The 110,775-nt window shown below is 31.7% G+C and overlaps 14 protein-coding genes and 2 long non-coding RNA genes across 22 annotated transcripts; 7 read left to right on the forward strand and 9 right to left on the reverse strand.

Annotated features, from left to right (window-relative positions):
* The first annotated feature begins 298 nt into the window (after window positions 1-298).
* Window positions 299-2,486, forward strand: LOC149492374 (small ribosomal subunit protein uS11z-like). 2 transcript variants are annotated; one of them, XM_089715929.1, is made up of 5 exons: window positions 299-439; window positions 523-568; window positions 901-986; window positions 1,374-1,503; window positions 2,158-2,486. In XM_089715929.1, exons 3-5 carry the CDS (start codon window positions 906-908, stop codon window positions 2,262-2,264), a joined length of 318 nt encoding a protein of 105 aa, XP_089572055.1. In that variant the 5' UTR covers window positions 299-439; window positions 523-568; window positions 901-905; the 3' UTR covers window positions 2,265-2,486. The 2 variants fall into 2 exon arrangements, with proteins under 2 accessions (XP_089572055.1, XP_089572056.1); XM_089715930.1 differs by having other exon boundaries at window positions 2,197-2,486.
* Window positions 2,487-3,340: 854 nt separating this feature from the next.
* On the reverse strand, window positions 3,341-3,997 carry LOC149492375 (uncharacterized). Its single transcript, XM_089716074.1, has one exon. The coding sequence runs from the start codon at window positions 3,862-3,864 to the stop codon at window positions 3,421-3,423; it is 444 nt and encodes a 147-aa protein (XP_089572200.1). The 5' UTR covers window positions 3,865-3,997; the 3' UTR covers window positions 3,341-3,420.
* Window positions 3,998-5,692: 1,695 nt separating this feature from the next.
* On the reverse strand, window positions 5,693-8,606 carry LOC149492376 (transmembrane protein (DUF616)). Of its 2 annotated transcripts, none has more exons than XM_089715983.1 (4): window positions 8,321-8,606; window positions 8,029-8,232; window positions 7,281-7,841; window positions 5,693-6,546 (listed from the first exon to the last, which is right to left on the reverse strand). In XM_089715983.1, the coding sequence occupies exons 1-4, from the start codon at window positions 8,568-8,570 to the stop codon at window positions 6,194-6,196; spliced, it is 1,368 nt and encodes a 455-aa protein (XP_089572109.1). In that variant the 5' UTR covers window positions 8,571-8,606; the 3' UTR covers window positions 5,693-6,193. The 2 variants fall into 2 exon arrangements, with proteins under 2 accessions (XP_089572109.1, XP_089572110.1); XM_089715984.1 differs by having other exon boundaries at window positions 8,374-8,515.
* A 997-nt stretch (window positions 8,607-9,603) lies between these two features.
* LOC149492377 (uncharacterized) lies at window positions 9,604-10,900 on the reverse strand. Its single transcript, XM_089716547.1, has 4 exons — window positions 10,483-10,900; window positions 10,241-10,387; window positions 10,076-10,156; window positions 9,604-9,972 (listed from the first exon to the last, which is right to left on the reverse strand). Exons 1-4 carry the CDS (start codon window positions 10,828-10,830, stop codon window positions 9,742-9,744), a joined length of 807 nt encoding a protein of 268 aa, XP_089572673.1. The 5' UTR covers window positions 10,831-10,900; the 3' UTR covers window positions 9,604-9,741.
* A 264-nt stretch (window positions 10,901-11,164) lies between these two features.
* Window positions 11,165-12,551, forward strand: LOC149492378 (uncharacterized). Of its 2 annotated transcripts, none has more exons than XR_016318877.1 (4): window positions 11,165-11,733; window positions 11,881-12,016; window positions 12,103-12,186; window positions 12,292-12,551. XR_016318877.1 is itself a non-coding variant. In XM_089716536.1 (4 exons), exons 1-4 carry the CDS (start codon window positions 11,215-11,217, stop codon window positions 12,391-12,393), a joined length of 846 nt encoding a protein of 281 aa, XP_089572662.1. In that variant the 5' UTR covers window positions 11,166-11,214; the 3' UTR covers window positions 12,394-12,551. The 2 variants fall into 2 exon arrangements, 1 of the variants encoding a protein (XP_089572662.1); XM_089716536.1 differs by having other exon boundaries at window positions 11,166-11,733; window positions 11,881-12,021.
* Window positions 12,552-25,341: 12,790 nt separating this feature from the next.
* Window positions 25,342-27,227, forward strand: LOC105633992 (gibberellin 2-beta-dioxygenase-like). The gene is given in 3 exon segments (NM_001306033.1): window positions 25,342-25,971; window positions 26,120-26,468; window positions 26,745-27,227. Coding segments are annotated over 3 exon segments (1,020 nt in total). The 5' UTR covers window positions 25,342-25,567; the 3' UTR covers window positions 27,012-27,227.
* Window positions 27,228-43,615: 16,388 nt separating this feature from the next.
* On the forward strand, window positions 43,616-50,233 carry CCP1 (P-loop containing nucleoside triphosphate hydrolases superfamily protein). 2 transcript variants are annotated; one of them, XM_012216718.4, is made up of 11 exons: window positions 43,616-43,926; window positions 44,230-44,412; window positions 44,554-44,609; window positions 45,023-45,088; window positions 45,222-45,329; window positions 46,116-46,182; window positions 47,064-47,148; window positions 48,193-48,353; window positions 48,969-49,070; window positions 49,237-49,459; window positions 49,765-50,233. In XM_012216718.4, exons 1-11 carry the CDS (start codon window positions 43,888-43,890, stop codon window positions 49,896-49,898), a joined length of 1,224 nt encoding a protein of 407 aa, XP_012072108.1. In that variant the 5' UTR covers window positions 43,616-43,887; the 3' UTR covers window positions 49,899-50,233. The 2 variants fall into 2 exon arrangements, with proteins under 2 accessions (XP_012072108.1, XP_012072109.1); XM_012216719.4 differs by having other exon boundaries at window positions 44,257-44,412.
* An 832-nt stretch (window positions 50,234-51,065) lies between these two features.
* On the reverse strand, window positions 51,066-53,211 carry LOC105633994 (SGS domain-containing protein). Its single transcript, XM_012216720.4, has 5 exons — window positions 52,964-53,211; window positions 52,007-52,150; window positions 51,628-51,867; window positions 51,480-51,539; window positions 51,066-51,369 (listed from the first exon to the last, which is right to left on the reverse strand). The coding sequence occupies exons 1-5, from the start codon at window positions 53,072-53,074 to the stop codon at window positions 51,265-51,267; spliced, it is 660 nt and encodes a 219-aa protein (XP_012072110.1). The 5' UTR covers window positions 53,075-53,211; the 3' UTR covers window positions 51,066-51,264.
* A 572-nt stretch (window positions 53,212-53,783) lies between these two features.
* Window positions 53,784-54,825, reverse strand: LOC105634260 (cytomegalovirus UL139 protein). 2 transcript variants are annotated; one of them, XM_089716732.1, is made up of 4 exons: window positions 54,718-54,825; window positions 54,439-54,626; window positions 54,208-54,358; window positions 53,784-54,114 (listed from the first exon to the last, which is right to left on the reverse strand). In XM_089716732.1, exons 1-4 carry the CDS (start codon window positions 54,793-54,795, stop codon window positions 53,872-53,874), a joined length of 660 nt encoding a protein of 219 aa, XP_089572858.1. In that variant the 5' UTR covers window positions 54,796-54,825; the 3' UTR covers window positions 53,784-53,871. The 2 variants fall into 2 exon arrangements, with proteins under 2 accessions (XP_089572858.1, XP_089572857.1); XM_089716731.1 differs by having other exon boundaries at window positions 54,208-54,370.
* Window positions 54,826-58,662: 3,837 nt separating this feature from the next.
* On the reverse strand, window positions 58,663-61,034 carry LOC105633996 (Glycosyl hydrolase superfamily protein). The gene is made up of 3 exons (XM_012216721.4): window positions 60,748-61,034; window positions 59,595-60,646; window positions 58,663-59,198 (listed from the first exon to the last, which is right to left on the reverse strand). Exons 1-3 carry the CDS (start codon window positions 60,812-60,814, stop codon window positions 59,112-59,114), a joined length of 1,206 nt encoding a protein of 401 aa, XP_012072111.1. The 5' UTR covers window positions 60,815-61,034; the 3' UTR covers window positions 58,663-59,111.
* Window positions 61,035-69,307: 8,273 nt separating this feature from the next.
* LOC105633997 (VQ motif-containing protein 1) lies at window positions 69,308-69,976 on the reverse strand. The gene has a single exon (XM_012216722.4). It carries the CDS (start codon window positions 69,716-69,718, stop codon window positions 69,389-69,391), a length of 330 nt encoding a protein of 109 aa, XP_012072112.1. The 5' UTR covers window positions 69,719-69,976; the 3' UTR covers window positions 69,308-69,388.
* A 4,553-nt stretch (window positions 69,977-74,529) lies between these two features.
* CUL4 (cullin4) lies at window positions 74,530-83,460 on the forward strand. 2 transcript variants are annotated; one of them, XR_016318814.1, is made up of 18 exons: window positions 74,530-74,989; window positions 76,208-76,323; window positions 76,395-76,741; window positions 77,823-78,003; window positions 78,106-78,228; window positions 78,318-78,605; window positions 79,633-79,758; window positions 79,874-79,975; window positions 80,060-80,113; window positions 81,134-81,240; window positions 81,346-81,406; window positions 81,508-81,639; window positions 81,763-81,900; window positions 82,044-82,124; window positions 82,350-82,430; window positions 82,535-82,615; window positions 82,973-83,168; window positions 83,273-83,460. XR_016318814.1 is itself a non-coding variant. In XM_012216723.4 (17 exons), exons 1-17 carry the CDS (start codon window positions 74,656-74,658, stop codon window positions 83,084-83,086), a joined length of 2,466 nt encoding a protein of 821 aa, XP_012072113.1. In that variant the 5' UTR covers window positions 74,530-74,655; the 3' UTR covers window positions 83,087-83,433. The 2 variants fall into 2 exon arrangements, 1 of the variants encoding a protein (XP_012072113.1); XM_012216723.4 differs by having other exon boundaries at window positions 82,973-83,433.
* An 850-nt stretch (window positions 83,461-84,310) lies between these two features.
* Window positions 84,311-84,801, reverse strand: LOC105633999 (outer envelope membrane protein 7). Its single transcript, XM_012216725.4, has one exon. The coding sequence runs from the start codon at window positions 84,698-84,700 to the stop codon at window positions 84,467-84,469; it is 234 nt and encodes a 77-aa protein (XP_012072115.1). The 5' UTR covers window positions 84,701-84,801; the 3' UTR covers window positions 84,311-84,466.
* Window positions 84,802-86,293: 1,492 nt separating this feature from the next.
* LOC105634000 (Galactose oxidase/kelch repeat superfamily protein) lies at window positions 86,294-88,670 on the reverse strand. The gene has a single exon (XM_012216726.4). It carries the CDS (start codon window positions 87,741-87,743, stop codon window positions 86,526-86,528), a length of 1,218 nt encoding a protein of 405 aa, XP_012072116.1. The 5' UTR covers window positions 87,744-88,670; the 3' UTR covers window positions 86,294-86,525.
* Window positions 88,671-97,957: 9,287 nt separating this feature from the next.
* LOC149492379 (uncharacterized) lies at window positions 97,958-100,523 on the forward strand. The gene is made up of 2 exons (XR_016318732.1): window positions 97,958-98,518; window positions 100,244-100,523. It is a non-coding gene; the product is annotated as an uncharacterized LOC149492379 (long non-coding RNA).
* Window positions 100,524-107,300: 6,777 nt separating this feature from the next.
* Window positions 107,301-109,864, forward strand: LOC149492380 (uncharacterized). The gene is made up of 2 exons (XR_016318733.1): window positions 107,301-107,861; window positions 109,585-109,864. It is a non-coding gene; the product is annotated as an uncharacterized LOC149492380 (long non-coding RNA).
* Window positions 109,865-110,775: the final 911 nt, after the last annotated feature.

A 110,775-nucleotide genomic window follows, 5' to 3' on the forward strand; every position in this document is an offset into this window, starting at 1 on the left:
TTTGTGGAGGAGCAAATAAAAAATCCAAATTGATACTCTCTTTGATTCGTTTACGGTCTGTAAATGAATCAAAGAATTGGTTTTCGGAGCATTTCTTGAGCAGCAAAATCGCAATGTTCTTTGTTTTAGCATTTTAATGTTAAACCTACAAGAGGATATTTTGTTAGGCTCATGTGCATGGTCTAATTTTGGACGAATTATCACACTAATGCTGAATGCGCATTGAATCTAATCTTATTTTTTTCAAATACATGAGGTTCTTTGTTATTTGCAAGATTTGTTGTATTAACTTTTATGCTTGGTGTGAGTGATTTTATAGTCGAAAAGAAAGACTAGAGAGCCTAAGGAAGAAAATGTGACACTTGGACCTGCTGTCAGGGAGGGTGAGCATGTTTTTGGAGTTGCCCACATCTTTGCATCTTTCAATGATACGTTCATTGTGAGTATTTGGAGTTCTGTTACTTTAACAGGCAGTATTTCTCGATGTTCAGTTGTAATTTAATTTCTCTCTTTGAACTGCAGCACGTGACTGATCTTTCTGGAAGGGAAACCCTGGTTCGTATAACTGGTAAAGTTTAGCTTTCTTTTCTTACTGCAACCATTTTCATGCCAATACGTTGACTTGTGCATTTTAAGAACTTTTTGGCATAGTAATGTTTGCTGTTTTTGTTTTATGTATTCTTGATGTCCATGAGGTTTGTATTTGAATTTTAATTCTCTGGTAGCTCATTATAACTTTTAGTTGACATCAGATACTCTGATTTTGTGGTGTTTGATTCTCGATCATCTCTTCTAAAAATGGTGTTTGATTCTCGATCATCTCTTCTAAAAATGGTGTTTGATTCTCGATCATCTCTTCTAAAAATGGTGTTTGATTCTCGATCATCTCCTTTAAAACAGGTGGGATGAAGGTGAAAGCTGACAGAGATGAGTCTTCCCCATATGCTGCCATGCTTGCAGCTCAGGATGTTGCACAGAGATGCAAGGTTTTGATCTTATTTACAAATTAGTTCTTGTCTCTTGATCTGATTTGGAATTTAGAATGGGCCATTTATATTTCTGGTTTTGAGTGCCTTAGTCAAAGGTCGCTTGGCTGCTGAATGAAGCATGAACAAAGCACTGTGGTACCTTCAAGGAAAAGCATTTATCCAGCGTAGTCTTTTACTGACCAACCAAGTGTTAGTAGTTACATGAATGTATTTGCGCGCCATCCTAGAATGTTCTTCCAGATGTGAAAGCATAAAGTCATTCTCTATTTTTGTTCATTTCAGTGCATTGGTTTGCAATTAAGTGTTCCAAATCTTCCTAGCCCCAAAGTAATGTTATCTATTCACTGGAAAAATGCTTGATTAATTTTAATCATTATGATGCAGGAACTTGGTGTTGGTGCTCTTCATGTTAAGCTGCGTGCTACCGGAGGGAACAAAACAAAAACACCTGGCCCCGGTGCACAGTCGGCCTTGCGTGCCCTTGCTCGATCTGGGATGAAAATTGGTCGTATAGGTAAAGTTCTTTATCCTATGGTTTGGTGTTATGGCATAAGATTTTTTACTTGTGAATACAGTTGTTTCTGTCGTATTTAATTTTTTATCATACAAATCATTGGCGTGCATTCAAATGTTCCCTAGTTCCATTTTAATATATGCATGCAGATTTGCTTTAGAAGTTTGAAATAATATTGATGCTTATTAATCAGGCCAAAAATTCTCTAATGCTATTCTTAGGCTCCAACTGCGTGTCATTGTCCATGGCACGTGTGGCTGGTTGGGCTGTTCAAAATCGATTGCATTGGTTTTGAATAGGATTCCAACCTCATTTATTAGCTCTTTTGTATATTTCCTATCATGGTCAATCCAAACACATTCACTATAAATGAGGTTGGAAGCTGATTCAAAACTGAGCAACTGATTTTGAAAAGCCTACGGCAACAAATTAGAGTCTCTGATGCGCTTTGTCAGTAGCATTTTCAGTGCTGTACGTTGCCAATATGAATGTGGGTGCTGAGATTCTGGCATGGTTTCCAATATAATTAAGGCTTATGCATTCAGATGTTCCCACGTTTTGTTTTTAACTTGTGAATGAAAACTATAGGATCTATGTGAATGATGTGCGATCTATCATTAGATGACTTTTATAATAATTTTTTACGGTGTGTAGATATTGATGTTGGTTTCCTCTATCGATATGTTATTTCAGAGGACGTTACACCAATTCCAACTGACAGCACTCGCAGAAAGAGTGGTAGAAGAGGGAGAAGGCTGTGAGCTTCTTTCCTTAGTGGTCGAGGATCTTGTTTCTTATGTGGGAATTATCTGGAATGGATATTATATTGATCTCAGCTAAAGTCAGTCTTATTTCCTGTTTTGGAACTAAAATATTAGTTGTTATAATTTGCTATGCTCAATTGATGTAGAAGAAAGATGTTATTGAATACCTTGAATTTTTGGTTTATGGCATTGCTTTAGCCTTTGGCTAGTATTCGTCTATTGCTTAAGGCATTTGAGTTCATATACCGCCTTCGATTTTTAGCTGTCATTGTCTTGACGTGTTGAGTTCGCAGCAATGAACTCTATCTTGCTTTCTGTTTTGAAATCAATAGCTTTTGGCTCATGATTACTAAGTTTGGATCTTCCATGGGAAAGTTTACAAGGAATGTATTTTAAAAAATACATTATATTTTAAAAATACATTATAGAATATTTAAATTATCCTTTTCAAAATTAAAAGCTTTCTATTTAATTTTACTACAAAATATTTAATAAATATGGGGAAAATTGGAATAAAAAATTGATATTTCTAGAGTGTTTAAAATGAAATGTTAATTTGTTACGACTAAAATGAAATCAAAAATATCATTTTGTTCATATTAAAATGGATGCTATTAAAATGGAACTGAGAGAGTAAGTTTGTGTCAAAAAAAAAAAGTTATAATTTCACTTTATAATAATAAAAATGGACTATTTAAAACATCTAAAATAAGATATTACTTCATCTAAGTACGATACATTTGAAAAGATATTATATTTCAAAATATTTATTATATTTATAGTTAAAAAAAAAATTTTTTTTCTGTATTTATCTTTTATACATGATAAATAATTTATTATTTCAGTTTTTTTTAAAAAATTATTTCAGTTTTTTAAAAAATTTGATGGATACAAACTTAATGATTTTCTTAAGGAAATCGTTAAGGAGGGTGTGACGAGTATTTAAGAAAAATGTAGTAATATAAATATAAATGGACTAACAAGACAAAATCCCAAAGTATGATAAAATGATTATAATGTGCAGTTAGATAATTGAAAATGACGAATAATAATCAAAATCTTTAATTCAGAAATAAAGTTAATTAAAATAAATATATATTTTTAATTTATTATCCAACATAAACACAATAAAAAGGCATTATTAAACATTGATTCACTTTTTTGCTTCCTGCTCCTCCTCCAGCTCAAAAGCGGACACAGGAAAAGTCCTCGATATCCCTGTCGGATTACCAAACGTTATTTTCGTTAAATCCCCTGAATCGATATAAATATCGGAGATGGTAACCCAAAGCAGAAACTCCTTGCTCTTCACTCCCGTCACCCGCCGCATCTGCCGATCCTTCACGATCGCTGTCACCTCTGTATCATAAGACACGTTACGCCCGATTGCACGAAATTTGTGCTCTGTTCTCTTCTTCTGTTTCAGCCACACAAATCCAGTAGTGCGGTTATATCCGACCTCAACGATGTCGTCCAGTGGCAAGAGACCTTTAGGTAGGCCGAGCTCTCCGAGGAGCTGGATTGATTTTTGCTTGCAAAGGGACCCTTCGTTGTAGATCTCGGCTTGTTCTCTGTGGTTTGCAATCTGTTGCGCCATTTGTGGATTTGGTTGATTTTCAAATGGATAAAAAAGAAGTTAGGAAGTGAGTAATTGGTGTAAATTGTGGGAGGAAGGTGGAGAATATACAAGGAGTGACCGTTGAAATGACTATAATGGACTTGGATTGTGACTTTCAAGACTTCTTTTACAAAATTTGCTTATAGACTAAGCTACGCATTTCTTTTTATAGTATATTAAGTAAATAAATTGCATTCGTATTTTTAATTTCAAAAGAAAGTAAATATTAGGTCTATCTGGATATTTAAATTATTCGATTTCTTTCTTTAAAAGGAGGATTAATTTCTTAATTCTCTAATATACCTTATTTAATATTACTACTAATTTTTGAACAATTTTCTCATTCATTTTTTTTAAAGTAACGTCTAATATTAATATACAGAAATATAAGTTAATTTTTTTAATCTGTATTAAAAAAAAAGTTTTTTTTCTTTTTTCACAAAGGGAGTAATTAACAATTTAGTGATTCATTTGAAGAGAATATATGAAAATTTGTAATAACTTCAATACAAGAATCCATGTCAAGATAATTAATCTAATGAAATAATTTATCATAACAAAGCATATAATGCTGGTTAAGAAATGCAGACTGTAGGAGCAGAAATTCTTAATCTTGATTTATGGCGTATAAAATATAATAAGTATCGTTATCATTTTACCATTTGGATGAAAGAATTTGGGTTATGGATAAGAGGTATAACCAGTGATTTATCTTTCTAAATTTTGAATAGTTTTTTTCGTAGATGTCTGTATTCTTTATTTCCGTATTGCAAGTAAATTTAATTTAATTTATATATCATTTTTATGAATTATTTATATATTATTATACTATCAACTGTGTATATTACTAAAAATCAAAAGTTGTTTATAAAATAAAAAATATTTTATGAAAAAATAAAAAAATTCAATAATTAACATATTTGTAATAATAAAATATTATTATAATTTGACAACTCATATATATATATATATATATATATATATATATATATATATATATATATATATATATATAAAAGTTATTTATTATTAAGAGAGAAACGAAATCTTGGATTTGTTATTACTTTTTACTTTGCGGAAGAAAGAGCGACACCTTGCTAAATAAAGACATAATATATTATTTATGGTAAATATATGGACAATTTGACTGATATGCAAAAGAAAGAATGCCACTTTGCTAGATAAAGACGCATATATTATTGTTTATGCTAAATATATAGACAATTGATTGACATAGTTGTTAAGTACAGTTGATTTTTCTATATTTGATTGCAACGTTATCTATTAAAATATGTTAATTTTCTATATTTAATTGTAAGAAATTTAATCCTTTTGGAAAATCAATATGTTAATTTTCTATATTTAGTTGTAATATTTTTTTAATTACTTTTGTGAGAAATATAATATTTAGTATTTTTAAATTAGGTTACAATATGTAAAAGATTTTTTTTTCGGTGAATCATATATAAATTTGAAAAATAAAATATAAAAATTTTCGATTTGTCTCTTTTTCATATATATTTATTAGAAAATAAATTTTAAAATATAAAGCTTAAAATTTTGAAATTCTTAATTGTCTATATGTATTTATTTAAAAAATAATTTTAATAAATTATATCCAATTAATTAAATTTCTAATTAATCAGTTATTGTAGGATATTCAAATTTTCTTAAGGTTATCTCATTTTGACATCATATTAATCAAAATAAATTATCCCATTTTGACATCATTCTTTCCATACAAACATCAAATAAATAATATAGGATAAAAAGAATTATTGAACAATCAATTAGATAAAAGAAAGAGTTAAAAACCAATTAGACCGAATGTTTAATTCTCATAAATGGTAAAAATTTCTGATGAAAGCGTTGACACATTGCAAGTAAGAATTAAATCTAACCTAACATACTCATAGTCCAACACATTTAACCCTATAGAGAGGGAGTTGGAGTCAATTAATTGTTGCTGAAACGAGAAGGAACGGGAACATTTTCACAAGCTTTTTATGAAGCAGCTAAAGTTAAAGCTCATCTAATAATCAATGGCTTCAACTTCAAGCCGGTACCATTACATTGCATGCATATCCCTTTTTGTGTGAAAAATAACCAACTAAACCCTTACCAAATACCAAACAATACAAATCATTAAAAATCTCTAACTCTTAACTAAAAGTAAAAGGAGGAACATGTCCTGCCAACCTGTTATTGTTTGTCAGCTTTTCCTTGTGAATGTTTGTTGGTTTGTTAGTTTCCTTTCTTTTACTCTTTTCCTTTTTGTTTCTATGCTAATAATCTAATTAAAAAAAAATCAATTATGGGATTCACCCCACATTTCAAATAGATAGTTCTGACACTTACCACAACTGCTACTATTTTTAACGAACAAATCTTGGACTCTTTTACTTCTTTCGAATCTTGATCTTTCATTAACACCATTGCTTCCATCTTTCCTGAGGTTGTGTCTGTACTCTAAAACCACTTGCTCAAACACCTCTACTTCAAACATGTTTAACTTCAGTTTTGGGCTCATATGATCTCTAATGTATGCAAAAGCCAATTGATCTCTTGGATTAAATGCTTCCAACTCATTGAACACAAGGCATGAGAATAGATTACTCTTCACTCCATGTTTCCTTAATATCAATGCACTATCTGGCACATCTGGCAATAGTGTAATACAAACAGAAGAAAAAGACATATATATCATGTTTTATATCAATCAAAGAATTATAAATCACCTCCTTCTTTTTAATAAGATAATGAAATTTTAAATTATGAGTAAAGACAGATCACCTGTCACATTGATATGTATGAAATATGAAGAACCCAATTATGAAAATGACCTTTTAAGTCTGCATGTTAAAAAGCCAACTGTATTGTTTTGCTACTAACCATAAGTCCATAATATATTTTTGGGTCCACACTAATTGTACAATATAAAATTTAATGCAGGATGTCTTGTAAACGAAGTTTATTGATAATAATACAAGTTGAGATGTTGAAGAATTTTCTAAAAAATCATAATTTCAAAAACAATTATACTCATTGTTTCAGTAACTCCTCCTGATTACAATTCAACCACTATCTTTATGTAACTTTAGTAACACTTAATAGACAAATCCAGAAGGATTTGCTTTAAAGAAGCAAGCAAGCAAGTCATTATTTTTTCCTCTTGTTTAATTAATTAAGCACAATTATACAACTAATAACACCTACCTCTAAACCAAACCACCCACCTAGAGGAAAAAAAAAAAAAAAAAAAAGAAGAGTGTTCTTTCAACTCTAATGAAAATTCCCAGTGGTATCAATTTGCAAAACACATGTCACTAAACAGAGATTCAAAATTTCCACATTCAAATTTAATAAAAGATTAAATTATAAATAATTAAAATTACCTGAGGGATAGGGGAGTTTAAGGGGTGTCCATGGCTTCAATCCATTCTTACAATAAGTCTCCATTTGTATTCTCAAACCATCAACATCTCTCCACTTTCTCCACCTAGCAGTTGCCAATGCCTCTTCCATTGTATGTATAAAGAATGGATGTTTCGATATGGCCATGTCTACTTTTTCTGCAACTACCAATGTATGTATCAACAATATTGGATCCACCATTAGTTGCAACTTGGCATCTATCCAAATACTAAATTTTGAGTTAGGAAATAGTCTATGAACTAAATATTTAGGTATTACTCCATTCATGGCTGGATTTTCATATAAATGATTGCTTGAAACTTTAATAATTCTCCACACTCCAATATTCAGTTCATGAGATTCTTTTGATATCAGTTGGTGATTTTTTAATCCTTGTAGGGTTATATCATCGACAAACATGAAGAAACAAACATTTTCTAAGGTTTTGGATGCAAGGCCTTTTGGTTGCCTTATTTTGTCATGGTCATTGAAGATTGCTGACACCACAACTATTCCATCACAGTCCTCCGTTGCCTTTTGATCTGAATAACACAAAAAAAAAAAAAAAAATGTCAGTTGAAATCTGAACTTCAACAAGAACAAGAAGGAAAGTTAAAGAATCAGAATCTCTTTTTAATCCTTAAAGAAAACAGGGGAAAATTAATAAGTATAAAAACAGGGGAAATGAAATAAATTCTTAATAATTCGAACAAGAAATTCAAGACTGACCAGAAATACTGATTGGAAACTTCTTGAAAAACCCACAAGGAATCTCCAAACGATCATTCAAATTATTAAAATAAGACATCCTCTTCTGGGTATTGAAATTCCCACCAAAACTTTCACTTTTTCCTTCTACATATCTCAAGCCATTTGAAGACACAGATGAGTTCTTACACAATTCTCGTATCTCCTTCAATGCCATCGAATAATCTAGAAAAAAAAAATCCATTAATTATAAATGCAAAACAAAATAGCAGAACCCATAATTCAAAAAAGGGGAAAAAACAGAACACGGTACCAGAGAAAAAAACAGGGGAGGAACAAGAAGAGCGGTGGGTAGGAATAGCGTACTTGTGTTCGCCATAGGTCGAAGGGTAAGAGAAAAGAGGGACCTGAATAGGATCGAAAGGAGATGATCTGAAGAGGCATTTGGTTGGATTGAGAGAAGCATAGAGAGCTAAAAACAGAGTGGAGAAAAAGTATAACAGAGAAAAACAGAGGAGTTTTGATTGGAAGATGAGAGGAGTGGACAACTTTGCGTTTCCCATAAACTCGTTTCCGTGGGTTTTCTCGCCTTTATGTTAGTTTCTTGATTTCGACTCTAGGAGAGGTATATTGTGTGCATGAGTTTATTGTAAGTAATCATGCTCTTTCCAAAATTTTAAAATTTCCTTAATCACAGCTTATCATTTACATATTAGTATTAATTAAGAAAAATTATAAAATCCTTATTTATATTTATATCAGCTCCTTATAAATTTTATTTTTATTTTTAATCCTCTAATATTTAAAGTTTATCTCCACCCTTGAATTTATGATAACATGATCCAAAATGTGATATAATAATATGATAAATTAATTATTTGCTAATATATATTGTATTGGAATATGTCATCTATGTGTATAATTTGAATGGTAGCGGATCAGCTTGGCAGTTGCTAAGCTTCGTGGTTGTTGAATGTGTAGAAGGTTGTGAAATGATCCAAAGATCATTTAAGGTGGATGGTAATCACATAACCTTTCTCGTTTTAGTCTACTTTGAAATTTGTATTATTACTATTTAATTATATTTATTAAAAAATAAATATTTAACGTCTTAGGGATGAGATGGAATGGTAATCAGCTATTTTTATTTAATTGGTTATGAGTTTATTGAAACACTCGAGATGGACTGCATTACCTCCTTAATCGACATATGTCTATAAATCTATTGAATTTCATAATCATAACATTCACGAATTTGATGAAATTATGACTTAACTTACTTTTTTTTTCTTAATTAAATAAAACTATGAAATATTTAAATTCATCCTTTAAATTCTATCAGTTTCAAATAATGTTGATATATTTAATTTATTTTGATATAATTTTAAATTTAATAGTTGCTAAGCTAGTTCTAGTTTATAATCGGGCTAACAATATATAATTCTACATCTCATTAAATTTGACGGTTTTTAACATTTTTATAAGAATTAAAAAAAAAAAAAATTAAATCACCTCTATTCTATTCATTCTATTCCGACCATGTATATTGAACAAAACAAGTCTTACATTTCTCTAACACAATTGCACATGCGATAGTCATACATATTATATGCAAATAGAAACATAATATTATGAACATACATATAAAAATGTTGAAAAATTACAATGCAAGATTAATTTACAAACTCCTTCGTAGGAAAAAATTGGCAATATAAAAGTTTATATTGATTGCCCTTAATTGCTACTCTTTGATCTTTGAATACTGTGAGCTTTGGTGATATCTTTTTTGAGCATCTTCACAATCTTATCAAATTCATTGAAATTGGTAATGTCTTTCTGAAACTGCTCATCTACAGTACATGGGGGAGACTGGAATATTTGGAAATGTGTTCTAACTTCTGTAAATTCTTCCCAATTTTTTGAGGCTTCTTCTTTGGGATAGTCTAACATTATATAAATGATTGCCTATATATATATATATATATATATATTCATAAACATGGAAAAAATGAGTGTTAATTGATTAATTACTTGATCAGACAGTGTAAGTAATCCAAGAAGTGCTCACCTTATATAGAGGTCTTCGTGCATCAGAAATTTCTTCATGATCACTAAGGCAATCACAGTTCAAAGCCTTCTTGTAATCTCCCTATACAGATGCATCAAAAGAAAATTAATTACACGAATCTACACATAACTGGGATTGATATTCATGAGGTATTAATTATCATACCTTGTAGATTAGCATTTCAACCAGCAGCATTTCAATCTCATAAGCTTCATGAGATTTGTTTCCCTTTTTTGCCTTTTGAACTGCTCCTTCAAGTATTTCAACTGCTTCTGCTTCCTTTCCACTCATTTCCAGCTTTGCAACGACAGTCTGAATTACAAATTTGGTAAACATCATTAAGTTTAGTAATTATGAAATCAGCAAGAAAGTGAAAAAAGCTATGCAAGGATATATGAATAATTAACCTGCAGCTTATTAAAATCAGGTTTTTCCTCTAAAAGCAGAGCCTTTAATTCACTTTCAGCTGCATTGAGTGATGCTGCGTCTGCACGAGCATGCTGATAATGAATTAGTCTCTCCATAGCCAGTTTCCCTCCATGGAGAGCTCCAACAGACACGGACCTCTTGAACACTTTTTCTTTACGTTTGCCTTTATCACAAGCGCGTTTTGCAAAACGACATGCTATGTAAGTGCTGGCAATGATAACAATTGAAGTTGCTATTGCCGCCACTGCGCGCACCATAGTACTATCACCTATGGAGTAGAAAAATTCCCTCTCCAAAACTTGGAGAATTGTAACGTACAGAAGCATATTTGAGAAGACAGAGGGCAGATTATTCTGATTTTAGTTTGGTTGATGAGTAAAGAAACCTGACGTGTAATTACAGGAATCAACTTGGACAGGGTCTAAATTAATACCTATCCAATATATCAAGGAAGACATTTTTTCAAGATTTTATTTTTCTTGAGAATTCTTGAGTTTCAAGAAAAAGCTTTATGCAAGTTGATTCTTTTTTAGTAGGAACAAAATTAGTAGAAAGGTAATTATATTATGTTTTTTTTTTAAAAAAATAAATAAAAGAGATGCCTTGCTTACACAACTTGAAAGTAAGCTCTCTGATTTGTATTCTCAATATTAACATTTTAAATGAATGCCAAGGAATGAAGTTCCTAATTCTCTAAAACAAAAACCATAATGGAATCTATTCTATTTCATGGAAACAGACATCCTCTTCCTGACCTTGTACACAAACCTTCAGCTCCGAGCACTTCATCACTAGCCATCACTAAGCTTCATTTCAGCCAAACCCAGGCTAACAATTACATTTCACTTACCACAAAAGTCAATACAAGCCGCCCACCCAGGCAAGTATTAACCCGTCCTGTAATTCGGGCACAAGAACGTTCAAGGAATGACAGGAAGGATAATAAAAAGACTGCGCAAGGCAGAGCAGGTGCATCCATAGCTTTGGCTTGTGTTTTAGGTATAATCGGTTCTAGTTTGAAAATGAATCCGAAAGCCATAGCAGGACCAAGGGAATTATATCAGAAAGCTCCTCAATCAGCAGTGGCATATCCATTAGGTGGACGATCTGCGTTAAAATCATTACTGGACGTTAATGTGTGTTTGGCTTCAAGCAAATTAGAGCCTCCAACAGCTACTACTCAACTCCCTTCAAGGCCTTCAACGGAACAAGTTAATGACCTTATTAAGGTTATCTTCTTGATAAGTTCTTATTTAATTAAAACTTTTGCTATTATTATCTTTATTAGATTGATTGATCATAGAAAATCACTTGATTTTAATGACCTTATTAAGGTCATCTTCTTTGTTCACTTGATTAGATTGTTATGTTTGCAGATGGAGGCAGTGCGACTAATGAAATATGGGAAACCTAAAGATGCAGTGTTGTTCCTGCAGGATGCATATAATTTATACAAACATGATCCTGAGCCTGCATATAATGTCGAGATGGCATTAGTTGAAATTCTCATCTGTCAGGTTCCTATACTAATTATTAATTAATTACATCTCTAATAATCATGATTCTATTTTAATTAATAAGTTGACTTAATTATGCAGGGAAAATACAAGGAAGCTTTGAAGTGTAACTGTCTCAATGATGACCAACGTTTGCCTTCAGATGGTCGGTTTCCTCTTTACAAGGTTCGTTAATGACATCTTTAAACTGATTAATTTTGAATCTTATGGTACTTAATTAATAATAACTTATAATCTTAATTATTTTTTCCGTCGAAAAATATTAAACAGGCTATTATATATACAATGTTGGATGACATGGAGGAAGCCAAAAAATGGTGGGAAGAATATGTGGAAACTGTTGAAGAAGAATTTAATCCTACAAACGATTAGAATGTAATGTAAACATATATTTAATTACTATTACTTCAATGTATACTTACAATTTGCTTCAACAATTACTATAAATTATTTAACACATAATAGACTTGAATTTTTTTTTTTTTTTATAGGCTCTCTTTTATAAAATTAGCGATTTTTGTATCTTTTAATTATTGTAATACGGTCCACTGTTCTAACGATGTTTAACAAAACCGTAAGAACAAACGACATTTCATTATCTACATGCTCAATATCTAAAAATGACTGAATACATAAATTCACCTCTGAATTTTGTTACTGTAACTTTATGGTATCTTTTAACTTTTATTTTGACTTATCAAATATTTTAACTTATAAAATCACACTTATTAAATACTTTAATTTTCAAAATTACTTCATTAAATACTTTAACTTGTAAAATTAGATCAATTAAACATTCATTAAAAATTAAAATTTTTGAAAATTATTATTCTGAAAATCATGTAAATTACATATCCAGTCGATATTTTACAGATAAAAGTAAAAACGCCTAAAAATTATTGATGTTAGTATTCAAAGGTGTGTAATATTATCAAACTTCATAATTCAAATGTACGATATGTCATTTGTAAAGTTCACAGTATTGCAAGGTTAAAATTGTAAAATTGAGGAATGAACGGATGTATTGAGCGATCTAAGGCATAAGAATTGTTGCACAGCAGGCCTTGTGTTTTTACTGTTATAACCTTTTAAAAAACCAATGATAAATGGGCATCAATGTTAGAAAACAAACCCAATTGTGAAATAAACCCAAAGAATATATGGGCTGAATCCATCCTAAGCCTATTGGGCTGACCTAAATTATCCAAATCCCCTTAAATAACAAATACAAGATGCAGTTGGAATTTTATGAAACACAAGTGTCAATTTTTGAATTAATATATACAAGTAAATTGACACCAAATCAAAATCTGAACTCCTATAGAGCAGAGATGATGCATGTAAGCCATCTTTTTTGGCTCGACTTTGTATACAAGAGCCAAGATTTTCAGTAACTTGTAGCCATGTTTCCCAACAAGACAGTCACATGCACTCCATATGTAATAAAATTCTATTATATTTCTGGGTTTACTTCTCTTGTCCTAATATAACAGTCTTACACAACGAGACACGGGTTCCTATATGACTCAGCAAGAAAACCATCCAGTGTGGAGGAGCCACGGCGGTACAAATACACGTGTTGGAGGAGCTGGCGGTTTCTTTACTTGTTGCCCACGCACCTAAATGTTTGTGCATGTGTGTATACTCTGTACAGTAGCGTATAAGTTTGTGACTTGAGAGTCTGAGGCTTAATTGACAAACTATAGAGCCATTATTGGTTATATAAGAAAAGGAAAATAGGCCCATGCCTATGACCTCATTGTACTAAATGTGGGTCTTAACTCTTTAAATATTATAGCCCACCTATATCCACAGTTCCACACCATTACCATGATACCATCAAGATTAGGAATGAGAGCAAGAGGGATATTTTAGGTCCTCTGCCTCATTTCAATTCGTTTAATAAAGATAAGACAATAAAATTATTATTCGTAATGAATACAGACAGGATATGGATATAGATCTTTAAATACAGCGCTTCGGACCGTTTAATGAATGTATGGATAGTTATAAAATAGTCTGAGACAAGTATGGATGGTAAAATTACTACCGTCATCTAATACAAGAGTTTCTGCTACCATTAATCACTATATTAAACGAGTTTAGTCGTATGTATATGTAACAATCCTATATATTATCAGTAGAAAATGCAAATGAATTTTAAATAAGTCCTGATTTGGATAGTTTAAAATTTATAAATATCGTACTCGTTTCTGGGCAATATAAACAGGTTTAAGACATGCATATGTAATAAAATTTTACACGGATTTAAATACTATTACTTAAACGGATATTTAAAAAAAGGATTTGAAATAGAAATGAGCAATTATAAAATTTTGGATAGCTTAAGAATCACGAGAGCCTGCTTTCCTTGCATCCTTCGTTAATTAAGACTTTGTTCTATTGTTTTTTTTTTTTTTTCTCGTTCTTTTTTTACTCAGAAATTAATTTGTGATTAAGGCTAATTGCTGTTTTATATATTTATTAAATTTATATATAAACATCATTGTTCAAGCAAAAGATTTTGGAGCATCTTCAAATCATTAATTAATAATCAAGTTTTAATTAATTTATTGTTTTGGTACTTAAAATACTTCTTACTGGTTGAATTATTATTGAATTGAAATCCGTAGAAATGACATTTTCTTAAAATAAACAATGTAAGAAGCAAGACCGTAAATGAATCAAATTATTTGTGATTATACGAGACTCAATTTGAAAAAAAAAAATCTATTTAAATTCATTGGATAAATTTAACGAATTAAGTTTGCATTCAAGTTTAAAATTTATGAAATTTTAATTTAATTTTTCAAACTAAAATTACTTATCGAGTCGACCTAGATCTGTCGGCTGATTTACGGCGTGGACTAGGTTGAAAGGCATGTAAAAATCAGAGGCAAAACTTGCTTTATTTTCACCAGAAAAAGAAGCTAGCCTCCCCTCCCTTATAAGTTTAGGACCGTACAGTGTAACTGCGTGAGAACATCATTTTATCCTCTGACTTGCATTATCGCGTCGCTCGCGTGCTTTACCAATCTCTTTGTCCAGCTTTGTACCATCACCACGTGGCATTCAATTATAAAGTTACGTGTCCTTCGAAGAAGCCGCGGGGGCCACTTGCACTCCTTATCATCTTACCACCACCGCCACCACCTTCTTATAACTAATAACTAATAACTATCAAAGTTACAAGTCCTCTCTTTTTTTCTGAAGATTTTCTCATCCACATCACTATTTTTTTTTTTTTTTGCTAGATTTTATTTTAGTCGGCTTTTCAAATCACAACTAGTCTTTGATTTTCCCTTTTAATGTGTAAAAAATATAGCGTATTAAAATAGAAAATTGTAATTGATAGTGACCTAATTACATATTTCACTCTCACATTCCTATGATAATGTTCTATCATTCTTTTAATAATTTTAAAAAATGTTTGACTATGACTTATCACTGACTACTGTTACAATGATATTTTTTTTTAAAAAAAAAAACTTTAATTTTAATAAATTTGATGTGAGATAATTTGTAGCCAAAAATTAATGAGCTCCCTTCTTATGCTCGACAAAAATGAAAAGTGTGAGGTTAATCATGTTTACTCTAATTTTGATTTCCTATATTCTTTGAAAATAATATTTTCACTAGTAAATATTAATCAAAGAAGTGAGTTATTCTTATTGTATATTTTACATTGTTATTTCAATCTAATTGTCATGTAAATAAAAAAAATAATTAGATATATTATTGAAAATTTTTTATAAGATATACTTCAAAATTTTTTGATTATTTTATTTGAATTATTGAATGAAAAATAAATAAAAATACAAAAGTTTATCAACCATTCGTTAATAGTTTGATAAAAGAGTTTTTTCTTTTAATAAAATTAATAAAAAATATTGGGTAATATTTAATTAATATATTGGTGTTATATGATAATACATGTATGGCAACAACGTTAAGCTAGCGTGGGAGAGTGGGGGCCAATAGCTGTGATTACAGTTTAAAGAAGAAATGGGTGGTTGTGTACCGTTGATCGAGTAAAAAAAAATTGTGGGACCCAAAATTGACTTACCCAGAACAGGGGAAAAAATAGTACTGGCAGGTCCGTCAGTTTGTAACTTTATATAGACCAACCTGGATATAATAGACTTGACATAAGCAAACAAATAAATAATTTATTAATCAAAACCTGCGAATGCAGAAAGCCCACGTCACCTTCCAAATCTGACGCACCCTAGTTGTCCACGTTTCAAAAGCCAGATTCGTTGGAGTGTAAGATTACGGCTAACCATTTGAACACGTGTTGATAACCCAACGCCCACACGGCTATACGCAGTGGATTTTAGGTTGTCCCAAGGGACGAGGATTCGAAATCTAACGTGGCTACAACGTTTCTTCTACTTCCTTATCGTAATTTCTCATACTGCAGTGGTCATCTTTAATTTCTTGGAGAATATATATTTATTAAAATCTCATATTATTTTCTAAAAAATAAAAATATCGTGTCATTTTTTTTTTTCAAATCGACGCTTGTCTTTTGGTATCTACACTAAGCAAATATTAATTATTTAAAAATTAATAAAAGAGTAATTTAGTAATTTTAAATTGAAAATTTTCAATTATTTCCTTAATGGGTATGAAAAAACTTTAAAAAACACTTTTATACCTTATATTCAATTGAATTCTATAACATTATATTGAAAATCTATAAATAAAAAGATAAAGAAATTTAAAAAAAAAAAAAAAACTTCTGGGTTGGTCTGTTTGCCATCCCATGTTCAGTTCATTAATCCTCCTGCCATAAATAAACAGTTTCAAATCCCACCACTTCACACATCACATATCTCTCTGCCTGCAATCAATGCAAATTTGTTTCTCCATCCAAATCATTTTACTATTTTAGTGTCCATACTGAGAGCTTTATCATGAAAACTAAACTGATCTTTTTTGCCCCCACAAAATAATAAAATTTCCTTCAGTTTGTTAGACTTACCCCACATAATAATAATAATAATAATAATAATAATAATAATAATAATCCCAATTTAAATTCAAATTTATAATTTTCTACTTTTGAAAAAAAAAAGAATTGAATTGATCAAATTTTTAGAAAATTCAATATTATTAAAGTTTGGAATCAGCAAATGAAAGGATATAGTAATTTGTTGAATTTATAATTTTGTTGATATATATATATAATATAAGAAAATATGATTTACATTATTTTCGAAGGTAACAAATATAAAGGTGTACCTTTCAAAAAAAAAAAAAAAATGTAATAAAGGTGTACAGTCTGGATGGAGATGAGGTAGTACTGTTGGTGTATCACCCTTATAGGCTGATAAAGAAGTATGTGTGGCTAGAGAGAGAGAACAGTTGGTCTTGGAACAACTTTTCTTGACAAAACATTGTCATCATTTATCCATTGAAAGTGAAATAATGCACTAATTTAGATAACTTTTGGATCCCTATTCCCACCATAAAGTACAATAAAAAGTGATTTTTAGATTTTCATCATTTTCCTTTTTTTTTTTTTTTTTTTTTTTGTTTCAATTTACATGTCAATAGCTAATATTTGTATAGTTATAGGATTTTTAATATTCACATTTGTAGTATTATAAAATGTTAATTAACAGTTTATCTCCATGCACTAAGATAGATGAGCCACAAAATAATAAAAATTAAATAATTTTTATATGAAATTTACACCATAGAACCCTAAAAATGTTAGAATCTACAAGTTTCTACTTATTTTTTATTTTCAAATGGAAAATCTTCAATTTCCCTTTCTGTTAATGGAGGGAGGTAACAAGAAAGGTTGATCTGCTAGATTAGATTCTAGCTTTTACCCGTTAGATGATAAAAAGTTAGGAGTGGGTCTACTGATTCGAGGTTAGGTAGTTCTGGAATCTCCATTAATACTATAAAGTAAAGAAAAGAAATGAAAGAGCAAATTCATTTCTCTCACAGAAACCCTTTCTCTTTTGGATCAGTGGGGGTCGGGGCTTTGGTTATTGACATTTGGAAAGGAAAGCTACGTGCTTGCAAATCAAATTACAGCAGCAGCCAAATGTACATTTATTACTTTGGGAATGTTTTTCAAAGTGTTGAATTTTGGGAAGTGGGCTGCCTAGTTGATTTTGACCCTATAAGGATCTTTTCTGTTCGGTTATTTTTGTGAATGTGGAGGGGAGTTTCTTAAATTAACAAGGTATTTTTGAGAATAGTTTAAAAGCTCTGGCAATGTTTGAATTGAATTTAGTCCAATTTGATTAGTTGATTCATAAAAGAGAGAGGATCAAATCTATGGAATTCGAAACAATAATATTCTTTTCAAATACTTTTTAAATAAGCAAATTTTACCTATAAAATTAGAGATTTAAAAATGATAGTAATCAATTATTATATAAAAAAATTTTGCCTGAATTTCCACATCGTCCAAAATGTAAAAACATAGAGCTTTTAGGATTTCATAAACTTTGAAAAATTTCATGAATTTTACAAAATATTGATAATCTAATACTGTAAAAATATTTTTGAATTCAAACACATTTAAAAAATATTAGATATGAAGAAAAAGAAATTAAAATAAAATTACCAAATTCTTTATACATCAAGTCCATATTAGAAATGTCAACAAATTTGATCATGGGTAGCTCTAGCCGCGCATATCTTTTCAAAAATTTTCATTTTCAAGCCACCCAATTTCTTCTCTAGACAGGCAAGTAACTTTAATTACATGTCCCAATGGCATCTTTTATGATTTCCAAAACTTCAAAAGAATGAATAAATATCATCATTATGTGTAGCGTTTTGATTTTATCCTACCCATCTGACCTTGACATTATTGACCAAAAGAAAAGGATGATTAGCATGTTAATTGTGACTCACACACACACACATTAAAGTAATTATGCATATTAATTAATTTGTCATTGACCTTGTACAATTTCCTTCATTTATTCTTTTTTTTATTTTTTTTTTTATTATATTTGTAGAGAACTAGTACTACCGTTAGGGACAGAGTGTAGATATTATACCTTCCAATATATGCATGCATCCATAGAAAATGACCAGAGAGATACCATATCTTCTGAAAGCTCCTCTTTACCTGCACCCAAACATTCTTTTTGGTGTTTGAAGGAGTGGGATGTTGAATGTGTTTGAAGTTGATAGAAAAAGAATCTATCCTACCCTATCATGCTTATAATCCATTTTTCTAACAATAAATTTAGAATTATAGGTGTCTATATTTCGATTATTTTCATGACTATGAAATCATACACTTTAAATTCGAGTTAAAATTAATTAATAAAAAGAGAATTTAATTTTTTTTCTCAACCATGGTTATACGTTTACATGCTCAAAAAAAAAAGTGAAATTAATTATAATAAGAGGTCGAGTGTTCCATCCTTACAAATGGAGAAAACCCTCAACAGTAGTTCCTTTTTATGGGCATACAAGGCGCAAGTCTTTTGTCTATTGTTAGCTTCTATGGTAAAATCAGTTGAGAGCCCGAGAGACAGTGATTTATCCTGTAATGAATTTTAGCAATTCAAATCCTTAAATTTGAACCTCAACGAGTTGAGAATATCTTCAGAATATCTGTAATATAAACAAAAAAAAATATCCGAAATTAATTCGCATGCTTTTTATATTGTTGATGATTATAACGCATTACTATCACCACTCATGTTTATACATCATGTCTTAGGTCATGATGTGATAGTTCTTCTTATAGTTAACAGACAACTATTTAAACATAAGTTGGCGTTCTTTCTGATCATTAATAATGAAGATAAAGAGATCATTAGCGTATAATCAAATGAGTTAACGTTTAATATAAAAAGAATTTGCATTCTTAGTCATTCTTGTCCAATCAAACTCCAAAGTTTACAAAAGGAAACGAGGTGGTCACTCTATTAATCATCATATTAAGTGTCCTCCTACACACTCATTGGATAACTTGAAAACTTTAAGGTACCTTGGAATGAGTCATTAAATTACAGACTCCTTTTCATTTTGATCTCTCTAAGATATAATGAAAGTACTATGTTCTTTATGAACATTTTTTCACGAGTAATAATGATGTTTGTATATAAATATATCCTCTTGATCGATATAACCTAGTACTTTCTTGGGTTTTCGGAGATAATCGAGGAAAAAATCATTGTCAATTACTACTAAAATAATGAAAGCTGTCCAAACTTCATAGGGTTTCATCATAAAAACAAGATGATATGCTAATTTTCATTATTTTTTATTCAAAAAGAGGAAATTAGGGTTTGAAGTGATGATTCCAAAATGTAAAAGTTTTTAGCATTGTTGTTTTGAAGTAATGATAAGAAAAATAATTTATTCTCATTCTTACTTGTAATGTCTTATGCTTTACTTCCCTTTTTTTCCAAATAATAACAATAATAATTTATTGAAAAAATTGGTTACATATTATTAGAATTTATTTTTTAAGTAAATTTTACCTGTCGAAGTTATAAAATGTCAAAACAATTAAACAATACTGAACTTTTGTTCAAAACATCTAGAATAATGCTTGTCCGAAAAAAAAAAAAAAAAAAAAAAATAGTTTAAACCACAAACTCACATATTTATGCTAATGGAGAGAAGAGTGAAGAGTTTAACTGTGATTAATCTCCGAGTCGAATTAGGTGGTCTCTAGTAACAGGATTCGGATACCGGTGGTTTACAAAAAAATAAAAAAAAAACATCTAACCATATATGAGGTGTATATTATGATCAAGATAAACCAAATATGATCAAGATAAACCAAATATCACTATTCTTTTACAAGAAGCATTATTTTTGTTTTATTATACAATACCAATTAATTTAATTTTTTTTATGGCCAAATGATAAAAATAATCCTTTATTTAACATTTTTATAATTTTTTATTAGTTTTTTAATTATATCAATTGATACCTTTTATATATATATATATATATATATATATATATATATATATATATATATATTATCGGTAATAATTGATACCTTATATTTTGTTTATATAATTCTAACCTTTATATAACTATATTTAAATTCGGTTAATGTGATCGTTAAAACTGCTCAGTAATGGTAACCATCCAGAGACAAAATTATTATGGAAAACAAAATAATACTACGAATTTAATAAAATTTAAAGAATTCAATCACTTATTTTTTAAAAATATAATTAAATGTGCGGAGGCAATTGTAAATCACACAAGGATGATCAACTTGCCAACTTGTGAACTTGTGTTTAAAAGTATTTTAAAATGAAAATAATAATTATAATCTTAAATTAAGAATATAGTGGAGGTAAGTGAAAATCTTTGTCTCTAGGATGCATCATTCTTCCCTTGACTAGTTGTCCTTATTGATCTGACATTTTTTTCAAAGTTTGTTCCTTAGAAAGATCAGTCTTGTTGTGTTAGTGCTAATTATAATTAATCACTCTTACTACTCAAATCTTTGTAGGAATGATCCCAAAGATAATTATTTGTCTTTTCTTTGGATGATCATTTGTTTATGCTTTACTTAATTGATAGCAACCTATGACTTATTATGTCCTCATCACTCATCTAATGCATATCTACTTTGGATATTTCACAAAATTTCTTATAAAATAATTTCTTTGACCCAAAAAAAAAAATTAATTAGACTAATGTGTTTGCATAATTAATATAACAATAAGTGTATATTTGACTTGAGTATAAACCCACATTACAGCGAAAATTAACATTTTTTGAATATTTAACATCAATAAAGAGGTGTTGTGGCAGTAAGCGACCTCAAAACGTAAATTTTTAAGTAAAGGGATTGATAAGACCGATGAATTAATAAAAATGTGTTTCGTATTATTTGATATCAGAACTTGATAAAATATTTAATTAGAAAAGGATCATTGCTGAATGAATAAGACGTGAAAGGAGAAGCTCAGCTCCTTTTATTTCCCCACTCAAAATGATTGATAGTAATGGCTGAGAGCGACTTAATCCGTATTCAAAGGGATGACAATTAGCTTGGATATGCATATACTACAGAACATCTACAAGTTAATTAATATATCTTCAATCATAAAAATTCTATTACTTAAAAATAAGATAACATTAAGCAAAAATTTTGCAAATAAAAATTTAATCATCCGATAAATTAATAATTTTTTTATTTGCTTTGACGAGTGTATTAATTGAATATAAATTAATTTTAAGTTGGAACAGTAAATAATTATTACAGAGATTATTAATTTAGGACATTATTACTTTTTATAGATATAGTGCTATATCTATTTAATTCTAAATATGGGCATACCTCCTAACATGCAAGATGACACATTGTGATAAACTGTTGTTGGGTAAAATTAATTGGTTTAATATCATTAACTTGTGAGATGAACCGGCAAGAATTCTTTCTCACTTAATTTAGAGGTATAGAATTCTGTACCTATAAAAAAGGGATCGGAAAAGAGGAAAAAACCGAAAATTTCATGTAGTACTTATAGTTTTGACTGAAAAATTAATATGATTAAAAACTATTCATATTCATTTTCAATTTTATTACTGCGCAACAATTCAAACTATTTTAGAATTCAAATGAAATGTTAAAGAATTGACATTTTATAATTTGCTTACTCAAAATCTAAACACATATAAATAAAAGATGTAGTATTTTGATCTTATATAACCTAAGCATTATATGAAAATTATTGTCAAATAGGGCTAAAGAAATAGTAAATATTATTGTCAGAGTACTCTTGACTTACAAGTTTTATAAAAAAAAATAGCATAATTAAAAAATTAAATATCAAAGACATAATTTATTAATTTATCTAGAATTTTTCATTTTTACATAATATATTTTCTTCTTCTTTTTTTCAAATTATTTTAATAAAACATAAAATGAATGCTATATTATTTCAATTAATTTTTTAAAGTTTTTGTTTAAATAAAATTTAGATATTTAATTAATAGATTACACTTCATTAGTATAATATTTAAGTAAAGTTATTTTGACGTTAACAATTCTAAATTTTAAACCTCGAACTTTATTTTGTATTTTGTAAATAAAATTCATTTGAAAATACAATTTATCTTCATTTTAATTATCATATCTCTTGGTAAAATACTATACAGTAAATTCACAATCATTGATGGAGCTAGGGGTGGCCCCCTTCCCTCCTAAGAGATTTTTTTTTTTTTTAAAACAAATCAGCTATAAAATATTAAAATTTTTTAATTTTATCCACTAAAATAGTAAAATTTTTAATCTTTTTAATTTTAATTTATGGCTCTGTCATGTCACTGTTGACGAGTAATTATAATTTTAATCTAGCATACAAAAGAAATGTTAAATATGTGATTTAGGCACACCGTCCAAATCCTAGTGGGTCTGTAGCTTATAGCCTACAATTTGCGATAATGAAGCATTATTGGATTTGGAGACTATACTCAACTGTAGAGAATCCCTGCCCCCTTTTGTACAGGGCGCCCAAAAGATTTTATCAGAACGCAAAACAGAAATTGTTTTCCTTAAAACAGATTGAAAAGGAAAGCCAATTACAGATCAGCTTGGAATTGACCACTCATTTTTTTTTAATAAATAACCACTTAATTATCTCAAATAAATCTAGGAAAACAAATCTTGAACTTCCAATTATAGAGAATGAGATGTGGTTTTCTTGCAATTTATGGACCATTAAATTTAAATATACTTTTGAATTTGACAAGCCCCTTTTCTTCAATTCAACACTTTCATTTATTTTTTCCCAGTGACCCACTTATAAAGACCCATCGTAATGAAAAGGAGAATTTTCTTTTTTCTTTTTTTTTTTTCCTCGTCGACTCCAGAACTCGATCCCAGTCATTGGAATGTTATCATTGAAGAACTTGAATGTGATTTGGCATTCTCCACTTTATAATTGATGTCATGTGTGATATGAGACATGCATAAATAGTAACGTTTGTGCATTGAATCCAACCTACACCATACATAAACACAAGCTTAACTACGACACTCCCAAGGGGGAAGGAAACTCTTATTTATAATTATTAAAATAAGAGATATTTTATTTTTAATAAACATATAACATATATTATTAAAATTAAATTATATATTCTTATTTATAATTACGAATGGGTGATTTTATTCTCTAACAATGATAAGAGGCAATTTAGCAAGCAACCGATAATACATAAAGCATAAAGAAGCTTGTAAACTATTACATTTAATTATTTATAAATTTTAAAATACTACGTTTTAAGATTAAAGATATTGCGCTCGAAACTGTGTATCACTTTATATAATTAGGAGGTTATTATCTTGGTCTTTTTTGTCTCTTTTCAATAAAGTATACTTCTCAAGGATCAAACTTATATTTTGATAGGATTGAAATCGTTTACTACCCTCTAACAACTTGTCAATATATTTTGTATAAATATTAATAATTAATAAATTTTTTATCCATTACATCAATTGAGAAGTTTATTTAAATTGCAGTGTTATAAAATATATCACTGTAGTATAGTATATCGGGTAAAAAGAGAAAAAAGAAAGCAACATTTAAAAATGTAAACGTTTTAAATTTTTGAAAAGAAAAAAAAAATTAAATACTGAAAATGTAGTATATAGGTTGTAGGCTACTATATACGCGTGGCATTGACTATGCTCACATGTCAATCAAATAGAGAAGTTCATTTTCATTGATAAAAAAAATTGATAATTGATAAAAAGTATAAATGGGAAGTGCTGTTCTCTTGTCAAATCATTGAAATAGTATTCCTAATTCTTATAATTAATACGCCATAACCATTGGTAGCAGCCTCTTTTATTGTCAACTTAAATAAAGTGCACCAATTGTTGTATTAATGTTTCTTTTTTTTTTTTTCCTGAAAATATCATTATGAATAGTTATCGTCAAAAAAAAAAAAAACATACGATATAATTGATAATCTATAATCTGTTTAAGGAAAGTTGATTTTATATTTTTTTTATTAAATGAAAAATTGTTTTAATTGTTTTACCACATTTTGTTATTTCCTTTTATGTAAATTAAGGTTTAAGACTTGCTGATTTTGTAAAATAATAATAGAAAAACTGAAATTTATTTCTTTCCTTTATGTGAAATGTGTTGGGCTAGGTTAAACATGGGACCCCACATGTCAAATTTTATATTTTTAAAATTTTAGGCTGAGGTTTAGATTTTTCATTTATCAAATACTACTAGGCAATAAAATTTCTAGAGAAAAAAAAAAAAGAAAAAGAAAAGGAAAAATCTGAGCAATTTCACTCCCTCGATAGCATAAATGCCAAGCAGACACACAAGGCCAGATGGCTCCCTCTTTATAGTTAGCAACGCCTCTGTCCCTCCTCCCTCTCTCATCTCATGCATTAGCTTCCTCACCCATTTGCCCATATATAACCCGCCAAGCTCGACAATCTGTGCAACCCAATCTCACCTTCTTCTTCTCCCTCTTCTTCGGACCATTCTTTTTTCCTTTTTCCTTCTCGTTTTTGGTTTTTCTTGCGTTTATATCGTGAAAGCCGAAAAGCATAGCCATGGTGGTTCTATCACAGACAGCATTAGACCATTACTCTTCAATGAAAACATGCAAGCCTACTAATGGCTTATTTACTGGAATTCCAGTTATAGACTTAAAAGACCCAGAAGCCAAAACACGCATAGTTGAAGCTTGTCAGGAGTTTGGGTTTTTCAAATTGGTCAATCATGGAGTCCCATTTGAGTTCATGACCAGATTAGAATATCTGGCTATGAATTTCTTTAATCTTCCTCAGTCAGAGAAAGACAAAGCAGGGCCGCCTGACCCTTTTGGATATGGCAACAAAAGAATTGGCCCAAATGGTGATGTTGGTTGGATTGAATACCTCCTCCTTAATACAAATCCTCAAGTCAACTGTAATAAAACTCTCTCCATTTTCCAAGAAAACCCACAAAATTTCCGGTAAATTTCTATTCACCTCCAAACTTAGTTACTTATTTGCTTTGTTGCTCTGTTTCACACAAAACAGAGCAAAACAGAGGAAAGAACGTAAATTTCAGCTTTGATAAAAATAAACGAATAACATTTTACGTTTTATGTATATGTGCAGTTCTGCAGTGGAAGATTATATATTGGAAGTAAAAAGAATGACATATGAAGTATTGGAACTGATGGCAGACGGATTAGGGATTGAACCAAGAAATGTGTTGAGTAAGCTGGTAAGCGATGAGAAGAGCGATTCATGTTTCAGGCTAAATTACTATCCGCCATGCCCGGAGCTTCAAGCATTGAGTGGTAGAAACTTGATTGGGTTTGGGGAGCACACAGACCCACAGATAATTTCTGTCTTAAGATCTAACAACACAACTGGCCTGCAAATCTGTCTGAGAGATGGGACTTGGGTTTCAGTCCCACCTGATCAGACCTCTTTTTTCATCAATATTGGTGATGCCTTGCAGGTACCTATTAATTCTTTTAAAATTTTTTATTTGATTTGATGACACTTCTATTTTTATTTTATATTTATATATTTTAAAAAAAAATTCCATACTTGTCTATTTTGGACATAGGATATAAAACCTGCACTTTCTCTCTCATAAAATCAGTATTTTATTATCTAATCAATTATTTAAGCTTTGACTCATACTCTTAAGTTGAGATAAGATTTGAAGAGTACAAAAAGGGTACTTGTTATTTCCATGTTTTTAATGAATTTTGTGCCTCTGGGTGTGCAGGTAATGACTAATGGAAGGTTTAGGAGCGTGAAACACAGAGTTTTGGCTGACAATATGAAATCAAGAATTTCTATGATCTACTTTGGTGGTCCACCTTTAAGTGAAAAGATTGCTCCTTTTCCTTCTCTTTTGGCAGAAGGTGAAGAAAGCTTATATGAGCAGTTTACATGGTATGAATACAAAAGCTCAGCTTACAAGTCAAGGTTGGCTGATTACAGGCTTGGCCTATTTGAAAAGAAAATGCAGGCTATTTTAGCTAATATCTAGGGGTTTTTTTGTTTTTTTTTTTAAATCAATGCTCAAAATAGGTTTGGAAAGAGTTTACTCAACTTCCCATAGATGGAAAGCATATAGGTTGTTCTTTTTTTACTTTGTTTTTGTTTTTGTTTTGTATTGTGAATTTTTTTTTTTTTTATTGCATCTTTCTTTTGTTTTAAATGTAACAGCAACTGCTTCTCTGCCATTAATGCAAGTTTATCGTCATGTCATCATGTATACTATAATATCCAAAATGTGTGTCAAAATTCTCAATTTTTTTGCTTTTTATCCAAAAACTAATAGTTATAAATGACTTTTACCAAACGAGTGGTTTTGGGCTTCCCCGCCTCTTAGATAATGCGGAAAGCAAAAACCCCATTCTAGCTTGGTCAGATTTCCAATTGCACTCACTTCTCTGTTTAAAAAAAAAAATATATATATATATGTATATATATATCACCATCACATCAATCCTATGAATCAAAAAAGTGTTTGTGTAGATTGGTATTCAACACAATAATGTTAATCTCTTTCAAATAAGCCCAATTGGCCCACCTATGCAGACAACAATGGCTACAATTATTAGTTATTTTCTCCATGATTTATAAAAGTTGTTATTGCACGTATTATATGATTCACTTATTGGCTTCTCATTATTTGGGATAATGAAGGATATGTGCCATGATATTTGAACTTTTAAAAAAAAAACTAATAATCAAATATATCTTCTTTTTTTTTAATCTTAAACTTTTTAATTTTATTAATAAACTAGAAAAAACTTAATAAAAAGAATCAAACTAACACAAACCAACAGGTTCATCTCATACATCCGCACCTAGAATCTTGATACTAAATGAAAAACTTGGAGAAGAAACATTAAAAGTAAGAAAATGAACAATTGCATTTTATTATACTCGAAAGTAATTTAAAAAAAAATGCAAAATGTATAATCAGAATAACCACTCGATTCATGTAATCTTGATTTGTAACGACAATAACTTTACCGCAATTAAGCTAAAGGTTATTTGATGAAAGAAATGAAAAAGAAGACTTTCTAAAGAATGCTCCAAATGTAAGCAAGTGATTGGAATGTAATTTGATTTTCTTTTTTTCAAATGACAAGAGGTCCTAAAATGACTAGAATTCTTCGTTGAAAGTAATGTTTTGAAGAAAAGAAAAATATTATTATTATTATTATTATTTGCAGCTCATGGTTTTTGAAGGGAGACCCTACTACCTAATATGGAGGCGTTAGTAGATTCTGAAAGGGAAAGGTACGTATACTTGAAAAAGTCAAGTCACTCTCCCAAAGAGTTTGTATTGACCATCCAAGTGCATTTCACTATCTTACTCGCTCCCACTTTTCTGACTCAGCAATTTCATTATTTTCTACACTAATTAATCAATTAAATAACTCTATTTCTCGTTCACACTTAACATTATTTACCTATCATAACTAACTAATTTCAAATTGACTAATCAACTTTTAATTTCTATTAAAAAAAGAAAAAAAGAATAATGTGAATTAAATATCTGGAATTCAAAGATATCGACATTGAATTTGGTCTCCCGTGGAAAATATCAGCAAATATAGTGAGGCATTCTGTCATACTAGTAAAAGAAGGGTCATATTCAGAGGACCACTAGTGAAATTTTGCGTATGTAGCAAAATGTGGTCACAGGGCATGCGTACGACTCTAGGGAGTGACGCGTTTAGGAAGAAAGAGAGTGGAAAATTTGATCCAAGCAGGACATAGCCTGAAAAAAAAAAAAAAAAATAAATAAATAAATAAAATATATATATATATATATACCCAAAATCTAAAATTTGGCTCTATATATTTTATGTTGTGGTGTGCCCACTTAAATGGGACCCACATGTGTGAAAGTAAGAAAAAAAAATAGGAGCAGCCAGTTCAACAGTGATGGTTTTGAATTGCTGCACATGGGCGGTGCAACTTGAAAGAGTTGTACACGGCATTCCTACGCGTTAACACACGCAGAAAGAGAAAATGTAGCAAGAGAGTGTTAGCGTTTTAGGAAGGGCTTCCTAAAAACGAGGGAGAGAAAAATAGTGAGGATTATTTTGGAGTGTTTTTGGGAAACACTTTGTGTGCCACTATTTTTGTATTACTCTCTTTGTGTACCTACTATTTTTAATAGTGGAAGAATGATTCGGAGTTTGTCCCGTGGACGTAGCCCTAAACAGTTAAGGGTGAACCACGTAAATTTCTGTGTGTCCCATTTCTATTTTTCCGCTGCCGTAATTATTTTCTCTTAATTGGTTAAAAGGGCCCAATAACTGGTATCAGAGCTGATGCCCAAAAACTAGTATCAGAGTCGATATCCTAACAAGTGGTATCAGAGCCGAAGGTTTCGACAGGTCCAACTGGTCAGATAGCGGTACCGGATCCGTGGATATATTTTGAAAATAAAGATACCATGATGAAGAGAAAATTACAACGAGTCCATTGGTGTTGTCCGCTCGGAAAGACGTTGCAGAATTGACTTAGTGATGAATAGTAAAATAGTAACTTGTGGTTGATGGTGAATAGTTACTATTGGCGTTACTGTTGCTGAGTCCGTTTCAAGTAAGCCCAGCACTATTCACGCATAGTACTATTGACGTGTACAGTTACTATTCATGCATACAGTTACTATTCGAGTATACTGTTACTATTCATGGTCACTATTCACGTATACTACTGTTCACGTATACGATTTATGTTGGTGATGATATTCTGCACAAGTCAAAATGGACAAGCAAAATGATCAGTCTGAATAGCGCGTATTACCATATATGGAGAAATGAGAGATCTCCTTAAGGTAATTAAAATGCATTTGCCTGTGTTTAGTTGAACTAAACCGGATGACAAGACTGATGAGGAATGGGCTTTTGAGCATGCGTCCAAATCTCAGTTGGCAGATTTGATGATGAAGGTTTCTGTAGCACCTTCAGATATGGTCAGTTGAAGCTCACAAAAGGTTCATTTGTGGTAGCTAAAGACCGAAAGTTGTACGTGATGCATGCGAAACTCTCCCAAGACACTTTGAGTGTAACGGAGAATGACAGTACAGTTGACTTATGGCATAAAACGACTACGCCACATGAGTAAGAAAACTCTGGCAAGAAAGAATGTACTACCTGGATTGGATGAAGTTCACCTAGATAAGTGTCTTGATTGTATGGCATGAAAGCTAAACAGAGTAGCTTTCAAGATTATCCCTCCTTCTAGAATGAAGAATCTATTAAATCTGATTCATTCAGATTTGTGTGGACCATTGACGTTGTCATATGGTAGAAATCGATATTTTGTGATATTTATCGATGACCATTCTAGGAAGACCTGGGTATATACATTAAAGTCTTCAAAACCTGGTTCAGAGACAGACAGGCAAGAAGCTGAAGTGTATCAGGACAGATAATGTGGAGAATACACTGGGCCATTTGATGCTTTCTGCAAAGAGCATGGCATTCGACATCAAACGACACCTTCCAAGACGCCGCAACTGAACAATTTGGTTGAGAGGATGAACAGAACTTTGATGGAGAGAGTCAGATGTTTACTCTCACATGCAAAGTTGTCTAAAATTTGGGGTGAAGCATTACTCACAGTAGTTCGCCATTCACTCTGTTTCCCTCTACAGTATGATACTCCAGAGTGAGTGTGGTTAGGAAAGGATGTTTCCTATGATCATTTGCGGGTGTTTGGTTGCAAAGCCTTCGTGATGTCAAGACTAGACAGTGTGTATTCATTGGCTATAGCCAAGACCAATTTGGCTATAAGTTTTATGACCCAATCCAGAAGACGATTATAAGAAATCGTGATGCTGTATTTGTTGAAGATCAGACTATTGAAGATATTAAAGCAGAGTGCCAATAGATCTGATGAAGACTCAACAGAAATACAGAGAGTACCTCCAATAGAATGCAAACAAATTGGAGATGAAGAAAATGTTCCACAAGAACAAGTGCCAGAGTTAGAAAATCCAGAAGTTCCTAATGAAAATGAACCAGATGAAGATTGTGGTGTTCATGTTCAGCCACCAGCTCCAGAAGGTTCTCAAACATTAAGAAGATCTAGTACAGTCTGACAACCATCTACTAGATATCCAGTCAATGAGTATGTACTGACGACTGACGGGGGAGAACCTGAAAGCTTTGAAGAAGCTATAGAAAATGAACACAAGAGGAACTGGATTGAAGCCATGCAAGATGAAATGAAGTCCTTGCATGAGGATGAAACATTTGAGCTGGTGAAGTTGCCTAAAGGCAAGAAGGCTTTGAAGAACAAGTGGGTGTTCAGTATCAAGCAGGAAGAACACAGCTCCCAACCACAATTCAAAGCTAGACTGGTTGTGAAAATGACATCCATTCGGACAGTGCTCGGAATGGCCACCAGTTTTGAACTGGAAATCGAGCAAATGGATGGAAAGACTACCTTCCTAAATGGAGATTTGGAAGAAGAAATATACATGGAGCTGCCAGAGGATTTCGTAGAAAAAGAGGATTGTGTTTGCAAACTGAAGAAGAGCCTGTATGGCTTGAAGTAGGCACTGAGACAGTGGTACAAGAAGCTTGAGTCTGTTATGGGGGAGCATGGCTACAGAAAGACTACTTCAGATCACTGTGTTTTTATTCTCTGATGATGACTACATTGTTTTTGCTCTATGTGGTTGATATGGTGACTGTTGGTTAGAATTCTAGCTTGAAGAAACAGCTAAGTAAGTCTTTTGCTATGAAAGACTTGGGACCAGCAAAGCAGATTCTTGGCATGATGATTACAAGGAATCGAAGAGCCAAGAAATTATGGTTGTCACAGGTGAAGTACATTGAGAAAGTACTTCAACGGTTTAGAATGGAGAATGCTAAAGCGATTAGTTGTCCTCTTACTAATCACTTTAAACTGAGTTCTAAACAGTGCCCTTCTACGGATGGAGAGAAGGAAGAAATGAAAAAGATCTGCAGGTGGTGCCTTGTGTCGAAAGTCTTCCCGACAAAAGGAGTTCGGGCGGCGTGTCCCGCAAAGTTGTAGCGGCGGTACAAGATGGTGGGCAGATCTAATAGATTATAGCTGCAGGGGGAGCCGTGTCGTGACAGTCAAAGCTCAATTCACCTTGGAAAGAATTCCTCCTTCCATTCTATCACTAGATCAGGGATGTGTTGGAGATGAAGCTGTTACAGCTTGAGAAGATCCATACAGGAGAAAATGGATCAGTCATGTTGACGAAGATTCTTTCAAAGGAAAAGTTTGAATACTGTCGGATAGCTGCAGGGATGATGGAGAATATGGCTAATGTTCCCACTTAAGTGTGCAGGGGGAGAATTGTTGTGGTGTGCCCACTTAAATGGGACCCACATGTGTGAAAGTAAGAAAAAAAAATAGGAGCAGCCAGTTCAACAGTGATGGTTTTGAATTGCTGCACATGGGCGGTGCAACTTGAAAGAGTTGTACACGGCATTCCTACGCGTTAACACACGCAGAAAGAGAAAATGTAGCAAGAGAGTGTTAGCGTTTTAGGAAGGGCTTCCTAAAAACGAGGGAGAGAAAAATAGTGAGGATTATTTTGGAGTGTTTTTGGGAAACACTTTGTGTGCCACTATTTTTGTATTACTCTCTTTGTGTACCTACTATTTTTAATAGTGGAAGAATGATTCGGAGTTTGTCCCGTGGACGTAGCCCTAAACAGTTAAGGGTGAACCACGTAAATTTCTGTGTGTCCCATTTCTATTTTTCCGCTGCCGTAATTATTTTCTCTTAATTGGTTAAAAGGGCCCAATAACTGGTATCAGAGCTGATGCCCAAAAACTAGTATCAGAGTCGATATCCTAACATTTTATTTTTAGCACTTAATGTTTAAGTTCTAATGCCGCGTCTCAGGTATACATTAGAATAGTTAGGAAGAAAAAACTTGCTGATACCTAATGTATGAGACGGTCTATGTATCAAGCCAACGGAAAGTGAGTTTTCTAAAAAAAATTATTAATGTTTTAGAATGTATTTAGGTAAATGTGGACTTGTTAAAAAATAATGTTTGCCAGCAAAAAATAATTCCAAATTTATATATTGGAATGTATGCATTTCATATTCGTGGTACCTCTCCTCGGGACTCAACGTCATTTAGTTCATGTAGAACAGTAGGAAATAGGAATAAATTTGCTGGCAATGGTGGCCCATTTTAGAAAAAGAATCCGAAGCCAGAGCATAGCTTATTGATTCTGCTTTAAGAAAGAATATTACTGCTACTACTAAATTCGGTCCCATAGGCTTGGCCACGGTTCTAGAACCGACAGTTCCGGTTCTGGTTTGGAACCGTTCGGTTCCGGTCCGGTTACGGAACTGACGGTTCTGATCGGTTTTTCGGCGAATCGCATAATTTTAAATTTTAAATTTTGAAGATCGGTTTAAAAAATTTAATAAATTTGTGAAAGTTATTTGTAAAAAAAATACACTTAAAAATTAAAAAATACTTCAATTAAATTTATTTTTTTAAAGACTTGAACATAATTATTTTTTTTAAAAAAATTCTTCAACTGAATTTATTTTTTGTTTAAAAAAATTTTAACATAATTTAAAAAAAAAAAAGGCTTGAACTTAAATTAAAAAAAAAAAAACACAAAACTGACAGTTTCTTAATAATAATAATATATTAATAAATATAAAATAATATAACATTACGTTCAAAAACACACAAATATTATAGTGTATATATATGTGCATGGGATGTTGGTGACAGCTGTATTCTAGCAAGTCACTCTTTTAGCAGGGCCTGCATGATTGAGGCCTCACAAGAGTTGCAAGCTCGCGTTGCAGAGCTCAGCGGGTCAAACATGGCTTTCGCAGTTGTGGAGAGCGGCTAGAACCGCCTGTTCGCACCGGTTCGAACCGGCGGTTCTAACCGGCCGGAGAACTGGCGGTTCAGGTCCGGTTCTGACCGGTTCTTTAGAACCGCCGGTTTTGGTTCCTAATTTTCTGGAACCGGAATCTAACCAGAATTTTTCGGTTCTGGTTCCGGTTAGGCCTGGTTCCGGTTCTCACCGGTTCCGGTTACGGTTTCGGACCGGTTTGAACCGACGGTTCCGGTTCCCGGAACCGTAATATGGCCATGTCTATCCCAGAGTAGAATAGAATATTCTGTAAATGACACAGATACTGAAAGATAGAGATGCATATATATAACATTTCAATATTGAAATATAATCGTTGATACGCGTTACTGTATCATACTAATAATAGAAGTAAGGGTGGCCACGGTTTCTGAACCGGCAGTTCTGGTTTCAAAAAAACTGAAACCGGAACCGAACCAAAAAGTTTCGATTTGGAACTGAATGGTTCCGATTCTGGTTTCGGTACGGTAATAAAACCGACGGTTCCGATCGGTTTTTCGGCGAATCGTATAATTTTAAATTTTAAATTTTGAAAAACGGTTTTCAAAATTTAATAAATTTGTGAAAGTTATTTGTAAAAAAAACACACCTAAAAAATTAAAAAACATTTCAATTAAATTTATTTTTTTAAAGACTTGAACGTAATTATTTTTTTAAAAAAAATTCTTCAACTGAATTTATTTTTTGTTTAAAAAAGTTTGAACATAATTAAAAAAAAAAAACACAACTAACAATTTATAAAGACTAGAACTGCCGGTTCCAATCCGGTTCCGACCGGTTTTATGGAACCGCCGGTTTCAGTTCCAGAAATCTGAAACCGGAACTCAACCAGAAATCTCCGGTTCCGGTTTCAGTTCTCACCGGTTTCGGTTACGGTTCAGGACAGGTTAAACCGACTGTTTCGATTTCCGAAACCGTAATATGGCCACCCTTAAATAGAAGGAAATGATTTTTTTTCTCAAAAAAAGGAAAATGATTTGACATTCTCCATTTTATTTGTAAAGTAGTTCATTTCATTATTCTTTCTTTTTTCTGCTGAGTATGTGTATCATACAGAACTCACTAAATTAGTAAAAATTTTTATAGTTGAAAAAATTTAAAATCAAGACTTTTTACTATTTACATAATTGAAGAGACCGACCAGACTAGTCTTATCGGTATGCGTTTATTATTTTTATAGTGAATCATAATAACGTGTTGATTGATGTAACATTTCATCATTAATTAATTTTCCTTAACAGCTTATCCTTATCCCAAGTCAGCTTCTACTTGCAATATACAAATGGAGAAAAAAAACTTAATTTATTTTCTTTTTTTTTTAACTGTTTCATTTTGATTTAAAAGTCAATGGAAAACGTACCTACCTTAAAAGCGGACATTAAAGTAATACATGTGTTGTAACGTTCTATCTATCGTCATTTTTGTTTTCTTATTATTAATTAATTTTGTTGTTTTCATTATTATTATTTCACTCATCATCCTGTTTTAAAGCATGCTTGTATTTTAGTGATGAATTCAACGCAGTTCGCGTGTAAAATATAGTCATTCGTCCTAAAATGTAAGTTGTATTTTTTATAATTATGTTATCTCAAAATAAAAATCATTTTGAATATTTTAAAAAATAATAAATAAATTTTTTTTAATATTATTCTTTTTTATATTAGATATAATAATTATTTTTATTAATAATTTTTTATCGAAGCCCGTCCTTGTGTATCCTTCATCGTCTCTTTCGCGGATCTATACCGCTCCCGTCCCCAATTCGACTTCAACTATATCCAAAATCAGAAAATTGGATTAAATTATTTTTAATTTTATTATAATTTAAAAAAATTAATTGATTTTTTAATCTCCATAGGAAAAAGAAAAACCTTAAATGAATCATATTTTGATATAGAAATAAAAAGCAACAGCAACTTTAACTACTATGAAAGCCTTCTAATTATTATAAATACATGACCAATATATGATTTGGAGGTAATTTATTGAGAAAATATTATAAAATAAACTTTTCCTAATAATTTTTAATATTTTTATTTAAGGTAAAACGCAATTGGGTTTCTAAGTTATATGCTATTTAATATTTTCGTCCTTTTACTTTTGAAGAACATATAATTTGTTTGAAACAAATTAAAGAATATTATAGTAATTTCTAAAAAAAAAAAAGCGAAACTATAAATTAGGATATAAAGTTAGGAATCCAAATATATTTTATCTTTTTATTTATTTTAAAATCATTAATGCAAATAATACTGTCCTATTTTTCAGTCAGAACAAATAGCTGTCGAATTTCCATTTTGCTTTTTCTTTTTGTTACTTGCATGAATAGAGCATGTGGATTATAACGAACAAAAGCTTTTTCTTTGTCTTATTTACAGCCAACGGTTGTAGAGGCAGAGACATGCAAATAGGCAAACGAAATTCCAATAATAGACCTGTCAAACCCTTATAGTTAAGGCTTGTGAAGAATTTGGTTTTCCATTAGAATCCAACAACAGCTCAAATAGCAATTCTAAATACATCCCGATATTATTAATTAAATTTTTATCTAATAAGCTTTTGTTATTATAATGGCATAGCCCTGCCACGGTTCGTTATACTTTAGGACTGAAGACTGTGGCAATTAGGGTTTCGGAGTTGATAGCAGATGGAATAAAAATTGTACCGTGAGATGAGATTTGCTTAGCATGTTTTTGAGGAATGAAGAGAGTGTTTCTCTTCTAAGAATTAATCACCATTTACGTAGTTGGTGCTGGTATTTAATAATGGAAGATTCAAGGACAAGCGTGTAGAGTTACAGCTAACAGTTCAAAATGTAGCTAGGGTTACAGATGATATTTTGTGGAGGGCCAGCCTTGACTGGGAAGATTGTACCTTTCTCCACATTAATGGATGGACAAACATAAGAAAAGACAGTGCCTGTACAAGGAATTGAAATGGGATGAACACAAAACTTTAGCTTTTGGGTCTAGAGTTAGTGATAATTGTGTAGCCTCTTTTCAGTCAATGCGAAGCTAGATAGCTAGTGTTGTGTTCATACTACTATAGAATGATTATGAATGGCCGTCTTTTACCCCCCAACAAAAGGGACAAAAGAAAAATGGGTTTCTTTTCTATTTTCTTTAATCATATATATAGGTTAATGTATTATGTATTGAAATTATCTTTTTTTTTTTTTTTTTTTTTTCACACCAATGCATAGCTTAATGGTAACTACGTATATGACCTGTCAATAAATCCAGGTTCAAATCCCTCTTCCTAGTGCTCAATTTTTTCCATCAACAAGTCTGCATTATACCTCTTATACTGAGTTTTAGCATTTAAAATTCACCTCTTCAGAATTAAAATTAGTAATATTTAAACTCAAATCAATAAAATGAGAAACTAAATTAATTTTTTCATTGAATCAATATATCCTTTAGTCAAGTTTTAAGATTTTCTTCCTGAGAAAAAAGTGCATTAAAGAACAAACATACACAAAATTTTATAGGCTGGTTCATTATGGTTCCTCCTTTTTGCTACGAGTGTATTTTATGGATTACTTTTTTTGGCACTTCATGATTCTATTCTATTGTCGTTTAATTGCAATGTAGTTTTTTTTTTCTTTCATGCAAAAAAAAAAAAAAAATAGTGTTATGCCTGTATGAAAATATTAATCATAGTTAACATTTATAATCACATGGATTTCATCCTCGTAAATTTAATTTGCAATGTCTCATACATTAGAAGATAAATTTACATTATTCATTTGATACAGAATTATAATATTTTTCCAATTGTTGTTTTCTCCAAAACATAATAATAATTAAGCTAAGTCGGCTGAATTAAGATAATGATTATCTTTCGTGTTTTGCTATTATTTTTCCCAATTTCATTCAAAAAATAGTAACTACAAAATCCATCTAAAAAAATCCAAAAACAAGTTACTATATCTTAGTACATTCATAATGATATAAATTGAAAAGTTGATAAGAATCAGAAACATGCTTTCCAATAGCTGGTTGCCTCAATTAAGCGATTGATTTAACCTCTTTGATGAAGAAGAAGAGTCCATCATGGGTCATATTCATCTCAAGATCAAAATAATTATAACCACTTTTAATTAAAAATAAATAAAAAATTATCATCATTATCCATAAAATGAGTTTCCAAAATGTATCTTTAAATTATTGGGTAATACATTGGAAACCGTAATTGGAAAAATTAATTAATTCTTAATGAGGAAATAATCATATCAAATTAAAGAAAATAAATAAATAAATTGTGAGAAACATGTGGTAGTGGTTTGGATTGAACAATAATGGAAAAAAGCACAGAGGATACAAGGAGTAAGTGTCAATGAGTTAGGGTGCAGGTGCTGTGTTGATGTACACATACTTTGTCTTTGCTTGGAGGCGTTTTACGTCAATTTCTGTATGTGAGTTAGGAAACAACTGCTGAGACAGGATTGGCCTTAGGTCTTGTTTGGTATTTTTTCTAATTATGGTTCAACTTTAGCATTTGGAGGGTCCTTTTTCTTTACTTTATAATTAAATAATAAAGATTTATTTCATGTTATTAAAATCCATTAAGTCTTTTTTTTTTTTTAGATGAGTTAAAATGTTTTAATCAGAAATATGTGTTCCAAAATTTGTTAAATAATAATTCTAAATTATTATTTTTTTAACAAAACCTAAAAATGAGCTTTTCAAAAAGTAAAAGTTTAACCTCCTCAATGCTTTACAAACTCAAATAGGAGTTGTTTCACAAGAATTCTAATTTGAAGATGAGTTGTCAGAAAAATTGCATTAATTAAACTGGATTATAAATAATAATTCTGGGATCTTTTTGTTAAATTAATTATGGGATTATATAATTAAAAGAAAAATATAAACCACCCTATATGCATTATATATAATGCATCCAAACCCTAATTCCATCTCTTTTGATTCTGAGTCTATAGTAATATATAGAAGGGATATACAACAGAGAGACAGCCATAAATATCTAAGCTGACCAAAACCAAGAACAATGAAATTGTTTCTGCAATATTTAAGAATATGTACTATGGTTGTCATTTCATTTTAACAGCAGACGAAACACCCAACAAAAAATTTCTTTAAAGTAGTTTAGATCTTATCGGATCAAGCTCTTTCACCTGAAAGGAAGCACTGCTATCTCCAACCATAAATACTGGCTTCCTTTCAGTTCAGTTCATATAGTATTAGTCTAGTCATGCTTGAACAAAAAATATATATATACATGCACCTTGTCAAATCTTATTAATTCTGTGTGTGTATATATAACAGACATGTTTATTAATTATTTATTTCTCTCACGCTTGTTTCGATTGGTACACATTATTGTAGGACGTAACATGTACTTGTAAGGTAAGTGATGTGTGGTTTCTTTTTTCTTTTAGGGGTGAATTAATTTTATAATTTAACGTGGAGGACCCTTTGAATTCAGACATATATGGATTTTTGATATATTTTGTCTTCAAAAATAACCCTATAAATCAAACATCTTTAGACAAATTCTTTGCACGTATGTACATGTTGCTCTTAATTTCATTTTTCTAACGTTGAAATTTTCTTGTAAATTTAATGTATATATATAATCAGTTTCTGTGAATATTTTATAACTAGACGTGAAATGTGAAAATTCGTGAAATATAAATTCCATACATAGATGTATATAAGTCGTATCGCTTAAAATATAATTGGTAATTTTTCATCCTTTAATAATTAGATAAAAAGAAAGTTATGAAATTTCGCAAATGGGACATTTTCTCTATGTAGAACATGCGAGTGCATCACGTAAAAAAAATAAAAAATAAAAATAAATTTCAGCAAACGTATCACCGTCCAAAGACATATTTTATTCGTTTCCTATGGGAATATCCTTTTGTCTAAGTTATCTCAAAAAGGCTTAAATCCTAAAATTTATCTAAAAATAAAAAATAAAAAAATCTTAGCCAGCTTCTTTAAAATAGAATAAAAGTCAACTTCGTTCTCCAACAACAGTTTCCAGCTAAAAAATTACTAAGTGAAATAACAATAAAAATACCCATAAAAAAGGACATATCAAATCATCAAAGACAAGAAGTTTCCATGGCAGCAACCTCACCTTCCATTACATCTATAGTTTTCATTAAAGAAAAAAGAATAAAAGAATAATACTGAAAGATATATAAATATATAAATCCCATTGACGACTGGGGTAGTTTGTTACTGGTTGAAAGCTACTTGGAATTAGAATTTTTTTCTTTAAAAAAATAATTTAATCGATGATAATTAATTATAAATTGGGGTAGAGATTGCATAAATGGACGGTTGTAGTTTTCAAAAGCAAATCTTTGTGTCTGAAAACATGGGGGATAAAAAGAACATATATACTTTTTTTTTTCTTTCTTAAAAGTCAATAATTATGTTTTAAGCAGTAGAAAACTTTTTGACTTTCGTAAATACGATTATTAGGTTACTTAGCATATTTCCAATATTTGGCATTTAGACCCTGTCGTGCGTGTAGTAATATTGGGTGTCGCTCTCATTTTCAGCTTTGAATTTTTTTAGTCTCTTTCGGTTGCTAAGTTCATTGAACCTTAAACGCTTTCTTTTCTTAATTTTATTTAGGGTTATTATTTACATTTTCTTATATTTTAGAGGTTATTACTATTATTTGTCCGATAATTTCTAGAATTTCAAATATAATGCACGTGGTTTGAAATTATAAAAGAACATATACTTGATTGATACTGTAACAACGTTCTTAGCTACTTTTTTAATTGTTAGATTATATTTTATATAAGATAAGTGTTGCTGTTATTGATATATTTTTATTAAAATAAACTCATTTTTTATTTAATAACGTTCTCATATTCAACGAATTCTTATTATTTATCTATTCATTTTTAAAAATAATTAAAAAAAGTATATGAAAACTTTCTAGATAATGGTTTTTTTTTTTTGGTAAATCACCGGTATCCGGATCCTATTATAAGCAAACGCCTAATGCGACTCGAAACTTGGTCATAATTCTATTCAGGTATGTTTAATGGCAATCGAACCTAAGAGCTGTTCCCATATACTTAGTCTGCGCTGCTGACTAAACCACAATCCGATTGATTATATACTGTAGGAATAAAAAGTAGAGGTTATTATTTGGACATGGAAAGCAACACAGATCAATTGTTGAAGTGGGCAGTAGAATAGGGTGTCATGAAATAGGAAAAAATAATGAAAAAGTAGGAGTAATGAGTAATAAATAGAAATTGATGTAGTAAAAGACCAAAAATTAGAAGGAATCTGACCAAGAAACCAATTATTTCAATGATTTGAACCAAAATGTCGAAATGCATACAGAAGCAAAATTGCCGGGTTTTGTGGTCCTTAGGACCACTTTGTTGTTAGGTTTCCATCAACAAGAATCAAAGGTTGGATCCAATTTGCCGGTCATTTGGGCACGTACAAGTGTCCTGATAACACGTTCCACACTCGATGCGCATTATTTTTCAAAGGGGACCCTAATTTTAGTGTTTGGGTGCACTTCTCCTGCTTCTTTCCATAATCATTGTACCCTTTTGACCTTTATCATTATTATTAAGTTTCGACATCATGTTTTGCTAGTAGTTTCGATAGAATAGAAAATTCCAAAATTTATAAAATTTACAATTCTAAAAAAAATTCATAAATTTAAAGGGTATAACTCACCAAATAAAGCATAAAGTTTCATTGCCACATGGAGATTGAATTGTTCAGCACAACCAATGAATCAAAAATTGGCTTTGGAAAATCAAAGCTGAGTTTGTGGACTGGCCCAACCCAACTGCGTAGCCCATAACATATTAAAAACGCAGTCCCTCGCACATGATGGGCCTTCCACAATTTGTGTTTCTTTGTTTTTAAAATAATGAAGAAAACCAAGGCTTATATTTTTCGGTTTGGGCTCCTTTGAAGTCGTCCATAAATATAAAGGGGAGGAGCTATTTCATCCATGGCTTAAAAACTGTTTACAACAACTCTTGAATTAAAATAGTCTAAAGATAATTAATCCAATAATTTTTAGGATTAACACTGTGAAAACTCAAATAATACTAATATATATATATATATTATAATTTTCTCAAATATAATAATACTATTAAATGGTAGTTTGATTGATCTTCTCATTTATGTGAAGAGTGAGAGGTTTTAAGTTCAAATTCTTATAACCACACTTATTTTCATCAATTTTGGCCTATTGAACCTTCTATGAAAAAAAAAAAAAAAGTGAATTTATTTAAACACCAACTATATCATTAATAAATTGAAAACTAACAAATTTTTATATCCAACAATAGAAAACCGAAACAAAACCCTAATCTAACATTTATATCCTGAGAAGGCATCTCTTTTTTTTTTTTTTTTTTTTTTTTTTTCTTTTTTAGATTGGTAGCATGGGCTGAAGTTAGAGTTCAAAGTTATGGAGACTAATAACAAATGGTTAAAGTGTGGTCCAAATATTCAGTTTCCTTGAGTTTGAACTTTGTCTTTGTAAAGTAATATATATATTCAAAAATTGTATATTGCCATTAATAAGTATGGATAAGCTCTAATTAACCTCTAATCATGGCTACCATCAACTTTAATTATGCCAAGTTGCGATAGCTTTCTATTCTCAGTTATAATCTATATATGGTTATTGGCTATAATTGGTAAATTGTGTGATGGAGCGAAGCTATTACATCATTGATTGCATACACGATATTGGAAATAAATCATTTCAACAAATTTTTGTTCAAATAAGGTTTAATTTGCCCCAAAAATCATTTTTTTTTTATAACTATTATCTTAACTTTGTTCCCTCGAAAAAAAAGAAAATTATTACTCTAACTTAATACTAAATGAACAAAGAGATAAATTGTCATTTTGTTAAAAATATTAAAATTCACTATCTCCGTCTCATTATTACCAACTAAATCCGAAGATTAGTATAATGACTCAAAAAAACAAGATTGGGAAACTATTAAATTTTAGTTACGGTAATTAATTGGTTTCTTAACTTAGTGATAAAAATATCATCTGAAAATAGAAGATATAAATTAAACCTTATTTATACGGTGAATATAATATTTTTAATGTCATGGTTCTTCAATAAATCTTTTTTTTTTCAGTTCTTATAAATTTAAGTTAATTATAACTTCAACAAATAAATAATCTTATAGGTAAAAGAAATGAATAATTATACAAATTAAATATGATAAATGTATAAATTTAATTTTTGTACTGTACATAAAAAATTTATGACACTTTAACTCAGCTCAAGCTTCAACTTTTAAATCACATATATTAAAAAACTTAATTTATAAAATTATTTAATTGAAAACTATAACTTATAAGATTATATTGATTAAATATTCATTAAATTCTTAAAAAATATAAAAATTATTATTTTAAATAGTAATAGTCTACACATTAAATTAATATTTTGTATATATAAATAAAAACACCAAAACAAACTATTGTTAACAATATGGAAGGTATACAGTATTACGAAATTTGTAACTTCAAAAATAGATTAAGTTCTTACCTTTCAAAAAAAAAAAAAATTAAGTCCTTTGCAAAATTTGAGGGGCACTAAAATATATAGGTGAAATTTACACAACTGACCAAATTAAAAAATGCATTTCCCTCACACCCGTCACCCCCACGTTTTCAGCTTGTTTACAGGTAATTTGACAGCTCTTCGTCTGACTCGTCTACGGAAAAAAAAAAAAAAAAAAAAAAAAACACTCACTTTTCATGCGAAGCGAATCTGATGTTATTAATTTCTTTTTCCAGAGCAACAAACAACCAAATTAAGTCATCTCGTAGTTTTATTAAGCACATTTTCCACTCCCTTCTCCCCTTACTATTCCTCTTACTGTAGCCAAAGGATCCAAATCTATCCGGCGAGGCGAGAGAGAGATTAGAAAAGCTTTTGCACACTGATCTGTGAAGCCTCTCTCTCTCTCTCTCTCTCTCTCGATTATCGCCAATGGCCGATGAACCATCTATTACTCGGTGGTCTTTTCAGGTACCATCTCTTTCTCTGCGTTTGAATTTCTGTTTGGTCAGCGAGAAAAGCTTTGGAACTAATTTTAATTTAGTTTCTCATTTTCATAGAAATTAACCATTCCTTCATTAACTTTGCATCTAACACTAATTACTATGTTTTAGTTAATCTGATCGAAGCTTCCAATAGTTTTTGTATTTTTCTTTACCATCACTAAGTTGATGCATGAGTAATTGTTGGTCTTCGTTTGGTATATTTGATTCGAGGAAATTAAGATTCATGAATGGTTCTGCATGTCGTTAAGCTACTAATGTGTGTTTTTAGGATTTCAAAACATTTTATGATGTCAAGTTTGGAAGAAAGAGGGTTTCAGAAGCGCAAAACGGCCGGTCAGCTGCTGATAAATCAGTGCAAAACGGAATTTCTTCTTCGAGCACTTCATCGAACGGTAATGGTCATGTCAAGAACACATCTGACATGGCCATTTACGAGCAGTACAGAAACCAAGTATTGCATTTCATTGATTCTCTTTGTTTGCATAATGTTGTGGTATTATCAGAGCTTAATTCCGATGCATGTGATTTTTTTTTTTTTTTTTTTTTTTTTTTTTTTTTTTTTTTTTTTTTTTTTTTTTTTTTTGGGTTTCAGAATGGGAGCTCAAACCACTCTAATGGAGTTCTATCTAACGGGATTGATGACAGACCGTATGGTTTCTATGTTTCAGTTATTGAGATTTGTTGATTAATTTTGAATTGCATTTCCCCAGTATCAATTTAATTGCAATTTTTAATGATGCTGAAAATTGTATTGTTAATTGTTTCTTTCTTTTCTCTTTCAATTTTTTACTAGTCAAGGGAGAAACACACTATTATATGAATATGTATAGTCTGATGCAGTGACTGTGACATCAATTTATTCCTACTAGTGTCTAAATAGATAGGGAGAGGTGTTTCTGTTGTTTTTGGTTGTTATCATCTGGAATTCTTATTCTTATAAATGCTGATAGCTGTAAACTTCATAATTAATGTTAACTATCAGACCCCCTTATGTATTGAAAGATCTGTTAATTGCTTTTTGCCTTGAAAAATATCCTGACTTCTCTTTTTTACTTTTCCAGGAAGAAACCTTTGCTTCCGGCTTTTGATTCTGCTGAAACTCGTAATTTAGCAGAGGGATTATGCAGGTAATTGGTAAAGTGAATGGCTTCATTCGTGCTGAAATACTTGATGCAAGTATTATATCAGATACCTGTTAAATCATTGCATTCATATTTAACATTTTAATTAATTGATATCATCTAAAATTCTCTTGTATAGGGATATTGTTCGAGGTAACCCTGACGTCAAGTGGGAAAGCATTAAGGGGTTAGAGAATGCCAAACGTTTACTGAAAGAAGCAGTTGTCATGCCAATAAAATATCCTAAGTATGTCTTGCTCACCCAGATTTGTAAAGAACTTTTTCTTTTTATATGAATAATTTGTTTTGCTAAATATATAATTGCAGCTTTTGGGAGTATAAGAAACATTTAATCATTGTCAATTTGTCATATAGAGTTGCCCAGTTACCCTTCTCTGGGAGCAGCATGTTCGTAGGAGCAATTTCACTATATTTTAATTTCATTTCTTTCTAACTTACGGGCTTTACCTGATGAATTATCATTTATGGGATGAGAATATCTTAATAGAGCAAAGGCTTTAAGCTGGCAAAAAAGGCTCATAGTGTAGGTGGATATGAAAAGTTTGTCACTGTCTTTCTATGCTGCAGTGGGAGGGCAAATGAATCTGCAGATTCCTAAATATAACAGGGAACAGAACTTTCTAATGTTTCATGCTCTTGTCAAGTAGAGGGCAGCTCCATGTGTTTTTTACTGGATAAGATTTTCTTCTTCTCCTTCCCTTTAAGGAAAAAATGGAACTGTGAATGTCTCAGGTACCAGAAAAAGTTACTTGTCTCAAATATTGGATGGCAAGAGCAGAAGCGAGAGTAAGCTCTGCTTTGGATACCGAATGATGATATTCTTGAGACCTTTGGAAATCTTAGGTCTGAGAAGTTTTCTCTGCATCTTGATCTAATATGCACATTAGATGTTGCACCATTGCATGGAAATTTATAGAAATGTCAATATTCTGGCATTCTGCTTAGTTATAAACATTTAAAAAAAATTTTCAAACAGAGATTTGAAATTCATGTCTAACCTTCCCACTTCTAGGTACTTTACAGGTCTACTATCACCATGGAAAGGTATTCTTCTTTTCGGCCCTCCAGGAACAGGAAAGGTATGGAAACTTGTTATATTACAACTTGTGGTGATATTTCTTTTTGTTGTGCTCTGTTCACATTTTGATCCATTTCCTTGATAGAGTTTTTATTCAGTATTTAAGTCATTCCTATGTTCTTTCTTTAATAAAACAAGCCTCACCAAAGCATTTTCTTGAGTTCTCCAGTCTCCCTCCCTCCTCTTCCTCCTCCCCATCTCTCTCTCTCTCTCTCTCTCTCTCTGTCCTTCCATGTTCTGCATTTGTGCGTGTGTGTTTCTTTAATCTTTGATTGGTTACAAAAATCTTATCCACTTCAATTATTTGGCATGAGTCATAATGATTTTTTTTTGTAACAGAACAGCTTTTCCATGAATCCTTTTGTAAGAAAAACGAACACTTAGGGATAGGACTATTTTCATTGCTATGTTTGCCTAGAAAGTTGATATACTGGCCCAGAGGTTAGCATGTGGTTGCCCCTTTTCTAGCCTGGTCACTTGCAGTATTTGAAGAAATTTATTCAATGGCATCCAAAACAATCTAGGGAAAGAGGAAAGTATGTGATTAATATTACATTTACAAAGTTGAATAGGGAAAAAGATGTCAAATCTCATGGCTAGGGCACAGTCACCTACATGAAATGTATGATAGGTTCTCTTTGAAACAATTTTGTCATCCACATGCTCAATTTTTGTCTCTTCCACATTGACAAATGACTCTGGTATTACAAGGTGTTAGTTGTTCCAATTTTAATTAAAGTTGCTGTTTGATGTATAATGCCTTATATCCATTAATGCAAGAAGAAAAGAATTTTGGATCTTTGATATTGTGCTAGTGCTTGAGCTCACTTACTTTCTAGTGATATGAAGATTGCTATTTAACTTACTGTTTTGATGATTTAGACAATGCTTGCAAAGGCAGTTGCTACGGAGTGCAAAACCACATTCTTCAATATCTCAGCATCTTCTGTTGTTAGCAAGTGGCGTGGTATGTCATCAGCTGGCTTCTCCTTTAATATCACATAATCTGTTCTTGCACTCCATCTCTGGTTCCAATAAGATAGGGATAGTATATTCCTCTTTCTTGAGCTTTCAAACTCTTTGTATATAATTAGTTTCAATAACTAATAGGAATGTGCTTTAGGTTTTAGGTTTCTTGGTATCTGATTAAAGATGAACCCTTCACAATTAGTTATAAATAAGCCATCCCTTGACAATTAACCTAGGAAGTGATGCAAGCCAGCTTGCTCCTTGAGACCATGTATCAAACATGAACAGTAAGACCGGATTAACTAAGATATCATCACTCTGAACAAGTTTGAGAGTCACCTAGTTATGGTATGTAGCTCTTCAACAAAGTCGGTAAAACAGCATGCACTTCCATAGTTTTAGAATTGCTGAGAAGAAGCTCTTACTCTTGGTGAATTGGTCACTGGTTAATTGTGAAGGTCGCCAGATTTTAAGTTCAGATATTGTGATGTAAAGGAGGTTAAGCTAAGACACTGAAAGTTGTCTTTGTTTTCAAAAACATTTGGACAACCCCCAACAAACATCAAAATATGGACAGTTATGATGGTACTGGATAGGCTACCATGCTTACCATGGTTTCTTGTACATGGATATCGTTCACGTACGCCCTCAATACAAAAATGAGTGTCCATTATTCCTTCTTTGGATTCCAAAACACATGCCCATTTATATAGAGTGAAAGATTTTTAAAATTAATTTTTGTATCTTACCCTTTATTTATTCTTCATTCTGAAAGATGCATTTATTATGGCATGAAGGACATATACGGGTTATAAAAGGAAGACTAGTATATAAAATATTGGTCAGCATAGCATTTACTTGGTGGAAAACAAAATGCGGTGAAACTGTGGGATTGAAGGGCCAAACTTCTTTGAAAATGCTATATTGGATGATACATTCACTGCAAACCACCTCCCTCCTCCTCTCTCTCTCCTTCTTTTTCTTCACTTGGAAAGGTGATTCCTGCGGTGTATCTAATGCTGAAGTTAATGCTGAAATGCAGGTGATTCAGAGAAGTTAATAAAGGTGTTATTTGAACTTGCTAGGCACCATGCACCATCAACTATATTCATTGATGAAATTGATGCAATTATTAGTCAACGAGGTGAAGGTCGCAGTGAGCATGAAGCAAGTAGGCGTTTGAAAACTGAGCTACTCATACAGGTGATGTTTGTTTCTGGAGCGTGCATTTGAGCGCACACATGATTATTATGGCCTTTGTCTATGTGGTCAATTGAGTTGATGCGAGATAGGGTGCCTTTTCTATTAGAGGATTGTAGTAATCAATTGGACATTGTTTTCATCTTAAAAAATGATTAAAATTTTCTGGATGCTACCTTGTAAATTGCTTACATGAATGTTTATTGGAATTCAATGCAAAACATTCACCTGATTGGTAAATATCCAGTAGATCACTTTTTTAAGAGAATTTTTGTTTCAGTATGTTGGTCACTCTAGCCAAGTAGTAGGAATTACAAAAAAAGAAAAAAAAAAAAAAAGAGGATGAAGATAGCCAATGTTGCGGCTTAAATTATTTTTAGATGGTTGTGTCCTGCTACAGTACCCTTAGCATTTTACTATCATGTAGAGCATATGGTTTTGGAGGTTTTTATCTTAATGGATATTTTAGTTGCAGCATTAGAATATTCTCAGCACTTTAAAATGTCACATTTCATGTTATGAAATTCTGAATGCAAGATTTATGTACAGATATGGAAATGAAATTACTTATATTTCAGTCTATTTTCTCAAAAATTAATTGCTCGGATTAGATTGCAGATGGATGGTTTGACACGGACAGATGAGCTGGTTTTTGTTTTGGCAGCAACAAATATCCCATGGGAATTGGATGCAGCCATGCTTCGGCGTCTGGAGAAGCGAGTATCCTTTGATATTTTCTGCTAAGCTTTACAAAGTTACAAAATGGTTAAGATTCCCCTTCTTTTTGGCTGGACGACCAGCTAATTAAATTCTGTGAGAAAATCATGAGACTGAAGTTCTGTTGGTTTGTTACTCAGAAAGTTCTCCTTTGACTATAAACATTAAGATCCTTGTACCTCTTCCAGAGCCAGAAGCAAGAAGAGCCATGTTCGAGGAACTCCTGCCATCACAGCCTGATGAGGACGAGCTACCTTATGATTTACTAGTAGAAAGCACAGAAGGTTATTCAGGTTCAGATATTCGATTGCTGTGCAAAGAAGCTGCCATGCAGCCACTGAGACGGCTGATGGCACTTCTCGAAAACAGACAGGAAATGGTGCCTGAGGATGGTAAGTGATTTTCAGAATCTCGTATACAAGTTCTTAGTGAAATGAAGGAAAATGCATCTAATACAATTGTGTTCTAGTCCTGCAACTGAAGACGCATAATAAGACGAGGAAAGAAAAAGCAAGTGAGGAGAAAAGAAAAAAACAGAAATCATTAGAAAGTGATTCAATAATCTATAATCGAACTGCATGACACGTTATTGTACCCTTATTTAATTTTAATAGATGGAGAACATTTATTTTTGCATTCGTAATCTCCATCTGCATTTCGTTTATTATAAACTGAAGATTTATCTATTGGCCTGCAGAGTTGCCAAAAGTTGGGCCAATCACACCTGGGGATATAAAGACTGCTTTGGAGAACACCAGGCCTTCGGCTCACCTCCATGCCCAACGTTATGAGAATTTTAATGCTGATTATGGTAGTCAAATACTCCAATGAAGGCACTCAATTTTTATGGCATTGTTAGAAAATGTTCTTAATTATTATTTTTAACCATAATCAGTCTAGAGCAGCATGTGAGAACTTGACGATTATGTTTTGTATTAGCTTTGATTGCTTTGCTCCCCAGGATAGTACTTTAACAGTTTCCTATTTCCTTGGTTTCTTTATAGAGCCGCTGCTGATTGAGGGTGTTTCTTTGGTTTGCTTAGCTCATTGCTGCTATAGACTGGATATTCAAATTCGTTTTGTGGAGTATTTCTTCCTCCTAACATGTTTTTGGATTTCGAATCTGCTTAGTTAATGTGCTTTCAAGTGGAAAACTTTTTCTGCAAGTCCTTTTCAAGTTTTCATTGTTTTTAGTGATTGTGGCTATATAATGTTTAATACCATTGACATTTTGCTACCATTAACTATCCACATTTTATTCCACATTTTGCATTTTAGGCCATTGATCTGCACGGTTTCATATTTTGATTGAAAACGTCGCTTGGGAGTTAAAAACAAAAAGGTTCCCCCCCGTCATCTTGAAGGATAATATCTTGTTTTAGCACGGCCCAAAACTTAATATTGTTTGGAGATATTGTTTGAATTGACATTTTTTTTTTTTTTCAAGATATGAATTGACATAATTTAAATAATGAAAATTTAGACGTCTTATAAAATCTTTTTTCCCTTGATTGTTTTACAAAATATATTACACAAATACATAAATTTATGATGTTTACTATTATCTTAATTTTACTATTTTGAGAAAGTTCACCTCGAACGTAAAATTTTTCAATATAATTGTAATCAATTAATTATTTAAAAATTCCATAATGTGAAATTACATTAATTTTAATCCATGAAATTTCACAATCTATTCAATCCAAAAATTACATAGTATATTCATTAACAATTTATACCTTATTCGTTAAGCTTAATTAATTTTGATAATATTACTTTTAACAATAAATAATTGTATAAAAACTAACAATTTCAAAAATTCAAATAAATTTTTTATACAAACACAAATATTTGAATTTTATACATAAATTTCATAAAATTTTATGAGAATAGATTCTAAGGCTGCGTTCACGTTTGCAAACACTTCTTAGCCAGATATATATACGCAAATAAGCATAGTAAACCAAGACGAACGCAATCACCGACAATAGAACAAAATGCAAGCAAACCATCAACAGATGATTAGAGATGAAAGTTAGAAGCCAATCTACGTTCCAAACATTTTAAGAGAAAGCATAGTAGACAATATTTTTTCCATTTGTGACATGACATCATACTGAAGTATAGCACAAAAACCATTGGAACAGTAAATCTACCAAAATGATCTCTCCAATATTTTAGAAGAATTCTGATCAGTCTACTGAAAACCCTTCATCGGATCAGCTGTTTTTCCTGATCTTGCATCACTCCATGCTTTTGCAATTGTTCGCTTCATTTCCTCATCCCCTTCTTCATACATATTCTTCAAATAATAACCATTAGAAATGTCAGTCGAAGAATCGAATATATGCAAAATATCCATGGAATTGCATTATATGCAAAACTATGCTCAAGTAAAGAAAATAAATCTACCTTCATTAAGTCCATAATTCCAGCCATGGGATCCCGTTCTTTATCCAAATTTGGCTTCAGCTGCAAAGTTAGATGAATGGAATACAATTAGAGCTTTTTTAATACAAAACCATCAAGCTGACGCAGCAATAAATGCACATGTCATTACCTTGTCCTCTTTGAAGTGCAAGTCTAACCAGTTCCCTTTTGAAGCTTTAAACAAAGTGATGATAACCCTGGTAGGCTTAACTACCACTTTACATTTCTCTGGTACAATCTCCTTGTTCAATTTTGGTATGGCACATCGATAATTCTTTCCTTGGACATCATGAAATTTGACATCAAATGACATTGGCTTGAATTCTGTCTCAATCTTTTCCTGCTCGACACCCTCTATAGAGACATAAATCTGCACAAGGAAGAAACGGAGCCAAACAAGATTAGATGCATACAATTCATATGCCGGAAATTCAGAACTTATTCCCAAGATTGTGCTTGTTTAAATAGCATATTCCATGATAAAGATTTATAGAGAGATGATTTATTACCTTGACTTTGTCATTGTCCTGATCCCAGCTGAAAGATCCTAGTGTGACATAAGTCCGTGCAGGTATAGAAGGTACCTTGACTCCAGTTGCAATTGGGGTTGGAATTGGAGTAGGAACCGGTATAGAAGCGGGCTGCTTTGACAACTATGCATGGGAAGCAAAGAGGATTTAGTGATGACAAGCAAAATGGATCCCCAAAAAGTTTTATTGCCCGAGAATCAGTTCAATCATAGACATTTTAATACTAATGAGTTGAAAGAAACACAACTTGCAAACCAATTAACACTTTTCTTCCAATGATTCAAAGAAAATAATAGTATTGATGGATATAAGAAAATCCACCCCTACAAGAGTACTAGTTTACTTTAATTTCATTAATGATCAACTTCCAGGAAACATACTTGTGCCTTTCATTTGCAGTGCCTTTCTTGATAAATGGCCATAAAACTGAAACACCACCATTTGCAGGTCAGTTCCAACGACTCTCTACTTGATTCAATCTTCAAATAAGATTCTTAGACAACCATGCCTCAAGTGACATTAGAATAGCATAGGCCAAACACTAGCCCTATACCTTATTTTATATATATATATATATATATATATATATTCCTTTTTGTTGTTTTTTAGGATTGATAATGCCAAATAGGCAAACTGAGATTACAAACAGAGATGAATATTAGAAACTGCATTTCCACAAGAACATCAGAACATCTAATTATCATAATTACGATCCAAATTCTTATCATGACAATCCAAGTAACTAGTTTAAAAACCGTGAGTTTAGTCAAAATAAATCAGTTAAAATCCATTCCAAACAAAGAACAAAGATACGTCAATTACTAATTAAAAATCATTTGCTAAGCATATGATTCAAGAGAACTAATTTGTAATTAAACAGAAACATCAAGAGAGCGAGGAAAAAAAAAAAAAAAAAAAAAAAAAAAGAACACTTACCTTCTCCAAATTGCTTATCTCAGAGGAGATAAGGGAGAGGACTCGAGGCCTCTTGGCTATGCTCTGTAACTGTTTGAGCTCCTCCAAATCCAACGCCAAATCCTCTGCCATTTTCTCCTGTTTTTTCCCCTTTCTTTTTTTCTCTTGGGTGAGGCAGTGAGAATCGCTATATATGGAACAGAAATGAGGTTCTAAGCGGGAATAAAAAGGGAAGTGGAAAATGGTAGAAGTCTAGAACTTCCTCCGACGGTGAGTTAACTGGACAGGATAGGAGGGGCAAATCGGGAATTTAAAAAGAATAAATGAATCTCTAGATTTCTAGGGGTTTCGACAAAGAAGGTTCTAGAGCGTTGATTGACTATACTTGTTTATTCGGTTAATGGTGGATTGGGTCCATAGTTTACAAGCCCATTTGAGACCCAAGAGAAGAAGGAATTGGGCTTTTTACTTTGTTGACCCAAGTTGAGTTGTTAACAAGCTGGGCAAGTCAGAAGGATTTACATGTATAAGTCTACATATACATCACATGAATTCAATATTTTTTTATTTTTTTATTTTGGGTTCAAATGAGGTTTTTGTATCAATTTACTAAGAAAAAAGGAATAAAATAGTACCAATGTGATAATTTTTGGCACTTGATTATTTGTTTAGCGTCATACATCCTAAGTAGTCGAGTCTAATCCAAAACCACGATATTAGTGATATAGAATTCTATTTCATGAATACTAAATTTCAGGATTCAATTAACCTTGTGTTAATTCTTAAAATTGGTTAAAAAATGCTGACCTGAATAAGCAAAAGCTACGTTTATCAAAAGAAATAAACAAATCTAAATTCAGTTCACCACATTAACGAATTGCCCAAGTCTAATTCGAAGTCCAAAGGCAAAAACTACTCTAATTGGAAAGTTACTTGACTACACTATTATTTCCTTTGAACAGGGAAAATTTCTTCTTCTCCTGATTATCTGTCCTTAATATAATCTCAAGTTGATTTTGAAGATTTGATCTTCTCTGGTAATTAGAAACCAAAATCTGTTCCAAATTCTCCTTCATAGCAACTAGCTCTGCTTTTCTCATCTCTGCTGCTGCTATCTCAGAATTACTCAAATGTCCATTATTACCTTGCAGTTTTATGAATGTTGAGTTCAGCTGAAAAGAAACATCAAAATTTGCCTAATATCAATCTATCTGCAATAACAGTTTTAATCTTTGAACACCATTAAAGGTTCAAATAAACCTTACCTCATTCACTTTATTCTTCAAATCATTCACTTTCATTTTAGATTCCGTAACAAATTTCTCTAGATCTTCTCTAAATTTCTTCATTTCATTACGTTTTAACTCATAAAACTTCTCTTTCTCCTTCTCCGTCTGCTCTAGCTCCTCTATTTCACTTTTCAAAACCCTAACAATCCAAATCCATAATCAAAACTCAAATCTAGTTCAGTTCTTCTTTGAAAACATTCACATTACCTCAATTGATGCAAATCGGTGTTGTATCTGGCATCGAGGCTCTCGATTTCAGATTTTAGAGCCAAGATTTTGAAGTTTTGAAATGCAATTTCACGATCCATCAACAAACACCGTTGCTCCATTGACCGAATTTCTGCTTGTTTCGATGCTAAAATCTGCAATTTGTTCTCTTGCAATTCTTTCTCTGCCTGCAAATCTTATTAATTTCAACTTTTTTCTTCTCTCGGCAAAAAAAAAAAAAAAAACAGAGGGGCCATGATTAGGATTTAAATTGAGAACCTGAAGGAGAGAAAGACGCTGATTTCTGGTATGTTCCATGTGCTCTAGCCTCTCTCGAAACGCAGACGAAAGCGCCATTGATGCTTGAGAAATGGAATTTCGATACGAATGAGAGCCAATAAGAAGTCGCTCAGTTTGAAATCGGATGGTTTATATATTACTGGGCCAAGTATTCGGTTACAGTCCTAAGTGGACTTTACCATAGCAAGCCCAAAGCTCAACCTCACTTTTTTACACGACTTAAAATTGATTAAAATAAAAATTTTAATTGTTCACAAATAAATTGGTGAGTTAGAGATTTAATGTTAAGGAATTCAATTTCATTTAGGGTAACAATCCAGCCATTAACTTGCAGTGTTTAACAAACAAATGTACTAGTTGAAGTAAAAATATTAAATTTTAAGTTTTAAAAAATCAATAATTCGAAATTATAATTAAAATATTATAAATTTTCAATTGGTATTTGACAATTGTTTGTATTTCTTAAAAAAAAAAAAATCATCAACAACTAAATGTGTATAACCATAGCCATTGAATAAAAAACAATTTAATTTTGAGATAAATTCCACTTTAACGGTAAAAAACTTCCCAAGAGAAAAGAATTCCGCTTTGTAAAAGCATATTCCTTAAATTATGCCAATTAAAGATATATAAAAATACATCCCTAAAGAAAACATAATGATGATCCCTCAACAAAGCCAGCATACAATCAACCTATCATTATGCCGTTATTATTAAAATTGCATTACGATCGGTGTGGATACGCAACCCCACATGGATGTTAACTCTCTTTTGACCATCTTTAGAAACAAAAAGATAGCTCTTTTGTTATTGAAGTCGCAATGTTATAAGCTAGCTACTTCTAATGCTTCATTGCTTCAAAACATTGAATTTGTTATAAGCTGCTCTTCACTTAAAATTGATTAGTAGGGTTATAAACGAATTAAATTGTTATTGAATTGATAAGATTTGATTTAGAAAAAAACCCATTTGATAAGTTTAATAAATCAAACTCAAATTTATTTATTAAGTTATTATTTAATGAACGAGTCACGTTCGAATTACATTTTTTTTAACTATAAAATATACAAGTCAAAGCTCAAATTCAATTTTGATTAGCAAAGTTCAAGCTCAAAAAAATCGACTCGGCTTAACTCATTTATAGTTTCATTTATTAGGATTTGGTTTTGCCACAATCAATGTAAAAGGGGAAAAAAAAAACTGAGTCAAATGCTGGAACAAATTTACAATTTCTCTTTGTTTATGGAAAAGAATAGTCTACAATTTTTTTTTTTCACCTAAACCCTAAACTTCTAGCTTAGGTGAAAAGCACCATGTGGCTAAAATTGAAGAAAGGAGAAGATAAAATTATGCAAAAGAAGAAACATAGATTCTCTGTCAAATTCAGTGCACCCATAAAACTATAAACTATCAATGATTTGTTTAGTGATGTTTATTCGTGTTTTTTTTTTTTTTGTTGAACTTTTGACTTTCTTGGCTGATAACTTTTGACAAGCATTGTCACTTCAACATCCAAATGTGTGATCCAAAAACCACCAAATATCTATTGAAGATTCCAGTTTTGCAGTACTCCTCTTCACTTTGCCCTTTCAATTTGTTATAGAGTCTTAACGCGATATACCGACCGCGGAATACATGAATTAATCAGATTATGTATCAAAAAGAGAAAATTAATCAAAAGAAATATTTTTTGGTGAAATGAATTAGAGAGTTGGAAAAACTTTAAAGTTAAGTGTGTTTACTTAATGGAAATCCTAAGATGAGTAACCACAACTTATCAACTTCTTCATTTAAATATCCGTGTCTCTTTCTGATTTATCAATTCAGCAGAGCCTCTTGATTTTAATTATAATTTAAAATTATAATATTTTTAGGGACATTTGTAATACCAATATGCCAAAATTTATTACTAATTGAACTCGTTCTTTGATAATATATCAACAATGAGTGTTAATTTTGTGAATTTTATCATCGCATCCTTCATTTTCTTTTCCTTTTCGTCACATTATTTTCAATTAGAGACATGAAAGGTGTTTGTGTTTTGGAGTTTTTTAGACAAAGACTCACCTATAGATTCAAAAATTAACCGCAAGAGATATATAAAGACGAAAATTGGAAAAAGGACATTTCACCTAGCACATAATTAGGCTATCCAATGATATACATGTTCAAGAGGATCCCAAGCCCTCTATCATATACCAATTAAAGGCAAGAGAAAATCAAATACACCTATTTTAAATGGTCAAAATCAATAAATATGAGATGTTTCGTGCATCACTGGGGTAAAAAAGAATCGAATTTGAGTTTTTCTTCAAATGATATATGTATATTTATCATCTCTCTAAATATTTAAGCGCCATTTTTCAACCATACTAAAAAAACAAAAAGGAAAATATAAACTTTAGCTAATGATATTTAAAGATGCATTAGATTTAAAGCGTATATGCAATAATCGCACAAGATGCAAATGCACATGGTGGTATACTTACTTATGGGACCCCATCAACATGACATTTTGGTAGAAAAGCCAACAAAATATGACAACCGTCTTTGCATAGACCCATAGACAAGGTGCAAAGCTTCAATTCCTTTTGAGTTTGATTGATGCTCATACTCTAATTAGTTTCATTGCATAGACAAAGGCACAAAATATGGGAAAATGCTTCTTAATTATTTAAATATTTACAATAAAATTTAATTTTTTTTTCCAGTAGTGTGTTAAATGAAAAAGATAATTTTCATTTAATTATTTTTCTCAATGTTCATAAATGTCTCTCCCTTATTATATGAAGATTCGAGTATACAAATGCAAAATCTTCTACTAATTAATTGCTGAGACTTTTAAGAATTAATCATTTTATTTGATATGATATAGAAATTTATTAATTCATTAAACGTTAAACGTGTTTCAATATATATAATAAGAAATACACAACGTGAGCACACAGACAGAAATAAAATACATTCAAAGACATGCTAATTTATATATTTATATACACTTTTTACAACTAATATAAGATTTGGAAACACCGGCTCACTCCAATAAATGAAAATGCAATAATTAAATATATATATATATATATATATATAGTTGAATTAATTAAAAAATTTACATACCTATTCCTTAATATGATTCCTTCATCTTAATTTTTTTTTGACCAAAAAATGAAAACAAATTTGACGGTGGGTCCATAAAAATGATGGGCCGCATGTGCACCACGTTGGCTGATGTGAAACAGTGAGACCATCCTCATCAGTTTTAACTAAGGCTGAGCTTATATTGTCTCCCTTTCATCATCTCTCTGTGAACTTCTCCACAGAAAGAAAACAATCCAAAAGCTCCTTTGCAAAAAGGATTCTCCAGTGACCCATTGCTGACGGTATTTTGGGCAAAGGAATAAAGCTGAGCCGCCCAATTTCCGCTTCAAGATAAAAAAAGAACCAAACAAAGCCTAACCTTTTCTTCCTTTGCCCTACATTATCTTATACATGTATATATTCTGACCTTTATTTACTAATTATTATGTCATTAATTAATAAGCTAATAATCACAGTGAATCAGGTGATCTGTTTGGTTTTTCTATTTATTTAAAGAGGTTTGATATTTAAGTTTCATCAATTTAATAAGTAAAAAGGAGAGTTACCATGTTGTATAATCCACAATATCCTTTCAGCTCGTTGGATCTTTTAATGAATAAAAAAAAAGACCAGAAATTGTATGTAATAATTAGAATATCACGGTTTCTTTTAAAATTTATTTAAAATATGATTATTATTATGTTTCTTTAGTGTATTTAAGGGAAATGAGATGGAAAAGGAAAAAGCAAACTTGGGAAAATATTTGCATATTAAAACGAACAGTTATGGATTCCACGTCCAAAAGTAGAGACAGAGGTGCTTTTCTTTGCAAGCAATAATAATAGATTGACAAGGTTAATTTGTCTCTATCCTCAATTTCGTTAACAACAATTTATATATACATAAACACATGTCCTACAATTAATAACAAAAGTAGACTGATGAGAATAAACAAATTTTCTAAAACAAATTACACATTAATTAAATGGGGGGCTTTGTATTCCTTCCTTCTCTAACATTTCTTGATCCAGGAGAGAATTGTTGATGAAGATATAGGCTATGGCCAGGTTAATGAATCTTATAATTATATGTCGACGCAATTAATTAATTGTCAACATATAAATATAGGGTTGTTAACTTGGTCATGTAAATTGGAGATTAATTACCTTCGGGTAATTTTGATGGTTGCAAGTAGAAAAAGGAAATTAAAGAACCCTATATATGTGTTTGTCTAACGAAAATGCAATATATAAATAGATATAAATAAAAATATAAACACATTTGGATCCAATTGCTTAATATGGTCTTCTCATAATAACTTGGAAGGTCAGCAAATACAAAAACATCCAGTACACCAAGCTGTGGTATTCCTTGTTTGAAGCCTGTTTCACAATGAATTCCATTTAAGGAGAAAAGAACAAAAAAATGAAAGAAAAGAAAATCAGACTATTTCTCATCAAAAGAAGGACTTTTTATTGGCATTGAATGGCAATCTATATACATGTAATAATTACAAAAAGAAGAATAAGGAGAAGAGAAAAGGAAAGTTATAAAAATGTATACAAATTGCTCACAGACACACTCTCTCTCCCTTTTCTTTCTTTCTTTTTTCTTTTTTTTTTTTTTCTCTTTTTCATATTAATGTATATGGTCACACTATACTATGTATGTACATTTTTCTTTCGTATATGTGTAAATTTTTTTTAATGTAAAATATTAATATATATATAGAAGTTTAAGAAGAATATATGTGTATTAGAAGCCTATGGCTTTATTACCTTAGACGCAGAATTAGTGAGAGAAATGGAAGCTGATGATGTTGATGATGGACTTGAGAGGGCAGAGAGTCCCACATTGTAAGCCATTGTACAATCAGGTTGATAGAGACCATAGTTTCTCTCCGACGTCGGTCCGGGCTTCATATCCTCATTGAACAAAGCAAATAAATATACTTCTAGCTTCATTTGAGGCCTTAAAGGCGTTCCTTCATTCTCCAATTGTCTTCTCAACAGATTTCTATTGTAAATTGCTGCATTTTCAATTGTTGCGCCAATTTCATTAGGATCTCCTTTTGAAGGCCAACCAGTCTCTGAAATCCTAACTTCAATCCCACTATAACCTAATCTAGCCATTGCAAAAATAGCTGCATCTACTTGTGCATATAACATGTTGTCATAATTTAACTTGGTGTAAGGATCCACCGTTCCTGAGTTAGGGTTAAAAAGAACATAATCCAATGAAACCCTGTTTGGGTCATCTTTATAAGCAAAATAAGGGTATGCATTGATCCAAAATGGTGATTTAGTGCTTGATAAGAATTGCAAAAACTGTGACATGACTCCGGTGACCTCGGTATTGAAAGTTCCGGCAGATGGAGGGAAAGATTGGGCAAGAACAGCTAGGGAATTAGGTGTTGACACTTGAATGTAACTATCTAGGCCTAATTGAACTAATGCACTATGAATGCTTACTATCGCTGGAACTAAATAGGCTAATAATGTTGTGTCATCATCGGTGAAGACTTCATTTCCGACTAAGATTCCGGTGATTCTCGTCTCCGGAACATATGGCTTGATTTGGGTATTAACCCATTGAAGGGCTTGTTGTGGGTCCATTATAACTGGTAACATTTGGTTTGCCACAGTAACAATAAGTTCAACGTTGGATTTAGCAAATGCAGTTAGGATTTGAGGATTTGTGTCATAGATTCTTGCTTTCGTGATCTTAAGAGAGGTTAAAAGATCAAGAACTTTCTCTGGTGGTGGCAAATTGTTTCCCACTTGACCATAGTTGATTCCAAGAGACTCGACTCCTTCTAGAAAACCACAATCTGTAAATCAACCATTCAATAAAAAGAAACAGAGTTAGACATAAAAAAAGAGAAAAAAGAAAAAGACATTAACAAACTGAAAAATGAAACTGGAAGGTTACCTGATAAAATTAAAGAGAATACAAGAAAAATATGGAACATGGCAATCTTGCTAAAAAATAATGCCATGAAGAGAGACAGAAGGTGATAAGAATTCCAAATTGAGAGAGGAGGAGGAGAAATGAAGGGAAGAGGGTAATTAATAAGAGGAGAGTTAATTCTTTTCTTCGCTTGTTTGAATATTTTTGGGGTAGGAGAGTGGGTTTTAGCTTTTCTTGCTACTCCTGCCTTTGGTTCTTGCTTACCTCCTAACTAGGTTTTATGGGTGTTTGCAGATTATGTGCTGATTTGTGTTTCTCTTATTTTTCTTGCATATGGGATGGCTTTTATTCTTGGACAGGCATGTCTCTTTCCAACCCATTTCAACTCCTATTCTTTAATGACCAAAATACCCCCAGCCACTTTCTTCAGCCAAAAGCAAAGTCCAAAGGAGAAACCCCACCAATTGGCTGAATTGATTATGCACATAAATTAGGATGGAGAGAGGTGAAGCACTAATTTGGCGTGGGGAAAATTTTAATTACTATAGATTCTACTTGTTAATGGTTCTAATACTTTAGGCAGGAGATGTTAAATATTAATTATTCATGCTTTATGTCTAATTAGTTGATTAAGCATGCTAGTGGTACTGATCATTATATAAATCTAGGAAATTACTCTTTTTCTTTCTTTCTTTCTTTCAAATTTTATTTAATTCAAATTGGATTAATCTAATTCTTTTTAGGCTAAATTTGGTTAGCCTTTACAAACTACAAAGTAAGCCATCAGTCGGTAGGACATAAAATGCGACTTACTGGAGAAGCTTATGTGTATTCATAATCTCAAAAAGTGAATAAATCAATCCACATATGCATTTCATCAAACAAATGATGCGCAAACAAAAAATACCTTTAGAAAGCACCCACTCTATACAAGACTAAATTTGGGAGTCTTTTATTTGACCTCTAGATAGTTAAATTGATGAAAACTCTTGTGGTTGAAATGTGAAAAGACCAATCAAAATGTATGATTGACATATTATTTCTTGTTTTTGTGTTATAAAAATAAAAAAATACTAATTAAAATTTTTTAAATAACATTAAATAGAAATTTATTATTCCCTCCGTCCCATTTTTTTTACATGGTTTGATGAAACACGTATATTAAGAATTTAGTTAACGAAAGTTAGTTTATCCTTCTTTACTCTTAATAATTCATTAAGATATTAATAAAAACTATTCATTTAATGAACTATTATAAATGTTAGTATGAGAAAAATAATTGTTTACATATACAAATTTAGAAATCTTGTAAACATTTTGGAACATCCAAAAAAAGAATAACAAAAAAAAATAAAAATAGAACGGACGGAGTATTATTTTTTTAAAACTTATTGATAAACAAGAAAATACTTAACCCCAAACTAACCCAGACTAGCAGGTCTTTCATATACACTCAAACCTAGGATATCAATATTAATAATACTAATTGAAATTTATTATTTTTAACTATAATTAAAATCATCAAATAAATATTAATTTGAAAAAAATATTAGTAATTAATTTTATGATGTTAATAAACTCTAAATATAATATAAATATAAATTAGCTCAACTATATAATATAAATATATTAGTAATCATAAATATATATTAATAATTAATTTATGATGTTAATAAACTCTAATTTTATGATGCTAATAAACTCAAATTTTATGATGCTAGCAATTGATACTAAAAACTCTAAAACATATCTGATAAAGTTAGTAATTGATTGGAATTTCTATCAACCGCTAATTAATCCTTATCAAACACAAATATGATACAACCTAGCTGCTGGATACATGTCAGCTATATATAAATTGCATGAGTCACTCTTATATATATGCTCCATCAGTTCCATTTTATTAGCTTATTACTCTTTTTTTGATATCTCAAAATATTTGCAAAGTTTCTAAATTTGTACATTTAAATAATTATTTTTCTCATAATAATATTTATGATTATTCATTAAATGAAGGACTTTTATTAATATCTTAACGAGTTAAGAGTAAAAAATGAAAAAATAATTTTTATTGACTAAATTCTTAATATACGTGTTTTGTCAAATTATGTAAATAAAATAGAAAAGAGAGAGTATATCTTAAAAAAATTTTCTCTATTAATAAATGTAGAGTTTCAATGCTCCATGATTAATAACTTTCAAATAAACTAATATATATAAATAACTTGGAGTATTAGCCAATTCTATTTATTGCCTTTACTATTGTGTTAAAAATTTGATTGTTCATTAATTTATAGATTATTACTAGGAGAGCATATTAAAAAAAAAAAAAAAGACAGAAAAAAAATTTTAATTTAACCATATTAACTGTTTTTCCTTAAACCATATGTAATTCAAGGTAAGTCTATGTATATGGGAGAGAGGAAATATTAGAAAATCCAATAAATCATATTTTAATATTAACTGAGTGGATAAATTAATTATACTAGTAGGGTGGCTAGTTAGCCAAAGAAAAAACTCTCGTTGAAAAGTTAATTATATGCATTTGTTTGGTAAGTGGATAAGGAATTTTCCTCCCTTTTTTTCTTTTAATTTCAAAATATATTAAATCTGACGAGACATTGAGACGTCAGTATCCTTATCTTAAAACCACTCTTTCCTTCGCCTTTTTCTAGTTTTCTTAATGGTGATGCAAGAAACCAACTTATGAAGGTTTGTTTGCTATAATATAAAGACAAGAGGATTTGCTGGGACCCATTTTTTTATTACACATATGAAAATATTTTCACAGTCAAAATTGAATTTCTGCATGTGGGACTAATATAAGTTTTGATTTTGACAGGAGAATGATAAATTAACATTAATCACTATAATGGATAAAATGGTGTTTAATAATTTGATTTCAAGTAGGTTGATTTTGATTTTTCAAGGATTACAAGAGACTTCATGGGTGGTTAACGTTTCTAGTACTTAGCTTTTAGGGTTTTCTTTCTGAAGGAGACTATCTTAATCTTGATTATAACTTGATTTGAATAATTAAAGAGTTAAATTCGAAATGTAATTAAGAAATATTAAACAGTACATATAGTTCTATTGACCAGAAAGAGTTTTCACCAATTTAATAAGTTAAGGGATGAGCTACATAAAGTTTACATTATAGCTTCTATCTCCATATAATATTTATATATTGTTTGGATGGGCGTACGAGTGAACGTAAGATAGAACGTGAAAATATTTTGGGATTTTTAAAATTTCTTATTGGTTTCGATGAAAATATTAAGGAGAATGTAAAATAAATTTATTTTATACCCTTCTATCTAATTTTCACTCTATTTTGATTTGAATAAAAATAGTAAGTGATAAAGAACTGGACCCTAACTTCGCCCCAAAAACTAGCTTATAGAGGAAGGATTGAACCCAGCCTTATACATTAGGTCAGGATGTACTACGCGGGGATGTAGGACGCATCATCCCCACCCCCATAAGACCTGAATGCCTGATGATGCATCCCACATCGCGGTGGAGTACATCCTGAGCTAGTGTATAAGGCTGGGTTCAATCCTTCCTCTACAAGCTAGCGTTTAGGGCGAAGTTAAGGGTCTAGTCCCTTATCATTTGGTATCAGAGCTCTGGCTCCGTAGGGTCGGTGTCTCATAGGATTCGTCAGAACGCTGACTGAGGCAGTCGGGTCTTATGGGGGTGGGGATGATGCGTCCCACATCGCCCGTGGAGTACATCTTGAGGCTGAATTCAATCATTTCTCTACAAATTAACTTTTGGAGCGAAATTAGGGGTCTTATGGGGGTGGGGATGATGCGTCCCACATCGCCCGTGGAGTACATCTTGAGGCTGAATTCAATCATTTCTCTATAAATTAACTTTTGGAGCGAAATTAGGGGTCTTATGGGGGTGGGGATGATGCGTCCCACATCGCCCGCGGAGTATATCTTGAGCTAGTGTATAAGGCTGAATTCAATCATTTTTCTACAAGTTAACTTTTGGAGCGAAATTAGGGGTCCAGTCCCTTATCAGTAAGACTTTACACCATTATTTTACTCTTTTTTTTTCCTTTTTCCATAGCATAAATAAAAAAAAAAAAAATCTTTCATTAAGATGACAACATATTATCTGATATCATGATTGACAGCTAATTATGCTTTAATTATATTAGTTATATTTTTTTTCACCTTTTAAATTGGCTGGTTAAATCACTTTCAATTTGAAGTCACTGTTTGCAATTTAAAAAATGTGGAAGTATTCTAATTGTCTTATGTAAACATCCATGTCTATGCTTACACTGCATATAGTTGAAAGTTGATTGATATTTATCTTGTAATGGTAAGCAATAAAAAATTTATGTAAACATCCTTGTCTATGCTTACACTGTATATAAAAGTTAACATCAATAGTTGAAAGTTGAATGATATTTATCTTGTAATGGTAAGCAATAAAGAATTTCTTTAGGCACGAAGGATATATACATTCGTTGGGAGCGTTTTACTTTTTAGTAACTCGATCCAAGATTTAATGGAACATTAATGCAAATCTGAAAATGTTAAATAAACGGGATGCAGATCCCATTCCCATTTATCTTTTTTGTACGTATAGATTCTACCTAACCTAGCTATATGTGATCCTATAGCTTGGTTGATCATTCAAAAGGGGATCACTCTAGCTCCCATCTTTTTGCAATGGGTGTCAGATAAATGGGCGCACTACAGTATAAATCAACGGAGAGGGTTTTAGCTGCTGTCAGATTGCTGTACTTCACTAAATGAGGGTGCTCTATCCATCGGTTTTCTTCTTCTTCTTTTTTAATCTGCAAGAGGGGCAAGTTGCTCCAATCCTGGCCTGTGCATGTGATCTTTTACTGGTAAAAAAGAGAAAAAAGAAAGCCCACCTTGTTAAGAAAATAAAACAATAAAGCAAGTCCTTGACATGGAAATCTTCAATATATATTATACAGTCATGCTCAGACCTTTTTTTTTTTTTTTTTTCATTTTTTGGTATTATATATATTTATATAGTATATGTTTGAATTATTTTTGGATCGGTTTAAGCTCATATAGATTAATTGTTTTTTATGAAATTAAACTCTAGGAATTGATAAGGAAGAAAAGCTCTCACTTTTAGTAAATGAATTATATTGCGTGTAACATTCAATGGTCGATAATTTTATGTGTTTAAAAACAAATCATTATAGAAATTTCACAGAAGAGAAGCAAATGAAAGGCTTTCATAAAAATTCTCCTACAATCAAGAACAAAATAAATATTAATTAGTTTACTTTAAAAAAATGTATTTATTTTAATAATTTAGTCAATTTCCCCATTTTCATAAAAAATAGGACTTGACTTTGAGATTTTGGTTCTATATTGATGAAATTTATGAGTGGGATAAAATTAATGAATCATTGTATTTTAATTGTATAATTTGTGGAGCCTTTAATTCACATAAAATTTCATAATTTTACATTCTGTGAACTGTAATGTATAATGTAATGTAATATGTATATATATATATATGCGCGCATTTTTATTATACTAAAAATACATTTTATTACGTTACGATGCACTAAACATAATTTAAAAATGTTAAAAAGCAATTAAAGAAACAAAAAGAATAAAAAAAAATAAAAAGTGATATTCATTTATCTTCATTCCACTTGACGAATCAGAAGAAACGGTACCACCATATCTTTTGTTAGCTGGTCAATGCCAGAATATATTTTCTTTATTTTCTTTTTTTTTATCCAAAGGGGATTTGCATAGGAAGTGAGAAAGAAAGTGAGAGCACAAAGAAGTTTTTGTCAAAAAGAAGACGCTTTAATTCTTTTGTTAAAGCCTTGCATTTTAGTGTTAAAGAGGAAACACACATATATATATATATATATGCATCATGGTAGAAGAAAAAGGGCCATAAAATGATGATAAAGGGATTGCATATATACACACATAAGAGTACAAATGCGATGGATCATCAAAGTGTTTGATTGACAAATACCTATGTATGTGTTTCCTCAAAGGCAGGCTTCTTGGAAAGGATTCTAGACCTTAGGTTTGGAACCATTTTTGCCATATTTTCCAAATTCCAATGTGGGTTGTCCATTTTTAAAGTTTCTTCTATTTCTTGAGAAGAAAAAAAGGGGCAAAAAGATTGATCCAAGTGGTGACTTCAAATAATAAAGTGTATCACGAGCATGATAGGAAGATAAGCCATTTTGTTAGAAATGAAAAGCAAGAATGGTTATTGGTTATTCTTGGTATGGTCTGAGCCAGCCATGCAAATCTTTAACCAATTTGTAGTGTCTTCATCTTGTGATGGTTAAGTTTGTGTCCCACATTGACATAAGGCGAAAACAGTGTAATATTTGAAAGATAGTTCCACTACTGTCTTTTCCCTCTTCCTCCTCAAATCACCATATATTATGATATCGGAGAAATGATTTATATATATTTAGTGTATAAGCTTATCTCATACATCAAATTAATTAAAAATAATTTTTTTATTTAAACAAAAATATTCCGTACCCACTCATTAAAAAAAAAGATAAAACAATAATAATTTTTTAATATATATATATTTTTATTAGCTTAATATATGGGTAGTCTAATGTATCATGTGTAGGCAAATCTTGATATTTGTGCATAAAGGACTTAAATTTGCCTAATCAAGGAGCTATATTTTTACATTTATTTTGTAATTCAAATAATATTAATGATTAAATTTTTAGTAATTAAAGGGGATAATGCATTTTCTCTAACAAGAAAACTATACATGGAACAGAATTAATTTCTATTTAACGATGGAGATGACTAAACCCTTAATTTTTTTTTTTTTTTTTTTTTTTTTTTTAAGAATGACCCTTAACTTCTTGTGCAAATAACCTGACATTTGATATGATAGTAAACTTTTAACAATCAACTTTAAAAATAATTTAAATATCAATTACAATTTAATGTTTGGTTTTATAATTATTAAAATATTAATTAATTAATCGTGGAATCGTCTGAAAATATGTCTAATGCTAGGGCAAATATTAATCAATAATCTGGTGGAGCTTAGTGGTGGCTGTTGAGTTGAGACATTGACGCATTCTTTGCTCGAAAAGACAAATTAGTTGTCTGAATCTGAATGCCAAACCAACAATGAAAGGAGAATAATCCTTCTTCTTCTTCTTCTTCTTCTTCTTCTTCTTCTTCATTCCCAAAACGTTCCCATCCTACTGACGTTGAAACTCTACCTTCCTTTCATTGGGCCCCATAATGGGCCTTCGAGAAGGCTCTAGTATAGTCCTTTTCTGACCCACGTTTTGTTGGTCTTCTTCTTTTTCATCTGGCCCTTAATCAACGGGCTCGAACAAGTACCGACATTCATCATTTTTTTTTTTTTTTTTTTTTTGTAGGATATCTCATCTTAAGAAGGTAAGCTTTATTAAGCTATTCTTTGAGTGTATTATTATTACACTAATCCAGTTTAATGAAGACATTTTGCATGAGTCAAGTTATAAGTATTTTTTTTCATTAGAAAAAAATAACACAAAATAGTAATATATAAATTTATGTGATACTTAATCCTCATAAATTTAGTTGATTTGATATGAATGAAAGTGTAAAATGTATTATATTTTATTTTTAAAAAATATTTTTAATACAATTTGTGCCAGCTATAACGTACATGGAAAGAAAAGATTGTAATGCGCTTGAAAATTTTTAATAGTTTTGATATGATTGTTATGTAACCGTAAATGTACACAAATCGTATTAGGCATAATTTTGTCATTTAACAAATCAAATAACTTTTTGTTCAAATTATTTTAATATTTTCAATAATAAAAAAAAATTCAATGATTAGGATGGGAATTTAATTATCTTCCGGCTTTCCTTATGAACTGCAACTTGACTAGATATTAAATGCAGCTGTACGGCGAACATATAAATACTAGGACAGCAACTTCCCACGTATGATGTTCATAATATATAGTACTTTAATCAATGAAATATTTTTTTTTGTAGAATGACAATTTTAACAAAAACATAATTAACTCATATATATATTATATACAAGGATATTTAGATATATAAAAAAAAAATGAATTGAATTAGTTCGTGAACCGTTCAAATTCATTAAAATAATTTAAAAAATTCAACTTGAGTAAACTTGTTTAATAATTAAGCTGAATTCAAATTTAAAATTTTTTAAATTGATTTTAAAAAATTCAAATCGACTTTCAATTTAAAATTTAAATTATATAATTTCTATTATTATTAATATTTTTATGGTGTTATAAGATAAAGATTTTTATACTTTTAATTAATTTTTAATATTATAACTAAATAATGAAAAATAAGTCATTTGAAAAATATTTTTTAAGATAAATATTTTCTATGAAAACATTTTTTAGCAAATTATTTTCCTGTATGTTATTTTACGGAAATAAACAGAGTCTAAGTGAACCAGTATTAAGACTAATGTAAAGGCTCCTTAAAAAGCAAAAAAAAAAAAAAAAAAAAAAAAAAAAAAAAAATTAGTGAGTGTTTAACTTCCAACATAGCAGAGGAAAAAAAAAGACGCTTAAGTCTAAAGAATTTCTACTAATTATATTAAGATATAAACGAACCCCGCATACAAAAAAAAAAAAAATAATAATAATAAAATTATATTAAAGTAGATTATTTTGAGTCCACAACTGATACCACTCCTCCATTGGAGGCAATTCCATAATCAGTCTATCCAAGTCTTTAAACGACAATCCTTTTGATAACTCCATATTACAGCTATCGTGGCCATGATCTGAGTTTTCAACTTTATCAGTATCAGACTCCGATCTTTTCCTCTTGACACCAGCAAAAGAGCTCTCTTCAATCCAAGAAACGCAAGAATCTTTACCAGTAAGACGCTGAACGACAGACTTGAAGCTTAAAGGATCAGTTACAACATACTGAGTGTCAATAAGCACCACTTTCACCTCTTCACGGCTTCTACCAGCCATCGAGAGAGAGAACAAACTTAGTAGCTTTATGCTCTATCTTGCTTCGGTTATATATGTAAAAAGTGAGCTCTATCTAGAGTTTAGAGCCTGAGAATCTTTTCTTTTCTGGGGTTAGGATAGATTGCAATGACGATGATTGTGAGTAAGTGGTTTCTTTCTGAACATATTTTTATAGGAGAGTAGTTGTAATGTAAGGAGAAAGAGAGAAGAGTTGTGCTCTGGGACCCAAAAGCAAAAAGGCAAGCTCGCTTTCAAGTTTAAATCGAGAAGACTTATAGTTTTGACCATGGATAGGCAGTCTTGAAGGACCAGAGGACAGGGTAAGTCTGAGTCAAAGCACGCAAGTTGGAATTGGTTGAAGTAATTTGGATCATTCGTTGCAGGTTATTATACACGAGCCAATGAAGCATTAGTTTGGTTTTGAGAAATGAGAGCTAGCGAATCAATTCCTTGCCCTGTCATATCTTTATTGCCTTTGCTGGAATTGTCTGTATATGTACGGACAGATAGACTTATCTAGACCGGATTGAGATCAAAACAATTAATATAAAATTTTTTAATTAAAATGAGAGATATTTTACCATAGGCTGACAAAAAAGATGTGAGCTCAGGCACTAATTTTATTATTATTTTCAACAAAATACATTAATACTCTCATAATACCAAATAATTTTATTAGATTGACTTTGTGAGCTTAGGCATTCCTCTTACAAAATGCATAGTCAACATTTTTTTTTTTTTTTGTGTACTATAACAAAAGCTATAGAATCCAAGAAAATTGAAAAGGTCAGTTGAAGCGGTTGTGGTTTTGGCAGCAATACCATTTTGGTCAACGCACGCAGTTTCCTTTTCCGAAACCAGCCTGCGACTGTTAGAAGCGATACCATTTTGTAGCAAGAAGGTGCCTAGTTTTTTTACTTTTACAATTCCGTAATTTGAATATTAAAAAAAAAAAAAAATTAAGCACATTTATTTTATGAAGGGTTGAAAGTTGAAACAAGTCAATTGATTTAACATTTTATTCTACCATGAATAAGAAGTGTTCAATTACATTACTACTAATTACTACTATTATTTTACGTAATCTGAGTGCTTTGTCAATATTACTAAGCTCTGTGTTAAGCGGTTTTGACAAAAATAATGCTTTTTAGAAAACTATTACCTAATCTAATGTCACTTCAAAACTATTTATCAATATAATATTTGTCCTGAGATGGAAAGAGAGTGTTGCACTAAAACAATCAATTGAGTTTTGTGGTTTCAGTGTAATAGAAAAAATAACTCGTACTGACAAGCAGTTAGCAAAAAATAATTAAATGGATAAACAATAATTTTTATTTTGTATTGAGATCATCAATTCAATTGGCGGTTTCAATACAAAATGAAAATTTAAATTGTTAATTTTTCACTAAAACACATAATTCGTTTGATGGTTTTAGTGCAACTATAAAATGTGATCACTAGTCAGTAAAAAGTACAAAAGAGTCCACTAGACTAATTAGTAGTTTCAATAAAAAAAATATTTACTCACTCAAAATATTTTTTCACCAAAACATACATATAATCTGGTGGTTTTAGTTAACAATTATTTCAAGTTAAGTAATAATAACGTAAGTTTGCTTACACAATTAAAAATTATCGAGAGTAATAAAGTGCTTTGAGTTGAACTTGTATGATGTTAAAAATGTCTTAATGACTAATACATGGGAAATTAATCATATTAATGTCTACCCATATGTCCTCATGTACCACACCTTAGAAACCTCCTATTACGACATAGATTTCGGCATACTGCATCTTCTTCAATACCTTGATATTTTCTCCATGCTCAATATTTATATCGACACTCATGCGAGGAGTTTGAACCACATTCACAAATGGTTGTTGTGGACTAGGAAATGTCACATGAGTCTATTGCTCGGGTACCATTATCATCTCAAAGAAATCATTAATTGAGTGCTTAACATGAGATATAGATCCATCACGTGTGCCTAAAGATACCGCAGAAGTATTGAAAGCATGTATGGTATGTTGAAATGACGTTGCCTCCCTATTTCGAAGAAAGAAGTATGGGTTTGCTGGGTTGTCATCATCGGAGTGTAATAAATGTTCAATGGCATTTCTAATGCTATAGATGGTACACTCCGCTCAAGTTGTGATGTAGAAGATTATGTGCTAGGTATATTAGCGCGATAACCTTCCTAATAGTCATATGTCATAGGTACAGAGACTTGAGGTATATTGTCTATTGGCGGGACTTCAACTGTAATACATTTAGATGTCATTTCATGTCTCCATCGCTCTGTATTGCTTTTAGTATTTGAACACGAGGAAACTCTATAGATGAAGCAACAGGTTGAAGCATAGGATGAGTCTCATTACAAATTTCATCATTCATTGCACCGATTAAGCTAAATAATCTTCGATGGAATGATGGATTTCTATGTGTTGGTGATATTGAACTGTGATATATATTTTGGAGCCCATTTGTCTGTATTAAAAAAAATATTATGAAAATAAGAGCAAAATTTATTATTCAATTAGATTAAAAAAATTATAAGATAATATAAGATTTCGAATAATTATTACAGCTCCAACTTCTGCACCTCGAAATAAAATCCAACATCTAGTTTGTTGTACATATCAAATGTACTGCACCAAAACCATCTGATTATATGTGTGTTTTGGTGAAAAAATATTTTGAGTGAATAAATATTTTTTATTGAAACCACTAATTAATTTTGTGGACTCGTAATAAAATATTATTTCCCATGTACATTTTGATGACTGGTGATCACATCCCATAGTTGTACTAAAACTACCAAACGAATTGTGTGTTTTAGTGAAAAAGCAAATTAACAACTTAAAATTTTCATTCTGTATTGAAACCACCAATTGGATTGGTGATTACAATACAAAATAAAAAATTATTGTTTATTCATATAACTACTTTTTTGCTAACTGCTTGTCAGTATGAGTTACTTTTTCTATTGCACTGAAACCACCAACTCAATTGGTGTTTTAGTGGAACCCTCTCTCTCCGCATCAAGACAAATATTAGATTGATAAATAGTTTTGAAATGGCATTAGATTGGGAAATAGTTTTATGGAAAACATTATTTTTGTCAAAACACCCCATGTCAATCCTAAAGGCTTAGGTATGAATTATGAATTGACTATTGAAATTTTATTTTTTAGGGTTAGTTGAATTTTTTTTTAACTTTAAAATTTAGAATGTATATGTTTTCAATCCAATTATTTTTTTTTTCTATTTTTTTGGTTACTCATTTTTAAATGAAAATGTGAATGTGTAGACAATACGCGAAGCATGAGATAAATTTGAATTCAGTTAACTTAAAATAAGAAATTAAAGTATCAATTTGGCTGGAAAAATAATCTTTTGATATAATTGAACTAATTAAGAAAATTTAAGGATCAATTTAATAATTTAACCATCAAATAGGATGGTTGGAAAGTGGAAAGTGTTCAGGGTCCCCTCCCCTTTGTTTTGTTTTATTAGCATGTGGAGTGGACACAATCCGCTCATCGTTAGAAGGTAGAGTCAGGCAGCCAGCATTGATTCATGGATTCCACAACAAAAGTACAAGTTTGTTGGATTGTTGAATATACCCAACCCAAAAAATCACAAATCATTTTATCATTTTATTAGTGTTTGTACTAATATTTAAAGTTTTGAAAAAAAATATAAAATATTATTCATAAAATTTTAGTTAAACAGCTGACAGTTATTAAAATGATATAATAGTATTATGGAAATATGTTTAAAACAAAAAATAAAAAATAAAAAAAAATTAAAAATGAGACAAATGAGACATCAAAATTGAATTATCAGACTAGCCAGATAGGAATGTAACTCTAAAGCCGTTATATACCTATGCCTTTTAGTATTTAAAGCTATAACTTACAGAAACGCAATTGAAGGAGGAGAGAGAGACTAAGACAGATAGAATCAATACAAATGAAATAACCTTTTTATCGAATCAAATATTTCAAACGACATGCGAGTAGTTGTATATGTGTTAAATATGTAAATTTGAAGCATGCTCGAAGCAAATCATAATTCATTAGAATCCAATCCCTAAATATTAACATATATTAAAAGTAATTCATGATAAATTAAATATCTCATAATTACAATATGCATGATATTATTATTATTAGAAATTTAAAAGCAAAATTTACGGTTTAATGATCTCAAATATCGTGATTATTGCGAATTTTTTCTAACTTTAAGGATTAAACTGGATAATCGCGTAAATTGATCAGCATGATATTGTTGCTGGATTGTATAACGTGCCCAGCCCAAGCCCAAACATAAGCCCAAAAAGGTTCCATGCATTTATATAATATAGGCTCTATCTGATTCCTAGACTCTACATTGTTATATTAAGGCCCACTGGACTTAAAAGCTTAGTAAGACAAAAAGCCCACAATACAGACTTGGCTTCTCTGACCACTCGGATAAGCTCAAAGCTCCAGGCAAAAGGAGAGAGGATCGAGCAAGTGGGAGAGACTGAAACTGAGAGAGCAGTCAAAAAAAAAAAAAGAAAGGGGGGGGGGGGGGGGGGGGGGGGAGCTCAAAACTCAAGAAGTTGCAATGCAAAAATGAAAAATCCAAAATTTTGATAGAAAAATTAGCAAATCAAACAAATAATACCAAAAAATGGAAAAAACGTTTGTACGTTGTGCTTTAAGTATTGTACAATAAGATTTTTAGATAATGAAAGTATATGAATGAATATTAGAATATATATCAAGTTAGGTGGTAAAAAAAAAAAAATAAAACAAAGGTTAAAAAAAACAACAAGGAGAAGTCTTTCATCTAATTCTATTATTTCTTCTCAAATCTTCATCTCCCTGTCTCTCTTTTTTTACTTCCACAATACAATGCCCTCTTAAGAGATCACCTTTTGTTAATGTCTCTTCCCACCAAACGCTCTGCCAGTGCCACCGCCACCACATCTAGTTCCTCCACCACCGGCACCGCCAATTTTCCTCCTATGAAGAAGGCCAAGTCCCAGGCCGTCTCCGCTTGCTCCCCTCTCGAGCCTACCTCCAACAAAAACGGCCTCCACCACTTTAACTCCGCCACTGCTCCCGAAAACGACATCGTTTTCGACCCCTCTTCGATGACGCTTGATGATGATCCCAAGCTCGACGACCGCTCTCCTCCCCCCGCCGCTAATTTGTCTCGTAAAAAGGCCACTCCCCCTCAGCCCGCGAAGAAGCTCGTCATCAAGCTTTTGAAAGGTACAAGTTCCAAATTTTTTAATCGCTGCTCGATTTTGATGATCAATTTTATATACTCATTTCACTTAGTGTTTTCGTGATTTATTGAATTGGGGGAGGTTTTTTTTTTTTGGCACGAAATTGCTTTCTAGTGGATTGAATTAATGTGGGTTTTTGCTTCAATTGTGGAGCACAGAACTTGGATTATGGGATCTGGTGCTAGTGGAATTGGTGGCTCGATTTTATTTTGTGAGTGAATTGAGCTGTTAATTGAGTATTTAGAGGTTATAAATTTCATGTCAAATTTACCAGAATAACTTACAATTGCTGTCGTCTATGGATCTGGGTAAAATTTATCACATCCTTTTATTGTTCATGGCCCTCCCCGCCCGCTATACTTAGTTCTCTCTAGGTTTGAAAATGATCTAAGTGAGAAGAGACAAACCTCTAGGGTTTTTGGTGATTCTGTAATTTATTTGTTGCTTATACAAAGGTTTAGGTTGTTTTGTATAATTTCCTGCTGTGCTGCCAAGGAATTGCTAATTGCAGTGCACAGTTTTTGCATCCTTGTCCTCCCTACTGAGTTCCTTACAGTTTCTTTGCCTGGATGATTTTTGTTCTGCAGCTAGGTGTCAAGGTACTAGATTAATAGATTGTTTATTGCTTAACGCTAAGTCCCTTAGTTGCAGACTAAGTGTTTATCTGCGTGATTCTGTTCCAAAGGGACAACTTTAAAATGGAAACATCAATTTTTTTGAGTTTTATTCAGCTTTTGTCTTCCATCACTTGTTGTTTTCATACACTATTTGGATGTATACATTTGCAGGTGCTTAGTTCATTGTACAAGCCAAACTGTTGCAGAATACCTTTTACTGTAAACACAAAGTAATCTCGCATTTGCCACAATGATTGTTTGCCAAAAGTTTGAAAATGAATTTGACAATGTTCACTTTATTAAGCACTATTTAAGTGCTGCATTTCGGCATTAGTTTTTCATTCCCTTTATTGTTTATGATATTATTGATAGTTGGACAGTAACATACTAGATGTGTTATGCATTTGTGTGATGTCTACCCGCATTCCTCCGACACTTTTACATTAATTTTCTGAGTGGATGAGTAGAGCACATGATATATAGCATGTTGATATTTGACATTGGGTTTCTGAACTTACAATTTGGACTCAGTATGTGCTGCATATATTTCATCTTTAACTTTTTCAAAATTATGTTCCATGAAGCTAAACCTACACTGCCTACAAATTTTGAGGAGGATACGTGGGCAAAGCTACAGTCAGCTATTAAAGCAATATTCTTGAAACAACCAGATTCTTGTGATTTGGAGAAACTTTATCAGGTAGATCCTTCTTCACTTTACTTTTCCTTGTGAATAAATCAGCTTTTTCTCATGTGAATATTTTGCATTAGGCTGTCAATGATCTTTGCTTGCACAAGATGGGTGGTAATCTTTATCAGCGAATTGAAAAAGAATGTGAAGCCCACATATCTGCAGCATTACAATCTTTAGTTGGCCAAAGCCCAGATTTGGTTGTTTTCTTATCACTTGTTGAGAGATGCTGGCAGGATATGTGTGACCAAATGTTGATGATCCGTGGTATAGCCTTGTATCTAGATAGAACATACGTGAAACAAACTCCAAATGTGCGTTCATTATGGGATATGGGTTTGCAGCTTTTCCGGAAGCATCTTGCCTTGTCTCCTGAAGTTGAACACAAAACTGTTACAGGCCTTTTGCGAATGATTGAGAAGGAAAGGTATTTATAGAAGTTTCAAAATCTAATCAAGGATATATTGTGCTTCACACCTTTTGCATGTGTTTGCTTGCATTAGTGCTCACCCATCTTTTTAAATTACTTTATGAATTATTTGCATCGATGGAAGAGCTAAGGTATATATGTGACCGATGATAGGAAACTTGCTTTAGGTGCTTATACCTTCTTTTTGACTTATTGACTTGTCCATGTGGTGATTTGTAAAGTAGATGTCAGTTCAGCAATTTTAGAAATGGCAAAAAGGAGATGAAAACCATTTTAGAAAGTCTACTCACATCTGTTTTTTTGAAGAAAATTTTAATGTAGAATGTATGTTTTGGAAGGACAAAGCATGTTATCTTGCTATGTCATGCCCATATAAGGCTAGCAAATGCCCAAATGAAGTGTAATAGAAGGATTGCTGTAATTTACACCATCATCCTAAAGTTGGCATATAAGTGGCAAATTCTAAAGGTGGAGTGAAAATTGACAAACACTAAAATGTTGGTTGTTTAAAATAAAACTATTCACGTTTGGTTAAAAATGTTCTGTGACGGCCCCTAGCAAAGCATCTAGTTATGGGTCCTTGAGTGGGAACTCTAGGATCATCTATAAAGAAAGCAAAATGGTTATTTCTTTTTCGACCTATGGTTGCTAACTTTGGGCTCATCAGAGAGAACCTGTAATCTCTTGAGTTCAAAGTACTCAAAGACTTGTGAAATTTTTCTCATAACTTTTCCATTCATCAAAGATCAAAGAAATAGTTCTGTGGAGAAATAACTTTTCCTACATCTTAGGGAGCATAAACAAATGTGGTCCATTCCCACCAGATACAGCTAAGGACAAGGACAAGAAGTAAAAACTGTTTACAGAAAATAAAAATAGAAATAGGACAAAAATGAAAAATGGAAATTCTCAATCAGCTACTTTTTTGCGGGGCCGTGTGTGATCCTCTTGACAACATGTTCTCAAGGCTGGGTTTTATTTTGAAGTAGTTGGTTTACAGAAGTGGTTGAACATAAAGTAACTTTTAAAAATAATTACCGATTGCAGATATAAGGATCATTATGTTTTGTGATTGCAGATTAGGTGAAGCAGTTGATAGAACTCTCCTTAACCATCTTTTGAAGATGTTTACTGCTTTAGGAATTTATGCAGAAAGTTTTGAAAGGCCATTCCTTGAGTGCACGTCTGAATTTTATGCTGCTGAAGGCATGAAATACATGCAACAATCAGACGTTCCAGATTACTTGAAGCATGTGGAGGTGCATTCCAGTTCTTCTTTAATATTGCAAGAGCTTGTGTCTACTCTGTGTTGTCAATGCTCTGTTCTTATATGTATACTCATTTGTTGCACATTCTCGCAGATAAGATTAAATGAAGAACATGAAAGATGTTTACTCTATCTTGATGCAAGTACTAGAAAGCCACTAATAGCAACTGCAGAAAGGCAGCTCCTAGAACGCCATATATCTGCAATTCTGGATAAGGTGTGGATACACTGTAGTTATTCATATCCCTCTTTGAACATGCAATCTATTTTCACAGCTTTGAATAATTCTTTCTTTGTTTTTTCCAGGGGTTCATGATGCTAATGGATGGCCATCGAATCCAGGATCTTAAGAGGATGTACTCATTGTTCTCAAGGGTCAATGCTCTTGAATCATTGAGGCAGGCTCTTAGCTCGTATATACGAAGAACTGGGCAAGGCATCGTCATGGATGAAGAGAAAGATAAGGATATGGTTTCCTCTTTGTTAGAATTTAAGGCTTCGCTTGACACAATATGGGAAGAAAGCTTTTCAAAGAATGAAGCATTTTGCAATACCATAAAGGACGCGTTTGAACATCTAATTAATCTACGTCAGGTTGGTGTGCCTTTCACTTTTCCATATGATATTATCGGCATGGTAAAATATGGACTTCTAAACAAGTTGAATTGTAAAGTTTGCCATGTAGATGATATAGTGTTAATAAAACATATTAGAGTGGTCAAAGTTAGAGAAATCAATTCTGATTTAAATTAAGGAACCATAATTCTTTTTTTCTGCTATTAAGAAAGATGGAATCTTCCTTTGCTAATGTGGAGCAGACTTGAAATAATACGATCATCAAGTTAACAAGTCTCCCTGTTTGAAATGGTTGTATAATATAATCTTCCTGGTACTCTCATCCTGGAGGGTGTCATATTGTGGTTTTACATGGCACTCTTCGTTGAGAGTGTCATATTGTGGTTTTACACGGCACTCTTCCTTGAGAGTGTCATATTGTGTTTTTCATGGCAATGCAATGTAGATAGAGAGATCTGTCTGTGGTTACTTATTTGGTGAGCTGAATGGAATTTTGGTTTTTCTGATCTGCTTTTGTCTGTTTCTAAAGCAGTATGAATAATTTTTCAATTTTTGCATTTAATTACTTGATTTCACTTTTCTTTTCTTTTGCTAATAGGAAAGGTGTGCTTTATTCATTTTTTTCTTATTGGTTTTCTTTCTCATAATTTTTCCTTTTGAAGAATTTGATTTATTCAACATGAATGATCTTGCAACTTCCATCATTACAAACATAGAGCTAAAATTGAAATTTTTCAGAAGAAAAGCTATTACTTCATCTATAGGTCTGTTGCGTCTAAATATATGCTGATAATTGAATTCCTAGCAAGAGTTTGTGTTCCTGAAACTTTTTTCATTTGCTTGCTGAAATATTATTGATTTGAGAAATCTGTTAGTCTATGATTTAGCAAGTGCTATTTAAGAAATCATTACTCCGATAGTTGACGTTAACCTCAGGTGATGATCACCCCATTGATATTGCTGATATTGATTTTAGCAATCTGTTAGTCTATGATCAACCTCAAGTTTCATGGCTAAGTATTTATTATTGTTCTTATTTTAATAGAACCGACCAGCTGAGCTGATTGCGAAGTTTCTGGATGAGAAACTTCGTGCTGGAAATAAGGGTACTTCTGAAGAGGAGTTGGAGGGTACACTTGATAAAGTTTTGGTTTTGTTCAGGTTTATACAGGTAACATAACATGTTTACTCTAGCATTTGATGCCTTTTTTATTATAATGTCATCTATGGCTGTGTTATAACAAAATAATGCAGAGGTATGTGCATGACTTTTTCATCTTATGAAGGGCAAGGATGTGTTTGAAGCATTTTACAAGAAGGATCTTGCTAAAAGGCTGCTTTTGGGGAAAAGTGCTTCCATTGATGCTGAGAAATCTATGATATCTAAGGTTTGGGATACTTTTTTTTTTTTGTATATATTTTGCGTCCTTTTCTTTATTGATCATATTAACAAGTCTGCGTTGTCATTGCAGCTGAAGACTGAGTGTGGCAGCCAGTTCACAAACAAACTTGAAGGAATGTTTAAGGTGCTTATATTCATATAAATTTTTATTTAGTATCATAATTGTCACTGAGACGTTTAACTTGAGGTGACAATTGTAAATTTCATATCGCTCGGTGCCTCCAAGGAATGCAAGGCTTGATGCTGCTCCATTGTGACTTGAGGTCTATAAGTATAAACCAGAGGAACTGCCTTATTGCAATGGAGGGAAAAGGCTGCTTACAGCCCTTTCCATATTTGTTAGAAGCCTAAACCTTTTTAGTTTAATACCGGAAGAATGTTTTCATTTTAAGGACACCAAAAGAGGTGTAGCATGCATTTAAGATGCTCAGATTAAAGCTAGGATGTTTTAAATTCTCCCTCAGTGGGCCTCCTGATAATGGTCTGAGCAAATTTTCACAAATACTAATGTCATGCCAAATGACTGAATTTGTGTAAATGTCTGCATGTGCACCAAACTTGCATATAGGAAATCACTGACAAACTCCTGCATTATGCTTGTTGGAAAGAAAGAAAGAAACAGAAGAAAAAATTCTTTGATCTTTCCAAAAGCAAGCAGGCATGTAGTTGTATTGTCTTCTGAAACATCTGTTGAAGAATGTTGTTTTTAATGCGTATTTATAGTTGACAGGCTATGCATTTTACGTTTTCTTTTTGGTGGGAATTATTCTGGTTTGACTTGACACAAAGGAGGGTGACTGCTCAGGCATCTGAGCATTTTGTCACTAGCTAAACTGTAACAAATATGATGTTAATGTCGTGTTACAATATATTATTGGTAGGTATTAAATATGGGTGTTAGTATGTTAAGAGAGGTCGGAGTATAGGTTAGTAACTGTTTAGGTGTATAAATGAATTTACATACTTTGTAATTAGTAGATTGCTTTTCATAAGAAAGATTCTTGTTATGGCAAGTTAATTTTTGAGCAACTAAGAAAATTTGTCAACATATGTAAGAATCAAGCATTGTTTTGGTTCTTTTGAATTTCGTACATGTTAACTTCATATCAATACCAGTGATAATGTTTGGTAAACACTTTTACAGGATATTGAACTATCAAAGGAGATCAATGAATCCTTCAAACAATCATCCCAGGCAAGGACAAAACTTCCATCAGGGATTGAAATGAGTGTCCATGTCTTAACAACAGGGTAAATTTAGATGCAGAATTTTCTAGATTTCAAGTAATCACTGTATGTTCAACCAGTATGCATGGTCCTGCAAGTTGAATTCATGTTTGGTTGTCTGGGCTGTAGGTACTGGCCTACATATCCACCCATGGATGTTAGGCTTCCTCATGAGCTGAATGTCTATCAGGTTATGCACAAGTTACCCACTAGCTGTTTTTCCAATATTGGTCTTAAAACAGTATTTTCAACAAATGTTTCTCTGATGCCTAACTTTTCTGTACGCTACAGGATATTTTCAAAGAATTCTACTTGAGTAAGTATAGTGGCAGGCGCTTAATGTGGCAAAATTCATTGGGTCACTGTGTGTTGAAAGCTGAATTTCCAAAAGGTAAAAAGGAGCTGGCAGTTTCTCTATTTCAGGTTGGTTTCAAACCTTCCATACGCTTTTCCTTATAGTCTAGTCTTTGTTCCTTTCTTTTCTCAATTCCACCTGCACAAGAGGGTTTTTCTAATATTTCAGTGGCTTTATTTGTTTTGTGACAGACTGTGGTGTTGATGTTGTTTAATGATGCCCAAAAGCTTAGTTTTCAAGATATTAAGGATGCCACTGGCATAGAGGACAAGGAATTGAGACGGACTTTGCAGTCTCTTGCATGTGGAAAAGTCCGTGTCCTGCAAAAGGTGAGCATGTTATCATCTGCATTGCAATTATTTGTACATTTTCAGTTCTTATTTCTGATTCTGGTATAGTTGGTACTGTTAGTTTTCCTTTTCCCTTTCTCCTTTTCCTGACCCCTTTTAATCATAAAATTTGTATTTTACAGCTACCCAAAGGAAGGGATGTTGAGGATGATGATTCATTTGTTTTCAATGAGGGATTTACTGCTCCTCTCTATCGCATCAAGGTACCTCTGTTTGTAATTTTGGTATCTACTGCAGCAACCGGGTGGTGTTAAGTAGGGGGCGTGATCAAGTTGAGTTGAGCTGATAGAGTGCTGAGCTTGAGCTCGACACGATTAAAATATTCAAGGCTCCAAACTTGACTGAAGCCCATATTGTGTTGCACCTGCACCTGTCTTTTTCACTAATTGAATGTTGGATCTTTAAGCAACACTTACTTGGGGATGCAGGTTAATGCAATCCAAATGAAGGAAACTGTAGAGGAGAACACAAACACCACTGAAAGAGTATTCCAGGACCGTCAATACCAGGTTCATCTTTGCCACATGACTGTTAATTTGTTTGTGATAATTTTTTCGAAGAAACTGAGAACTAGCAAAGTGAACCGTATGTAATATTGCTTTCTATATTGCAGGTTGATGCTGCTATTGTTCGGATAATGAAAACAAGGAAAGTCCTAAGCCATACACTCCTGATCACTGAACTCTTCCAACAGGTAAGTCATTCCATTTTATTTATCCCAAGCATATAAACTGGTTCTATATTGATATCAATGCGAAGCCGGCATTGACATTGAGAATATAGCCGAAGCTCCTTTCCAATACCAATATTAAATCATAATTTTAATCAAATTCTTGGACTTCAAATAATCGTAGCCAACTGCGCTTCAATTGTATCCTGATATCTTCATTAACTGGAGATTGGAAAAAGCTACAATATTGTAATTTACCAAGTTATGGATAGACCAAATGAGACCGACCAGGGAGTCAAACATGTAAATGGACCTAATATAGAGCTGTTTCCGAATGAACTAATGATTTTGATGAAAATTGTGTTTTGTTATGGTGAACAGCTCAAGTTTCCTATAAAGCCAGCTGATTTGAAGAAAAGGATAGAGAGTCTGATTGACAGGGAGTACTTGGAGCGAGACAAGAACAACCCTCAGATATACAATTACCTGGCGTAATCAATCATTTTGCAGCACGAAGTAGCACCTTGTAAATGACATGGGAAATATCTGACCTCGAGTTAGGGAAATCCCTGTCAGAGTATGTACAGTAAGTTGTAGTAGCAATTTATTTTTGTTGTCAGTCAACACTACAATTTGTAAAGCATAATTGTTTTCTCTTTCATACTTGTCTTGGTGTTGTAGACTTGGAGTTGCTTTCAAATAAGTGACACTTAAAGAGGGGGGCTAAGTGGAAATGATTTGAAAGGAGAACAAGAAAAAATGATGTTTAGAGGTTTGTACTTTGTAAAAGTTGGAGAAAGGTGAGAACTGAGAAGAGATGGGCTCTGATATTTTTATGGCAAGTGTGTGAGAGCGGCCATTTCATAGAACTGAAGGTGGATTTCTGTGTCCTCCTGACCATCCCACCCAAAAAAGAAAAAAAAAAAAAAAAAAAAAGAAAAAAAAAAGAAGAAAAGAATGGTTGATGTTGAAATCAAAGTCATAATTTTTTTTTTTTTTTTTTTTTTTTTTTTTTTTTTTTTTTTTTTTTTTTTTGGGTATGAACAACTGATGCAGTTTTTGGCCTCGATTGATTTCTCGGTGGCTTCATATAATTTTAGATAATTTTTAGGAGCGAATGAACTACGCTTTGTCACTTCTGCTGTGCCTTGCGATTTCGTGTGAGCACTAGGATAAACGAGAAAACAAACTCAATCTATACCACACTATACTTCAATCTACAATTTAGGTAATCTTGAAACGGATTATTTATTGTTTTTCTGAGAAGTTTTAGAGATTTCAATTTAATAGCTGATTTATTGCTGTAAAATAAGGACTTTTTTTCTTTTTTGCTGCCTTTTTCTGGTGAAAGGTCTGTAATAAGAAGGATTTTGCTTATTAACCGTCATAAAATTAGAAAATTTATTATTCTTTTATTATTATTATTATTTCCCTTCATATCTTCAAATACATCGTTACAAACCTGCAATTGCAAATTTGAAGTTCGAGATTATCCTTTTTTTTTTTTGGTAAATTGAGAATTTTCCAATATATTGAAATGCTACTACCAGCGTTACTACTTTGGATCGTCAAAGCCAAATTAACAAAAAAAAAAAAAAGGAAAAATATATGTAAATGTGAATTTATGGTCAATAAATGGCAATTTTTTCCTGTAATTATGTCCATCTTAATGGCTTTCAATTTTGCAGTCCAAATTCAATAAATTTAAACAAAGAAGGCTAGGAAAACCATAACCAGTCTCGATTACAAGAAAATTATAATCTTCACTCACATTTTTTTATTGTTTTTTAGAAAGGAAAAAACAACAGAAACAAAATTTTAGTTGAATACCAACCAAGCAAACACCGAAACAGTTATATCCTTTTGCGGTGGCGATCACACGATCTTGATTGGAGTCGAAGAAGCAGGAGATTGACCATCGGAATTTGGATTGAGAGGCGCGTGAATGTTGGAGGAAACGACATCGTCGTCGGGATCGTAATCGGGATTAAGAGATCGATCGATGGCTTCACGGCCTTTTTCAAGACAAGGTTTGCAGGCGATCTCTATTGCTATCCATCCAAGAATGATTCCTGCCACTGCTATCAAGGCAGTCGTGATTGCTGCCATTTTCCAGATTCTAATTCCTCTCTCCCTCTTCCTCTGGATTTTAGAGAACAAATTGCTTGCTCGCCAAATGGGCTGTTAAAGGTTCTGTCTGGTTGACTAGTTGTTTTGAACAAACAGTCCCAGGCCCACTCCCTCACCTTATATTATGAATGGTAGAATACTCTTATTGTAAATTCGTTAAAAAATAGCAAAGCAATTTCAGTTAATAAACGGTAAAAAAAAGTTTATTATTTTAAGTTTATAAGACTCTCTCAACTTTCACTTTAATACATGGAACACTTTAATTTATAATGTTATATTGTAAAATTAAATTTAATTAAATACTTATTAAATCGTAGAAAAAATGTAAAAATTATTGTTTCATGAGTTGTACTGACTACACAAAAAATAAATATTTTATATGTAAAAGTTAAAATTTTCAAAAATTATTATTATTAGTATGAAAATGGGCATAAATATTACTGATATTTTAATACAATAAGTCTCTCTCAAGATTGAATAAGTTAAAAATTAAAATAATGAAATTGGGGAAGGAGGTGGTGAATTTTTATACTTAGCTGTTAATACAAAGTTGTGATATTGTCTTACAACTGTACATTTACTTGATTTTATATGCTTTGGAAAATTGGGAATTGTTGTTTTACAGAAATTTCAAAAAATTTCAGTAAGGCAAAGTGACCCACACCCACTTACCCCTTGTATAGAGTTGGCTGGCTATAATTCAGTCGTCCATCAATGTGCCATAAAAGCATGGGCAGAGCCGCAGACGGAGGGGAAGAGGGAGGGGAGTGGTATTATAATTTACTCTCACCTTAAAAGAAAAAAAAATGGATAGTTTATCATTTGAATTTGCAGTTTTTGACAACAAATTGGGTAAAAAAAAAAAAAAAAAGAATACAATCCAAGGCCATTGCTGATTGTTTAAATAGATCACTAGATTTTCTTTTTTTATCTTTTTGGTTATCAGTAGCTATGACAATGTAGATTGGTTTTTTACTCCGTACTTAAGTATTTGCGTTGCTCATTCTCTCTACAATGACACGTCCTGCTTGTAGAAGACAGTGCAAACGAGAATCGAGCAAAGTGGAAAGGACTGCGAAAGCTCGATGAGAAAGATTGATTTTCAGTGCCAATGCTGAAAGTGGTAATGAAACTTGGAAATAACTATAGAAAAACGTGTTTACTTTAGAAAAACATCATCTCTATCTTAATTTAGACAAGAAGTATTTTATAGTCATTGACATGGACGTTTCAGAGTAAGCATTCTAATAGCAAGCTATCAGGCAGAACCTTAGCATGCTCTGTGATTAATGCTTCTGACATAATTTACAAAGGGAGATCCTAAACTGAATGTGGATCCTAATAAAGCAAATCAATCCAAAGCAATCTAGTTCAATGTCATCTGGAAGCATGAAGCCACTATCCGATAATAAATCAAACTTGTTTAGCAAGTAGCTTGCTAAAAAGAAGCAATTAAGACAGCGAGCTAATGAATCTAAAATCATCGAAAATCATATCCGTTGTGTCAACAAACTATGTTGACAATGACTGGAGTGATAAGTGATAATACATGTATGCAATACACAGTATTCGTCGAATAATGATATTGAAACTTTCATTAGTTTAGCAAGATGATAGCCATTTTACATAAAATACACTAAGCAATCATTGTAAAAACTAGATAGAAAGATAAACTGCAAAAGCAACCATATGATTGATACATTTGTTCTACACACAGCCATTAGCAATCTACAACTTTCGCAAATACACATAGTTACAATTTATTCAAAATCATGCAAGACAAGATGCAGAGATCACAGAAAAGCTAAGCAAACAGAACCTGAGAGCTTGAGGGTGTCAGGTCACAAAAACTGTCTGGTGGATCTATTACATGCCATGTAACACTGAAGCTCCACCTTTTTCCATAAGTGCCTTTTTGCTTCAGCTTAGAGATGTGACCCACAGCGACATGAAGATTCCGACCCACGACATATATTTTGCAATCACAGGCATTCACAGCAAAGGGCTTGCAAATTTGCTCCGGTAAAGGAGGCCCTTCTATTGTTTCCCAGGAATCAGCCTCCACATCATACACCTTGACCTTCATCCTTTCAAGCTCTGAGACCACAAACAAGTGTCCATAGACTACCACACTTGAGCCAGTCCAGCCTTCTCTCAACCCAACAGCCATGTTCTCCCATCTATCAGTTCTTGGATCATACACCTGACCCCTAGGAGAGAAAAAGAAAGGCCACAGCCAGCCTTCTGTCACAAGAAGCTTCCCGTCGAGAACTGCTGCATCATAAGATGCCATATTTGTTCCCATGCTTGAAATACGGCGCCAATTTCCCTTCACAGGATCCAAAACCTCTGCCGAGTCAAGCTCAAAAAGATCAGTACTGTTTCCTCCAGCTACATATATCATCCCATCAATTACCCCACTTGCAAAAAATGATCTAGCTGCAATCATCCGATTCATTACAGTCCAACGATTCTTTTGCATCTCATACTTCAAAACCAAATCAAGGGGGCAATCCACATCAGAGACCATGCCCCCACACACAAAAAGTGTACCATCAAAGGGTATGGATGCACACCTGAATCCATGAGGGCAGACCTTGTCTTTACATGGCATAGCCGGGATAGTGTGCCATGAGAAATGGATGAGATCTAGAACCTGCCACTGAATCTTTCCAGTGCATTTATGGAAAGCAAAGACAAAGAGCCAAGGATCCTTGAAGCCTAGCTCTTTTCTATGGGTGAAAAATCGCTCTTTATTACCGAGTAATAAATGCCACCGCCTGCAAACAGCTCTGCAAGCTGCAAGGCTCTGGACTGGAAGCCGGAGAAGACAGTTAAGTGCAACATCATCAGGAAGCCCTGGAATTAATGGTTCACCTTGGAGAGATAACTCAATCTCTGATGAAGGACTTAATAAGGAAGATTGGATCACAGCTAATCTAAATTTGGGAGATAATGCCATTTGGGAATCTCCTAGCTTATGTACAGGTGCCTGTTGCGACGACAAGCGAACTCTTTGCATCTTCTTGTATTGAGTTAAAAAAAAACAGTAGAACTCTCTCAAACGTACTGAGAGGCCCTCTTAGTCATATATGTCCTATCTCCAAATTGTGAAATTGAAGAATCACAATGGAAAGCCAAATTCGATTCCACAGCAAGAAATCTATCCCTAATCCTCAATTACTCGTCATGTTTTACCATTTGCAAAAGCGAATTTCTCCACATGAGAAATTAAACAAAAACAAAGCCCAATTCCATATTAACAAATTCCCAATAAGAACTACGACAATCAGACCACACAACAAAATTCTCTCCAAGAGAATCCAAATTCATCACTTTGGGCTATAAATGTACCGACTTGAGAATCTAAAAGCTACCGTGGCACTGTTAATAATAATACCGAACATCCCAAATAAAGATCAATTACCCCAATAAGGACAATGTCTCAAAAGCAGCTCAATTGCTAAAGTATCCTCCCTAAAAGCAACAAAAACTAATAACCCACAAAAATTCAATCCACAAATCAGCTAGAAATGGAACTTTAGCCAAAGAGAAATATAAAGCAAGCAAATTTAACCCAGAACAAACCTTTTGATATACAGCTAAGAAACTAAACTGAAGCAGCAATTAATAATTAAGCAATTATTAAAAATCAGTATACGAACTTACAGAAGGAAAATCCTAGGATAATTATCATAAAGATGGGGACTTCGATAGAAATTAGCTCCTGTTCTTTGCATAAAGAGGTGACCCAGAAGATCACTCTTCTTCGCCAAGGAAAAGATTATATAAAATCCCTGTGGCAATTACGGGTTCAGCGGTTCCCAAGAGAAGTAATTGCACGCGCTAATGGAGAGTGCTTAACACGTGTCGAGAGGCCTGTCTGTGTTCTCTGAATTTGCGGGAGCGTGTTGTACAGAGGCTCTCACAATATTAGCAGTTAGTTGGTACTGTTCGAGACGTTGAAAATTAAAGAGGAAGATTTTAGCTCAAAGCCGTAGTGCCAAACGCGTAGTTCTTAAATAACAGAATTTCTTTTTTCCCCTGGAAGTGTATAATTTAACTATCCACTGTGCATTCACTTAAGACGCAGAAGAAAAATACTTACTTAAACCGTATCTTCCTAAGGCTGATATTTAAATAATTTAAATAAATTTAAGACATTTATATATGATAAATCCTAAATAAATTGAAATACTTGTACTTTACAATTCATAGGTACTCCTTACTTTCATTCCTGTTGATTATCAAGTTGCTAGCTAAAAACATTTGGATAATTAACAAAAGATGAATAGTTATTCATGGAATGGCCCCTAATTGAATGTCTTCTCCTTTAAATATTATAAATAGAGGCCGGTCAAAATGGAAAATACTCAAATTTCTTACATAAAAAATCTAGCGTTTGAATCTTATGGATGGAGAAATTTTTTTACTGAAAGTGCTTTCTACATAAAAATTTGATACGGAACGAGCAATAGCCTGGTACTATACGCTGGGACACATGTAATCTAAATAAATTTTCAATTATAAATTTAATCAAATATGATTATCTAAAATTCAATTGAATTGCATATTTAAAGCTAAATATATCAAACAGAAAAAAATTTACTTAGAAACAATATTAAATTTTAAAATTGTGTTCCTCTCCTTTTCCATCTCTTCCCCCCTTGCCAAACATAGGTAATGTACCTACTGAAATTTTAATTTAGATTTATACTTCAAATTCAAAAGAAAAGGGACTGAATAAGAAATAAATGGATTAGGGTATAAAATTTGATCTTCAACGAGCTAGCAACGAGATATAATTTTTTTTTTTTTTTTGAAAGTATATAGTAATTATTAAAATAATAATTAAGTGGGGCCATTGGAGGATATTCTAAAAGCATCAATGACAGGTAGCAGTTAGATTAAGGGATCCAGACTATATAATATATATGCCAACCCTTAATTTACAAGTCAAATCCAATAAACCAAATCAATAATATATGCGGTTTCATAATTTCATTGGTTCGAGTTAGAGACGTCAATTATGGATTTCATGTCAACCCTAATCTACTCTTATCTTTATCCATACTTTTTGTATAGTCCTAAAACTAACATTATCTTGTAAATTTAAGCATAACATTTTAACTATTTTTTTACATGAGTAATCAAATTTTTACATATTTTCAGAATTTTATATCCTATAAAAAAATATGATTCTTTTCACTAAATACATAATTAAATAAAAAATAATAATGTTATTTAAAAATACTCTCCACTAGTTGAGTGACAAGGCATGTATAATTTTAATAAAATTTTTATAATAAAAACATTGACTAATATACGGGGACTAATTATAATAATTTGGTTCAACCCAAGACATAAATACAGACAAGAATAATATTTGTAAGTAAAAGAACTTTAAAAGATATTATGTACAAATAAATAAAAATAAAAGATCAATTTTTGAAATTTTATGTATATGTATAAACTTGTGACTAATGAGATGATAAAAAAAAAATGGCAAAATAAAATTAGACAAATATTCAGCTAAATGGAAAAATACCCACTTAACAATATTAAAGTAAAAGGAAAATGTTGGGGTTTGAATCTCCAATTGTATTGGATCATTTCTTTGTGGATTCCGGTACGAAACCCTTGTAGATGTGTTTCCGGGTATTCCTTTATCATTTCGTCCAAGCGAATGAGTTTCTCTAATTCTATGAATTTTTCTAGAATACTTACAATAAAAATCAAATAATTCAAATGATAACAACGTAGCATCTATATATGGTCAAAAGAAGAAAAGTCCAAACAAAAGCTACATCCAATAACCAAAGAGAAAGTTAGGAATATATATATATATATACACACACATTTGATAAAGAAAGGGAAGAGGTTTTGAAGCCAAATCCAGAAGAATCTGGATGAGCGCCTACCTCCACCAAACGATCATGTTTGGTTCTTCAATATTGTTTTTAATGCAATTTGGTCTAATTCCAACGGAATGAAAGCCACACATCATCTACTTTCCCTCATCATTTGGAGACTGCAAATTCCAAACCATATGCTTCATTGCACTTTATAGTTTATGCTTAGAGTAGGTCTGTCCTTATCTTACAAAAAAAAAAAAAAAAAACAAATCTTTCTTTTTTATTTTGCTTCACAAATCCTTTTTTTTTTTCTTTTTTTGCAAAGATTAATGTAATTTCATAAATTTTAAATTTATATCCTAAATAATATCTTCTCCTTAAGTATATTGTGTTTAACTTATAATGACTTTTTGAATCAAGAAATACTAAGCTATTCATACAAATGAAAAACTTAAAATAATTTAATTTTTCTTCAACGTATAGCAAATAATCTCATAATCTAGTGATAAGAGGATGCCTTGGAATCTTTTGGTCCTGAATTTCATCTCTTCCTCATCATTTAATAATCAATTATTTTCTACTTTATATGAATTATCTTTAATGGGTTTCGTAATATGTTGATCGATGAATTCATGTTTGAAATATGCTAAAATTGACCAATAAAAAAAAAAAAAATTGGAAAGTTAACCATAACAGAAAAACAACAAAAAGGGAACATAATGGAAAGTTAACCATAACGAAAAACAACAAAAACGGAACATAGTAGGAAGGCAATGCAAAATAGACTAAATAGCTAGAATCAAATTATTTAAAAATGAAAATTGAAATATTATTAAAATAATTGCATTTCAAAGTTTATTTGCTTGGGAAAGCATAACCAAGAAAAATTAAAGGGGAAAAAGCTCAAGCTTCTATTGTAAGCATTCACATCATCATTAGAAGCAATCACAAGCAAAGTTATCGAATAATGATTATGCTAAACTTTTTTGAAATCAACGTAATTTTTTGAGGAAGAATTTAAAGATTTGTTGTGACTATTAGATTTAATTTTGTTCGTCGAATTAATTAAGCAATCTAATATAAAAGTCTTGTATTTTTATTTTTATTTTTATTTTTTTCCATTTGAACCATAAATTTTCTTGTTATTTTATTAGTGGTGGTCATGGTTAAAGCCTTAAAGGAGTCGGAAATTGTTAGTAAAATATTGCTTGAATTAGATTATTTCAATTTTCAAAACCTCTTTCCTTTAGTAAAATTTTCAGGCCCTATAATTAATTAGTTAAGAAGCTAGGCCCATTGATCTATAATTCATCTACGGAAGTTGGGCCTCAAGTTCCGAAAAACTTAGTGTTCTATCATTCACTCAAAATGACCGCGCCAATGGACTCTAAATTGGATCAATTGGGCTTAGAAATCTAAGCTTTGAGATGAGTCGCTTTCACTTGTAGTTAGACAATATAGGATGTAAGTTATGTCGATTAATTTTTTTTTTTTTTAAAAGAGGAATATTAGAGTTGAATTTCCAAAATTTTGTATTATAATACACTCAAAAAAAAAAAAAAAAAGAAAAAACATTTTAATATATATTTTTTTGACTTTTCTTTTGGGTTTTTTTCCTTTGGTGAATAATATAATTAATTAAATTAGACATAAGTTATTGATGATTGGTAAAGTGTTTTACAACTTCATTTGCGTGAAGGCATGAAAAAAGGATTGGATAAATTTTTGAATGGGCTATGACCAAACCTCATAGAAAATGTGCATGTTGCATTAACAATTATGGGATAAATTTTATATATATATATATATATATATGTGTGTGTGTGTGTGTGTGGATACATTCCTTAGACTAAAAATTGACATATATGGAAAATTTGATTTGAACAAATTTTTTATTTTTTGAAAATGATGGAAGATATTTTTTAAAAAAATATTTATGTGCTTTTAGGCCAAAAGCATAACCACAAGAAGTCATAGTAAAAGGAAACTATATTAATATTATATGATTTTTTTTTTTTTACATGCATCTTTTGCTCCCCGACATTTCTTGGTAATACATACTAAGTTTTTTATATTTATATTTTCATATTCAGGCCGGGATGATATTCAGATAAAACCTTGTTCAACAATAGTATATATACAAATTATTTTATTTATTAATTATAAAAATAAATTTGTTAAACTCAATTAGAATATTTAGATTCTTAATTGGAATATTTAAATTACTCATATTTAAATAAACATATTGTAGTTGTTAAATTGCACTCCTAATTATATTATAGTGATAAATATATATAAGCTTAAACTTATATTTCTAATAAAAAATATAACATTTAAATAGGATAAAGATGGAAAATGATAAGAGTAAAGTTGCTTTCGATCTCTAATTTTCTATAGAGAAAAATCAATTAAAATAAAAAAAAAAAAGCAAACAAATTTTTAACATAAAAGTATAATTATATTTTTATCTAAAGTGCCATCGTTTAAGCATGTCCTCTAGTGGCAATTTCACAAGATAAAATATCCATCTTTAAATCCAAGCAAAATACTATTTATTGACTTACTAATAATGTTAATATAATAAATTATAACAATTTTGAGAAGATATGAAATTTTTAGCAGATTCTGATCGACAATACACAGAAAAAAATTTTCAGGACTAGTTAAAATTGGATTTTTTTTTTTTCTTTGTCAACATACGTATTTATGCACTATAATACGGAGATAAGACTTAATTATATTTATTATAGACCTTTTGTATATTAAGCCAATCAATAAAAATTTATTAAAAATTTATTATCGTTTTATTTTTTTTATCTCAGTAAATGGTCATGACCGGAGGCAAGTATTTCTCTATTAAGAAACCATGAAATAAAAATACCCATGCAAATTGGAAGATGACATGGACTTGTTGGATTAATGCAAAAACGTAGAAAGTGAGTGACACAAGTGGATAGAATTATATGATGAATATATCAGATTTTGGGTGGTGACATAAGTGGAGTTTTTGGTGGGTGTTTTTGACTAATTTTGTTTGAATTATCAACCCAAAAACATGAAGTCTTTTATTTAGACATTGATATGACTTTGACCTATCTAATGAAACTTGCTTGTTCCAGAAACCTAGCGACCAATTGAATCATTTTATTAATCAGAAATTCATTATTTTTATGTTTTATTTTTTGAAAAAAATTTATTATTTCCAATGCTTAAGCGAAACAAAACTATAAAGGGGATTTCTTGTTTCTTTTTTTTTTTTTTTTTTTTTTTTTTGGTTAAACATCGAAAAGAATAAAAGGGAAAATGACTTAGGTGATTATGTCATTGAACGTGTTTTAATTTTAACTTAAATTACTTAATTAGAAACCTAAAAGTTGATCTGATCTGAAACAATTTTGGTATTGGTAACGTTAAAGCTATACAATGAGTTTGCTTTATGGAACACAAGTGGGTATCCATAGATGTATAGTGCGCTTTATCTTCTGGAAAAATGATGCATTCTTTCGTGGTTTAATTAAACAAGTTGTTCGACTTTCATATTGTTTGGGAGTTAAAAATATAAACGGCATATATAATCATGATATTTTTGGTAGCTTATTATGGATTTTGTTTGTAATTTGTATTTCTTTTTCTTATATATACCAAAACCTAAATTTTTCAGTAGTCTAATCCATTTATATCTTCTTATTTTTTATTTCATTTTTCCCTAATATATTAAGAGAAATAACTCGGATGTGCGCAACAGTCAATAAGACATACGCTAATTAAGCTAATTAAGATACTCGACAGAAAGTCAAGAATGACATGAATAGTAAAAGAAAAAATAGAGGATTCAATCTGCAGAAAAAAATTAACCTCTCTGAAAATATGAATGACTTAAATATGAAGATTCATTAGAATTTTCAATATTCTTTATTTAATAATAAAGATTTGTTTGATTTCCACAAAGAGCCATATATCTAAAATTATGCAATTATTAGTTTGACTCTCAAGAAATCATAGGACATATGGATATGCCTTGACTAAGTTAAATCGATATTAATTAATTAATTAATTAAATTATATTACTAATACCCCACCAAAAATACAAAAAGATAACCCATTTGAAAGGCATATGCAGGTAGCTAAAAGCTAGTCAAGGATATATATATATATAAATATAATTATGTGTTTGTTCATGTATGAGGACTTGATGAGGAGAAAAAGGAATGAAAAAGAAACACAAAAGTTTAGAAAAATAGAAAGCATCTAAATTAGATAAGGAGAGGTTGAATTAAATTAGGTACAAAACTCCCAATTTTAATTAAGAGATAACGTGCAAAACTCTTTGGTTTGAATACGTGATTCTCTCAAACACACAATGACTTAACTCTCTGCGGCTGGATTTTGACTTTTTACTCTTAAATCTACCAACACCAAATAGTTATTCACAATATTTTAATATTTTTTTGCAACAATAATGGAACAAAAAACTCGAATTTGCCTAAACCGAATTAATAGACTAAGATGAGAATCACTTGCTCCTTAATTTACTTATTTATTCTTTAATCTGTGATCTCATAATTCTATATATATATATTTTTTGTTTACATGAGAAGGAAAATTTTATCATCGTTCGCATCTAAACCCTGATTCATATTTTTAAAAAAGTATAATCTATTATTATTGTAGAATTATTTTGTGCTAGAAATCAACATGCATTAATCTCATTTAGACCGTATTATATGAAGATTTTAGTTCGCCAGATAAATACATTTTTTGATATTGAACTTATAGAAATTGAGACGGCTTATCACTTCAAATCGCATATTTTTAAATTATAAACTTAAGCACCAACCAACTACTTTTAATCCTGACCAAATATGTCAGATCTCCTAACGGTTAAGTTTGTAATTTATATATATATATATATATATATATATATTGCAAATAATAAATTGATAATAGTGGCTTGTCAAATTGAAGTTTGCCCTAAAAGCTAGCCATTAGAGTAAAGGATCCAAGACATCATTTAAATTATCCACATCTAATCCCCATACAATTAATACGCTAATTAATAATAATAATAATCACAAAAACAAATCAAAGGTGGGAGAGTTAGTTCCTTTAATCAAGGACCAAAATTTGCTCTATGAAGTGAAAGATGCTTTGCTTAGTGTTCAAATACATCCAACCGTCCTCATATTTCTATGCATCCCATGTGCCACCCATCTCAAATCTCCCTCTTTTTTTTTTTTTTTTTTTTTTTTTTTTTTTTTAGAGGAGCCCACTTCTTGCCACCTTTTGAATATCGTCTAATATTGGTATAAAAAATATATTTATATTATTGAATTTCTTCCATTAAAAAGAACCTTTATACCTAATCTTGGATCTTTTTTTTTTTTTTTTTGCTATATATATTTTTCTGATTTTCTTGGAGAAATTTTTGACCCAATTTTAAAGAGTGCATGCACACAGAGCCAGACAAAGAAACCAACAACATCTAGTAACAAGACACGGGAAGATAACGAGAGAGGCCCCATTAATTCTTTCTTGAAGTCTATCTAAGCAAGCTCTAACTAATAATGTTTAGCAATATCTATAATAATAATATATTCTTTTTCAAATAGAAAAATAATATTATTTTTTACTATTAATTTCTGTAGCATTAGCGACTTGGTTTGGTTGAGACAATTGAGTGGTGAAGTTAGGTGGATATTGGCAGTTGGTAGTTTATTTCTGGCCAGTCAGGTCAGTTAGGGAATCTTCCAATTATTATATTAACATTTTTGGGTTCCACATAATATATTATAAATTGATAAACTAAGATGAAAGAGGACCACATGATTTGCGTCCCATTTCCCATGCATTGTTAATTAGATATTAAAGCTTTAAAATTGTATTCTATGCCAGAATTTAGATATGCTTGATCTTACCTGCGGTGCCTAACCATATATGTTGCATAAAATTTTAAATATTTCTTTTCTTCATCATTATGAAAAAACTCCATAATATATTATAAATTATTAGTTATTAATTTGTTTAGTTTAATTAAATATTTTTAATCCCATGAAGAAAGGGAAACTTAAATTATGATCAAAATAGGGCAACATGTTGGTCCATTTTATGATGTTTACCTAATGAAAAAAAAAAAAAAATAAAAGAAAGAAACTTCAGGCCAAAGTAGGTTGTCGGACCATTAATTTTAAGCCAGTCAATTTAGGTCTTGTATATATAAAATAAATAAAGAATAAAAAAAAAGTATATACTTGCATTTTACTGGCTCAAGTCTCCTGTCTCTATATTGTTCTGCCAAGAACATTTGACATTTTGTTCCAAATGACATAAAAAATCCTTTTTTTTTCATTAATATTATAGTACAAGGTTATATATTACATTTCTGTAATTTAAATAAATTATAAACGTATACGATTACAAAGCATATATCTAAACTCGTCGAGGTCAATCTATAGAAGGTAAAGATGTTTATTTGGTTTAGGAATATTTGTACCTAAAAACCTAACCGATCCGATCATTTTCAATCAATGAAGTCAAATTAATTATTTTTTTTTATTTTTTTAAAGAAAATATATCTCAAAGGTGATTAGAAATATAGAACCAGGAAGGTTGATGTTTCACTCACGTAAGAAAATTTACTATTTTAAATTATTTTGTTTGGTGCATTGAAAATTTCTGAAAGCAACTAAGACAATGAATAACCTTTTAGAAATAAATTAATTGTCTAAAAAAAGGAAGCAAGAATAATGTTTTTTTTTTTCAAGTAAAGAAATTAATGTTTTTGATAACTAAAAAAAATTCAAGAATAATAAAAAATATAATCATAAGATCAGTAAATGAGACACCCTGAATTTTTATTTTCGAAAACTTTCGAATTTTTAATAAATCAAAAATCTCGATTTTCAACTAATGGGCTATATATATACCAAACAATCTCAATTCGAGCCCAAAATTTTACGAGTCAGGCCCAAGCCCAAATAAAATATCGAAAAGAAATTTTGAATCGTAAACGGTTAAAATTTTTGAGAATAATACGAAACCCCGTAATTTAATCTATTATGAATATATATAAAATCATTATCCTAAAATCAAATATTGTTACTATAAATAATTTTATAATTATTGAGTAAATGGAGAAAATATTACGAAACCGAATTAAACGGTTAAAATAAATTGAATCAGGCCCGAAAATCAGTTTAATTTGTCGAGAACCACCCAAATAATCCGAGAACCGAGGGAAAAACTTGAAAATCAAGCGAAATGAGACCAAACCACTAAATCGGACCAAACCGGTTTGAAACGAACCGGAATGGCCTAGAGTTTGCTAGAAACCGCCTTACTTTTTTTTTCCTTTCTTTTCTTTCTCCTCTCCTTCTTCAGGCGCGCGACAGCCTCCCTCCACCCTCTCCCTCCGTTTCCGGCCACCGCTCGACGAGAGCGAGATGGCGATCGTCTCCGCTAGAGCTCCTGGTCCGTTTTCCGACCTCCTTCCACACTGGCAGAGTCTCCAGTGACGCGAAGCGGGACTGTCTCCATCGACAGTTCTCCTTCTTCGATCTCCGACGAGATCGAGCAATTCCGGCGACGTCAACACGAAAGGCAGGCGTCGATCGAGTCACCTCCACCTTGTGAGTGTTTCTCCTCCATTAATTCCGGCTACAAAGCTTGAAATGGCGAAATCACCATTAATGGCGGCACCAAGCTACTGTCGGACTAATTCAGCCAAATGGAGGGCCAACCTCGCACAACCGACATCAAAAACGGACTCCTCGATGAAATTTGAGTGGGGTGGCGTGAAGAAGGGTCAATTCTGGGTGGCTCCAACTTTTCCGGCCACCGTGGACGGCGGCGGCGGCGGCGGTCCGGCGAGTCTCCGGCGAGGCACCAGGGACAGAATGTTCCTCTCTTCGCAAGGATCGTGGAATCGTCGCTTGAATTTCAATTGGTATGCTCTAAGACCAATTTCCTATTTTGGTATAAATTCTAAACTTAGTGATCATTAGTCAATTAAATTGAAAATTTGAATGAATTGATTCATATATCATATACGAGCTAGGTTGAGAATGACCTATTTTGATGAACAACAACTAATTTGAATAATTGAGAACATTTAGATAAACTAGTTATAAGAATTGATATATATATATATATTAGTATATATATAAGGGCGAGTCGAGCTACTTATAATTAATTATAATTATATATATAATTAATTGGATAAAAATTAATTGAATTATAATTAATTGAAGCATTTGTTCTTATTGGCTAGTATAAAATTTAACCAAGGTATAAAAAAAAAAAAAAAAAAAAAATGTGACGTATTAGCTTTAAGCAAGAACGAAGAAATGAAAGTAATTGAAATTAACTTACTGATATAAGTTTTATTTGATTATATATGTATTAAAGCTTTCATTTGTTTGGTAATTAGCTATACTAGCTAATTATAATTATATGATGTAAATAATGATTGTCATTATCATTGAAACATAATTGTTGTGAACTAATGGTTGAGCGTTGATATCGTGGTTTTGGGAGGAGGATGGGGTCTTAAATTGATTGATTACCCGATGGATGGGCTGTGTGTATTGATTGATAAATATATAATAATACTGTGTTATCTAAACAGGTGGATAGTCCAAATTATAGAGGAGGTGCTGCCGAAATTTCGTTAGAACTTGAACTAGTTTTAATTAATAACATAATTAAAAAGTTTATTTAGATTAATTCTATAACCTAATGCATAATAAACAGAGTGCTCTAATTATTTATTTATTTTCCTTATTATTCATTTAATTATTTAAGTATTTAATTATTTTCATTGTTACTGTTTATTCTTATCATTGATTTTATTGTTGTTGTTTATTGTTAATGGTAATTATTTAGCTATTTAATTGCATTTGAGAATGAATGTCCAATTGTGCATTGCATTACGATGTCCAACTGATCAATATGTCTGCATTTGATTGCAATGTTTGATTAATTGTGTTGTGAAAATGCTGTGCTTTGTTTGTGTGGAATTGGGATGAAGTGGACCACCATGGGTTTGTGAGGACGGTCTGTGATATGGATCCTGAATACGATATGATACTTGACCGTCGGCCGGAAAAATGGGAGATCGGCGCCCCCTTGTGCACCTGATGATATAGATTATATGGGGATTTACAGGATGGCTACTTGTTGTTGCGCACCTGATAATCTAGATTTGATTGTAGCCCGCAGGGTGGCCTCCTGTTGTGAGCACTTGATGATCTAGATTGGATGGAGACCACCGGGTTGCCTCCTGTTGATATGGAAAAGAAACGAGAGAGTAGAAAAACAATGAGAGGACTGGTCAGTGAGGATTAGACCAGTTGGCCGTATGGGGGATCGGCTCCCTGGTGCACATGTACGAGAGGGCGAGCCATGTGTGAGGACGGCTCGTTGGGGTTTCAGGTGGTGCCACTGACTAATTACCACTTGCTTGATTACTTGAAGGTGACATTACGTGTGAGTGCTGGTATGTGCCATTTGTGTGACTGGCTGCGTGAGCATATAACTAGTCGAATGACTAGATTGAAATGTTTACATATTTGTGTGACTGCGTGTGTTGTGCAATAATTATTACTCCTTAGAAAACTCACATGTCTTATTTGAATTTTCAGGAAGTAAGTTTTTCTTTAATCCGATTTAGGCTATGTGTCTTCGGCGCAGGGCAATAGAGAAATTTTTATAGTGCCATAATTATTTTACTATGTAATTATGTGTATAAAAAAGCCATGTATACCAAACAGTTAGTGACTCCGCAGTTGTAAAAATTTACATATATTTAGTTGTGTATTAACATAGACAAATTAATCCTGTAAGTCCATATTAGAATGTGATGTATTGTAAATTGGGCCCGAACTTTAGAATGCTATAGGAGATAAACTTGGGCCGAGAAATAATAAAATATTGAGGTTTATTGTTCATAATCATATGGGCTGAATGTTGAAATTTATACCGAGATATTGGATTCTAGTGTTTCAGGCTGACTACGGGCCTCGGGGGCCTTAAGCTTACCTGGGCCCTAGTGCCGGTCCGGCCCATGGAATCGGGTCGTGACAAAGTTGGTATCAGAGCTTAGGTTAGGGTTTTAGGACACAACTGCGGAGTATAGGAAATTTCTTTATGTTGGGATCGGCCGTAACCAACATAGGGAAAGAAACCTTGTGATTTTCCTCCCTAGGGATGGTGGACGCACTAGACCCTATGAGGTGGGAAAATCCACACTTATTGCGTAGATCTATGATTACGGAGGAAGTAATTAGAGGTTCGAAGTGAAAGTAGACAATAAGATAATCCATCGCAATACCTATAAGGGCTAGAGTTGGTATCGACCCTTAGGCTAGGGAATAGAGTAATACCTGATGGTAGTGGATTGGCCTGATCACCCAGTACACTACTTTTCATGTGAGCTCTATTCCTGTCAGTGAATAGGATAGTGTAGAGAGTAAATAGGTTTTTCATTTGTACGGCGCATTGATGAACTTTGGGTGATTAGGAATCGGTATTTTAGTATTCAGCACGGCTACTGAATTTCTTTAGAATTTATTCAAAGGATAATCTTTTTATAATTTTATTTACTTGATATTCGATATTTAAATTTAAAACCCATTTTAATTTTGAATTCAAAATTGTGTTATGATAAATAACTTAAAATTGATTATTTATATATAGAAAAAAATAATAATAAAATAATAATAAAAAAAAAAAATAAAAAAAAAATTATTTGTGAAAGTTGTCTATTTATATCACGGGGCCAATTGGATCAGCTCATAAAATGAAATGATTGTGAGGATAAAAAAAAAAATAAAATAAATAAAAAAATAAAAAAATTCTAAAGAAGATTTGGAAAAGAAGAATAAGACAAGTGGTGATGATGATATTAAGTAAGTAGACAGTTAGTAGCTAAGTAAGAACATAACATTGGAAAGGTTTGAGGAGACAATTCTAGTTTAGAAGCTAAATTGCAACCAAAGTTAGAGTGTAGGACTGTTTAATGTAATAAATGGGAGAAGTAACATTAGAAAAGGACTGGAATGATTTAAGGGTATAGAAATGATTCATATAACAAGTTGTAAGTGAGGAATAGATATAAGTGAGTAATAGATAGATGCTAATTTTAAGTTAATAGTTCCACATATGGTACCTAATACTTAGTTAAATGAGACTAATTAAAATGTTAGCATTATGGTTTGAAATTGTAGTCTAGGAGGATATGGACAAAAGAGTAAAAGTAGTTCATAGTATATGTAAATCAGACTCTAAGGAGTTGATGAGATCGATTTGATGTGATATTGGGATGGTAAGGTAGTATTTGGTCGGAATATAAGAAAAATTTATTGAAGACCAATTTCCTTATATTCGGTATAAATTATAAACTTAATAATTACTAGTTAATTAAATTGAATTTGAATGAATAATCAATCAAATATAATTTTAGTAAGAATTAGTCGGTATAATATTGATGTAAGCTAATTTAGGAATTTAGGATAAATAATAATGTTAGGTTGAAATGCTGATGGTAAATGACTTATGATTTACAATGATAAGCAGTATAAAGGGGAACAAGTAGACAAAATAAGTAATAAGAGTACTCTAACATCTTCATAGTGGACTGATAAGCAACATAGTTGGAATGTAAATTAGTAAAAGGTGTTATTACGAAAATCAATCTTATTGATAAGTTTTTAGAGTAACTTGAGAGATTGAGTTAAAGCGAAATTGATAGTTAAATTAAAAGCATTAAAATTATAAAAATAAAAATAAAAATAAAAATAAAAATCTTTGTAGAGGCATGATAACTAGTAGTACAGTGAGGTCATTAGATCAGGAGCTATCTAATAATTGCACCTATCTATAATAAGAATATTATAGGGAAAACAAGACATATATAGGTAGAACCAAGAGAGTGAGCCCAAGTCGCCTTGTGATATTAATAGACAATGAAAGTTACAAGACGATTTTTTTAAAATTATGGATTAAAGTAATGGTTTCTGAACTTTTGATTAAAGAAAGGTTTTAGTAATAATATATGTAAATTAAACGAATTAAATCTTATTATTATAAGTAAATTAAATTTCAGCCGTTTTGTAATTCTAAACTATATGTTCGGTTTTCATAAAGGAATGCTTAGTGAAAATTTAAATTTTCAAAAGAAATTATATAACTTTAAGAAACATAGATGACATATATTATGCATCTTCTTGATAAATCCGGTTTTATTGTAAAAGTTTTATTTAAAGAAAGATTTTCTAAAGATTTCAGTAGCTGTCTGAAAATAGTAAGTGGAGATTTAGGTAATGAACTCAAGTTCTTGTAAGCTTTAGCTAGGAGATACTAAATAGGATGATTGGCGATAGAATTACAATTAGAATACCTGACTCTTTTTCTTTCCTCGGTTCATATTATCCACTCTTGAGCTATCTCCTTAGTGATGGAAGTAATTTCTTATGACTTTGAATTCCCTATGTATTCATTCTTACTCTCTCCTGCTAAATTTCAATTCGAGGACGAATTGTCTTAAAGGGGGGGAGATTGAGACACCCTGAATTTTTATTTTCGAAAACTTTCGAATTTTTAATAAATCAAAAATCTCGATTTTCAACTAATGGGCTATATATATACCAAACAATCTCAATTCGAGCCCAAAATTTTACGAGTCAGGCCCAAGCCCAAATAAAATATCGAAAAGAAATTTTGAATCGTAAACGGTTAAAATTTTTGAGAATAATACGAAACCCCGTAATTTAATCTATTATGAATATATATAAAATCATTATCCTAAAATCAAATATTGTTACTATAAATAATTTTATAATTATTGAGTAAATGGAGAAAATATTACGAAACCGAATTAAACGGTTAAAATAAATTGAATCAGGCCCGAAAATCAGTTTAATTTGTCGAGAACCACCCAAATAATCCGAGAACCGAGGGAAAAACTTGAAAATCAAGCGAAATGAGACCAAACCACTAAATCGGACCAAACCCCTGGTGCACATGTACGAGGGGGCGAGCCATGTGTGAGGACGGCTCGTTGGGGTTTCAGGTGGTGCCACTGACTAATTACCACTTGCTTGATTACTTGAAGGTGACATTACGTGTGAGTGCTGGTATGTGCCATTTGTGTGACTGGCTGCGTGAGCATATAACTAGTCGAATGACTAGATTGAAATGTTTACATATTTGTGTGACTGCGTGTGTTGTGCAATAATTATTACTCCTTAGAAAACTCACATGTCTTATTTGAATTTTCAGGAAGTAAGTTTTTCTTTAATCCGATTTAGGCTATGTGTCTTCGGCGCAGGGCAATAGAGAAATTTTTATAGTGCCATAATTATTTTACTATGTAATTATGTGTATAAAAAAGCCATGTATACCAAACAGTTAGTGACTCCGCAGTTGTAAAAATTTACATATATTTAGTTGTGTATTAACATAGACAAATTAATCCTGTAAGTCCATATTAGAATGTGATGTATTGTAAATTGGGCCCGAACTTTAGAATGCTATAGGAGATAAACTTGGGCCGAGAAATAATAAAATATTGAGGTTTATTGTTCATAATCATATGGGCTGAATGTTGAAATTTATACCGAGATATTGGATTCTAGTGTTTCAGGCTGACTACGGGCCTCGGGGGCCTTAAGCTTACCTGGGCCCTAGTGCCGGTCCGGCCCATGGAATCGGGTCGTGACAAAGTTGGTATCAGAGCTTAGGTTAGGGTTTTAGGACACAACTGCGGAGTATAGGAAATTTCTTTATGTTGGGATCGGCCGTAACCAACATAGGGAAAGAAACCTTGTGATTTTCCTCCCTAGGGATGGTGGACGCACTAGACCCTATGAGGTGGGAAAATCCACACTTATTGCGTAGATCTATGATTACGGAGGAAGTAATTAGAGGTTCGAAGTGAAAGTAGACAATAAGATAATCCATCGCAATACCTATAAGGGCTAGAGTTGGTATCGACCCTTAGGCTAGGGAATAGAGTAATACCTGATGGTAGTGGATTGGCCTGATCACCCAGTACACTACTTTTCATGTGAGCTCTATTCCTGTCAGTGAATAGGATAGTGTAGAGAGTAAATAGGTTTTTCATTTGTACGGCGCATTGATGAACTTTGGGTGATTAGGAATCGGTATTTTAGTATTCAGCACGGCTACTGAATTTCTTTAGAATTTATTCAAAGGATAATCTTTTTATAATTTTATTTACTTGATATTCGATATTTAAATTTAAAACCCATTTTAATTTTGAATTCAAAATTGTGTTATGATAAATAACTTAAAATTGATTATTTATATATAGAAAAAAATAATAATAAAATAATAATAAAAAAAAAAAATAAAAAAAAATTATTTGTGAAAGTTGTCTATTTATATCACGGGGCCAATTGGATCAGCTCATAAAATGAAATGATTGTGAGGATAAAAAAAAAAATAAAATAAATAAAAAAATAAAAAAATTCTAAAGAAGATTTGGAAAAGAAGAATAAGACAAGTGGTGATGATGATATTAAGTAAGTAGACAGTTAGTAGCTAAGTAAGAACATAACATTGGAAAGGTTTGAGGAGACAATTCTAGTTTAGAAGCTAAATTGCAACCAAAGTTAGAGTGTAGGACTGTTTAATGTAATAAATGGGAGAAGTAACATTAGAAAAGGACTGGAATGATTTAAGGGTATAGAAATGATTCATATAACAAGTTGTAAGTGAGGAATAGATATAAGTGAGTAATAGATAGATGCTAATTTTAAGTTAATAGTTCCACATATGGTACCTAATACTTAGTTAAATGAGACTAATTAAAATGTTAGCATTATGGTTTGAAATTGTAGTCTAGGAGGATATGGACAAAAGAGTAAAAGTAGTTCATAGTATATGTAAATCAGACTCTAAGGAGTTGATGAGATCGATTTGATGTGATATTGGGATGGTAAGGTAGTATTTGGTCGGAATATAAGAAAAATTTATTGAAGACCAATTTCCTTATATTCGGTATAAATTATAAACTTAATAATTACTAGTTAATTAAATTGAATTTGAATGAATAATCAATCAAATATAATTTTAGTAAGAATTAGTCGGTATAATATTGATGTAAGCTAATTTAGGAATTTAGGATAAATAATAATGTTAGGTTGAAATGCTGATGGTAAATGACTTATGATTTACAATGATAAGCAGTATAAAGGGGAACAAGTAGACAAAATAAGTAATAAGAGTACTCTAACATCTTCATAGTGGACTGATAAGCAACATAGTTGGAATGTAAATTAGTAAAAGGTGTTATTACGAAAATCAATCTTATTGATAAGTTTTTAGAGTAACTTGAGAGATTGAGTTAAAGCGAAATTGATAGTTAAATTAAAAGCATTAAAATTATAAAAATAAAAATAAAAATCTTTGTAGAGGCATGATAACTAGTAGTACAGTGAGGTCATTAGATCAGGAGCTATCTAATAATTGCACCTATCTATAATAAGAATATTATAGGGAAAACAAGACATATATAGGTAGAACCAAGAGAGTGAGCCCAAGTCGCCTTGTGATATTAATAGACAATGAAAGTTACAAGACGATTTTTTTAAAATTATGGATTAAAGTAATGGTTTCTGAACTTTTGATTAAAGAAAGGTTTTAGTAATAATATATGTAAATTAAACGAATTAAATCTTATTATTATAAGTAAATTAAATTTCAGCCGTTTTGTAATTCTAAACTATATGTTCGGTTTTCATAAAGGAATGCTTAGTGAAAATTTAAATTTTCAAAAGAAATTATATAACTTTAAGAAACATAGATGACATATATTATGCATCTTCTTGATAAATCCGGTTTTATTGTAAAAGTTTTATTTAAAGAAAGATTTTCTAAAGATTTCAGTAGCTGTCTGAAAATAGTAAGTGGAGATTTAGGTAATGAACTCAAGTTCTTGTAAGCTTTAGCTAGGAGATACTAAATAGGATGATTGGCGATAGAATTACAATTAGAATACCTGACTCTTTTTCTTTCCTCGGTTCATATTATCCACTCTTGAGCTATCTCCTTAGTGATGGAAGTAATTTCTTATGACTTTGAATTCCCTATGTATTCATTCTTACTCTCTCCTGCTAAATTTCAATTCGAGGACGAATTGTCTTAAAGGGGGGGAGATTGAGACACCCTGAATTTTTATTTTCGAAAACTTTCGAATTTTTAATAAATCAAAAATCTCGATTTTCAACTAATGGGCTATATATATACCAAACAATCTCAATTCGAGCCCAAAATTTTACGAGTCAGGCCCAAGCCCAAATAAAATATCGAAAAGAAATTTTGAATCGTAAACGGTTAAAATTTTTGAGAATAATACGAAACCCCGTAATTTAATCTATTATGAATATATATAAAATCATTATCCTAAAATCAAATATTGTTACTATAAATAATTTTATAATTATTGAGTAAATGGAGAAAATATTACGAAACCGAATTAAACGGTTAAAATAAATTGAATCAGGCCCGAAAATCAGTTTAATTTGTCGAGAACCACCCAAATAATCCGAGAACCGAGGGAAAAACTTGAAAATCAAGCGAAATGAGACCAAACCACTAAATCGGACCAAACCGGTTTGAAACGAACCGGAATGGCCTAGAGTTTGCTAGAAACCGCCTTACTTTTTTTTTCCTTTCTTTTCTTTCTCCTCTCCTTCTTCAGGCGCGCGACAGCCTCCCTCCACCCTCTCCCTCCGTTTCCGGCCACCGCTCGACGAGAGCGAGATGGCGATCGTCTCCGCTAGAGCTCCTGGTCCGTTTTCCGACCTCCTTCCACACTGGCAGAGTCTCCAGTGACGCGAAGCGGGACTGTCTCCATCGACAGTTCTCCTTCTTCGATCTCCGACGAGATCGAGCAATTCCGGCGACGTCAACACGAAAGGCAGGCGTCGATCGAGTCACCTCCACCTTGTGAGTGTTTCTCCTCCATTAATTCCGGCTACAAAGCTTGAAATGGCGAAATCACCATTAATGGCGGCACCAAGCTACTGTCGGACTAATTCAGCCAAATGGAGGGCCAACCTCGCACAACCGACATCAAAAACGGACTCCTCGATGAAATTTGAGTGGGGTGGCGTGAAGAAGGGTCAATTCTGGGTGGCCCCAACTTTTCCGGCCACCGTGGACGGCGGCGGCGGCGGCGGTCCGGCGAGTCTCCGGCGAGGCACCAGGGACAGAATGTTCCTCTCTTCGCAAGGATCGTGGAATCGTCGCTTGAATTTCAATTGGTATGCTCTAAGACCAATTTCCTATTTTGGTATAAATTCTAAACTTAGTGATCATTAGTCAATTAAATTGAAAATTTGAATGAATTGATTCATATATCATATACGAGCTAGGTTGAGAATGACCTATTTTGATGAACAACAACTAATTTGAATAATTGAGAACATTTAGATAAACTAGTTATAAGAATTGATATATATATATATTAGTATATATATAAGGGCGAGTCGAGCTACTTATAATTAATTATAATTATATATATAATTAATTGGATAAAAATTAATTGAATTATAATTAATTGAAGCATTTGTTCTTATTGGCTAGTATAAAATTTAACCAAGGTATAAAAAAAAAAAAAAAAAAAAAATGTGACGTATTAGCTTTAAGCAAGAACGAAGAAATGAAAGTAATTGAAATTAACTTACTGATATAAGTTTTATTTGATTATATATGTATTAAAGCTTTCATTTGTTTGGTAATTAGCTATACTAGCTAATTATAATTATATGATGTAAATAATGATTGTCATTATCATTGAAACATAATTGTTGTGAACTAATGGTTGAGCGTTGATATCGTGGTTTTGGGAGGAGGATGGGGTCTTAAATTGATTGATTACCCGATGGATGGGCTGTGTGTATTGATTGATAAATATATAATAATACTGTGTTATCTAAACAGGTGGATAGTCCAAATTATAGAGGAGGTGCTGCCGAAATTTCGTTAGAACTTGAACTAGTTTTAATTAATAACATAATTAAAAAGTTTATTTAGATTAATTCTATAACCTAATGCATAATAAACAGAGTGCTCTAATTATTTATTTATTTTCCTTATTATTCATTTAATTATTTAAGTATTTAATTATTTTCATTGTTACTGTTTATTCTTATCATTGATTTTATTGTTGTTGTTTATTGTTAATGGTAATTATTTAGCTATTTAATTGCATTTGAGAATGAATGTCCAATTGTGCATTGCATTACGATGTCCAACTGATCAATATGTCTGCATTTGATTGCAATGTTTGATTAATTGTGTTGTGAAAATGCTGTGCTTTGTTTGTGTGGAATTGGGATGAAGTGGACCACCATGGGTTTGTGAGGACGGTCTGTGATATGGATCCTGAATACGATATGATACTTGACCGTCGGCCGGAAAAATGGGAGATCGGCGCCCCCTTGTGCACCTGATGATATAGATTATATGGGGATTTACAGGATGGCTACTTGTTGTTGCGCACCTGATAATCTAGATTTGATTGTAGCCCGCAGGGTGGCCTCCTGTTGTGAGCACTTGATGATCTAGATTGGATGGAGACCACCGGGTTGCCTCCTGTTGATATGGAAAAGAAACGAGAGAGTAGAAAAACAATGAGAGGACTGGTCAGTGAGGATTAGACCAGTTGGCCGTATGGGGGATCGGCTCCCTGGTGCACATGTACGAGAGGGCGAGCCATGTGTGAGGACGGCTCGTTGGGGTTTCAGGTGGTGCCACTGACTAATTACCACTTGCTTGATTACTTGAAGGTGACATTACGTGTGAGTGCTGGTATGTGCCATTTGTGTGACTGGCTGCGTGAGCATATAACTAGTCGAATGACTAGATTGAAATGTTTACATATTTGTGTGACTGCGTGTGTTGTGCAATAATTATTACTCCTTAGAAAACTCACATGTCTTATTTGAATTTTCAGGAAGTAAGTTTTTCTTTAATCCGATTTAGGCTATGTGTCTTCGGCGCAGGGCAATAGAGAAATTTTTATAGTGCCATAATTATTTTACTATGTAATTATGTGTATAAAAAAGCCATGTATACCAAACAGTTAGTGACTCCGCAGTTGTAAAAATTTACATATATTTAGTTGTGTATTAACATAGACAAATTAATCCTGTAAGTCCATATTAGAATGTGATGTATTGTAAATTGGGCCCGAACTTTAGAATGCTATAGGAGATAAACTTGGGCCGAGAAATAATAAAATATTGAGGTTTATTGTTCATAATCATATGGGCTGAATGTTGAAATTTATACCGAGATATTGGATTCTAGTGTTTCAGGCTGACTACGGGCCTCGGGGGCCTTAAGCTTACCTGGGCCCTAGTGCCGGTCCGGCCCATGGAATCGGGTCGTGACAGTAAATTATCATTTTAATCTGATTTGACCAACAATAAAGCTCATTATCTTTCAGTAATTTTGAATTGCTAAAATTAAATAAAATGATGAAGAATATGCTTAACGTATGATCATCACATGTGAGTGTATGTCCACATGTGCACCCACGTGTATACGTGGAAAATGATAAAATATCTTTATATAAACGCCCTTTTCATTGCACGTGCCACACATGGGCTCTTCATAATGTTCTTGCAACACGGATTTGTTGTTCCTTTGCACGACACTGAAGTTAACCCCTCAACCTGTTTCTTTTGGTCTTCTGTTTTCTTTTTACTCTTTTTTTTTTTTTTTCCTGAAAATTATGTTTTTTAAATTTTTTCAATATTTAAGATGCTATAAAAGATCAGTTAATGAAAAATGCTTTTCAATTTTAAGGAAGTCATTTTTAAGGAAAATGACTTTAAATTTCTAAAATAGAAAAACATTTTTTAAAATATTTAATTACTATTAGTCACTATCACCGTTACCAATAATTAATCACAGTTTATCATTTTTATGCATTTTTCTTTTGATTCAATGGTTTTTAAAATATAAAATTTTATAATTGTAAATATTTTTTATTTTCAAAAAAAAAAATTGTAAATATTTTTATAATTTTTATCTAATTTTTAAAATCAAAAGTAAACAACGAAGAATGAGTTATTTGAAAAAATTTTTCAAATATTTTGAAATTATATATTTCCTCCCCAATCTTTTTCATTTTTTGTTTTCTTGTGCATTATATAATTAAGAATTATG

The sequence above is a fragment of the Jatropha curcas genome, chromosome 11, assembly GCF_041381405.1.
Source record: "Jatropha curcas cultivar XTBG-Jc1 chromosome 11, XTBG_Jcur_1.0, whole genome shotgun sequence".
NCBI classification, from domain to species: Eukaryota; Viridiplantae; Streptophyta; class Magnoliopsida; order Malpighiales; family Euphorbiaceae; genus Jatropha; species Jatropha curcas.

Coding starts and splice junctions, on each gene's coding strand:
- LOC105633994 (XM_012216720.4), bottom strand. CDS start 53,074: ATGGCAGAGGATTTGGCGTTGGATTTGGAGGAGCTCAAACAGTTACAG. Junction 52,151..52,963: donor AGATAAGCAATTTGGAGAAG/GTAAGTGTTCTT, acceptor TCCCATGCATAG/TTGTCAAAGCAGCCCGCTTC. Junction 51,868..52,006: donor AGGACAATGACAAAGTCAAG/GTAATAAATCAT, acceptor TTCCTTGTGCAG/ATTTATGTCTCTATAGAGGG.
- LOC105633997 (XM_012216722.4), bottom strand. CDS start 69,718: ATGGCTGGTAGAAGCCGTGAAGAGGTGAAAGTGGTGCTTATTGACACT.
- LOC149492378 (XM_089716536.1), top strand. CDS start 11,215: ATGGAATCTATTCTATTTCATGGAAACAGACATCCTCTTCCTGACCTT. Junction 12,022..12,102: donor TTGAAATTCTCATCTGTCAG/GTTCCTATACTA, acceptor TTAATTATGCAG/GGAAAATACAAGGAAGCTTT. Junction 12,187..12,291: donor GTCGGTTTCCTCTTTACAAG/GTTCGTTAATGA, acceptor AATATTAAACAG/GCTATTATATATACAATGTT.
- LOC149492374 (XM_089715929.1), top strand. CDS start 906: ATGAAGGTGAAAGCTGACAGAGATGAGTCTTCCCCATATGCTGCCATG. Junction 987..1,373: donor ATGTTGCACAGAGATGCAAG/GTTTTGATCTTA, acceptor ATTATGATGCAG/GAACTTGGTGTTGGTGCTCT. Junction 1,504..2,157: donor GATGAAAATTGGTCGTATAG/GTAAAGTTCTTT, acceptor TACGGTGTGTAG/ATATTGATGTTGGTTTCCTC.
- LOC105633996 (XM_012216721.4), bottom strand. CDS start 60,814: ATGGCATTATTTTTTAGCAAGATTGCCATGTTCCATATTTTTCTTGTA. Junction 60,647..60,747: donor ATTCTCTTTAATTTTATCAG/GTAACCTTCCAG, acceptor GTTGATTTACAG/ATTGTGGTTTTCTAGAAGGA. Junction 59,199..59,594: donor TCACTAATTCTGCGTCTAAG/GTAATAAAGCCA, acceptor ATTGTGAAACAG/GCTTCAAACAAGGAATACCA.
- LOC149492376 (XM_089715983.1), bottom strand. CDS start 8,570: ATGGGAAACGCAAAGTTGTCCACTCCTCTCATCTTCCAATCAAAACTC. Junction 7,842..8,028: donor GTTTCCAATCAGTATTTCTG/GTCAGTCTTGAA, acceptor TGTGTTATTCAG/ATCAAAAGGCAACGGAGGAC. Junction 6,547..7,280: donor TAAACTCCCCTATCCCTCAG/GTAATTTTAATT, acceptor CACTATTGCCAG/ATGTGCCAGATAGTGCATTG.
- LOC105634000 (XM_012216726.4), bottom strand. CDS start 87,743: ATGCAAAGAGTTCGCTTGTCGTCGCAACAGGCACCTGTACATAAGCTA.
- LOC105633999 (XM_012216725.4), bottom strand. CDS start 84,700: ATGGCAGCAATCACGACTGCCTTGATAGCAGTGGCAGGAATCATTCTT.
- CCP1 (XM_012216718.4), top strand. CDS start 43,888: ATGGCCGATGAACCATCTATTACTCGGTGGTCTTTTCAG. Junction 48,354..48,968: donor AAACTGAGCTACTCATACAG/GTGATGTTTGTT, acceptor ATTAGATTGCAG/ATGGATGGTTTGACACGGAC. Junction 49,071..49,236: donor TTCGGCGTCTGGAGAAGCGA/GTATCCTTTGAT, acceptor ATAAACATTAAG/ATCCTTGTACCTCTTCCAGA.
- LOC105634260 (XM_089716731.1), bottom strand. CDS start 54,795: ATGGCGCTTTCGTCTGCGTTTCGAGAGAGGCTAGAGCACATGGAACAT. Junction 54,627..54,717: donor AGCGTCTTTCTCTCCTTCAG/GTTCTCAATTTA, acceptor TAAGATTTGCAG/GCAGAGAAAGAATTGCAAGA. Junction 54,115..54,207: donor TGAAGAATAAAGTGAATGAG/GTAAGGTTTATT, acceptor GTTTCTTTTCAG/CTGAACTCAACATTCATAAA.
- LOC149492377 (XM_089716547.1), bottom strand. CDS start 10,830: ATGCTTCTGTACGTTACAATTCTCCAAGTTTTGGAGAGGGAATTTTTC. Junction 10,157..10,240: donor TTGAAATGCTAATCTACAAG/GTATGATAATTA, acceptor GCATCTGTATAG/GGAGATTACAAGAAGGCTTT. Junction 9,973..10,075: donor CACGAAGACCTCTATATAAG/GTGAGCACTTCT, acceptor ATATATATATAG/GCAATCATTTATATAATGTT.
- CUL4 (XM_012216723.4), top strand. CDS start 74,656: ATGTCTCTTCCCACCAAACGCTCTGCCAGTGCCACCGCCACCACATCT. Junction 78,004..78,105: donor ATTACTTGAAGCATGTGGAG/GTGCATTCCAGT, acceptor ACATTCTCGCAG/ATAAGATTAAATGAAGAACA. Junction 82,125..82,349: donor CTCCTCTCTATCGCATCAAG/GTACCTCTGTTT, acceptor TTGGGGATGCAG/GTTAATGCAATCCAAATGAA.
- LOC149492375 (XM_089716074.1), bottom strand. CDS start 3,864: ATGGCGCAACAGATTGCAAACCACAGAGAACAAGCCGAGATCTACAAC.